This window comes from Sardina pilchardus, chromosome 9 (assembly GCF_963854185.1).
Source record: "Sardina pilchardus chromosome 9, fSarPil1.1, whole genome shotgun sequence".
Lineage (NCBI taxonomy): Eukaryota > Metazoa > Chordata > Actinopteri > Clupeiformes > Clupeidae > Sardina > Sardina pilchardus.
The window spans coordinates 24891279-25013537 of NC_085002.1; the positions used below are offsets into that span (position 1 = coordinate 24891279).

The 122259-nt window shown below is 42.9% G+C and overlaps 9 protein-coding genes across 18 annotated transcripts in view; 5 read left to right on the plus strand and 4 right to left on the minus strand.

Annotated features, from left to right (window-relative positions):
* Positions 1-12186, plus strand: part of trim62.1 (tripartite motif containing 62, tandem duplicate 1) — a 60205-nt gene extending 48019 nt beyond the window's left edge. For both annotated transcript variants that reach the window (XM_062544376.1, XM_062544377.1), the window contains one exon: positions 8136-12186. In XM_062544376.1, coding sequence (XP_062400360.1) covers positions 8136-8686 — 551 coding nt within the window. In that variant the 3' untranslated portion in view covers positions 8687-12186. The remainder of the gene's footprint in view (positions 1-8135) is intronic.
* A 3580-nt stretch (positions 12187-15766) lies between these two features.
* LOC134091746 (uncharacterized) lies at positions 15767-23009 on the minus strand. The gene is made up of 3 exons (XM_062544378.1): positions 22995-23009; positions 18655-18816; positions 15767-17982 (listed from the first exon to the last, which is right to left on the minus strand). The coding sequence occupies exons 2-3, from the start codon at positions 18806-18808 to the stop codon at positions 16460-16462; spliced, it is 1677 nt and encodes a 558-aa protein (XP_062400362.1). The 5' UTR covers positions 18809-18816; positions 22995-23009; the 3' UTR covers positions 15767-16459.
* On the plus strand, positions 21567-41373 carry znf362a (zinc finger protein 362a). Of its 5 annotated transcripts, none has more exons than XM_062544383.1 (10): positions 21567-21669; positions 28131-28195; positions 31050-31296; positions 34056-34178; positions 35948-36272; positions 36529-36753; positions 37284-37362; positions 38483-38641; positions 39260-39310; positions 39464-41373. In XM_062544383.1, the coding sequence occupies exons 2-10, from the start codon at positions 28133-28135 to the stop codon at positions 39557-39559; spliced, it is 1368 nt and encodes a 455-aa protein (XP_062400367.1). In that variant the 5' UTR covers positions 21567-21669; positions 28131-28132; the 3' UTR covers positions 39560-41373. The 5 variants fall into 5 exon arrangements, with proteins under 5 accessions (XP_062400367.1, XP_062400368.1, XP_062400364.1 ...); XM_062544384.1 differs by lacking the exon at positions 21567-21669 and adding an exon at positions 21694-22372 and having other exon boundaries at positions 28129-28195; XM_062544380.1 differs by lacking the exon at positions 21567-21669 and adding an exon at positions 26870-27904 and having other exon boundaries at positions 39260-39333.
* A 9752-nt stretch (positions 41374-51125) lies between these two features.
* LOC134091748 (alpha-1,3-galactosyltransferase 2-like) lies at positions 51126-65941 on the plus strand. 4 transcript variants are annotated; one of them, XM_062544387.1, is made up of 7 exons: positions 51126-51553; positions 51639-51740; positions 53245-53338; positions 54826-54906; positions 58615-58707; positions 62388-62525; positions 63520-65941. In XM_062544387.1, the coding sequence occupies exons 5-7, from the start codon at positions 58637-58639 to the stop codon at positions 64214-64216; spliced, it is 906 nt and encodes a 301-aa protein (XP_062400371.1). In that variant the 5' UTR covers positions 51126-51553; positions 51639-51740; positions 53245-53338; positions 54826-54906; positions 58615-58636; the 3' UTR covers positions 64217-65941. The 4 variants fall into 4 exon arrangements, with proteins under 4 accessions (XP_062400371.1, XP_062400369.1, XP_062400370.1 ...); XM_062544385.1 differs by lacking the exon at positions 53245-53338; XM_062544386.1 differs by lacking the exon at positions 53245-53338 and having other exon boundaries at positions 51665-51740.
* Positions 65942-68919: 2978 nt separating this feature from the next.
* LOC134091749 (paramyosin-like) lies at positions 68920-77739 on the minus strand. The gene is made up of 18 exons (XM_062544389.1): positions 77715-77739; positions 77514-77594; positions 77350-77402; positions 76526-76697; positions 76052-76135; positions 75563-75712; positions 75005-75160; positions 74625-74789; positions 74176-74328; positions 73604-73768; positions 73158-73313; positions 72984-73049; positions 71234-71343; positions 70770-70911; positions 70438-70553; positions 69989-70043; positions 69651-69712; positions 68920-69304 (listed from the first exon to the last, which is right to left on the minus strand). Exons 1-18 carry the CDS (start codon positions 77730-77732, stop codon positions 69064-69066), a joined length of 2145 nt encoding a protein of 714 aa, XP_062400373.1. The 5' UTR covers positions 77733-77739; the 3' UTR covers positions 68920-69063.
* Positions 77740-77757: 18 nt separating this feature from the next.
* Positions 77758-82165, minus strand: si:dkey-264d12.5 (uncharacterized). Its single transcript, XM_062544390.1, has 8 exons — positions 81882-82165; positions 80917-81090; positions 80567-80687; positions 79542-79741; positions 79048-79111; positions 78470-78629; positions 77981-78040; positions 77758-77830 (listed from the first exon to the last, which is right to left on the minus strand). The coding sequence occupies exons 1-6, from the start codon at positions 81918-81920 to the stop codon at positions 78601-78603; spliced, it is 627 nt and encodes a 208-aa protein (XP_062400374.1). The 5' UTR covers positions 81921-82165; the 3' UTR covers positions 77758-77830; positions 77981-78040; positions 78470-78600.
* A 937-nt stretch (positions 82166-83102) lies between these two features.
* emp3a (epithelial membrane protein 3a (MAM blood group)) lies at positions 83103-88406 on the plus strand. Of its 2 annotated transcripts, none has more exons than XM_062545073.1 (5): positions 83103-83270; positions 84857-84935; positions 85322-85427; positions 87048-87188; positions 87473-88406. In XM_062545073.1, exons 2-5 carry the CDS (start codon positions 84858-84860, stop codon positions 87646-87648), a joined length of 501 nt encoding a protein of 166 aa, XP_062401057.1. In that variant the 5' UTR covers positions 83103-83270; position 84857; the 3' UTR covers positions 87649-88406. The 2 variants fall into 2 exon arrangements, with proteins under 2 accessions (XP_062401057.1, XP_062401056.1); XM_062545072.1 differs by lacking the exon at positions 83103-83270 and adding an exon at positions 84488-84605.
* Positions 88407-89295: 889 nt separating this feature from the next.
* Positions 89296-103596, plus strand: fam83e (family with sequence similarity 83 member E). The gene is made up of 9 exons (XM_062544391.1): positions 89296-89665; positions 89847-90666; positions 92255-92401; positions 98570-98694; positions 98936-99400; positions 99615-99671; positions 100449-100629; positions 100948-101148; positions 102006-103596. Exons 2-9 carry the CDS (start codon positions 90172-90174, stop codon positions 102186-102188), a joined length of 1854 nt encoding a protein of 617 aa, XP_062400375.1. The 5' UTR covers positions 89296-89665; positions 89847-90171; the 3' UTR covers positions 102189-103596.
* Positions 103597-106787: 3191 nt separating this feature from the next.
* ccdc50b (coiled-coil domain containing 50b) lies at positions 106788-120524 on the minus strand. Its single transcript, XM_062545074.1, has 12 exons — positions 120385-120524; positions 119666-119797; positions 114708-114770; positions 114347-114470; positions 113940-114030; positions 110211-110301; positions 109450-109565; positions 109039-109131; positions 108554-108679; positions 107707-107816; positions 107082-107179; positions 106788-106975 (listed from the first exon to the last, which is right to left on the minus strand). Exons 2-12 carry the CDS (start codon positions 119712-119714, stop codon positions 106830-106832), a joined length of 1107 nt encoding a protein of 368 aa, XP_062401058.1. The 5' UTR covers positions 119715-119797; positions 120385-120524; the 3' UTR covers positions 106788-106829.
* Between the last annotated feature and the right edge of the window lie 1735 nt (positions 120525-122259).

Here is a 122259-nt window from a genome sequence, read left to right on the forward strand (position 1 = left end):
CTGTTGTCCCCCTCTGAAGGATGAGATGACGGGAGTAGAGGACTGCTCTGGGAGGAGGAGGAGGAGGAGGAGGAGGATGGTGATGAAGAGGGTAGAACGAGCTCTCATGGCTCTTGTCCTCTGTCCACTACTCCTCTCAGCGCTCCTCATCTCCTCACCTGTTGGATGTCCTTCTTGTATGATCTTCTGTTGCCCCCCTCCTGCCCCCTTTGTGTTTCCATTCCATTCTTATCCTCTTTCTCATCTCTGCCCGTCTCCCTTTCTCCTCTTTCTTGTCCTCTGTCTGTCTCTTCTCTCTCTTCTCTCCATCCTTTATTTGTCAGCCATGTCAGCCTGCATCTGCACTACAGGTTGTTATATGGCTGACCAAGAGAAGCGTCCCTCCCTGCCCCCCACTCTGCCCTGCCCTGCCCTGCCCTGCCCTGCCCTGCCCTGCCCTGCCCTGCCCTGCCCTGCCCTCCTCTCCTCTGTCTGGACCAGGGGGTCAGGATTTGACTGATTGGCTTCGCTGATTAGCAAGGCACTTCCTCGTCGCCTTTTTCTTGAAAAACATCATGTCCGGTGCCATTTCTCCTCACGCTGATTGGTGGCTGTTCCACTCTCAGCTCATGACAAGCTTAATGTGGGCACGAGCTTTCCTTATACAGTAGCTTTCCTCTGTACCTTACGTCAATCAGTAAGCTGGCACTTAATTGGCTAAGTAAAATGGCACCGGAAATAAGCCCCTTAAAGCACCATGTTGAAGCCTGAAAAAAACCTTCAATTTTCTTATAATACCTCCATGGTCTGGACGCCATTTGCCACATTTGCCCCTCCCCTTCCTTCTGTATCCCATCTGTCCTTCTCTTCTCTGCACGTCCTGCCCTCTTCTGATCAGGGGAGAGCTTCTTTCTGCTCCTGTGACTGCATGCCAAACGGGCCAATCACATCAAACCCATCTCCACTGGCCGTGTCTACAGTTACATAGTCCTCCTCTTCTCTCCAACCCCCACCCCCCCTTCTGTCTTTCTCACTTTGTCTGAATGCCCATGTGCTATCCGACTCTTCTCTCAATCTTAACTGCATCTCTTTCCTTATCTCCTTATCCTGCTCTCTTTCTTTTTCCATCTGTGCCTCACTACCCCCCCACAACACACACACACACATACACACACACACACACACATACCCCCTCGCCCACTGTTCAGCCATATTGGCATAGTCTGTCTCAGCTGATTGTGCCCTTGTTGCATCCTCGCTATCCACTTACTTGGCCGTGTGTGTGCATACAGTTGGCTGAATGCATCAGCGTGTTTGTGTGTGTGTGTGTGTGTGTGTGTGTGTGTGTGTGTGTGTGTGTGCGTGCATTTTCCTGAATGCATCTGTGTTTGCACGCTAGTGTGGATCTATCCTGTCTATCCGTATCTATGCATGAATGTGTCCATAGCACATGAATGTTTCACTAGCAGAGCAGTGCTGTCACATGCAGCCAGACCCACCGCTTCCTTTATGTCTGGCCGCAGTCCAGCTTCAGTCACTCTGGCTTGCAGCTCACAAATGCAGTGGCTGAAAACACTACACACACACACACACACACACACACACACACACACACACACACACACACACGTACTCTGGCTCCTCCGACAGCCTTGTCTGTCTGCGGCATGAGGCAACAAGCTGCTAGAGTCATCCTAGACGCATTTCTCTCAGATGTCTCCCCACCCCACCCCACCCCACCCCCCTCTGTGCTCTGCCAGGTGGAGGCAGGCCGATGCCCAAGCCCCCACCACCACCCCCCAGCCTCTCCTACACCCACTGGAGCCACCCTCCCCCCTAGTACCACAGCAGCACTCCGGTCCATCACACAGTCTAGTCACATAGCCTTGCTTCCGCCTAGACAAACAGCACTCTAGTTGTCCACAATGTCCGGTCACGTATGCCTCCTCTTGGCATAGTTGCCCGTTCTACCTGTACCTCGGTCTGAGAAGCCACACTTGAAGGAGGTTATGTTTTCATCAGGGTTTATTTGTAGGTTTGTTTGTTTGTTTGTTTGTTTGTCTGTCTGTTTGTTAGCAAGAGCGATCTGGATCACTGTCTGGATCCAAGAGGCGGTTATGTTCTCGCTCGGCAGAGGTCTGCGCTCTCGGAGTGCTTTTCTGGCGAACACTGCACTGCCCCCATATTAAGCAGAAGACCTTGCAGTGTTGTGGAGGGCTCTGCAGACACTTAGACACAGGCATGGTCATACCACTCCAGTCCAATAAGGAAGTATAGCTGTGGTTTTGCAGAGAGGAGTGAGTCACAGTGGAAAAAGAGTGCAGAAGTGAAGAGTGCAAAAGCATCGCTTGGTTTAATTGCCACCCAGATGGCATTCCTCTCTTTCCTGACTTACCAGTCGTGGGTGTGAGTCAGCATCAGGACTGGAAGCGGAACTTCACACCTAACCTGTTATTTTGAAGTTTCACTGTTGTGGTTTGACCTTACAGTATAATGGCAGCGTGCGTATACTGATGCTTAAATAAACACACACACACGCACACGCAGGCACACACGCACGCACGCACACACACACACACACACACACACACACACACACACACACACACAGACATACACACACACACACACACACACACAGTACAGTACAGTAAACCATTAGTCATCACACATTGTCTCTTGTTTGTCCATCACAGGTGATGAAGAACACTTAGTCATCAGGAGGGCTATGGGTGTAGGGGCTAACGGTGGGTGCTCAGGTGACCAGTGAGGCCAGTTTGAGCCCGGCAGGTCCTGACACAGTGGGGGCAGGGGGTGGCAAAGGTGCTGAGGAAAGGATGGTTGGGGAGGGGACCGGGTGTATTTCTCAGCTTTCCTCCACCTTGCTGATGCCTCTGTCCGGGCCACTTCATAGGCCACTGCTCCTATTTGAAGTGACGATGGCCACCGTGTATGGTCCTGGGCAGGGGCCTCCTACAGTAGGTGTCAAGGTTAATGTTAAAGTTTTTGAGGGGGGACTTTAGGGAGGATTTTGTGCTGGCAGGAAGGACCCAAGGTGACCTGCTGATTGCCTGAGTGGAAAAAGTACACTACTCATCTCATTGTGCCCTTCAGACCGCCTGTCTGTGTTTGCACTCAAAGTATTTTTTTGTGTGTATGTGTGTGTGTGTGTGAGAGAGAGAGAGAAAGATTTTTATAGGCCTGGGAGTTTCTCTCTCTGCTGCTGTGAGGGTTGGCTTTATGGGTGTGTAGTTTGTTAATGAGAATATTTCTTTTTATGTCTGGGGGGTGATTTTGTGAGTGTGTAGTGTTTATAAGATTGAAGATGGTTTTTGCATCGTGTGCTACATGTATGTCTCCGCTGTCTGTGTGTGCATATTCTGCTTGTGTGTGTGTCTGTCTTAATGTAGATTATGTTTTTTCTGTATGTGTGTGTGCTAGCATACTTGTGCCGGGTAGACATGTGGGTGTATGAGTGTGTGTATGATGATGACTACCTGTTTGTCTCTGTGTGTTTTATTGTGTGTTTGTGTTTGTGTTTGTGTTTGAATGAGTTTGTGTGCGTGTTTGTGTTTGTGTGTTTGAATGAGTGTGTGTGTGTGGTTGCGTGCAGCCTGCTGGTGCCCGGTGGGCATTGGCTGTGTGGGTGTGTGAGTGCTGATGGATGAGTCTTTGAGTTTTATTACGTTTTGCCAAGGTCCTCTGTCAGCAGCTTTGGGAACAGAGTGCCAGACTCACACACACTCCTCTTTCTCCTACACACACACACACACACACACACACACACACATACACACACACACTGCACAGTCCTCTGAGAGGATCCGTGATTACACACTACTTCTCCCTTGCTCTCATACTCCTACTTCCAAACACTCACACATCCTCTATCTGTTGACCCCTATGTTACACTGTCTCTCTCTCACACTCACTCACTCACACACACACACACACACACACACACATTTTCTCTCTCACTTTACCTTTTTCTCTATCCCTCTCTCTGTGAATACCTTGTTTGTTACGCAAACCTGGCCAATACAGCTGATTCTGATTGTAATTCTGATGTCTGATGCATCATACACACACATTCTTTTGATATGGTTTCCCTCTATATTGTAGCACCCTCTCTCTCGGGTCCCCCCACCATGTATTTCTCTCTCTCGATCTCTCTCCCTCTCTCCCTTTATCTCTCTCTCTCTTTATCTCTCTCTCCCTCTCTGACTCTCTATCTCTCTATCTGTTTGCGTTTGCCGCCGCTCCCTTGCTGCATCACTCTTCTCCATGTCTTCTAATCCCAGTAGATCACTCTCTCTCTCTCTCTCTCTCTCTATCACTTTCTCTCTCTCTCTCTCTCTGTGCAGTAGAGTTCCATGCCTCTGGTGGATGGCAGAGGCCCCTGCCAGCCAGCCAGACAGTCAGGCCTCTGCCTCTGCCACCACGTGCTGCATATGACTGCGCAACATCCCCCATTTCTGAAGTAATACATAATGGGATGATGGTCATGTTTTTTTCCCCCTCTTCTATGATGGATTTGGCAACAGCTGTTTTGAATGAGCAATATGGCACCCATTCATTTCATCTCCCCTTTAAAAACCAGTCTGCTGCTGCAGCTGCCCTGAAATCCTCTTAACGGCGGTTGCTGCCTACACAGTTTGAAAGCATTTATTTACTGCGTGTCGCTCTTTCCCTTTTGTGCGCGTGACACACGCAGAACAACACCGCTTCACACAGGGGCCTCCGCTCGCTCCAACGCGGGCCCGCTCGCGATCTCATTGTCCAAGTCGTTTCACCCGAGCCAAGCTCGACTAAATAGCCGAGCCACAAAAAGCTCCACGGTTTCGTCTGCCTCTTAGCATTTAAGAATTGGATGTGCCACAGCACTGTGCTCTGCGGCGGCTTTGATGAAAGCGCATTGGTGGTCTTTGTAGTCTCTGACGAGGAGACTAATTTAACATCGTATCTGGCGGATAGACATGAGCTCATGGTCGCGGCGTTGCGTTTGGCCAGCGTTCACGGGCGTGCCAGAAGCGCCGTTGTTGGAAGTAGAGGAGAGAGGAAGTTTCTGTGCCTGAAATGTGATGAAGCAGCAGCCGTGAGCGGCGCGACTGGCCCGGTCTCCCTTGCCCCTCAGCAAGGGGTCCAGCTGCATCAGCACCAGTGATGGGCAGAGCAGAGCTGGAGGCGGCGTCCTCTCTCCTCCCCTCCCCTTCCTCTCCTCCTCCTCCTCCTCCTCCTCCTCCTCTCGGCCCATTTGATCTCGCCCGGCACAGCGGGGCGCCAGACAGCTCTCCACCGCTGCCCCTCCCCGCCAAAGTGTTTTAGGAGGCGCTGGTGAACTCTCCATCAGGCCAGCTGCTATCGCTGCTTCTCCCCGTGGAGAGTGTTTTTGAAGGGGGGGGGGGAGGGTGGTGTGAGTGAGTGGGTGGGTGTTCTCTGTCAGGTTCCTCCCCGTCTCCAGCTCTCCCGTGGCTGAAGCGTTGCGGTGGTGGAGGAGGGAATGGAGTCTCTGGTAAATCACGGTTAGCCTGAGCGCTAACGTGCTGGCAGATGAGCTGAGGGAGTAGAGCACGCTGGGAAGTCTGGATGAAAGAGGCCGTTGTTGTTGTTGTTGTTGTTGTTGTTGCTGTTGTTGTTGCTGCTGCCACTGCCGCTGTTGATTATGCCTCTTTGTCTTGTCTAATGTCCTGCTGAGAGCAAAAGACATGTTTTATTTTTCTGTTTTTCTTTTCTCCTCTCCTTAATCCCTCCACACACACACACACACACACACACACACACACACACACACACACACACACACACACACACACACACACACACACACACGCTCCACCCTTTCCTATGCCACACACTGGTCTAGTCTAGTCTTGCCTTGCCTCACTCTTTCGACAAGCCTGTCATCTCTGCTTGTCTCATGTTCACCACTCCCATTACTGGACCTTCAGCGTCTCTCTTTCTGTCGCCCTCAAGGTGTCTCTGTCCCTCACTCCATCAGACCCCCCCCCCCCACACACACACACACACACCCTCCCCCTCTCCGACATGTTCACTCCGATGTGTTTTCTTAGCTTGTCATTCCGTTCGTCTAGTAGCGCTTTCCTTGTCCGTCACTCTCCTGCCCTGCCCGTCTGTCCTGTTACTTTGCTGTACTTTGTGTACTTTAGCCGTTCAAAGCTAGAGAACCTCAGTGAGCCTCAGTCTTCAGATGTGCTGTTTTAAAGCTGTCTCTCCAGAAAATGTGCCACTGCACAGGCCAAACTACTGTAGCAACGAAGACACAAATGAGATTAAATTCTTGTTTAATCTTGTTTTTAGGCAAGATTAAAGGTTGGGTACGGAATTAGCAAAACGGACGGCAGAGTTTGAACATATACAACCTCAAGTCCCGCCCTCCATGCACGAGCGACAATTCAAATGCGCAGCGCGAGAGTGAGCCAGGCTAAATGAAATGCCATCCTGGCGTCTGCAGCACTATGAGCTCTAGTCTCCATACAATCACTCACATCAACTTCCCCAATTACATTAGGCTATTCACCTCCAAAGGGTTGTAGTACATATGGTTCAGTAGCCATAGGTGTGTATATTTGAACAGAATCTGGTTTGTTCTTACCAGGGCGATTATCTCCTGAAATATCCGAGTTTAGTGCTGCCCCGTTGGTTCGCCTATTCCACCGTAGCTCCAAGCTGTTAAGTTTCGATTTCATGTTTACAGCACTCTTCGTGTCATGGTAAAATGTAATTTTTGCTACATAGCTTATTTATTGCGTGGGTGATTGAGTTTCCGTAGGTATCCGCTGCCTTAGTTAGTTTGTATAGAAATGAAGTGACACAACAAGAGGGGAACATGGACGTGCAGCAGGAGGCAGTTGGTTTCGTTTCAGCACTGACTCGCGGTCACCAGCTTTCGAAAGGGTCGCGCGCGGTGGGGAGGGGGAGTAGGAAGAGGAGTAAGACGTTAGATTGACGATCGAGCTGTGAAATGATGGTATGGGGTGAGGAATTCTATTGGCTGGAGTTTTTCGAGCCCTGCCCGTTCCGCAGATGATTGACGTGTTTAATTTCCATTTCAGTGCTTCCAACTTAGTGGCTATAAGTGGGTTAGGAATAGGATTTCAAGTGATTTTGCAAAAATGGCCAAAAAAGCTCATTCCATACCCTACCTTTAAAGTGATCAATATGTTCATTTATTTTAGTCAGTATGCAAACAGCATATTCCAACTGTAGCAAATGAAAGACCTAATAGGGAGTCTGTATAGGACATGTATTGATGATTTATGCAAAGACTATCTACTTCATGTTACTATCCAACACTCAGTAGTCACCTCCTGAATCTCAGAATCGATAAACAATTATGGTCACTCTTTTCTTGGTATGATTTATCTTGATCTGTGTAACCATGTGAAACATGTATTAGTCATGTGTTTGTGAAGACTACGCATTCATGTTAAAGCTCATGCACATCAATTAAAGCTAAATCAATAAGCCATCTTCACATAGGCTTCTAATATTAGTCGTTTTAAAGCTTAAGTTCTAGATTGATCTTCATGTGTGGAGACTATATGTTCAATCCTTTAGCTCATTTTCATACAAATTATCTACTCCTTGTTGCTGCTACTGCTCAAGCTTAATAAATGGCCAAGCTGTATTTTGGCAGCATGTGTATACTTGTCATGTAGGTGTAATGTTATAAACCGTAAATTCTTTGATTTGTGGAGACTGTATGTTCAACCCTCGAGCTCATTTTCATACAAATGATCTACTCCTTGTGGCTGCTACTGCTCAAGCTTAATAAATGATCAAGCTGTATTTTAGCTAACTAGTCATGTAGGTGTAACGTAACTTATCAAGATAAAAAAACTTAGATTTAGAAGTGTTAGATAATTCATCTTGTTTAAGAGTGAATTTCTTATTTTAAGTGTTCAACTTTACACTATAGTCTTATTTCTAGATATAATTATTTTTATTCAAGAAATCTTGTCAGGTAAAATTATCTTGCTGCATGGACAGATAATTTCACTTGTTTTGAGTACCTTTTACCTCAGATTTAGTGTTTTTATCTTGTTTTTTGTTGCCGTGCATCTTTAATTTGACATGCTTAACGTGATGCTGCAAAGGCTCATCTCCGCCCTGTTTGTTTGTCTCTCCTCCTCCAGTTCCCGCGGCGTTGACCCTCGACCCCATCACGGCGCACCAGCGCCTCATCCTGTCGGACGACTGCACCATCGTGGCGTACGGCAACCTGCACCCGCAGCCGCTGCAGGACTCGCCGCGGCGCTTCGACGTGGAGGTGTCGGTGCTGGGCTCGGAGGCGCTGGGCGCCGGCGTCCACTACTGGGAGGTGATGGTGTCGGAGAAGACCCAGTGGATGATCGGCGTGGCCAACGAGACGGTGTCGCGCAAGGGCAGCATCCAGATCCAGCCCGGCCGCGGCTTCTACTGCATCGTCATGCACGACGGCAACCAGTACAGCGCCTGCACCGAGCCCTGGACGCGCCTCAACGTCAAGAGCAAGCTGGAGAAGGTGGGCGTCTACCTGGACTACCCCAAGGGCCTGCTGGTGTTCTACAACGCCGACGACATGTCCTGGCTCTACACCTACCGCGAGAAGTTCCCCGCCAAGCTCTACCCGTACTTCAGCCCCGGCCAGAGCCACGCCAACGGGAAGAACGTCCAGCCGCTCCGCATCAACACCGTCCGCCTCTAAGGCGCGCCTGCACTGCCCCCTTGGGGAGCTGACCGCCGCCGTGGGAAAGGAAAGGAAAGGAAAAGGAAAAAGAAAAAAAAAGAATATGGCGGAGAACTTGGTGATGCTGCCATTGATTTTCTCTTTCTTGCTGAGACCACCACATCTATTGACTTGAAGAAGATACAAAAAAAAAAAAATCAGATAGTAGAAACCATACTATCTAGGGTGTATTGAAAAAAGAGGGGAAAAAAACAAAAAAGCAAATGTTCTGTCCTTTTGGTTTAATGTCTGATGTAAGACATTTGGTTTTGTGGCAGTATTGTTTATGGTAGCCCTTGGATATGTGAGGGTGTGGACATCACAAAGTGTGTGTGTGTGTGTGTGTGTGTGTGAGAAAGAGACATTGCGTTGTGTGCGTGAATGGAAAAGACAGACTTAAGCACAGCCAAGGCGCCTGTATTGGTTTCTTTGCTTTGTGAAGGTGATCATTCGCAATCTTGCCACAGTCCACAATCAGTATCCCCAGTTGCACTGACCGTGCAGGACAGTGCTCACCCCACACACCCTATCTATAACCACTCTTCGTATAAAGTTTGGAATTCCGAAGATGATTCCACTCAGCAAAGACCATCGTAGTAAACGCGTCGCCTTTTCACTTCCTCTTTGTGCAATGGGCTTTGGTGTGTGTGTGGAGTCCCACTAGCACCACTATGCCACCCTCTTGTTTTATCTTATTTTTTTAATTATTGTTATTATTTGATGTGATTTGGTGCGTGAGCATCTTGTGCTGACAGTGGCTGACCTTTTCATCAACCCCCTCCCCCGCTCCTCCGCTCACTCTAAAAACAGACACCTGGCCATGTGGTCCATTCCCACTCCTTGAGATCAGTGGCTAGAGTTGGGAGTGCGGTTCTTTGGGCTTTACCCCTCCTCAGGAGCAAGTCAATGTGTAGGCTGCTGCTGCTGCCTTCTTCCCAGCAGTACAGGCAGACGAGGTGACTAGCTACAGCAGTAATTGTGAATGTCAGTGGGTCGATGTGGGCTTGCGTGTATGGATTAGGGGCTTCAGATAGCTGTGTGTGTGTGTGTGTGCGCGTGTGTGTGTGTGTGTGTGTGTGTGTGTGTGTGTGTGTGTGTGTGTGTGTGTGTGTGTGTGTGTGTGTGTGTGTGTGTGTGTGTGTGTGTGTGTGTGTGTGTGTGTGTGTGTGTGTGTGTGTGTGTGTGTGTGTGTGTGTGTGTGTGTGTGTGTGTGTGTGTGTGTGTGTGTGTCTTTTTGGGGTGGGGGGCTTCAGATGTGTCTGTGTGTGTGTTTGTACGCGCTGCTGTCTATTTGCATCTAAGTGACTGCCATATGTGTGTGTGTATCATTCCATCCACCTGTCCGTCTTTTTGTGAATCGGGCCGCAGCGAGAGATCCTCTCACACAGACTGTCCACCTGCTGCTAGGAGGGGAGATGCAAGGAAAGGTGGCAAACTGTTGCTAATGTCATTGTTGTGACAATGTGTTATTGTTTTTGTTTGTTTTGTTTTTTTGGTTTTCTTTTTTTTTCATCTCTGCATATCACACACCTCCCATCCTGTCCCCATGGCAACGGCTCAGTGCCACTGACCGCATCCAGGCTTGCGTTGTAACCCCTGCTGAATTCTCCATCACTCCCTACACATCCCTCCTAAAGGGGTTGAGGCAGTGCCTGGTGTCTTGAAGGAAGTTTGTAGGGCAGGGTTGAGATGGCTGTGTTAGCAGACTTGCTGAGTCTGCAAAAACTGTATGCGCGAGGTAGCCTGGCAAGGCAAACTACACAGAAATGTATAGTCTGGGGTCGGACCATTCACAGAGCTGAAGCCTGTGGGTGGGATGAACAGTTGTCTTTCAAACTGCCTCTGCACGTAATAGGCCCGCATTTGTGACCAATCGTAGCCGGTCGGCAAAACGGCAAATACATCCTTCTTTAAAACGAATGACTTGAGTGCTTCTTTCTGCTAAACCTTCAAAGAAAAGCCCAAGTCTAACTCTTCCAAAGCCGATTGAAACGAGCGCGCTTCGTTAGCCTCATCCATCTTTTGTTTTTCTCTATGGTTGTGCAACACGTCTCACATCCAACTTGTCGAACGAGGACGCATGGTCCAGCCCCCAGAGGCTTGGCCTCAACGGTGCGACCCTAGACCATCCAGCTAGGCAAAAATATTTTTGCCCGCTAGGGTGCGTCTAGATTTCTAGGCTATGCGCGAGGGGTTTTCCACTGATTTCTTCCCCTGGGCTCTGTAAATAGGATCTGGACCCACAATGCAACTTGATTTGGGAAGTGCCCAACAAGACCACAGATCTGAGCCACTGGCAGAGTAGATAAAAGTTCCAACATGAGCTTAGAAGATAATGTGTGTGTGTGTGTGTATGTCCCTCTTCTGTTCTCAGATGTGTGTGTGTGTGTGTGTGTGTGTGTGTCTCCTGAAGGTGCGTTTCCTGAGGCCATGTTTGCCACTTCCTCAGTGTAAACACTTGGTGCCCTGTTATTCTCCACGGCTCAATTACCGCGCCGCGCTGGGCTCTCCGGGCTCTTAGCAGCCGTCTGCAGCTTCAAAGCATCACCGAGCGCCACCGCTGCGCTGATCCCATCCAGATACAGTACATGCAGAACGGCATGCAGTAACGCAACACAAGCGGCTGAGAGTACAGTAGGGTGATGCTGACAGAGGAAGAACTGTGGATTTGGGGGGGGGGGGGGGGGGGCGGCAGAGGGGGGGTGCTCTGTGCTAGCACCTCAGATGGATGACCAAGTCCAGATGGAGACCTCATGCCCATTTTGAGAATTGTGTGTACATAAGATCAAACAAACATGCACAAGCAAGCAGCTCTCCCTCCCTCTCTTTCTCCGTCTTTTTCTTCCTCCTTCTCTGCACTCATCTGTCATTCGTTCCCTCCATTTCAATCTTTGCTCATATTGTTGGTTACTTTGTATCCCACTCTCCCTCTCTCTAACACACACACACACACACACACACACACACACGTACACACACACGTATAGAGAGAGACTGACCCACAGACACAACCACATTCAAACCAGACCGAATGGGCCATCTCCTGGTTGTCCATGCACGATTGTTGCTGTGTGTGTGTGTGTGTGTGTGTGATCTGTGTCATGTCGTGTTTAAGTGTCGGGGCAGTGCCCTGCAAATCTTGTTGGATGTAGTGTTGCTGAACAAACCTACACAGGACTTCTGTGGGGTCTCTCGTACCACACTGGGTCCTACTCCCACCCTCATTGACTTTCTTATCTGAATCTGGGGTTGATTATTATTTTGGTGGTGGGATGTGTCGAATATTAAAGATGATTTATTATTTACGCTTGTAATGGATAATGATGATTATTATACTGATGATGATGATGATGATAATGAAGATGATTGTGTCTTTGACAGCCGCTTTGCACCTATCATTGCATAAACACTCTCTAGTTGGCGTCTGCCGGCTAGAGATTTCATGAGAAATGTGTTAATGTATGAATAAATGATGATGAAACCAACACACCTCCACTGTCTAATGATCATTTTGAAACTTAAAAAAAGAAAACTGAAACTCATCACTACTATTGTGGAATTTAACTTGGTGATGTGTGTATGGAACCAACAAAATGTGAGCATAGAGAGACTATTTCTTTGTATCTCAGTCAAAGCCTTCTTTGTTCCCAGTGTAGTTAACCAGGAGAGGCCCATTTCCAATGTCCCTAAAATAAGGGCACACAAATACAATCGCTAATCTGGCATGGACGTGTTTCTTTGGAATTGAAACTGCATTTAAAATCCTTCGTTTACAAGACTGCTAGCCTATACGTTTGAAACGTCTCTGTCCAGATAGGGACAACACAGTTTGTGTTATTTCCAACACATTGCTTTAGTTATTTGTTACACAGTATGTGTTTTTAAGAGTGTACAATTGTGAAGGTCACTATTTGACCATTGAGAACATGTCCTCTCTAATGGACATCGCAGGCTGTTGCATGAGTCTCACCTCTCTAAAATCTTGACTAGTGCTTTCAATATGAGGCGCACAATCGATTCGTCTTGCATTTTTAATTGCAATATTCCATCGTCTCCTTCAAAGCCCGCAGCGCTCAAGATTTGTGACAGGCTGGTTCAGGGAAATGAGTAATGCCAGTTCACTTTGAGATCAAATCGTATTCATGTCCCCTTAATTAATGGATGGTTACAAAGCCCGAATCGATCCTTAAATGACGTCCCTCATTACACGCATTTCACCTCCATCCCATGTCAAGCGTTTGACACACGCCGCCCCCGAGGCCCGTTATCTAACCTCCCTACCGCTCGTCTAGTGCGCGCGCCCTTGATTGGTCTCTCTGCGGTCGCGCGGGGTAATGGAGCTAACTGCTCCCCGGGAGAGCGAGGAGCTGTTCAGGCGAACCTGATTCCTGAGTGAGGCTCGACGTGTCCTTTTGAAATAAAATCCCAGCGCAGTGCCGCTGCGCCGTGCTATCACGGGCCGCACCTGGCTCGGGTTGCTTTTTTTTTATATGAAGCGAGGAGGCGTTTTGCCTGGTAGCCGCTCTCTGTCTCTCACTGTAGACAGTGATGTGTCAGAGAGGAAAGGCCGTTGCATTCTCTCGCTTCCTCCCTGTCCCTCCCTCTCTCTCCCCCTCTCTCTCTTTCTCTCTGTCTCTTCTCATCGCCTATGTCTTGTCTCTTTCTCTCAATTTCATCCAACTTGTGCTGCCCACTAGACTGTGCCTTTAACGCCTGCAGTTTGCCTCCCATGGTCATGTCCTTCCATGACACTGTCTAGCCAGCTTGAAAACAAACCAGTCAAGTAGCCTAAGCCTCACTTGGTCTGAATCAACCCCACCGATTTCGCAAGGATCTACATTGATCTCCTGTGGCTCAGTTGGTAAAGCACAGAGCCCGGCACATCAAGGTCATGGTTTCAGTGTGTGTGATGATCACAGTTGTGTTGTGTTGCTTTGATGAGGCTGATGAAGGAGTGTGCGGTGAGTGATGAAATGGAATGTAAAAGATCCCCCTCAGCCATGATGGCATGTAGCCGTGTGTCACCTTGGAGGGGTGGTGGAGGTGCAATAGCATAGGCCTGGCCATGCACACGTGAATACATCTGCTCTCTCTCTCTCTCTCTCTCTCTCTCTCTCTCTCTTTCTGTCTTTCTCTCTGTCACACACACACATGCTGCACACACACATACACTCACTCAGACACTGTCTCTCTCATATATATACACACACATGCTCTCTTGCTCTCTCTTACACACACACACACACACAAACACACTTTCTCACTCCAACTCTCTCACACAAACACTCACACTCACTCCAACAAAGACAGTATCTTCTTTCATAAAAGCACCCCCCCAAAGGGCATTCCTCCTCTCTCCCATCTACTTATGGCCGTTTATAAGTCTCGTGGTGATGCCCCCCCCCCCCCCCCCCCCCTTCTCTTCTATGGTTACTTTCTCCTCCTTGACAGGGAACATCCCTGCAGGGCTGCTAGTATACGCGAGCATGTCACACAGAAAGCAAATACCACAAGCAGATGCGCTCTGCACAAACATCCCTGGGCTCTGGATGGCATTCCCACATCCACCATGTTAGAGAGGGAACCCTTGGGGACTAAATTTAAAGTCCCAAACTCGCTCATTTTTAGCGTATCCTCATTACATAAGAGTCTGCCATCTGGACTTGGGTTCTGCTTGTTGCTACTCGAGACGTTCTGGGGATATGATGAATAGGCCCCATTGTTTTTAGGACATTCCGATGCTCTTTCTTGTCGTGCCATCCTGTCAACCCTGTCTATTTTTAACATGGAGATGTGCTGATGTTCTGATGAAGGACACTTTCCCCAGCTGCTGTTGAGGCATAACACCAAGTAGGCTGAATAGAGTGGATTGTTGGGGGGGGGGGGGGGGGGGGGATGCTGTACTTTTTTCATTGCATTTTATCAAACTTTTTTAATTCACTGGGATAACGAGTCTGCAAAAGCCAGTTACTCAAAAAGAGAGCAGACACGTTCATTCAAGTCAGGACAGGAGAAAAAGGTCCTTATTTTGTATCCTGTTTCTCCCTACTTTAGATGACCTGCTTATTTGTCATTTTGGCAGGTGGATTGACTCCAATGTTGCAATCTTCCATTGACTCGCTTCATTGGCATCACCTGAACTGTCTGACTGGGTAACCACAGTGCATGTTCTCTGGGCTGCTTGCCTTATATTTGCTTCTAGTAAGTCACTAGATTTTTGCAGATGCATGAGCCAGAGCAAGTCTGAGCAGTCATTTAGTGACTAGTCCATCTCCTGTCATTTCGATGCCCTCTGGCGGTCTTCAACAATTCCAAGGAATCTGAGCTGTGAGGAGGCTTATAGGTCACACACACACACACACACACACACACACACATACACACATTCATCACAAAAAACCCTCCAGCCAGTTTGAATCCATTGTCTAAAACAGCCCCTTCTTGGTTGCCTCCCCAGTTCTTGTTTCAATACATGTGTAACACCATATTCTTAGAGATCCCGAAATCATCCATTGTGTGTGTCAGGGCTGAGTAGCTAGAGGCTGCCCTCCGGTGGTGAAATGTGTCTCTGCTGTTCAGCCCACATCAAATACCAACCTGTGTGCTGTTGGAGGAGTTTAAACACGCTCGCATAACTCAGAGCAACTATTTTGTTAACCTGTGAGAACACGACTGCATGTGTTCCCCATCCTGTCTGATGCTCTTTGAAGGTTTCGCTGCTTTGGTTAGGAGACCCTGTGACACTAGCAGCAGCACCTACTTCTGGGATCAGAACTAACATTGGTATATCAGTCCCGTCCCCCCCCCCCATTTGGCCATTATGAATTCCAGCAATTGTCCCTCTGCTGTGCAGCCGAGATGTCCCCTCTGGCACATACACTGAATAGGGAACTTTAGTCGGATGTGGATAAAAATACCTCAGCTATTCCATCTCTAGGTGGACTAAATTGACGGTTGAGCTGCTTTCTCCTTGATGAGACATCTTTGTCAACTTTGACTTTAATAGGTTTCATGAGTATGAAAAAAAATTGCAATGCATGTACGACACTGAGAAGATGTGAAAAGCGTTAAGGAGAGAGGGGTAAAAAATAACATGCAACTAAAACCTTTCAGCTTTATTTCCTACATAAACAAAGCTGCGCGAATGCTGCTCTGCAGTCATGAAGTCAAACATTTCACATGGAATATGAAAACTGGTTTGACAGAAAACACACTCTTGATGTAAACAACTGATCACTGATATCATGGTGATGCTTATTCAAAGCATGTTTTAATGGCTTCAGGTCATAAACCCTTATCTCTGTTACTCCCAACACCTATTTGTTATTCCAGCAGTGGGAACAGACCAGCTGTCTTCATTCACACATTCGTTTCAAGTAACACACAGACACACACACACCGAGACACACACATACACCGCACTCTTTGACATTAACACACACACACACACACACACACACACACTTTTATTTCTCATTAGGTTAGTGCTTAATTGATTGTTTTATTGATAATATTGCTATTCTCCCTTTTTGTAATTGTTCACTGTTATTTAATTGTATTGTTATTTATTTGTATGTCGCTTTGGACAAAGGCGTCTGCTAAATAACCATAACCATAACCATAACCATAACCACACACACACTATCTAACATGAACAAGCAAACACAGACAAACGACTGTTTACATTAAGGTGCGGTCACTGCTATCTTTCACATACATATACTCAATTCCATACACACCTCTTTTTTTACATTACTGTAACTCACAAACACGAAAACACACACCCTCATGACCCTGTGTACACTCTGTCCTTGTTGACTCGGTGTGTTTGTCGTGTGGCGGGGCCTGCCCGAGGACTTTCAGCCCAAACAAAACCAGAGTCTCTGTGTGTCGGATGACTAAGACACTGAAGCCCAGGGCCAGAGGGACGAGGCAGATAAAGATCCCCCACACCAGTGCCGCTATCAGCAGGCCCCTCGGGCTGGGGGATCCCCCCTGGAAAGCCCTCGTCTGGCAGCAGTGTTGGAGCCATCGCTGCTGCAGCTGCTGCTGCTGGGACTGAGGGTCAGACGGAGTCCTGCCACTGTCCGACTGTGCTGCTGTACGCGTGAAGCACGTATTCTCCGTCACGTCTCGGCTTTGACGCAGAGGGTGCTGTCGACATGGCGGCAGTTGTTTGTCTTGCATTTGCCTAACCGCCCTCTCGCCTTCGCTTAGAGACCCGCACCTGTCGGGCGCGGACACAAAGCCAGCAGATGAAAGGTGGCACTTTCCATGAGGACAAGGCGGTTGGTGTCGCCCGGCGCTGAGAATGCGGCACCTGTCGATTGTTGTTTCCGTGTCAACAGCGAGGCCATTTGTCCAGACGCCACCGGAGGGATTAACGGGCGCACGGGAAGCGGGTCGTGTTTGCATTTGCACTCGGACATCCGTGTTCGCTGCAGACTCCCGCTCCCGCTCTAGCTCCCGCTCCCTCTTCCCCTCCGGGGAAAGCTCTGCGCTCGTCGTGCCTGCGCAGTCTGTGTGCGTTCGCCCCTGGGCGTCCGCGTTTGAGCGTTTTCTTCTTTCGTCCGTCTCGTCCGCCAGGGAAGCCTCGGCCCTCTCGGGGCAGTCGCGCTCGGCGTCCAGCCTGAGGCCGAGGAGACGCAGGCTCCCGTGGAGCCCCAGGAGGAGCGCGGCGGCCAGGAGGCCCCAGAGGGGCTCGCCCACGTCTGGCCAGGCCACAGAGAGCAGCCCGGGGAGACAGCGGCAGAGAGAGCTGATGCCGATGCCACCGCCGCCACCACCACCACCGCCGCCACCGGCGTCTTCCTCCAGGCAGAGCTCCACGGCGGGTACGTCCAGGTGCCAGCGGTGTTTGGCGCGGAGCCCAGAGACGCACCATGCCAACAGGCAGCTCATGACGCAGGCGACGTGCGCGAGGACAGCCGCCGAAGAATCGTCCCCTTCTGACTGCTCCGCTCTCTCGGCGGCGGCTCGAGCGACCGGCGCCTTCCCGTTGTCCGTCTCCCCTCGCTCCGAACACGGAGGAGCCGTGCACCGCTCTTCTCCCCTCGTCTGTAAACCCTCCCCTCCATCCCCCTCTCCCTCCGTCCCTCTGAGGTGGGGCCCGCGGAGACGGAAGGCCATCTCCAGGGCGACCAGAGGGCTGGTGAGCAGCATCACGCCCCAGTAGGTGTGAGTGAGGAAGAGGAGGAAGCGGAGAGCGATGACATCGGCGGAGACGGGAAAGGCCACCAGCCAGGGGTCAGCTAGCCGAAGCAGCGCCAGGAACACTGCAACAGCAACAACAACACAAGGACAATCACAACCTGGTCAAATGCTATACACCAATACATCCCTTAGCCAACAACTATGGAGGACGAAGACATTCACTAGCAGTGAAGATACTACTCAGATATTGAGGACTGAGATTAGTGTTTGAAAACACACTTTAAGCCAAATGTGAATGGATGATGGCACACATTAATACACAGTTCACACTCCACCTTTCGCTACCTTAAAGACACCAAACTTAAAAGCAGCAACATCCACAGTGCTAGCTGCTAGTGAGCAGAAGCCTCCCAGTGGGAGAGCTTCGACTTATTTTTACTTTGAGTCTGCATTCCACTGGTTCCTTGTTTATGAGTCCTACAGCAGACTTCATCTGCAGAGATACAGGTCTTTTTTTTAGCAGAGATACCTTTTTTTTGACTGGCAAGTTCTGTCTGGTGTGTGAACTATCTTCTTTGGCTCCGAGAACGCACACACACACACACACACACACGCACACGCACAAAACAAAACACAACACAAGCCAAAGAAGCCTGCCTGCCTGCCTGCCTGCCTGCGAGTGTGTGTGAGCTAAGAATAGCAGAAGGCTGGTAGCCGAGGCCAGCTGAGCTGAGCTGAGCTGAGCTCTGAGATACGCGAGCAGAGATAAGACTGGGAGGCAGAGGGCTGCTCACGCGCGATAGCGAGGTCGGTGAGGAGCAGGAGGCAGCCGCAGCACAGCCCCACCGAGCTCAGGGATCCTCCTCCTCGGACCGCGCCGAGCCAGAGGATGCTAAGGCCCACTTTGCACAGGCACGCCGCGAGGGCAGCCTCCAGCAGTGCCGCCATCGCTCCACCTGCGAACCAGAGATGGCACAGAACACAACACAACAGCGTCAAGTATTAGTGTCACCAGATATGAATGCGTAGGTGTGCCCAAAGCGACAGCAACAAGCTGCACTGTGTGCACATGGTGGAAGGTTGGCTTAACCAAATAGAAACATATCTGTGGAATGATTGAGAAAGCAGGTGAACAAGATTTTCATTCAAACAGCTGATTCCTAAGAAGGATGAATTACTTTGGTTTGTGTTTGCATTTTAGAAATGTGCTCACTGCATTGTGTAGACTAGAGTCACTAAAGAATATTCATTTGGAAAAAGTTATATTCTTGCTAATGACTAACATTTTAACTGTCTGTATGATTTCAAAAAAAGCCTAATAGGATTTATTCCACAGATGTTACAGGAATAAATTGTATGCAATACATATGAACCACAGAAGCCAGACTTCATGTGTCTCTACTGTAACATCTCCCGCCATTAAACACACACAAACAAATACTGACAAATCCATCGCTTACCTTTTGGGTTTAACTCAGGGTTAACTGAAGTCTTTTTTTTTAAAAGAATAATTAGATCACGATCAATGGAAATGAGTTTAAAATGGAAACAAAATGCAATTTCAACTGATTTCACCTAACCAAGCCACCCTCTCTCTATTCACTATTTACCCTCACTGACAGTTCCCCACCAGACCTGTAGAACAAGTCTCAAACACGCTGACTTGTATCATCAACTGTGCTGGTCTACGCTGTTCCAAACAAAAGAACTCTGTCCTGGCCCACATGGTTAAACATCACATCAGAATGCAAAGCACAACACACACACACGACAGGACTGAAAGGTTGAATAGCAAAATGGAAAACATTTGCAAGTTGACACTCCTATCGCACGGAGACACACACACAGACCACCCCCTTCAGATATTTACACACTGTCTGAAGTGCTGCGCGGAATGGTTGAAGAATTCAAGCTCTTTGTGGCCACTCATTCTCTAGAGCGGGATGTGGCAGGTAAGGCCGACTGGCGAGAGGAAAGCTAGAGAGAGAGAGAAAGAGAGAGAGAGAGAGAGAGAGAGAGGAGGGGAGAGGCAAGACAAAAGAAAGGAGCGGAGAGCTTGGTGCCTTACCTGTGGTCCCCCGGCCAGTGCTCTGCTGTGAGGCGCAGCTAGAGCTGAACACCTCTTAGTGCTTATCTCGCCTCCCTCACCACCCCCCAAAACCACCCACTCCGGGACATGTCCAAACCAAACGCTCTCCACTCACCTGTGTGTGTGTGTGTTGTGTAAGTGTGTGTATGTGTGTGTGTGTGTGTGTGTGTGTGTCAGCACGTGTCTGACAAGAGGGTGTGCCTCCTGTGTTTGCTGAAGATCACACACACAAACCGGTCCAACTGCTTTTTTTTCTCCATGGAAAAGGCCATCATCATGTTTTTTCTCTCTCCCTCGCTCTCTCACGCATTCTCTCTCTCTCTCTTTACCACCACCCTTTGAGCTAGTATTGCTCACTCACTGAATGCCATGTGTTTTACTCATCCTTCCTTCTCTCTCTCTATGCCAGCTAAAGAAAGTGAATGCATACTGAGGGAAAACAAAAGGCAACAGTCTTCCCCTAACCTCATAGTAAATTCCACAATATTTTCATGAAATAAAATAATGAGCCTGCTGGATCTGTCCATTTCTCCATGGTCTTTCTCATGAGGCCTAGCCACTGGAATTCATACAGTACAATTTGCCTTACGAAAATGCTGTAAAAGTTACGCTGAATGTGCTTTATCTTAAACGGTTATCCAACTCCAGGCTGTGATAGGCATTGGCCGGGTTTCCCAAAATTGTTAAGAAGCTCTTAAGTGCTAAGAACTTCTTAGGAGCGTTGTAAGAATGTTCTAAGAACGCTCCTAAGAAGTTCTTAGGACTTAAGAGCTTCTTAACGATTTTGGGAAACCCGGCCATTGTTGGTCTGACTCTGGTGTATCCTCATTTTCACACCAGCCATGCACTCGGTTAGGCCTACACGGCACGCTGCCCCTTTCAGAGAAAGGAGAACAGCTATCCTCTTTCAATTGCTGCCCTCTAGCGGCAATGTAAGAAAAGCGCAGAAACACAGCGACTGCTCTGGCCAGATGTGGTTTTGAGCGGTAGATGGACTGAGGCTGAGTTGCTTTACAATGAAGTGTGTGAACTATTTATGAGTCTAAACTCTTAAGAGAGTATAGGCTTACTGGTGAGCGATCATTCTTAGCAGGTCTTCTTTCATTTACAAAAGAACAACAATCTGTCACCAACAGTAGGCTATCCCAAATAGGCCTATGTAAAATTGTACAGCAATCTCTTGCCACTTCATCGTACTGTATTTTGAGAGGTGTCATCAGAAGGGACCCAGTGGAAGCTAATTTACCCACAAAACACACGAACTACCATATACCCCAGGTGATGGCTTGTGAGGTTTTGGGGAAGATATGGCACGTTTTCTCATTATATAGGCCTAGATAAATGGTGCCAAAAACCGATAGTGATGCCATGGGCAGTGTCAGTGAGCGATTTTATTGTCTTTATGCATTGTTTTATGATCAGTCAATGCAGCGCTACTCGGCTAATACCAAACGATATTGATGCCTGCCCTGACAATTGTAATATTTCGTGCAAAATGCTAGAGATTCTAGGCTACTCTACTGATTCAAGTGTCCAACTGTCTAGCCTGTATTATATATTTTTAGTATTTCACTTGATATTTTCAGAACACTCTCATTTTGCCTGCAGCACCCAGAAGTGAACAGTAGGCGACCCGGAAGGTCTGAACTCCGATTGAAAGCAGGCAGAAAGAACATCTTAACCTTTTATAAAATAACAAAATCTGCCATCGAGTTGTTGGGTATGTATGCATTCCTTTATTTATTCTCTTAATTGCGGTTTTAATAAAGCGCGCAGACTGTTTCCTTATTCGGTTAGAGTTGTCTCCTATTCCACTCGCCGAAAAGTTCGAATAAAAAAAATCTAAAGCGCATGTTTGGAAAAAGATAGAATTTTAAAGGGAATTGTAACAACATCATGCTACATGTAACACATATAGAGGAGCGCCCGATTTTCCCTGTTATCACAGCTGGAATTTGCAATGCGACGTAACCTATCTTGCCTATTGCAATGCCATTTTGCAAGGCATGATTGTTGTAGGAAGTGTCTAGTTTTTTTTTCTCTCCTCCGAGCCGGGCTATTCAAACCTGCAAATCTAAGTAAACAATCATTCGAGCACTTAATGCAAATAAACGGGAGGCATATTTGCATGGATTATGACCGACTCATTTTCGGTACAGATTTTGTCTGCAAATGTGGGGTCTGCAGAATATGGCGTCCTGTCCTTATAAAAATAAGACGGGCTGCCATTTTTGTTTTCCTTTTGTCTGAAATTTTTAATAAAACTGTCTGAGAATGTGGGAGAGGCTACAGAGGGTAGAAATGGAGCCGAGTTTCTTAGACGTCTGAATGCTCGCCTATGTCTATCGCAAACCATTATTTTTCAAAAAGACAATAGAGAAATTGGAAATATCGCTGTGATACCGATAGAGCAAAAGCTGAAAAGTTAAGTAACTTTTATCAGTTTTTGGGAATGCATCGATTTAGTACTTCGACAGTAGGCTACAACCAATGCAATGTGTTTTGAGAATCGTGTTAATGTTACTGGTCAACTGCATGAACATGTACACTGTTCGTATAGTGAAGTTTAATTTCAGAGAGAAAAAAATGCTACATCGTCTGTTGTCTCCGCATCGACTAGCTAAACTGCTGAAGAAATGTACATTTAGGTAAAATACAGGATTGTTGCACCTAGCCTTCTTGTCCATCGCTGTACACAAAATATATTTGGGGAGATGTGATTTGGGTGATCTAGCCTACTTAGCCGAATGCTAAACCAGGTATTACCTCAATTCTACGGATGGCCTGATTTGGGTAGGCTACAATTTCATGAAAATGTCCAGTCCCTTCCATTTGAACGCTATGTTCAGTCCAAGTTGTCTCGTGCTGGGCATCCTGAAGCAGTCCAACACCTCGAGGAGCTTCCCACAACACCTTGCGTGCTGATCACTTTGTAATCCATTAATCTCGTTCATTGACATTAATAATTACCCACGCTTGATCCGAAAGATGTGTGCAGTGCGTTGCATTGTACTAGGACGTGTTTAGATAAGTGGATTAGCATACCTACACTGTATGACAGCCGGGAAGTGTAGGCCAAGTGTATTTACTCCATGGTTGTAGGTAGGTTGGTTGACTGATCAGGTAAACATAATTTAAACCAGTACATCATAGTACTATTATTGCCAGGGAATGCCAGGGAAAAGGATTAGCCCCTGTGAGGTCTGTTTACACAGCTGCACAGCATTCAGCACAGAGAGTAATGCAGTTTAGTCTGGAATTATAGCCTAGATCTCCCTAGATTTTGCTTGGATGTATGAGAGAGAAGACATAATTGGACTTAAGTTTTGTTAGACTAAATACTGGACAGTGATGCCCTGTTGGACTAGCACTGGGCAATGCCTCAAGTTTAGGTATAGTCTACAAACAAGAAGACTGCTGAATCTTTGTGCATGGTCTTTATTAATTCATTCTTGCACTGTTCTTGCATCTGTCTGCAAAATGTTAATTTCCACAGGTCTAATCTCTTAGAAATCTTTGTTATTTCTAACCCGAGACTGACTCTAAAAAAAAAAGAAATGGTTTGCTCTCATGCATAATGAATTCCTTTCTATGACATTGTGCATTGCATGTTTTGGCAGCGTTCACTGTTCTGAAGGTTCCAAAGTCTGTTTGAATAGTGGGGCTGCATAGCACAGTTCATTTGCATCAGCCAAAAAAAATAAAGATGATATGTCCAGGCCTATGAACCTAAAACCCACAAAATAGTTCCCTAATGATGCCATAGAGTGTAGGTTTCACTTCCTGGAGGTAGTGTGGATTTATTTTTTATTTATTTTTTCTTTGGGAGGAGAACAAGACAAAACTTCATTTAATCTCAAGCCTGATGAGGCATCTCCATTCTCATGTTTTTTTCTTTTCTTTTGTGCATGTTTGCACTCAGTTCTCTGTTTCAATGCCTCTCTCTCTAAAAAGATAACATTTTATAATGTGGCCCATTGATCTTTGATGGCCAAAATGTTTGTATTGGCTGTCGTTCTGATTGCTCATCTAATACAGACATCTGGTTCTTTTGTTTGGCCTGTTATAATCCATCGGCTGTTGGTATGACTATATCAACACACACACACACACACACACTGTATGTTGGCTTTGATGTGATCTATAGACCATTTTGCAATGCTATTCATGTGCAAAAGTGTTCAAATGCTGTTCTCAACTATATAATGGCAATTATGCTATGCCCAGCTCACACTCTGCTGGTGATGTGTAGGTTAGATCACTAGTGTGAGTGACTCCATTACCTTATATGTGTCTAACTGCGACAATTCTTTGTATGGACAAACCAAGGAATAGCTGAAGTCGGCATACTATGAGATTACCTGATATCATACTGTTTTTGAAGCCCAGGAACACCGATTTGCAATGTTAGACACCTCTCTGTATGTCTTAGGAATACAAGCAATGAAGTGGGCTCTCTATAGAAATTCAAACCTGTTCTCTGTAGACCATTAGGAATTTAGATGTTCTTTATTCATTGTCTGTCAACTAGAAGAGTTCTCCTTTGTGTAGTCATGCTAAATAAATGTCAATCACTGCAAATTGTAGGATAAGAGTGTATTGAATACTCGAGAGCTATAGGTACGGATCTATGAGCAGAAAGGGATGGGTTCTTGGTCATCCCTTTTTCAAGTGTTCCGTGGCTGGCATTTAGAGGATACTGTAGGTGTGTGTGTACGGAAAATTAATTAAGAGTAGTCTGTGATCAAGATGGTTTTTAATTAGTCTCAAATCTGAGGCTAATGAGTGTGAACTTTGCTTAAGGAGCGTTGCACAGCGTCCTGTGGCTTGTTGGCCCTGTCTGGGAATTCCATACTGTTTCTGCTAGCTCTATACAGTTAGTGGCCCTTCTTCAATACAGTGCTGAGTACATAAAGCAAGTCAGGCCAACATAGTGTCTTAATAAACATTTAGATGTTATGTTACTTTGAAGAGGAATAGTTTTTAATACAAAAAATGGATTTATATGTTATTGATTAGAACTGTACATGTTCTACACAACCAGCCATTGGACTGAGATGTTGACTAATTATAGCATGTTTATAAAAAAGCATTCATCCCCCTTTGTTGCTTCGTAAAACGTGGTCACTAGAATTTGGGTTTTCCCTTTTCAAGATTTTTTTTCAAGAATTGACCATAAAAAGCTCTTTGATGTGTGGAAACATTTCTAATAAGCAATGTCGATTAATTACAAATATGTAATGTAAAGTAAAATAATATAAAATAAAATATTCACCCCCTTCAAGACAGTATGCATTTTTGTCCATACTGTAGACCATTAGGAATTTAGATGTTCTTTATTCATTGTCCGTCAACTAGAAGAGTTCTCCTTTGTGTAGTCATGCTAAATAAATGTCAATCACTGCAAATTGTAGGATAAGAGTGTATTGAATACTCGAGAGCTATACTGTAGGTACGGATCTATGAGCAGAAAGGGATGGGTTCTTGGTCATCCCTTTTTCAAGTGTTCCGTGGCTGGCATTTAGAGGATACAACCCTTTTCAAATCCATTCACAAATTCCCTATTGGATATAGGTCTTGGGCACTCAAGAACATTAACCTGTAGCTTTTGCTGTTCACTTCGGGTCATTGTCTCGCTGGAAAATAAATCTTCTCCCAGGACCTAGTTCTCTTGCAGACTGAGTCAGATTCTCCTCCAAAATGTCCATATATTTTGCTGCATTCATTTTACCTTTTACTTTTACAAGCTTTCCAAGGTGCTACCACCACCATACGGGATGGTGTGTGTGTGTGGTGATGTGCAGTGTTTGGTGCCACTGTCCACCAAACATAGCATCTAGCCTGATCACCAAAAAGATAGATAGATAGATAGATACTTTATTGATCCCCAAGCTCAAGCTCAAGCTCAAGCTCAAGCTCAAGTTTGGTCTCATGGGACCACAGAACCTTCTTCCATTTGACCTGGGAGTCTCCCACATGTCTTTGGGTGAACTTATAAGTCGAGATTTAGTATGAGCTTTGCCACTCTCCCATAAAGCTTTCACTGGTGAAGAACCCGGACAATAGTTTTTGTATGCAGTCTCTCCCATCTCAGCTGCTGCGGCTTTTAACTTTTGTCTTGCACCTTTTGTCATAGGTGCCTTTATAACCTCGTCCTTCTTACTGCGCCGTATAGCCAAATTTACATGGACAGTTTTGTTGTCATTCCGATAACTATTCCAATTGAAAATGTTGTGCCGTCTGTTTACAGTACATGGGGTGCATTCTATTCTGATGAGGTGTTTTCAAGCGCTTTAAAAGTCTTTGATCGGAATAGCCCTTGTTGGCTACTTTTCATTGGGAAGATATACAGTAGCAGTCAATCCGAATGACCATATACTGTACATGGGTGTTCATTCGGAATAGGAACGGACTACACCACCTCTTCCATTCCTGTTAAAATTCTGATCGGATCAGGAATTTTCATTCCGATTGAGGTGTTTATATGACGATTTTTATTCCGATTGAGCTGTTATTCCGTTTCTAATCGGAATAGAAGTGTCCATGTAAACGGAGCTAATCTCTCAGTTTGTGGGAACAGCCAGTTGTAGGCAGATTTACACATTTGCCATGTTGGCTAAGTTCCTTAATGATGGATTTCACTGAACTCCATGTGATGTTCAGTTGCTTGAACATTTTTTGTATCCATCCCCTGGCTTATGCTTTTCAGTAACTTTTGGGGGGATATATAGAGAGATATTGTGGTCATAGTGGAATTGTAGCCAGGAATACTGATTAACCAGTGACTGGACCTTCCAGACACAGGTGTCTTTATACTACTATACCATATTCCACACTATACCTTATTCACTGCACTCAGATGATCTCCATTTCTGTAATTGTGAGACTACTAGTAGCAATATGTCTGGACTGCTGTTGAATTACGGTAGGTCAGTCACTTGAAGAGGTGTGTATATTTACACGACCTTATTCTACATTATATATACAGTATATATTAAATTAAGTAACATTACTTTGTAGAAATCTGCTTTCACTTTGACATTAAACTGATTTTTTTAGTAAGAGGCCAAATCATATTGAAGTAATTCCATTTATAAAGGCAATAGAAGGGCAAAATATCCGAGGAGATAATACTTTTTTACTTTTTTATATTGCAAGTGGCTTTATGTCCCAAACGCTTCAAACTTGTTTTCTCTAGATGCATGGATTAAAATGATTCCTAATTAACTTTGGCTTACCAAGGGCAGGTTGCCTTTACTACCACAATGCACAGGGGTTGGTTTGAACAACTCTTAAACGATTGGCCGATGAAGGACTAAACAAAAGCCTCTTGGGGTTTTTCCGTCCCTGTGGGACATTGTGACTCAGAAGTTTCTCTTTGAAGAGATCTTGCTGAATCTTATCCAAAAACAGCCCCCCCCCCCCCCCTCCTGAAAACGTCTGCCTTCGTTTCACTTGTCCTTAGTGTTCCTCCGACTCTTTAAAAGCCAGACATGGAGAAACACGCCGGTGTGGAGATACCGCGCTGCTTTGGCTTTGAACATTTTCAACTGTGACTGACAAACTGCTTCTGATCATGGCGTTGAATTATGAATGAAAGCGCATAGTCTAACTGATGCTCCTGCCATTTGTGAGTGTGTGGCGAGGCCCACTTTCACTGTCTTCTAGACCAGAGAAAGGATACTGAACTGTTTTTTGTAGTTCAGGTAGTTACAGTAAGTTCACTTCAAGAACCAATTTTTCCTGTTGATGCAGCAAAAACTAAAAAATACTGGCTGTGCCTTGGTGAAGCTGAGACTGTTATCCAGTCAGTAGTATTGAAACAATACAGTAAAAATGACAGTGACTAGGCTAAATAACTGCCCCAACTAATGCCAACACCAACAAACTCAAATATCCAAACTTCAATATCTGCTGGATGTTGTTAAAATCAGGGAGTCACACCAATTTGTGTGGTGAGGATGACATTTTCTTTCTCCCACATCCAACTACCAATTACATATATCTAAATATTGCAGGTTGCCATTAGGTCTGTGTAGAGAGATTTAGTTACGTAATATGTTGTATAGTAATGTAGCAACACTTATCACAATACAATACTCTAGCTACATGATAACAACATGACACACACCACAAATGTAACAGTACAATAATCATTGGTCCCTCATGTGATTCTTTTAGGAATGGCGGAGCCTCGGTTTAATAACCCATATTTCTGGCCTCCACCCCCTGCCATGCCTGGGCAGGTAAGGTCATCCACAGTTTCTTTCACCTTTTCAACAGGCGTTCACGCAAAGCATGCTGTAGGTGCCTCTCATGCAGCGTTAATACGTCCTGCCTCACTCCTCGGTCCTCGGGCCTCGATTCTCACTGATCTACATTAAGAATGATGGGGCGGCAACAAGGGATAGTCTATCCCTTCTTCTATCTTTCTTTATGTAGATCAGTGAGGATCGAGGCCCGAGGAGCGAGGGAGGGAGGACGTATAAACGCTGCATGAGAGGCACCCTGTGTCTGATTGAGATGTGACTCAGGTCACCTCTGCTGAACTATCAGCTTTTTTGTTGCTCACCAAAACTGTACCTCTTGCAAGGAGAGGAAGTTCAAGTTCAAGAAGATATCCCATAATGATCATTCTCTCCATAAAAAGTCACTCCCTCGACACATGTCCAGTGCACAATCCACCCTTTTCTTATTATTTTGGTTATGTTGTGTAGCGATAAAGGACATATATAAAACGTAATGTGCTAAATATTGTATATAAATAAATATACAATAATATAAATATATAATACCGTTGTGCCCTTGAGCAAGGCACATAACCCCAAGTTGCTCGGGGACAATGTAGTCTCTCGTAATATAGCTGACATATGTAAGTCACTTTGGGCAAAAAAGTGTCTGCTAAATGTAGTGTACTGTAAATAGGCTGCCCGGAATTTCACACACCTACCAGTAGACAGCTTTGACTTGCCTTATAAATGTAACACATAGTTTCAGCAAGCCGCAGGTTAATATAATGATATAAAACATATGCAAACATACACACAGATATAACAAAAAACTGAGCAAAAACTCAGTGTATGATTATCTCACTCACCAATGTGACGGGTAGTGGAGTTATTACAAAAATCTGTTTGTCAGAGTCGAGTCACGAATGGGAAGCCAATCCCCAGTATGAAGAGGACTGAAGATTCTCTTGACAGTGAGACAAGACAGGTCGCTTACAGGCAGGCCGTTGAAGAAGTCAAAGCTTTAGCTGATTTAAACCCTATCGGTGTCATGCAATCAGTTGTTTGTTGACCTGATGTCCTCTGGAGAGGACCTCTGCTCACAAGGTGTTCTACATCTTAATTTGGCCTTGTTTCGGAACTACGTGTAACACATATGAAAATATTATCATTTTTTAATGGCCTTGGTGGTTGTGTTTTAGTGAATCAGAGAATGTGTAGTTGATGTGTCTATCACGGTGCTCCAGTCTGCCTAGTCTGTTATAATGGAACTTCCTGTGTTGCTTCACAAGAAAACCAAAATCATTATTACCTCAAAATATGCTTTTTATTTTGCCTAGCTGTTGCTGAAACCGTGTCCCTTAATATTGCCTATCAAAGGACGCCTAATTCAGAACCAGGGTCACAGGCTTTCTCCATAATATGTTTGCGGAGGCCACTCCTTAAAGGGACACTTCATCGATTAGCATTAAGCTTTGTATCTTTAGAAAACCAGTCATGTTTTTGAATGGTTGTGCATCATTCCCTCAGTTTGCCTTGAGATGGGAGAAATACGGATTTCAATGAAACCCATGAATAGGACTTCCTGCTTTCAATGATGTAAAATGATGATTTTTACATCATTGAAAGTAGGAAGTCCAACATTGAAATCCGTATTTCTCCCATCTTAAGTCAAACTGAGGGAATGATGCACGACCATTCAAAAACATGACTGGTTTTCTAAAGATACAAAGCTTAATGCTAATCGGTGAAGTGTCCCTTTAATTTAATTGGACCCATGCATAACTCTACTTATTGCCCCATTAACACATGGGTCTATGTTTAACAGTGTTTAGCCATTATCTGTTTTATGGTTGACAGTGGATCTATGCCTTGTCTTGTGGTTATTTTGGGTGATTCAACATGGCTGACAAATTGTTTTTGTCTCTTGTAATATGTGGAACTGTTAAGTTACAACTGCCAAAAGATGAATTTGCTTTACTTGTCTACATTTGTCAAATATGATATGAGCCGTACCACAGATGGAGCTGCATGTCAGGGCTAAGTTGGCTTGCTGTTGTGCCAGCAGAGATTGTTTATTTATCGACATCTCTACTCATTCATAGCGATTAATCTTTGTTCAGTTTTCATTGGTCGGCCTCTCTTTAAATCAGCACCACCAGAGCCTGACAGGCACTGCCACCAGATGCTTGCTAACATGCTAAATGGTGTCTTCATTCTTATATTTTGCCGGTGTGTTTTTGCAAAACATACTGTAGAACTGCATAGTGCATATCCTGGATGGCTGGTTGGAATGGCACAGTAACTGTCCTTCATATGACCATGTACCATAGAAAGAAGCAAATTGATAGAAGCAAATTGTTATAATGTTGCTTTAACTTCATAAAGAGATTATGTTGTTAATCTGTGAACGATTTTAGATGAGATGCTGTATACAAATGGACTCAGGGAATTGATACTCTGCAGGTGACGACCTCTGTATAATTTTCAAAGACATGAGTGACATTGTTTTAGCAACAAGAGCACAGAGAGAAGATCAGACCTCCCTCTTTGGTCACTGCCGTTGGAGAAATATACTGTAGTTGATCAAGTTGTTCACAACAGAATTTAAGAAAAAATCCAGATAGTGTTGGAAACTGGAGACATCAGATAGGTCTATATTTTCTTTCCTACTAGACTGGTGCTTTGTATTCAGAAACCCTTATTTTGGGAAGACAATATAACACTTCAGTGCAGTCAATTAAAAGAAATGTGTACCAAAGTGTACTTGCACTGTGTGACCACTGGAGGGAGCTGTAATATTGATGGCTAACTATCACTGTGCTCCAAGTCTCTGTTTCCTCTTGTCACCGTGTGTATGCTCACTTGGCAGCTGGACAACCTGGTGCTCATCAACAAGATCAAAGAGCAGCTGATGGCGGAGAAGATCAGACCTCCACACCTGCCGGCCACAACAGGTGCTTCCCAGCAGCCTTTGCTGGTGCAGCCCACGTCCACGGAAGGTGGGCAGCATACGATGTCGGTGCCCAAGCTTCAGCAGATGCCCGGCCTTCATGCCCACAGTCCCTCACAGCCAGATGTGGCGCTTCACGCCCGACCAGCCTCCAGCACTGTCGCAGGTACCAGCAAAATGTTCATGTAGAAAAGGGTTTTGTGGGGGGGGTGCTGTGGCGCAGCAGGCTACAGCGCCCATACCATGTACGGGTCCGAGTGCCCACGGGGACCCAGGTTGGAATCCGGCCTGCGGTCATGTCCCGATCCCACCCCATCTCTCTCTCCCACTTGCTTCCTGTCTACTCTTCACTATCCTGTAACAATAAAGGCAAAAAGGCCGAAAAAAAAAGGGTTTTGTGGAAACGGTCAATGGTCAATTATCAAATGATGGAAGGTGGAGCTTTAATGGAACCGGCTGCACCAAACGTGCATACGTTTGAACTGATACAACTATTTTTGCACTCCGGGTATTGAACACTTCAATTGCAGACCCGGTGTAGCCTGGCTGTAATCCCGTTTCTTTTTTTAAAGTACATTTTTGGGGCATTTTTTATGCCTTTTATTGATAGTGACAAGAAGCGAATGAGAGATAGAGAGAGAGGATGGGATCCAGAAAGGGCCACGGGGCGGGAATCGAACCCGGGTTGCCGGAGTACGGTGCAGTTGCACCACAGCTGGGGGTAATCCCTCTTCTAATACATATTAGAATGAATTAATTGGATCAATTCTGCCAATTGCTCCTCAAAGTCCTGTTATTGCATGTCACGTCACGTGTTTGTATGCTCAAAACATCTCTGACTGGTATATAAACTACTTTCACCAGAATCCTGAAATGAGCCTTTGAAGGTGATCAGTACCTTTAAAAGGTGAATCACTCTGAGATTACAGAGAGAACCCTTAAACTAAAGGTCCTTCTATAAAGGAGAGCCGTGGAGTTGTGAGCTCCTCTCAGGTATGGGTTAGAGCGCCCATGTGGATCCAGGTTTGAGTGTAGCGCGAGGAATTTGTCTCAGTCCCACCCTCCATCTCTCATCCTGTCACTCCTGCCCTTTTCCTGTTTTAATGCTTAACTGCATTATTTCTCTACCAATGCGGACGTGGCCCTCACCCTGCCCGGATATGACTGAACAGTTTTTCAGTCTTTGTTTCCACCAAGCCAACCAAGGGGTGTTGCCAGATTTATTTTCATAAACAAATGACATTGTGTGCTTTTCGAGGTCAAGCAAATATTACAGGCTGACATAAAGTTATGGGGTAGACTTCGGCCCACTGAACTCCTTTAGCCACTTGTTCTTGTACTAGCAGAACGTTAAAGCATTTTTAGATGTCTGTCGTGTCCAGCTTATAAGTGCTACTCTCTGGGTGTAGCACTGTATTTGCCTGGCAACTCCAGCTGTTGACTGCAAGCTAGGTGAAGCCGATTGTTTTCAGGGTTTTTTTTTTTTCCCGTACTGACAGTACTTGGTGACCTTAAAAAACCGAGCTCTGTATGAAAAATCTCCAGAGTTCTCCTTTAAATGAACTCTGAAAATATAACTGGGTCATTTGACTAAATGGGTGCCTTTTCAACTATAACATTTCCTGTTTTAATTTTTTTTTTAAAAGTACGAAATATTTACCACAAAACATTGTGATTTTGTTCAGAATAAATATATCTAATGTCATTAGGAAAATAATATTTTATTCTGAAAATAACAAATAATAATGATAAGAATTGAGATTTAGATTTGAGTTAAGATTGATAAGAATATAATATTTACATGGTAATAATTTAGATTTAGTCATGTTGTCATCATTTAGATGTCAATCTGGACATGTGGCAATGGCCATGAACTTGTGATTAAAATAGTATGATACTCTTTAAGAATATCTTGTACATGTTAACAAGAACCCTTGAATTATTAGATTTAGCCTTTAGAAACACAATTTGGTTCTAGTTTATGCCTTATGCATCTCATCAAATCTCACCCATTTCATAGAAAGACTCAGCTGGTGATATCACACAATGTCACACAAGATATGAATAGATTCTTTTTTAGAGTTATCAAGTTTTCTCAACTTGTAAACCTTGTCACCATCACCTCCGTTTTATCGAGGGTTAAACAAAATTGCTTAACTTTAATAGAGCAATTACTGTACCTGTGCGGCCAGATGACAAAATGAAGGGTAACGTCCATACTTCCGTGAAAAATAGGATTTTATTAGGCTGAGGCAACAAGTGAGCAGTAGGATGACAACTTTCTTAAAGGCTACTCTGAATAGTGGAAAACATGTTCATTTTACTGTCTATGGAGAAAAACGAGCAGCTTTGGAAGGCGTTGGACCCGGAAAGATAATTATCAGCCTGTTATCGCATCATGACCTAATAATCGAATGCTCGTCATTTCACAGAGCTTAATTAATGGGAGTACCTTTTAAGTTCTGTTATTTAACTTTTGACCTGGACACTGACCAACAGTGTTGCCTTCAAAAAAGGGTAGATCCTATGCACTCCTGCAAACAACTGGGAGGGGACAAGGGATACCGGAGCAACACAGTTTTCTGAGAATTAATTTTTAATGTTACGGTGCACAGCAAAAAAACATTTCGATGTTCACTACATCTTCGTCAGAGTCTGTTGGAAACATGGGCAAGAGTGCCCAATTTGCGGAATTATCATTACATGCGAAGGGGCTGTACCTTAGTTAGAACATTGTGCACAGTTCCAGCATTAAAATAAAGCACATTTTACCCATATTTTTAACCCATATATTACCCATATGTTGTTGAACAAGTTTGAAGTTTAATGGATTTTTTGATCTAATACATTTCTGTCAATTCTGCCATCATTTTGGTGGGTATTTTGCTGGGTAAGGAGTTTGAGTTTGCCATTTCTCTCTAACAGGTCGAATTCTTGGTGATGTAAACTTGAATCTGGATGACAAAACGGCTCTGAAAGCCAGAGGACTATGGGAAGACTGGCATTTGCGTCAGATTATTGACCAACCAAGGACAAACCACCTGTCAGGTAATAGAATATCCTTGATACTACACATACTGTACATGCAGATGCATACACATACACATAATGCATATATATGCATATTATGTGTTTGTAGGTCAGTGGTATTCAAGGGATATGGCAGGTGTGTATATGTGCAATAGTGAAAAGTGGATGAGTGATGAAGTTAGGACGCCTTCTGTACACACGGCATTATTTGCGGCCCTACCCTTCCCCATATTTTAACTGGGTAAGGCCAGGGAAACTCATGTTGGATTGAAATCATATAAGTACAATGAGGTGCAATAAAAATTGCATCAATCAGTTGCTCAAGTAAGTTCTCCATTCATCATGTACTGCTTTTCGTGAGTCATATTTTTACAGATATGGCTAAAACAAATCGTGTACCTTGTATGAGTTTCGTTTTTTTGGGAAAGATGTAGTCATACCTCTTGCGGGAAAGTAATTTACCTACTACCGGTAATATTCTGACTAACTGTTTATTTAGCCTTACAGAGTCACCTTCATATGAGAAGAGTGCAGATGGACAGGACATTAACCCTAATAACATGATTTATTTTCATACATGAGCATGTTAGCATGACTGTACTGATGTGAAAAACACAGAAACTTGAACCTGAAAACAGACGAAAGTTTGACAAAAGGATGTTTTGGGGTCGTGATTCACACACCATGAGTATTTGTTTTTCAACCGTTTGACAATTTTGCTCAAGAGCTACAGATTCAGTGTGCTGAGGCCATCGCAACTAGTCTGGCTATCACCATACTAAGCTCAATCTGTAAAGATTGAGCATTAGTCTGGGGAGTCTGTGCTTTATTTCTACTGCACAAGAGGCGTGATCAATGGGCATAGTTCAAATGACTCTTGGATAGTCCAACCAATCAGACCAACGATCCGGTTGTGTCTTTTGGATAAGCTAGTTTGTGATTGGTTGTGGACAGGAAGCAGGGGAGATAGATGTGCTGGTTTCCAGCCTGAGCTGCTGGGCGAAATCCAAATTCGTTCACCCAGCCTACAGTACATTGCACCCTGGATGCATATTGAAATGCCAGGTATGATACAAGTTGCTAGTTTAGGACCAACAGAGGTGTCATTTTCCGGTCGTTCCCTTAAAAATATATCAATAAAATATACTAAACTTGTGAAGGGCACCCATGGGTGTGTATTGTCAAAAGATGAGATATATTTAAGCATGTTATCGGTGTATTGCTATGTTGAGATATCTTAAAGTGACAGTTCAACAAAGAAAACTTGGTTGAAGTCAGTGGAGCAGTTTGTTTTTTTATTTTTGTCAAGGTCAACGTCAAGTCATAGACTGTGCCTACATTGGCAGGTGGAGAAGGCATGTGTACTCTGCTTGTTTCAGACACACCTGTTTCACCAGATGAAACGGGTGTGTTTTTTTTACAAGCTTGCCTGGCTTTCACCTGGGACGTAGCCATTTTCGCATGTTATGCTCAAAACATGAAAAAAAAAATGATTAATTAAGCTGTGTTGCTGTTAAATGTTAAACCAACAATAGTCTTATTTGGACACACCCTACACATACAGTACATCATGGCTTTTTAGACCATGCTGTTGGATCATTCAAATAAAGCTGCAAAATATTTCGATGACGACCGTGGGTTTAGTTACACATTCTAGATGGACTTGTACTGTATGTTTCCAGTGCTTTGCATCTTGATGTTAATCAACACATGAAACGCACAGCTGCAAGTCCCTGCTTATCTTGTAAATTTGTTTTAACAAATATGTTTTCTATGGGTGTATATAGGTTTGGCTTTGGCCTCTCGCTCATCCAATCACGCGTCTTCAGAGGCGGTCACTCCGACGACTACTTCAAGCATCCAGAGCAGACTGGGCGGCACCCCAATCCACAACGTCATCTCGGGATTGGCCAGCAGTGCTGGAATGGAGCCAATCAAAAGTGGCGGGAGCCTGGCTGGGCTATTGGGACCGCCCCCTAAATTGGAACGAGGCCGGAAAAAGATTAAGGCGGAGAACCCATCGGGCCCTCTGTTTGTGGTACCTTATCCAATCCTAGCGTCGGGAACAGATCAGCCCGTCACAATCACTGCCAAAGAAGGGAAGATATACAGGTAACCCACCTGTGTGATAAAGTAGGACAAAACAAACAAGCGCATTTGCTAGTAAATTTACAGGATATTTATCTTGAAATTTTGCCAAGAAAGTCACGTGAAGTATAACACATCATGATAAGTTGAGCCTGACATTTTCTCCCATTATCCAATCTGTGCATGTCATACTGATTTCATAAGTGTGTGTGTGTGTGTGTGTGTGTGTGTGTGTGTGTGTGTGTGTGTGTGTGTGTGTGTGTGTCCATCTCTCTTGCAGGTGTAAAGTTTGCCCGCTGACGTTCCTCTCCAAGTCAGACATGCAGATCCACTCCAAGTCCCACACAGAGGCGAAGGCTCATAAATGTCCCCATTGCACCAAGTCTTTTGCCAACGCTTCTTATCTGGCTCAGCATCTACGCATCCACCTGGGCATAAAGCCTTATCACTGCTCTTACTGTGAGAAATCCTTCCGCCAACTCTCCCATTTACAGCAGCACACCAGGTGAGAAAAGCCCTACGCCTGACCAACCATGGCACTGAGAGGGCCACTACATGTGCATGTTCTCTGTTTTCTGTGGGCTAGTTTTGCCATTACTGGCCTGGCACTGGTACAATCTAATGCATGTCCTCAAATGCACTTGTGCACACCTCTCTCTCGACACATCAGTCTGAGCCATAGCAGATAAGATATTTTCCAGCTATGTTTGACTCATTACATTACTCTTGACAAGATTCTTGACATGTCTTATGTCATGTTAGTTCAGCTTGTAGAAAACTGTGAAGACTTTGAAATGATTTTGAAGTGATTGACGTCCAAATGTGTGGAGAACTTATGTGGCATGTAAAAGCTCCAATGGACCTTATTGTAGTCCTGTTTCACTTTGAAATGTTCTTACGGGCAAATTAAGTACCTATTAGGCCATATCTACTGACCATTAAGTGCCGGAAGCTTCTGAAATTTGTGCAATAGTAAAAAAAATAGGACTCACTAATGTATGTTGTTTTTGTATACACATGTATGTGTCTGTGCAGAATCCACACTGGTGATCGCCCTTACAAGTGTGCACACCCAGGCTGCGAAAAAGCCTTCACCCAACTCTCCAACCTACAAGTAAGACCTGTTACTCTCAGTACTCTCAGCCAGGGGACAATCTTGTTGTAAAGTACTGTACTCTGTACTGCAGAACTACAAGCTGGACACTACAGGTAGGAGAGGAGGGTGCCAGTGAGGAGTAAATAAAGAAAAAGCATTCACTTAAAAGGGACACTTCACCGATTAGCATTAAGCTTTGTATCTTTAGAAAACCAGTCATGGTTTTGAATGGTCGTGCATCATTCCCTCAGTTTGCCTTGAGATGGATCAGAAGTATGGATTTCAATGAAACCCATGAATAGGACTTCCTGCTTTCAATGATGTAAAATGATGATTTTTACATCATTGAAAGCAGGAAGTCCAACATTGAAATCCGTATTTCTCCCATCTCAAGGCAAACTGAGGGAATGATGCACGACCATTCAAAAAGATGACTGGTTTTCTGAAGATACAAAGCTTAATGCTAATCGGTGAAGTGTCCCTTTAAGCTGTGTGCTTTGCTATCAGGTCCTTCCTAGAGTACACTGGGCTGTGCCCTTGACGACGCAGGTGTAGTCGTAATGGACTTGTCTTTGTGGCAGTAGCTGTGAAGGTTATCGACTAAATGCCACGCCAAAGTTAACACTGTGTGTTTGAGTTTCTTTAATCATTTGATAGAGTTCCTCAAACCTTTTAACCTGAACTGGTGGTGATGTGTTTCCTTCCTATAAATGGTCGTGATATGTTACCTACGGTAATTTCCTGTGTATTAGCTGCATTGTGTAAACTGCAGGGCTGTGTTTTATGCAAGTTAAAAGAAACAAACCCGTATTAATACCATATTAACTGTCCCCATGTATCAACCTCATAGCGGAAGAAATTTTGCAAAATCAATGTATAAGCTATGGCTAATAGTCAGGAAATTACGGTAGTAATTAGACTGCTGTTGGAGTTGTTAAATCTGTTTCAAATATGTTTATTGGGAAACATTTTCATTCAACTTGGGATTTGACAAGACAATTACATGTTTCTTTTAAAATAATCATAACAACACACATAAGCAACAGACATCAAATGAAGGAGTTGTTAAATCTGGAGATGTTGAAGAAAAAGTGATGATGATGATGATGATGATGATGATGATGTCTCCTATTCACAGTCCCATCAGCGACAGCACAACAAAGACAAGCCCTACAAATGCCCCAACTGCTTCCGTGCCTACTCCGACTCCGCCTCTCTGCAGATCCACCTGTCCGCACACGCCATCAAAAACGCCAAGGCCTACGCCTGCAGCATGTGTGGCAGGGCGTACACCTCAGTAAGTACTACACACACAGATTTGCCCCAGACTGACTGACTGCCTGAAGCCCCATTCAGGCCAGGGCCAAGGCATTTATATTTTTATTTTTGCAGACTTTGTACAATGAACAACAGAAGAGTTGGCGGTTCGCTGATTCCGTTTTAAAAGACACGGACACAATTTATTGAATGGAGAAAACAACTGCATATAAAACCCAGATGTGTTTTCTGTACTTTGGATGCTGTAAGGGTTTCATTTCAACACTGGTAATGACCCTTGCCTTGGTAATCAGTGGTGAACCAAGCCTGTCCAGACCAATTTTGCATTGAGAGTACAGTCATTTCCCTGCATATAAGCCGCATTGTGTATAAGCCGCAGGACAGTGTCTTATGCAAGTTAAAAGAAACAAAACCATATTGATACCATATTAACTGTCCCCGTGTATTAACCTCGTAGCTGAAGAAATTTAGCAAAATCAATGTATAATCGACGGCTAATAGTCGGGAAATTACGGTACAGTTGGTGGAATGTGCGCTTGGCTTCTGCTCAGAAACAAATGAGTCACTTTGTTGTGCAAACTTTCTCTGTCTATTCTCAGTGCCGTTGTCCTCTTGTGCCTCTGTTTCCCCCCCACAGGAGACGTACCTCATGAAGCACATGTCCAAGCACACAGTCGTAGAACACCTGGTGAGCCACCACTCTCCTCAGAGGTCAGAATCGCCTGGTATTCCCATACGGATCTCTCTCATCTGAGTTGCCACTCCTGAGTTCTGGTTCTTGCTCATCGGCGTTCCAGTTCTCACCTCACCTGACCTCTGACCTCTGGTTCTCCCTTTTCAGCGGTTCCCCGACTTCAGCTCTACCCTCCAATTCCATAACACGGAGGGGCCTCTATTGAAGGTCCACCTGTTATCACCCAACTCTTCACATCGCTAATTTTCGTTTCTTTCAGTCTGCCTTCTTTTTCCTTTAACTCCTTCTTTATGTTGACATTGTGTTTTGTTTGATTTGTTTGTCAGTTTGTTTGTTATTGTCTCTCTGTCCAACCCACAGGTTGTCTAAACATGTTCTAGCACTCTGTCTACAAGTAGAGGACAATGTAAAAAAAAAGTACTTTCCTTTCACCAATTTTATTGAAAGGGGGCAATTAGATGGTCATCCAAAGATGGTTCAGCAGCACTTTCAAGCCAATCACATTGGCTGTTTTTGTTTGTTTTTCTTTAATGTGTTAAAACACAAGGACCATTGACTCTGGCAGCTACACTCTAACCACAGGTGTCACATGACAATTTAGAGTTTTAGAGAGAGTTTTAGTTCCAATTCTAATAACACACTTAAAGTTAATTAAGCTTTAAACAATATCAAGTTGACTGTTACTTAGACCATTTTTAAAATACATAAGACATTTTTGAGAGCTTGAGTGTGAAGGTGCGCATTCTAGACTTATTTTTCTTTTCATTTGTAATAAAATATTTAAATCATGAAACATAATAGTTATTAATTATTAGCTATATCAACATGCAGGTTGACTGCCAACAGAGAAAAATACAACCTTCTACACACGTTACCTGTTAAGCCACATGAAGGGAGGTCAAACAGTAGACATGTTCACTGACATGCAGTGTAACTAGGCTTATTGAGTGTTGGCCCAGCAAACATGCTTCTCAACCACTTGTGTTCCTGTGAAATGTATAGTGTTATTGTGGAAATACGGTTATCAATTAAGTATTTTCACTGCCTGTGTTAGAGATCCGACCCCCCCACCAAAATAATTAAAAAAATAAATCAAAATAAAATAAAACCACACATACATTCACAAAATACTTCCCAATGCTTAGTTTATTTGGGTATATGAGCTATAGTCAACACAATTGAACTGATTGTGTTACTCCCTAGTAATAGTGATTTGTATCAGTGATACAAATACAGTAGATAGACATTTCATACAGGAGCTACTGTATGTGGCAGATGTGTGATAACTAGCAACACAAGCGTAATCAGTATACATAATCTGTTAGTCTACAGCTTTAAAGCTGCTTGAAAAATACCAAATATTTACTTTCATAGACAGCCAAATGAATCACTCTATCAAGTTGTAAATTTGGCCTCTGAGAGTGTTCTCTTAAAGAAGGACAAGTAACAATCTGGGACAGATACTCTGACAGAGATGCTGTTATGGTCACCTGGGTTTATTCCACAAACATAAGCTGCCTCCTCCACTTGGCATTGTTTTTATAATCAAGTTCAAATATGCATGTTTGCTTTACACCTCCTAAGAAATTAAATTTCAGGTTTGGGTGTCCCATTTAATCTGTATAGATAACTTTTATGTACAAAACCCCTTTTGTCCCATATTTTGTTTAACCATGTCAATATATATATATTAATAATTAACATTCTGTTATTTTTATACACATTTAAGCCTTAACTATAATATCATTTTATGTTATTCATTGCATTTTATATCAAAGTGTACCATATTGGTGTTTTCTCCACTCAGTACTGTATGCTTTTTGTATTTGATAGCATGACATATACTGTAAATAAACTATAAAATACTTAACTGTTAACCTGTTTTCTATAAGAAGTGATTATATAACTAGCTATATGAATACATTCCCATTGTCTTGCATATTGATAACCTATGAAGTTGACTTTGACTGGTGCACAACATATACAGTCAGGGTTAAAGGCAAGTACAGTCATTGTGTAAAAATTAACAATGCTAAAATTAAAAGTACACAAATATGGCCTTTGCCTTGTGTGATCTCTCTTTTCCTGTAAAAATACATTTCATTCTTCCTTGTTCAGCAGCAGGAAATTTGTTGAGTGTCCTTTGAATTCCTTCATATTTCACTGGCATTTTGTTATTCTTCAACGTTAATGAAACATTCTCTAACAAACACCCCATGTTGTTTTTCTGCTCATCAAATAAGCTGTGGAGACAGTATTACTTAGTTTACTTACTGTTACTTAGTTACTGAGTGACAAGGTTTGATGCTGTTTTGATCAATATTACTGGTTAAAAGGAAAGCATTTGGCTCACAGATCTTAGCTAATGCAAATTTGGAGTTATGCTTTAACTTAATGTAACTTAATCTCTTAACTTGACTTAAAATGAGGATTTCCGCAAGCAGTTGCCAAGTACTCTGACTCAGCAGTGCTGGAGGACAACTGAATGATGAATAGCTTTATAGAGTGATGTAGTGGTGGGCGAAAAAATCGATTCTGTTCAGTATCGCAATATTTTGCACATGCAATTATATCAATACTAGTAGCTCAGTATACTTAATTATAGAATTTAATTATCTATTTTACTTTTATTTGACTCAAGTTTACTCAGAGTTAACTCTGATCACATTGAATTAGCTTATTACGCTTATAAGGGGGCATTTGTAGTAGCGTTTTATTGTGCATTCAACAGCAATTTTAAATGAAAATGGCTTCACAATCACAACCTGTTATACACGACACTTGACATTTCTTTCACATCGAAAAAGGTGGGTGTATTTAGGTTTTCAACAAAAAGTGAATAGTAAGGAGGACCTTGACATGCACCATGTCATTGCAAAGTGAGTTGAACAGAGTTATTTTCCTAATTCTTTGTAATGACTTTGAATAATATGGGAGACATGAATAGCAATATATCACAGAATCGAATGGCAATATTGTATCACATATATTAAGAATCACAATAATATCGAATTGTGGCCCAAATATCGCAATAGTATCGAATCGTAATTATTTGCTAATTCCCACCCCTGGAGTGATGACACTCATCAGCATGTGTGTCTTGGTAACTGGATGGGGTCCTACTATGCCTGCTGATCACGTCAGCGATGTCCAGTATTAATGCATCTTCATAAAACATCATATATAGTATGCAGGTCTCAACCATGAGTCATTTAATAGCCTCGTATTCCCAAATTGTAGCCTAGTGAGCTAGACCCACATCAAGATTAAGGGTCTAGAAACTCACCATAGCAGGGCTCAATCGGAAGGGTGGAGAACGGTTGTCTTTCAAATTCCCTCTCCATGCAATAGGATAACGCTAAACGAATCATCTTCTTGTTTTCAAGTAGCAGGATAATTAACAGTCGCAACTTCTGGTCGCATGTCAGTCATCATTATGTTAAGCCCGCCCACCGACTCTATACACAATGTGATTGGTTTGGTGATCGCTGCCAAAGCCCAGCTCCCAAGTCAAACAGAGAGCTGCTAGACTACCCCGGCAGCAAATCAGATTTGTTGCCGCTAGGGGTGTCTGGGTTTCTAGGCTACCCCAATCGTTTATTCTTGTTGAATAGGTCATTTATTCTCTGTACATCCATCACAACCAATTACTTGGCCTCAAATGACTAGACACACAGGGGGGTGCTGTGGCACAACAGACTACAGTGGTCATGCCATACACTAGTCCGAGTGCCCACGGGGACCCATGTTCGAGTCCAACCTGCGGTCATTTCCTGATCCCACCCCATTTCTCACTCCCACTTGCTTCCTGTTTGACTCTTCACTGTCCTGTAAATTTGGCAAAAAAGCCCAAAGAATAAACTTAAAGGAGTTATAGAGTGGAAACCATTTTTGTCTTTGTTTTGGTGAATTAGGAGAGGTTGCGCATAACCAAAGAGCTATCACAAACATGAGACATGGTTGCGACCTCCTTCATATGGAAATCTTGAACTTAGAAATAGCCACTAAAAAATGAGCGAATTAGAACAACGCCTACAGTACATGTGATGTCAGATATCGCAAAACCACTTCGTTTCAATTGTGGTTGTCAAAGAGGGCGCCATTTAGTCAAAAGGACCATTTCAATACCCAGCCTAAATATAAGGTTTTAGTTGGGCTTGTAAAATTGCAATTGAGTTTATTTTTATAAATCAAAGTTGAATGTGTCCTATTTTAACAGCAGAGAACACATTACAATACTCCATTCATCTTGAATTTCCCCTTGGGGATCAATAAAGTATCTATCTATCTATCTCTATCTATCTCATCCACTATGTCTTCTGTAAAGAAAAAAATGACTAGACACAGGTCACTTCTCACTAACACTTCCACATGCCCCCTTCAGAGAAGCCACTTCTCCAGAAGCGGGGTTAGCCAAAAACTGTTGCAGAGTAACTCAACAATCGTTGCGTCCAAGGTTACACAACTATTGTGGTAAATTGTATCTGACTATCGCCAGACTAAGCTCAAACCTTTCAGATTGAACATTAGTCCGGGGAGTCTGTGCTGTATTTCTACTGCACAAGAGGCATGATCAGCGGGCACAGTGTAGGGCCAAACTCTGTATGCATTCGGATAGTCCTTCAACCAATCAGAGCAACGATCCGGGTGCGCCTATTGGATAAGCTAGTTTGTGATTTGTTCCAGCAAACATGGACAGGAAGCAGGAGAGATAAATGTGCAGGTTTCAAGCCTGAGCTGCAGGGCCAAATCCAATCAGCGGCAGATCGGGTTGGGTTTACCCAGTCTAGGTAAACTGGTCTCTAAACAAGTGACACTAATCTGTGCACCAGTAGATATCACACAGTTTAGACTTTATTAACTGTGATGTACTGTACATCTATGCCATCTCTGTTAAAGAGACCCTATGCAACTTTCTGCAGGAGACGATCGTTCTTTGTTTACATCTGGAAGTCTGAGACGAAGAACCACGCTTGCAATTTATATATTTAAATATAGCCTACATGAATAAATATACACGCTAAAGCTGTCGGGGAAGCGCTGCAGAGAAAATGCAAGCATAAAACGAGCGAAAACTAACAACGAAACCGAAACCAGAGATGAAATCGCCAATCCTGCATAGTTCCTCTTTAATGGCAGTTTAATGTAGTCCTTACGTACCTAAGACTTGAGTTATTTTATTGGAACTGAAATTATGCGAACAAATTGATGGGGTAAATGAAATATTTTATTTATAAAAGTTTCCTCAGATAGTTTGAGTTCAGGTTTAGAGTGTGGAACACATTACAAATTAACCAAACAAACAAACAAAAATCGGCTTGGAAAAAATCCATGACGAAAAGAGGCTGTTCATGTAGACACCCACACATAACCACAGTCTCACAAACAAACACACGAGACATATACATGCGTGAACCACAACTTCCTCAGGATGCCAGCCCTCTGCTGGCCCAGTATACTGTAGCTCCTGGACACACACACACACACACACACAAACCACCTACTTGCACACTTGCATAATACTTCATTTAGGTACAGTGTGTTAAAAACTTGCTTTGTGCATTGAAAGTACACGGATGATGCCCTATTGGCAGTCAAAACGTTCAGTATGGAACAATGGACACTACTCACACTAATCAGGCACCAATGGGCATCAATCCAGTGAGTGGTTCATCAGTGTTCCTTACTACAGCGGTCATGCCATAAACCAGTCCGAGTGCCCATGGGGACCCATAGGGACCCCTGCGGTCATTTCCCGATCCCACCCCATCTCTCTCTCCCACCTGCTTCCTATTTCACTCTTCACTGTCCTATGAATAAAGGCAAAAAAGCCCAAAATATATACTTAAAGGAGTTATAGAATGGAAACCATTTTTGTCTTTGTTTTGGTGAATTAGGAGAGGTTATGCATAACCAAAGAGCTATCACGAACATGAGGCATGGTTGCGACCTCCTCCATATGGACATCTTGAACTTAGAAATAGGCACTTAAAGAGGAACTATGCAGGATTGGCGATTTCATCTCTGATTTCGGTATCGTTTTTCGTTTTCGCTCGTTTTATGCTTGCATTTTCTCTGCAGAGCTTCCCCGACAGCTTTAGCGTGTATATTTATACATGTAAAGGCTATATTTAAATATATAAATTGCAAGCGTGGTTCTTCGTCTCAGACTTCCAGATGTAAACAAGGAGCGATCGTCTCCTGCAGAAAGAGACCCTCTCTTTAAAGAGACCCTATGCAACTTTTTCATAGTCATAAAATCGCTTAGAAATCGTTGTTTTGCTTGACTGACCAGTTTTATCGAAAACAGTAATATTTCCTCCCGTCCCCAGTGTCCCTATCCGCTATAGCAACCTTGCAGTTTGTTCAGGAGACGATCGTTCCCTGTTTACATCTGGAAGGCTGAGACGCATTAAGAACAAGAAGAACCACGGTTGCTATATATTTATATATAGCCTATATATGTCTAAATATACACGATAAAGCTGTCGGGGAAGCTTTGCAGAGAAATGTGCAGGCATAAAACGAGCGAAAATGAAAAACGAAACCGAAACTTAAGATGAAATCGCCAATCCTGCATAGTTTCTCTTTAAAGAAAAAAAAAGTCTAGACACATGGCCCCTTCAAAGTAACCACTTCCCCAGAAGCGGGGTTAGCCAAAACTTGCTTTGTGCGTTGAAACCAACAATAAATATTTATTCAGGCCAACGAATATGGTGAGGTATCATACCTCACCATATTCGTTGGCCTGAATAAATATTTATTAATGGTAAGACATGCAAAGTGCCTGGCCTACTTGTTTGGAAAATGCAGATGTTACATTTTGTGAAGTCCTTAACTGTTGATGTTACCTTTCAAAGTACTACTCGACAGGTTTGTCTTTGACAGGGGTGCGTTGTTTCCATGTGGCATTTTAGTTTGGATGGTTTTATGCTCTCATGTGCAACCCACACACAGGGGTTTCTGTCTTATTTTGTCCTCAATTTAAGTGAATCCATATCTATCTACTACTGTAAGTATTAAGGGTTGCAGCCAACTTGCGTCTCACATGATATCTTAAAATTATGCATACTTCTTTAAAATTAGCTCTAACATTATATCTAACATGACCTGTCACATAAACATTGTCTATGTCCATGCCATGGCAATGACTGACATAGACTACAAATAAAGTTGATCAAAATAACGGGCCAATGTTAGATCTGATCAGGTAGCATTTTAAATTGGCGATTTTCTTTTTAGCCACAAGCTCTGCGACCCATCACTCAGATCAGTGCCACAACCCACTTTTGGGTTCCGACTCACCAGTTAAGAAACACTGGCCTAAGCTATGTAAACTTTCCACAATGTCAATATTACATTAGGGCAGTCGACTATTTACAATACAACATACAACATACAACATACTCAGTGTCAGCTGTGTAGGTAGAATAGGTAGATATAAAAATGTGCCTACATGACGTGATTCCACAGTAGCAATACTGGGTTTTGTAGGTGTATGACAGGCTTGTGCAAAATTCAGAATTGAATTGAGAATGACTTCTAAATTCCAATTAAATTCTTGAGTTTGAATTGAATTTGAACTGAGGTCAAAAACAGGATGCAGAATTACAATTCAAATTTGAATTATAGGAAGTAGAATTTAAATTCAATGAAATTCAAAGAAATTTCATACATAATTTATGGGTAGTGTTTAACAATGAAGTTTCAAAATGTTTCACAACAAACACACAAACTTATAATTGAAAACAGCAATCAATTACATTTCCAAAGTAACCTTCCCAGAACTGAATGTATGTGAGATTCAACACATTCTTCCTGTTTCGTGACTGTGGAATTGTTTTGAATTGCTGTGAATAGAGTGCGTAAGTGAAAGTGTCACGTTGTCCCGGTGTTCCAGTTCAACTGGTGTGCATGTTAACTGGTGATATATTTGCATAAAATAAGTGAATATTCAACAAGGCCCTGCCTACTTCTTAAATGCGTTCTGCTCTGCCTCCGCCCCTGAGAGTTCGCATTTTCACAAAATGTTTGCAAGTGAGAGAAAATAATGGATAGCCTATCGCTGAAAACATCACCAGTTTATATCTAATACATGTTCATCTAAGCATTAACCACACAAATACGGCACATGCTGTGCGAATAGGAAAAAAATTTAATGAAACCATGTAGCCTAGGCTACTAGCGATGGCTAGAGTCGAACCTTGGATGTCGTGGACAAACACATCAGACTGCTACTGTTGCTTACACCACAAGCTGCTGAAAGAAAAGTGTGAAAGTGTGATTTTTATCTATTTATTGGGCTCTTCGTAGTTAAACACCGGTTAACATACTTGAGAAATATACGCCCATGTTAACTGGTGATATCACAATTCAAAGGGATATTTTTGGAAATAAGCTCCACCTCCCCTTGAGCAAAACAATTGATATTTAGCCTACCTTTTTCCTGTTCATCCAGCCATTCTGCATTTGGTCTATGCTAGCTTCAGCCTAGCATAGATCATTGAAACGGATTACACCAGTAGCAACTAGTCGCCTGCTAGCATCATGTTTAAAAGTGACTAAGATTTCCAGTAATTTTCCCATTTAAAACGTGTCTCTTCTCAAGTTAGAAAGTGCAATAAGACAAACTGAAAATGAAACCTGCCATTTTTCTAGGCTGATTTGACATGAAACTACACTCTCATCTGGCGTAATAATCAAGGCAAGTTGCAAACGTACCATGGGCGCAGTGATATCACGCAGCATCTGAAAATAGTCCCCATAGACAACAAGCAGTAGTAGTGCCTGATGGACATCATGATTTCAGGATAATGACGTAGCTAGCTCTCCATCCATAAATGATTATAGTGAAGTGGTAATGATGCAGGCAAAGGAACATTTAGCCTACGCGAGACTCATGTTCAAAACCCAACAAAACCCTGTTACTTGAACAATTCCTGTTTCTAGAGCATCTTGTGTGGATAATGCTTAAGCACACATGCATAGGCTACATGAATCGGTGATGTCCACATGTTTGTGGCAAGATCTTTATTAATTCTCTCGCTCACTGCGCTTTGTGAAAATGTGAATCTCCAGCACTTGAGGGGCGGAGGCAGAGCAGAGCGCTGTTAACAAGTAGGGAGGGACTTGAATATTCACTGATTTTATGCAAATATCACAATCTGATCTGGTCATCAGCTGCCATGGCACACCTTTTCCGGTAACGCGATTTCCTGTTCCAAACAAACGACCTGCAAGTGGCATTTTCTATTGCCTCACCATGTTGTTTCTTTCAAAATGAAAATAAATTAATTTTAAGCGGTAAAAATCACTACCATGTCGAAGCGTTTATGTATGCTTCTGGTGTAGGCCTACTAATTTGGAGATGTTCACGCTAACATGAAAAACAAAGTTTACAATGTAATGGCAAGCTGGGCTAATCTATGATAACATGAAGTTAGCTAATGTCAACCGATGTCAACTCGTAAATTAAATTGCGCAAAAACGTGGCTTTTTCTGTAAAACAAATATCTGGCATTGCATTTCACGTTGTGAATTTGGTTTGTTTAGAATAGAAATTTGGTTTGTTACGGAAACGTGACATCACACTTACATACTCTATTGAATTCCATTTCCTGTCATTTCAATTCCAATTCAACTTCCTGTGGGGTGGGGCCAATTCAATTCAAATTCCAATTCATGAATAGCCTGGGTTTCCCATACTACCTTGCGCGGTGATTTCTTTCACGCTGCTAAGGCAGTCTGGAAACTAACGCCCCCATTTTCGCCTGATGTTGGGGGCCAATCACAGAACAGGGGAGAAAGCAAGACCATGATGAGCTATGCAGAGACACATTTGATTGACATCCGTGGCGCCCAATGAACGGATCTGGGCATTTTTTTCAAATATGAGAAAATGAACGTCTGGTTGCCAGACCACGTCTCATTTGAGAAGTGGGAGGCGTTAGCCAGGCTACAGTAATTCATGAATTGAATGGGGGCCAATTCTAAAATTGTGCACAAGCCTGGTGTGTAATAAGATAAATGTGCACTGGCAGATGCAATAGGTAAATATATGTTTGCTGTTAGCACGTGCAGCCTGTAGGCCTGTTGTTAAGTCACATGCTAAAAACAATAAGCCATGTAGCCTATAACTGCAAGTAATCGTGGACTAGGATTTCGGGATGGCGCCTGGGGTGGCCAAATGAATCTTAAGGGTGGCCTGTGCCACCCGGAGCCACCCCTCTGGCTACGCCCCTGCTAGTAGCCGGCGAAATTTATGGTTTGCAGACAAATCAGTATTACCAGTCATCTGCCATCTAGTGCAGGGGTCTCAAACTCGCGGCCCGCGGGCCAATTGCGGCCCGCGAGATGATATTTTGCGGCCCCCGGCTTGAAGTCGAAGCTTAATGTTAGTGCGGCCCGCGCATGCATCTGGGCATTTTATATTTTGTAACAATCGTGGGCTGGGCTCTATGGCTGCGCTACCATAGCTCAGGCTCGTGACAGCAACACGAATTAGCAATTGTTTACTTGCAACATGTTCCAGCCCGCAACTTTCTGTCAAAATAATAATGCCTAAGTCGCCCCTTGAGGGTATTTTTTATGCGATAAACGACACGGGTTAAAACAGACGGGAGGTACGGTGACAAGTCTCATTTGTAGCCTAGACTCCACCTGCTAGACATCAAGTGTTTCGATTCAAGCAACGTTTTCACGAACTAGCCCCCTCATTAAACTACACGCAGGAGACGTGCGGTTTGTAATGACGCGAAAGCGATGCATGCAGGACATAGTTTTGCACAAACTGAAGCAGAAATACATCAAATGTTGAAACAAAAAATCACGTTTCATGAGGTCTTGGGTCTGTTATTCACATATCTGATTCTGGAGTATGTCTGCCTTTTGGAGATTATGATCGATCGTAATTGACAGTGATCTGGGTGCGCCTGTGAAGGTGCGTCTTTTGAGTGAACGACAGTGTTTTCTAGCGGCTACCATGCTTCGACCCTCTGCCCAACATAATGGAGGTGCCAGTGGTAATTGAGATGATAGTGTCCTGGACCCCGTACAGACAGCTGAAAAACTACAAAGTCACTTGACAGGCACTGATTTGACCAGGCTACTTCATTGTATACAAAAGCGTTGTGTTAGTATAGCCTAGTAGGCGTAGCCATAGTTTACTGTTGTTACATTTTACTGTTTTGCTGTTAATTTCTTATGTAGGGGAAAGGACAAAAAAAGTAAAGTAAAACTGCTCAAATATGTTAAACATTCAGTATTTACTGAGAGGTGCATGATTCGAGGTAGTTGTCATCCAGACATCATATGCTGATTAGATAGGTAGGCTATACAGTATTTACACCTTCGTAAACCACAGACTTGGGGGGGGGGGGGGGGGGGGGGCAACCTATGCGGCCCCCCAACCAGTTGATGTTGGTTACAGTGGCCCCCAGCTCATTTGAGTTTGAGACCCCTGATCTAGTGTGACATTGGTATCCAACATGGCGGAGTTGGCCAAACTCTCTTTATATGGCGCTGACACCGCTATTCGGCATTCATACAGGCAATAGTTTGTTTCCAAATAGTGGTCTCTAGAAGTCAACGGCATGTGTGCAAGCAGCAAGGATATATTGCGAAAATAGAAAGTGTGATGAGCAAAGTTTTGGCGACATAAACTTCTTGAGGCGCAAAGTTAACATTAAGTAACATTTAAGTTACGCAATAACTTCTCAAAATTGCAGGAAAAGGAAATTAAAACATATTCCGCTTAACGGGCCGGATAAACACAGCTTCCTCCTCAGCACAAACTGTGTTGTCCCGGATCTGGACACAGAGGTGTTAAAAACATTGCAAGTTGTGTTGTTTTCAACACATTCCTTCTAGGCGTGCATGTTATAACTTCATTTCACAAGAATAGGCTATTAATTGAAAAAAGACAGTCCAATACAAACCGTTAATAAGAACAATCTAGTCGTATAACCTCTGAGAAAAATGAAGTTCAGCTGTTGCACTATTTCAGTTTATCCAGCAATACAGTGATGTTTTAACTAGTAGCCTATGTCTTACTATGCGAATTTAGGCCAGGTTAACTATAATACCAACAAGATAAATAGTTTCCAGTTACTAATGCATCAATGCCATATCATGTCAAATTGAATGTCTCCAATCTAATTCGCGCTCACTTGAGGGTGTGTTATGTCTGTGACGGTCATTCACAGGTGTGACATCGTAGCTTCAGAAGTCTAGTCCACGGTAGGCCTATGCTATTTCTTATTTTCCTCATCTAAAAATCTTTAATCTGCTATCCAAATTTATTTTAATCTATTTTCATCTTCAGAAATTCTCTCTTTTATTCGCATGAAGGACCACAGCCTTCATCTACGCATTTTCAACATAGTCCTGGGGGAAAAAACACCTGTAGATCGTCCTTCATAATGAGGTAGGTTTGCTTATGCCTCGGATCATCCGAAACCCCACCTTGGTTGCGCTTATAGGCAAATGATAGGGTACAATATAGCCTACTGGAAGTCTCTTTGGATAAAAACGTCTGCCAAATAGCCAACCATAAATATAAAGAAGCGCAAAAAAAATGAGTATGATATCCCGAACCGTGGAAGGTTCCAGGAATGTAAATTGGCTATTTAAAACGAAAACTTCTCACACAACCGGACCTAGCGACCAGTTGGAGAAATCCGGTGTCTTGTCTACTATTTTGCCACTCAAATGTGTGCTTCAGAATGACTTAATTTACAAAACTTTTCCTGGCATTCATGCACTCAGGCAGGCTGTAATACTTTCTTGAAGAGTTACCGCGAAGGCTTGCAAGAAAGGTATTTGCAACGTTCGTGCGTGCCGTGCATATGACTAGTGGGCAAATGTACATTTTGTCATAATATCGACAACTTTCGTCATACAATCGGAAACGATTATATGTTTGTCCTACAACACTGCGCAATCTAGTCATGCACTGACCCAGAGAGCAAGAGGCTGTCGCCCCGGCTGGTATGGTTGGAATTACGGGGGTCTTGGGAGGGGGCGTGCAATAATGTTAGCCTATCCAAAATTGTATATGTTTAAATGCAGTAGTGCCACCATCACACACCAACAGATCAGGAAAAAATCGAATGAAATACGATTTTCACACCCTCACCCCAATATGCTGCACCATTTTTCTGGTACGTCCACTGTGTTCTTTGCTATGTTTCTTTGATATCACTTCACTACTAGCAGTCAAAACCTAGGTAGGCTACTGAACTTAAATAAATGCTCAGTGTTGGCTGCCAATGCCTGATATGCGAATGGGACAGGCGTTGGTCATACGTTTGTCTTATATTTCACTGCTGCTTTATAACATAGTGATAACCAACCTTTGAAAAACATTGAGTAGCAAGATCTATGGTGTAACCGGAGGTTTGCCTTCCCCTCAGCGGCCACGACCATGCTGTTACTTAGCTTACAAACAATAAGTAAAGTGGGCCTCCTACATACAATCATTCGCCATAGCACGGGGAGAGGTTTAGTCATTTTCTGCAATTTTTGATAATGTCTTAACAAAAAGGAATCTTATATTCATGGTATTTCTCATATATTTTTTTAATGTATTTATTTATTTTTAAACAAACGCCTTCTAGCAGACAGAGATAATTGCAACGTTACCTGCAGTTTGTCTGAAACGCTACGTGAACATGTATGTCAGATGGACCTGAAATGTCTTTCCTCGTTGGCATCATTAGAGATCAGCATACATGCGTATTGCTGTACAAACGTTTTGTGAACGCCACAAATTATACGACATGCCTAAACAACATGGAGGTATTTGTTTTCCTACCATGAACAAAAGTCGAACAAGTGATTTTTCTTCATGTGCTTCTTGTCTTGTAGGCTTGGGCTATTCAAGTAAAACAGATCAAATGAACCAAAGGCAGACCTTGTTTTCGTTCTAGGTGAACTTGGCTATTAAAAGGGAGAATTTCTGTAGCCCGTCTGTCAACAATTCTGGATCCGAAGTGTTTGCCATCTCCGTAATCAGTGCTATTGGTCTGTATGCATTTCCATGTTTGCATTGCACTGCTATACCAAAACATATTTTTTGGCTGTGACGCGCAATTTTACGCACGGGGAATAAACTGCCCGATTTCTATCCCATAACGTGCATTGTACGTACCCTGCATAGTGCTTGTTGGCATGGTTCGTTTCTTTTGCCGTGTCGGCCAGCCAGCCACAGTCATATAATCCATATTCCGAGAAAAAATGACTGTAAACCAAAAGTGTGAAAATGTGTGCAAGCCAATATAAAATGGAGAGTAACGCCATCTATCGAAACAATTGTACCCCCGAAATTTACAGTGTAATTTTAACGCAGAGTAAGAGACTATCAATCATATAATCACGATGAAGTGTGTTGGGGTCTTCAGGGGTGTTGTTTGGAGTCTCCCTTATGATACAGTGGAAGTTGATCCTTTCACCATGCAGCACCATGGCGTCTCTGCCTATGTCATCAGTGGATTTCAGAGTCTGTAACAGGTCTTGAAAAATGGGTTGGGGCAAAAGGTTTTAGCTATAACCATTCATCCCTAAGCACAGTGTAATTTTAGTGGAGTTCAACACATTCCAAAGGTAACGTTAGCTGCCTGTTTTGACATCTTAGTGGTAACTCCAAACACACAAGCAATACGGACGTAGCCTACATGAACTTTGAGGCCTGTCACGCCTCAGAACAGAATGAAATATTTCCCATGTTAGTTGTAATATTTCTAATGATGATAGTAACAGTGTAGGCATCACTTTAAGTTGTATAAAGACCAGAACATCTCATCCTCTACTCAATGAACAGTGTTCTTTGAAAAGAAGTCCTAGTCCTCAAACCTCATTTAACAGGCTATGTTACCATCCCCCTTTCGGATAGTCAGCACTCTAACCTTGTCCGCCAGATTCGTCATATCTGCAGATTCTTAGAACATGGCAATTACAGGGCAATGCTATTGTATGAATGGAATAACATGGTTAGGTTGGGTGAAGTATCATCTATAGATCTTCCCCACCTCAGATGAGTGGCTAGTATGCGAAAAAGCACAATTGGTCGACCATGCTGCAGGTGTAGCAGTATTCTCTGGCCTAATCCTTGTCTCCGAAAGCATAAGCAAAGCCACTGTAACTATCTCTACATTAACTGTTTTAACACTGTATATTTTACATCACATGTTTTGCATTTTCATGCACTGGTAATTCCTTTGAATAACTTTTTCTTGTACTGACTTCAAATATCATAAATATGACTTCAAATCTCATAAATAAATATGACTTCAAATCTCATAAGTTTGACTTTATATCTCACAATTATGACTAAGTATCTCATTTTGTAAAGGACGATAACAAAATTGACCAAAGAAGGGACTGAGAAAAAATCAGTGTACAATTATTAATTCTCTCACATACAGTAAAAGGATTTTGATTAATTTATTTTTACATTTTGTGTAGGTATCAGTAAGAAACATTTGTTCATCACTCCTTTTTATACTCCTTAGGAACATCTGCTCTCGTAAAACAGTCTTGGCACTAAGTCTACCTGCACTTTTCTTTGTCTACCACATACCATACTCTATAAGGTAAGCTGTCACTTTTCTATAGCTGGAACACCCTATGTCTCACTCCCCGTTTCATAATGACTGCATGTGTTCCATTACATGTATATTAGATATACACTATATTGCCAAAAGTATTGGGTCACTTGCCTTGACCCCCATATGAACTTCGGTCACATCCTATTCTTAATTCATAGGGCTTAATATGATGTTGGTCCACCCTTTACAGCTATAACAGCTTCAATTCTTCTGGGAAGGCTTTCCACAAGGTTTAGGAGTGTCTTTATGGGATTTTTTGACCATTCTTCCAGAAGTGTATTTGTCAGGTCACACGCTGATGCTAGACGAGGAGACTGGCTCTCAGTCTGCACTCTAATTCACCCCAAAGGTATTCTATTAGGTTGAGGTCAGGACTGTGCAGGCCAGTCAAGTTCATCCACACCAAACTCTGTCATCCATGTCAAACTCTATAAAAATATGTCAGTTCAACGTAACAACATGAACATTGAAAGAAAATAGTTTGTTTAATTTAATGCTTTGTGGTTTAGTAAATGTGACAAACAATCTTGTCCTTTATCTTACTTGATTCAATTAGAAAAAGTTGATTACTTAATCAGAATGACTATTTCAACAGCATAAGGATGTGTTTCATCCAGAACTAGACTGTTTTTTTGTAATTGTCCAATCCAATCCAATCCGCTTTATTTATATAGCACAATTTAGACAAACACATGGTTTCCAAAGTGCTGTACACTTACAGTAAAAAGTAAAAGTAATAAAAAGAACAGACTAGAAGGATAAAATAAGAGTAGGATAAAAGTAATCAAATAACATAAAGTAGTAAAATGAGAAAAACAACAAAACAAATCAAATAAAAATAAAATAAGTAAAATCTACGGAGCCCCAGGTAAAACTTAATAATATCCAGATTATCCATGAGATGAACTGCAGTCCATGTAAACCTGTATGGTAGGCTAATGTATGGAGCCCAAGTTGACAGGAACACATGCAAGTTATTGCGAGGGAGCGCAAAATTATTGTGAAGGAACACGAAAAGTGTTGCGAGGGAACGCAAAACTATTGCGAGTGAACGCAAAGTATTGCGAGGGAACGCAGTAGTTATTGCAAGGGATGGCAAAAGTGCACTTAAAAAATATTCACCCACCTGACCCTTCCCGGGCTCCGTAAAAATCTAATCAGAATAAATAAATACATAAATAAATAAGTAAAGTGCACTGCCCACAAAACACATTTACCCCACATCAACCACATGGAGTAAGATGGTTCGATAGCCCTGACTTTTCCTTTTTTACAGTGTGACACACAGTCTGTTCAGCCAGGTTCAGGTGATAAAAATATAAGATAAGCCTTTAAAGGCATAGCTCAAAGGACAAGACAGTTGTGCTGATGTGCTAAATACTGCCTACAGGGGTTTTCAAGGGGCATAACTAGCCTATAAAAAATAGTAAGGTCACCTAACTCCAATCTTCTGTGTCATCACAGCTTTACCCTTTATGAGTTGAAATGGTAACTAATTCACCTGAGGAAGGTCTATGACCGAAACATTGTGAATACTGAATAAATCTTTGCATGCATAATGGCCAGTGTGCGGGATTCTCTCTTTTAAGTATAACTAATTCAGTTGTAGAATAAACTAGCTATAACAACATGCAAAAAATAAGGCAATATAATTAGACCACATGAAATTGATAGACTATTAGAAAACACCTGATGTGTTAAATGTACACTATTTTTGACCATTTCTGCAAATATGTTTTGTGGTTGTAAAGTTATTGCAGTATCATCACAACTATTCCACCTGTGTGTGCATGGTTGAAATTGTCTGATCTGCTGTCAGAGTATGCCTTTGTGTGGCTATATTTCCATCTAAGTGATCATGTAAATTAGCCTAGAAATCTAGACGCACCCTAGCAGCCAAAAATAGTTTGGCTTGCCAGGCTATGTAAATAGTATTCAGATAGATAGATAGATAGATACTTTATTGATCCCCAAGGGGAAATTCAAACCGAAATAACTGCACCCTAGACTAATCCATGACACTTTCCGACTAGACAAATCCGTGTTTTTTTCCACCAATTTCCTTTTTCTCGCTTCATACAGTACAATTACTGACGCATCCAGCAACATATTGTTTGTCTCCACAATAATGTTCCAGCATAAGATGACTTCAGATGTTGATATTACTGTTTCAAACAGGTCCTTGCTGAAGTGAAATGTTAGTATTGGCATGGGGTGTTACAACATTACATGCCCTATCAACAGCTGAATGGAACATTAACAGATCCTAACTTTAAGCGATGGACTTTTGGAAAGTTTTGTAAATAATGTATTCTAGTTAACAATTGGTAAGTTCAGTTTGTAGTAATTCCCTTATCAAAAAATCCTATAGGATTCCAATCAGATTTTGGAACCAAGATACAGTATATACAGTACAGTATATATTTTTTTGATAAGGATGGATTTTTTGATAAGAGCATGGGGGAAGAAGTTTGGTGGAATACGCAGTACACACAATCTCTCACAGATTGTTATCGTGGGCATGATAAAACACACAAAGCATGCAGGTCAGTGGAGTTAATACAAGCATTTACAGGTGGTTACACAAATAAAATGACTTGACTTCCGTAGCTTCCATATTCACTGGCTAACTTCACTTCCTCTTTTAATTTTAAACAATAGATTCGTTGGTGTTTGAGAGAACCAGTTAATGTATGTATTCCAAATAAGCTATGTGGTTTAGCACTCCGATTTCTCTCATTTCAAGTCACTTGGACACTAAAATGATGCTCCTGCTTCATGCCACTGATACTGTATCTGTCCCAATCATGGATAATGTAAGGTACCAGGGTTGGTATCACTTCTTGTTGTTTGTTTAGCGTCGTTTTGCCATTGGCGTCATTGATTAGGGTAGCCTGGATGTTTCCTGACTGCCACTGTTTTGGTTTTATTATCTTCTCTTTTCTATGTATTAAAGAATGGAACAGTTTCTTCAAAATGTACAATTAATTTATTTATTTTCCGAACTGATCTCATGATCACTCTTTTTTTGGAAGTCAGGGTTTCTAAGGTCGGGATGAGTTTATAGTCGGAATGAAGGCTGTATTAACCATGAGATTGCTGCTAACCAACAAACTGACGGTTGTATGTATTCACTGAACAAAGATTATGAAAATGAAACACTTTTACAACTTTTACACCAGACAAAAACTTTGACACCAGAAAATTCCTCAATACAGATATTAGTGCTGAAACTTTTCTTAATTCTTTTCTTTCCGCTGACAAAAAAACAAATAAAGGGCTTATCTATGTCTTCAATTCATCTCCTGTCATTTAGAAACAATATGATGCGGTCTAGTCTAGTCATCAACAGAAAATAAACGGATGGAAAAAGAACAAGAATGGATTTGGCATATTTCTTGCGTGTGCGTGAGATTGATGTTATTGGCGTGAGTGTCATGCCACATGTGTGAAGAGTTGCCAACCCTGTATTTACCCTTTGCTGTAGTGTACGTGAACCCTGGATAATTCTGTGTCAAGTCAGAGACGCATATGCTGGAGTGCACTGGGCATCGTTTGTGCCTATACAGCCAAGTTAAACTCTGCATCTTGATTGTGCTTCTCCGTGACTGAATTTTGTGTCTCACCTTGGCATGCCATATTCTTAACAAGATGTTTAATTTGCTTTTTATATTAATTTGTGTTTGGATTTAGGTATCTTGAAGGCTTCATTCCTATGGGTAAATGTGAGTTGTCTCATGCAGACATGAAGCTGGAGAATGCTGGGGACAAAGGTCTTAACTTTGGGTAGGTGGATGATGGTTCAGCTATTACATGAGATATCAGAAACAAGTATCCTGCATCATGGTGTGTAATGTTAAATAGGTTTGGTTGTTGATTGGCCAGAGTGAAATCCCCCTGAAATCCCCCTTCTTGCTCTTGTCCTGTGTATGTATGAAAATGTATATTTTACGAGAATCAGACAGTGTAAATGTTTAACAGAGATACATTAAATCACTTTTTAGGATTGCATGAACAATGAAGCAGAGGTGTAAGTCTGGCTTCAGAAAGTAAAAGCTTAACACAGGTGATTTCACTAATTTGTTAATCTACTTGGTTTAGGAGTTGTGCTAATTAGATTTAGAATGATCAGCTGATTAAGTGAATGGTTGGAACAAACATGTGGTATGACTTCCTTTCTGAAGCCGGGCCATAGAAACTTAAAGAGGCCATATAATTTTTTAAGTTTCCCATTCCAAGAGAATTTCCCTGTGTGAGTCAAAGTCTATCTTGTCTTATCTTATTCCTGTTTATACTGTTTTTGCAAGTAAATGGTCTGCAGAATTACAAAACAGGGAAAAGCCTGGCAGTGAGACGGGGATGCATTGGAAATAACTAAGGGGCAGTGGTACAGTGTAACACAACGCTCAAAGTCAAAACTAACTTTCTTGTCAAATCGACAATGTGTCAGGAAAATCTTCCAAGTATTTAAGATTTTAAGAAACAAGAACCACAACAAACTATGTTTTTTGACTCTAGCCCAGAGGAGAGAGTGTACAGACAAGAGGATTCCCCTCCTTGCTAAACAATCTCTCTCCTCTGAAATTTAGGGTAACTTTTTATTGAAAGAAGTGTGGCCTTGTCCTTATTCGTCCTAACTCACATATCCTGCTTTTGCAGGTACATCTGTTTCCCTTGACGCACATAAGCACAATGTTGGCAAAAATAATCTTTGCAAAAGCAGTGCACGTATACATGAAATATTGGCAAAATAACTGTGAGGCAGTGCACGTATACATGAATAGTTGGCAAGATAACTGTGAGACGTGAGACACACCCAAATGTCCTTAACAATGATAATAACATAATCATTTCTTTAACACAATGCAACAGTTATTGCACCGTGCTTTTTTTCACATTTAAACTTAGACCACATTATTGGCTAAGTAATTTGCTGCAAGAGTACGCATAAAGGACAGCTTAAGCATTTTACATTGCTTTACATTTATATTAAGTTAGTAAAAGGGAGTTCAGTAGTGTCATTAGTATGATTGCTTGGTATTTTAAAATAAGAGTTTTGTTGTGCAGTACAGTGGCGATTCTAGAGATTTGTAACTAGGGTGGCCCTAGTGGGACACTGGTAAATTCAAGGGTGGCATCTAGATAAACAGAAACAGGCTCAAGTTGTTAAATAAGCACACATGCATGAGTAAATCCATGCACCAAGCACCATACTCAAGGACAAAGAAGGGCAAAGACCATACTCTCACATCAAATGTCTTTGTAATTGGATAAAATGTCAAATACAGTTTTCAGCTCATTTTCAGCTCTGAACAAAACTCGTTCAGAAATAAGGCCATTTGAGCAAAAGTGGAAGTGTGAAATGTTTTTTTGCCAGTGATTCTTGTCTGGTTTTGGAACCCATGATTTCACAAGTTCATAAAGTTGTGACCAACTATATATATATATTTATCATTCAGGCCAACGAATATGGTGAGGTAGCTTACATAAGACACGCAAAGTGCCTGCTGGCCTATTTGTGTGGAAAATGCAGATGTTTGGCATTACATTTGTGAAGTCTTTAACTGCTGCTATTACCTCAAAGTACTACTCGACAGGTTTGTCTTTGACAGGGGTGCGTTGTTTCCAAGTTTTAGTTTGGATGGTTTTATGCTCTCATGTGCACCCTACACTGTCTTATTTTGCCCAAGGGTTGCAGCCAACTTGCGTTTCACATGATATCTTAAAATTATGCATACTTTTATAAAATTAGCTCCCTAACATTATATCTAACATGACCTGTCACATAAACATTGTCTATGTCCATGCCATGGCAATGGCTGAAATAGGCTATGCATACATTTTATCAAAATAACGGGCCAATGATAGATCTGATCAGGTAGCATTTTAAATTGGCGATTTTTAATTTCTTTTTAGGCACAAGCTACGCGACCCATCACTCAGATCAGTACCACAACCCACTTTTGGGTTCCAACCCACCAGTTAAGAAACACTGGCCTAAGCTATAAACTTTCCACAATGTCAATATTACATTAGGGTTGTAGACTATTTACAATACAACATAACAATACAACAGTGTCGGCTGAGTAGGTAGAATAGGCAGATATACAAATGTGCCTATTACGTGATTCTACAATTACAATACTGGGTTTTGTGTGTGTAATAATATAAATGGGCACTGGCAGATGCGATAGGTAGATATATGTTTTCGTGTTAGCGCAAGCAGTAGTCTGTAGGCCTATTGTAAACTCACATGCTAAAAACAATTAGCCATGTAGCCTATAACTGCAAGCATGTTTGCTAGATTGCTTATATTTCTGAACCCTGATATTTCAAACTAGTGTGCTGCAAGTGCATCAAGAAATTTCTCGCCTTTGACTGTTAATGGTGAATAGTAGACTAGGATTTTGGGGCGGCACCTGGGGTGGCCAATTGAATCTCAAGGGTGGCCTGTGCCACCCGGAGCCACCCCTCTGGCTACGGCCCTGGTGCAGTAACAGAAATAGATTATTTGTAGAGATACACAGAAATTGCAACAATTAGGAGTTTTTCAAAGTGTAACAGGTCTGTTAAGTGTCAGAACAGAAAAGTGTGTGTTTCTATATTTTGTGGAGTGGCCAAAGACCTGCACAGCTGAGTAGGCACAGATTACCTCTGTTAAACATTTATTGTACATTATCCACACTTGTTTTTTGCAGCTTACACGCTATCTGAAAGTAGGTCTTATTTTCCCACAACTCAAAACAAAGTTCACACGCAAACACATACAGAATTCCCCACATTAAAAAAAAAACAAACGTTGCACTCACACCTGTAACTAACCACTAACCTGCTCACTGCTGCTCACTGTTTGCGGTGTGTGCCTGTGTGGGTGCATGCTCAATGCTCATAGTGTGTCTGTGTGGGTGCATACTCAATGTTCATAGTGTGTCTGTGTGGGTGCATGCTCAATGTTCATAGTGTGTCTGTGTGGGTGCATGCTCAATGTTCATAGTGTGTCTGTGTTCGTGCATGCTCAATGTTGATAGTGTGTCTGTGTTCGTGCATGCTCAATGTTCATAGTGGTCTGTGTGGGTGCATGCTCAATGTTCATAGTGTGTCTGTGTGGGTGCATGCTCAATGTTCATAGTGGTCTGTGTGGGTGCATGCTCCTTGCTTACTGATCCTTGTGCAGGAGGAGTAGGTAACTGTTCTGGCTTAAGGGCCACATTGGGCTTTGAAAATTGGCCGGCGGGCCGTAGTTTGCCCACCTCTGTCCTGGTGCTAAGAGACAGGGTGACATTTGTAAATCACACACTGGCCAAATAAGTCATTCTAATCTTTCTAATCTTTCTAATCGTTCATTATCAAGTGTAATTCTTTGAAAAACACAATGCGTGTAAGACAAAAACCCTGCCTATGAGAATGAAATGTTGGTTTCCACTTGGTTTCTTTCATAGACATCTCTGTCTTTTCCTCTACTGTAGGTCTAGAGCTGACGTTCAGACCTGCGCCTACTGGGGGGCACCCATCATCTGGGATGGGATGTTCAACCCAGAAGTTTATGATCGGACCCATAAAAGAGACCATACCTCGGTGGCTTTGACTGTATTTGCTGTGGGCAGGTAAATTATGCAATTTAAGCAGTGTGTGTGTGTGTGTGTGTGTGTGTGTGTGTCTGTTTGTGTGTGTGTCTGTATGTGTGTGCGTGCGTCTGTGTGTGTCTGTATGTGTGTGCGTGCGTGTGTGTGTGTGTGTGTGTGTGTGTGAGAGTGTGTGAGTGTGTGTGTGTGTGTGTGTGTGTGTGTGTGTGTGTGTGTGTGTATGTGTGTGTGTGTGAGTGTGTGCGTGCGTGTCTGTGAATTTGCTACATCTCCATTTGTGTTTTTCTGTCGTATGGGGTGGGTTGTTCTTGTAATTAATTCACTCATGTTTGGCATGACAATGTTGGTTAAAAATATGCTAACGAAGCAGTGCAGGATGCTACAACATGCTCAGACAGCCTGTGTGTTAACAGGGTTTAGTTAAAATTAGTACACTCTTTAAATGAATGTGTTTAAAACGTGTGCAAAAAAAAACAACACAAGTCGTGTTACCAGGCATCCCAACCTGCAAAAAGTCATTTCAGGGAGGTATCCCTACAACAATCCCACCCACACTGAAAATCGATTGGTTGACTTAACGAAACATGCCAATCAGGATGCTTCATCACGCGAACAGTGTCTAGTTCCCTCTGCCTCTCTGTCGTGCGCACGCTACACAGATGTTGACGCGGTTTTGAGCACAGTCTGTGTCGTGTGTGCGCGATCTTGCCCGCTCGCTCTAGGTTCCGGGAGATTTTAAGTAATTTGTGGGCATCAGGGTGCCGCTATCAATATGCAGGAGACTCCCGGGAATCTTCCGGGAGACTTGGGATGTCTGTGTTACTTTCATCACATTAAGTGTAACCAAAGCAACGAAAAGCAACAAAAGCAAAACACAAACTGCGTTGTCCCTATCTGGACAAAGAGATGTGTTATAAACAACGCAAGTTGTGAGAGTTTTAAGAGTATAGACTACTCTTACTCATAACTTAATCCTGATTTCTAACCACATCACTTTCTTTTCGGCAAATGGCAGGTACCTTGATGTGTACCTGAAGGACTTCCTGCTCTCGGCGGAGCGCCACTTCATGGTGGGTTTTCCTGTGACCTACTATGTCTTTACAGACGTCCCAGAGAAGATTCCGGCCCTAAAACTGGCGTCGGGGCGAGAGCTGAAATCCATGCCTGTGAAACGCCACTCCCGGTGGCAGGACGTCTCAATGATGCGCATGAGATCCATCAGCGACGCCATCGACAGCCACATCCACCATAATCACCCGTATGTCTTCTGCATGGACGTGGACCAGGTCTTCGCGGGCCGCTTTGGCACGGAGGCTTTGGGGGAGTCCGTGGGCCTCCTCCACGCGCACTTCTACCACAGCTTCAAGCGACTGCGGACCTACGACCGGAACCCCGAGTCCCAGGCCTACATGGCGGACTCTGAGGGCGACTTCTACTACCACGCGGCAGTGTTCGGCGGCTCCTGGCAGCGCGTGAAGCACATTACGGACACATGCTACCGCACCATCATGGAGGACAAGAACAATTCGGTGGAGGCTCTGTGGCACGACGAGAGCCACCTGAACAAGTACTTCTGGCAGCACAAGCCCAGCAAGTTGCTGTCTCCTGAGTACTGCTGGGATAACTCCATTGGATATCGCAGTGATATCCATATTACACGACTCCTCTGGCAAGAGAAGCAATATAAAAGGCTTAGGGGCACAGGAAGCTGATGGTGGAGCTATGGATGGCTATGCAAGCATCAGTATACTGACACTTATTCATTTGGCTTTTGCTCTTATCCCAAACAACTTGCATATGTCAGTAATTACTAGCACCAGTCTCCCTAGACCCTAGAGTTAAGGGTCTTGTTCAAGGATACACTGGTGACAATGCTGAATGGAATTCCAGGTTTTTATGTAATATAGATGTCAAGTCAAGTCAAGTCAAGTCAAGTCAAGTCAAGTCAAGTCAAGTTTATTTATATAGTGCATTTATTACACAGAGGTAATTCAATGCACTCTACATTTACAAAAGTACACAGTAATAGCAAATAAAAGCATAGAAGAGCAATAGTCAAATAATTGTTTAAAAAGTAAAGAATAAAAATAAGACATTAAACACACAAGGTAATAGTAGGCTACATAAAAGCATAAAAGCACAATAGCTTAAACATGTCGTAATTAAGAGACATTGCGCAAAACAACAAATCACAGGAACACAGCCAACAACTTAAGTCAGTGATAGTGATCCAAGCACCCAATGAATAGCAGCATTCTATGCCAATATAATATAATATGATTTGATATAATATAGCAGAATAGAATAGAATACAATACAATACAATACAATACTGTATACACACCTTTTACATCCCTTAGCCAGGAGTGACAGAGTCAGTACATTTGCCAGGCTAACACGTCCAACACGTATTGGTCCGTTTTGGCACCATATCGCGTGTTAATGCAATAGGAATTGTATGTCATGTAGTCTAGTACACCAAATATTCAAAAACACTCAGAGTATGTTATAATTTTTTTTTTTTTTTTTTAAACGGTATCGTGGAGCAATCAGGCTGCTGAGTCGCGCAACTAACACATATCTCACATCCTCACTGACTTTTTAAAAAAGCTGAAGAGATCTGCGCAGATGCAGAGTGGACTTAGAACATGCTGGCATGACTTGCGGCTTGCTTGATTTGAGCAATGACTTGACTTAACTTACTTGACTCATAATAAGAGACCAAAATAACTTGACCTGCTTGATGAAGGCTATTACAAGCCACCAAGAAAGTTGGTCAATGTCTCATTTCTTAGCTGATGCTACTGCTCATGTACTGTAAACAACAACAAAAAATTGAAGTTCAAATTTCCTTAAAAATTCTGTCATTGGTTTGATACCCTGCCGTTCTGACTGTGCTGCTTTGGATGAAAGTGTCTCCTAAATGGCAGACAACCTTTAATTTCATCAGGGAATGTGTGTGAGATGATCTCTCAAGGTGCAAGATATTTGAGTAACCAATTCTTGTATTTAATTTGAAAATGTATTTATGTGCGCTCGCTGGTTAATGTTGTAAGGCCGATTTACTGCACAAGAGTGTTATTACTGTTCACCAAGCCTACTTCTGAAGCCATTGCTGCTGTATTTATGACCAAACCGTTGTGCAGAAGTGCTAGTGGCACATGATCATGCCACAGCTACAGAAGCAAGAGAGTGATCAGTGATCAATGCCTTAAAGTACAGATAATTTGACTTTGTCTTTCACTGATTCCTCTGGATGAGTATGTGTGTGTGTTTTTCTCTGTTTGAGTGTTTAAATGTTTGATCTCCCTAAGACCGTGAACCCAGTGAACCAACACTGATATCTGTGGTTCACACAGGCTCTATATGCGCAAGTGACCTGTGTGAAGTTGGCATCCCATATGTTGAAAATATGAATAAAAGTGTTTTGATTTGTTTATGTGCACCATTGTTTCTTACGTTATTATGCGTTATTTACTGGCGAGTAACGTCACCCAGCACTCCATTAGCATCCAAATGACTCAAAAATGGTTGGAAATCGTTTGGTCCTTGGATTCTGGGGTCACACGGCAGAAAATATCACAAGACACAATAACACAAGACACAATGGTGCATTGGAGTCATTTGGATGTTGATGGGATGCTGGGTGACCCCAGGTCACTAAATAAGTTAAAGTTTAATACCCTTAAAAAAAAATTTTGTGCACAAATGTTTATTTTGCCTGCTCAATTGTGCACAAACAAATCACAACACTTTTATTCATATGGGGTGCCAACTTCACACAGGCTGAGAACAGATGGTCATGTCAGGTCATCTGAAATAAAATGGCACAATCATCCTAACCGAAGCTGAGAGGAAGTGTTACTGATGGTTGAATATATATGCACTTCTGAATGGCCGTGCCTTCTGTTCATATTCAGCCATCCTTTCATTTCATTTTTGCCCTGTGATTTTACTTCAGTAACAACTTTATAACTATGATGTCCTCCCACAAGGGCAATGCTGTTTTGTGCTTTCATATGTATGACTCAGATGTTGGCGTGTATTATATTGAACAAGTTACTAAACTGAAAAAAAGAGAAACCAACGAGACTGTACCAAACACCATGACTGAATGCAATAAAAATGCTTTTTAAAAAATAAAATCTGCATAGAAAAGAAATAACGATAACGATCCTTCACCCAGACATGCCATTCTTTGTATGGTACACAAGCAAATTTTTGTTTGTGGATATTCTCATCCAAAAGGATGCCTTGGGAGTTTCATAAACAGTATCTCAGTGTCATTATAAAACTACCAGCAAAATCACTAATTGATTTTGAAAATGAAAGGTACCATAATACTGTGCAATACTATACAATGACACTGGATGATGTCACGTTTGTTAATACAGTATTTGAACCAAACGTCAGCAAAACACCAGAGGGCAAACCAGAAGCTAATTGGCTGGAACAGTTTCATTATGTTTTATTATGGGGCAAAGGCTTAAGTTCATATTCTCTGCAATTTGTGTATCTGTTTATTCTAGCCTAAGAGGTGATGCGCCGGATTATCAGTAATTGACATCTCTTCTCAAACAACAAACCCTGCCATGTGAAATGGAAAAATATGTGGTGAGGAGGAGTTGAGTGTTGGAGAATGCTAGACTGTGGTAACACCTACATGGCTTTGAGGTTTACAGGCACTGGTTTCTGTTGCATGCAACACTAGTCAAAAAGGAGGTCAGAGGAGGGTTTAGACCTACACACACCGGCGCCCACAAGACAAAAGTCAGGGCCCACTTTACGCTCAACAGTTCATTAGTCTCATAGAGTCCTCATACACAAATATGGGGAAGAAAGCAGCACCATACGAGTTTTGAGTTACAGGGCCCAGGTGCCCACCGGGACCTGGGGTCGAATCCGACCCAGGTCATTTCCCGATCCCACCCCATCTCCCACTCCCACTCACTTTCTGTCCGTCTCTCACCTAAAGGCAAGAAGCCACAAAAGCACACTTAACAAAATTGACACACTTAAAAAAAAAAAACAGAAAAAAATGACAAGACATTTATGGAGAAGAAGCCCTGTCTTGGTTGAAACACGCACCATAATAACATGTCAGTGGAGCAGTATCACACTCAAATTGTGACAAGCATTGAATATGGGTATTAATATCAGGTTATTAATTAGTAGCTGTAGAATATATTAGTAATTTTAATATATATTCTGTAGGATGATGTGTAGCTGTGAAAACGATCCATATCCATATAATAGATTTGTAAGTCTAGTGCGTATATTGTAATATTAACAATTACATGTATAAATCATTTTTACATAATAATTTCTGGGTTCAAAATGTGATGTGCACAATACATCTATTCTATTCTAATTCTAGTCTATTCTAATTCCATATGGGACCCCAAGTGCAAGTTCACTTTCAAGGGGCATAAGCCCTATGCCACACCTACACCACACCCCCTTGTCACTCACTATACCGTATACACCAATGGGAAAACAAAGAAAATGTGGAAACTCATGAAGAAAAGCACAACTCATGTGGGGAAACATTAACTACAGCGGCAACTTGGTGTTCGTCCTCTTGCTGCTTCTTCAAAAATGGGCAGGAAGGAAGCAGGACAAACAAGTCTGTTTTTACCATAATCAAAGATACGATCAAGTCATCATGGGCGACGGTGCATGCTGTTGTAACACCCCGCCTTCCCTAATTTTGGCCTCTTCCTACACATACAGATACAGTGTGCTCAATGGCGTCCCTACACCGTGTGTGTGTATGTGTGTGTGTGTGTATATCGTATCCAGAAATCCATCTAATATATTTTGTTCTAAAAATGCTGACATGTCTGCCCTTGCTGTGTGCTGCTAGTTCTCTAGGGATATATACGGGTACAGTAAATTATCAATAAACTGATAGTTTAGGCTACAACAAGGTATGAGGAGACAAATTAACATTCCATGCTGAATGAATCTAGGCCTACACAGTTGGAAATGAGGAAGTCCGCTTTCTGGCCCTGTGGCAGCCGTTACTCTTGCAAAAATCCTGTTGTGTCCCAATTTAAGATCTTTGATATCTATTTAATAAATACGATTGATTATAGATCCTTAACCATATACCAGGTACCTTGATATCTGCCTGGAGCTCTACAAGACTATTTTATGATGGGATTTCCAGTGACCTACGTCTTTTACAGATTTCCCAGAGAAGGTACCAGCCCTAAACCTGGCATCAGGGTCGGAGCTGAAACTCATGCCCATGAAATGTTGCTGTTAGCGGGACATTTCAATGGTGCACATGAAATCCATTACAGTAATGACAATGCCGCTTTGTGCCTTCAATGTATAAAATTAAGTATGCAATGTTTGGCAAATTGCAAAACTGATGAGGCCAGACATCAAGTAACTCCAAACACCTTGACTGAATGCAATGAAACACTTTATTGACAATAGAATGTGCTTTAAAAAAATAAAAATAAAAATAAAAATGTAGCAGTCTTTAGTCCCGATGATACCAAGAGTACAGTATGAATGATAATACTTCCCCATAGTGGATGGATAGCAGTTACAGGAAGCGCTCAGTGAAGCACGACCGTCTGTTGTCTGCCTGCAGGACCTCCTCGCTGCCCGCGCCGCTCGACTCAGCCAGCATCTGCCTGAGGGGCGGACTGAGGGGAGGAGTGAGGTTCAAGTACCCCATCTCCGAGGAGTGTGTGCGCGTCAGGGACTGCGCTGGACTCAGGTACCGGCCCTCCAACTTCACGGCTGTGTGTGTGTTCTGGACCATGTCGCCCCAGGGCAAAGCACTGTGGGGTCAAATGGACAGAGGTGGCAAAGGTGAGTAAGCATGAGGATTACATGTTATTACCGTCATTTCCCGACTATTAGCCGCAGGTTATACATTGATTTTGATCAATTTCTTCTGCTATGAGGTTAATACACAGAGGCAATTTATATGGTTAATACTTGGCTTATACACAATGTGACTAATACACAGGAAATTACTGTACTATTACATTGTGGGATCATTACTAGTGTAAAGTTAGCTTATAACAGTTCTTCTAAGCACAGAACTAAAATAAAACACGGATAAAGTTCAACTGTGATTTGACTTGAGTTGTTGATATAAGTGTTTGCCTAAACAAATCTTACCTTTGGTTGGTAGCAGATGGGAACTTCCCCTGAGCAACGTGTGGAGAAGGACATCTGGTTCTCTTTGAACAGAAGAATCATGAGCATGAGCAAAACCAAACAAGCCAACTATTTGACCTGTGCTACGAGTCTACGACCTACAGTACTTATTTTATGGCTAGACACCTGTTGGACTGGAAGTGATGTACTGTACGCAGCTCATCAGCAAACATTCATCAACTTTATGATTAGAAGGAGAGGGCAATGACCATCCATATGAGAGGACAAGCTGTTTGATAATGCAGTAAGTCCTTACAGTAAATGGTTGAGGTGAAGAGCACCTGACTATGGTTCCATACCTGCTCAAGCACAAGATTGTTCATCTTCTCAGTCATTTTCTCCAGATACTGAATCCTAGTGAAAAACAAACCAGAATAGGAGGTAGAGTTGTGGTAAGAGTAACAGTAGAGTTGAGAAGTGCAGACATTAGGCATAGCAATAAAATCTAAATGGGTTCTTTATAGCTTTATAGCATAACTGTAAGTCTGCATGTTCTGCGGAGGTCAAGAGGTCAGGCCTTGCATCTGAACAACATAATCGGCCATTTTATAATTTGGAATTTCCAACTTAGCCGGTTATTATGCTACTCCCTTCCTAGTACATATGGACATTGTGTAAATGAGATGGTATCTGAACGAAGCAAACACACATTATGTCCACATGTTATCACATCATATCTGAATCACAATAAGGGTCGGAACTCCTTTTGACAAAGATCCACATATACTCCACAGTGGCAGTACTGTACCTGAGTCTGCATGTCTCATGGCCTTCCCTCTCCGTGAGAAGCTCACACTGAAACTCATGGTTCTCTTTCCACAGCTGGCTGTTCACCTCTTCCATTTTCACTGTTGTCTCTTTCACCTGGGATGAACATAATGATTAATAAGGAACAATAAAATGCTAATACCACAAACAAATTGTATCATTTTTCTGAGAGTCCTCCATGCAACTTACTTGCATTTTTCCATAACTTCTAAAATCGAAGCGAAAACACACACACACACACACACACACACACACACACACACACACGCACGTAGGATAGGATGACAGACATACTGGTCCTTGTCCACTAACCTTGCCCACTTGTTTCGTAAGGAAATCACAATTCCTCTGAAGCTCTTTGATCTTCTCATCACGGAAACGCATCACTTTTGAGTGAGCTAATTTGGCGGTGCAAAGCTTGTCCATGAAGCTTTCTTTTTTGTCATTGTACTTGCTGTAAGAAAATGTTAGAAACAAGTTTCAATTATGTATTTTCTGCAGCAAACAGCAAGAGCAAAGGTTTATTACCAAGTGGGCCAGACAGGACCGTGGGCCACCCAATATATGCTAAAATTACCCTTGTGGCTATCCTCAAACATCGAAATCAGAATCTGTCTATAGCTCTACACATCAAAATACATATATATATACTGTATATAAAAATAAACTGGTGGTTACTGGCTTCTGGTATAGGATATCAATGCATTTCATAACCATCAAACACACCATTGAACCATGAAACCTAACCCTGAAATCAGGAGCCCAGTTTCACTCACTTCAGTAGTTTGGACTTCTCGTCCAGGAGTTTCTGAAGTTCCTCTTTCAGGACCGACACCTCGCGTTGGCTAGCGAGCAACTGGTCATTGACCACAAGGTAGCTCTGCAGCTGTGAGGAGACAGAGACAGTCATCAGGGATTGTTATGGATATTACATTACATACCTTAATATGCATGTTATGGATATGTTTAGGAGACACACGGTGTCCAAATAAATGCCTATGCCTAAATTCCTATGTAGTATCAAGATAAGCTGACATAAGTTATGATAAAACTCCATGGCCATAGATATAATTATGACTACCCCTAGCCTCGCTGGCATAGGGTCATAAGGTCATCCATCAAAGGGACAAAATAGTAGCCGCCAAAGAGAATCATTGATAACAGAACAAGTGAAGGTGTACAATAGAAAATCTTGGGCGGCATACGATAAATGCGGTTAAAAGATATGTGCTGGGTAGAAGTCCTTAATCACATCTGCCAGCCCTGATTAATCTCGTTAGGCCATGGGGCACAAAAGTCACATGACACATGTAGAATTCAGTTCCTGATTAAGGGGCTGTGGTCAACCAAAGCTTGTTTTGCACTTTCATGCTCTCTAACCCTTTTACACACACATATATATACAGTATATAGCAGGTCTAAAGCATGAGGCCAATGCACAACTCATTTTTCACTTTCGTTAACACGGTGAGGATTTTTCACATGTAGGCACCATTGGCCTAGATTGGGGTCTGCAGGTTTCCGTCTCTAGTTGGTAGATGTTGTGGCTAAGAGCACTTTCTCACACTTGTGTTGCTTGCTTTACCGAAAACGATGTTGGCAGTGGCACCCCATACGATGAAAATACATACAAAAAGTATAGGCCTTGCATCGTTTGTGCACGATTATACAAGCAAAATAAACATTTCTGCACAAAGACGGTTATGCACTCATGTTTCTTTTGCCTACACAATCGTGCTCAACGATAGCGTAAACAAACTAATCAAAATACTGTACTTTTTAATCCATATTTCATCATAAGGGGTGCCAACTTCACACAGGTGTTATTTCACCTGCCCTGCACAATTTTCATCATATGGGGTACTAACTTTTCACATACAGCAGGTGCGATCCACAGCTGGATAAGCAGGTTCCCCGAGCAATCTGCATTGCCTTACACTGTGGGCTTCCCTGTCCACTGGTATTTTTGCTCAAAGATCAAGGCGGTCCACTACAAACAGTCCACCAGCCTTCATGCCATTTCAGCTCAAAATTTTTTTTTCATTTGTTAGCCTACTTTCTAAACGTCTCTTCATCGGTGGCAACATTACCTTATGCAGGCTATGTTAATAGCCTATTGAGCCTGCTGCCTGAGATACATTTGTCCAGTAAACGTTGCTGAACTTAGCCTAGAGGCTACATAATCACATCAGATCATCTGAAGTGGGCTCAGGAATGCTTCAATAATGTAATGATTTATTTGGACAAAGGCGTCTGCTAAATAACCATAACCATAACCATAACCATAACCATAACCATAACCAATAGATAATAGATAAATTATCTATTTATTTAGATCTGGGCCAGGCTATATGCCATTTCTCATCTCGCAGAACATGGTCCTGATTTGGTTTTGTGCAAAGCGACTTAGCCTACAGCCTAGGCTACATTATTTTTTTGAATTGTCGGACATTCAACACGTAGGGGAGAGAAATTGGAATATGAATTTACGACTTGCTGAATGTTAGGCCTCACTTTGAACCTCACCTCTGTCTCCTTGGCACAGACCCGATCCTTCTCCAACTTCAACTCCGTGTGCAGCTCGTCAAGCTCCTTGACACAAAACGCAAAAATAAAGTATTAGAGGAGGAAGAGTAAACTTATGCACTCCCTATTACATGTAGCAAGCGTTTCTAGTTATGAAACAGAGGTCCTGTTTACCTGCTGGCTCTGGTGGTGCATGTTCTGCTTGGTATCCAGGTGGCGCTGAAGCTCGCTGCTCTTCTCCTGAATCTTCTGAAGCTCAGCAGACTGAGACTCGTAGCTCATCTCCAGCTTGGACACTCTGGCCAAGGCCTCCTGCAGTTCAGCAAGCACCTTCAAGCAAACCACAAACATATCAAGGAATGTGTCTTTTTTCATGTACAATAACTAGTTGAATTAGGCTTCATATTTAAATACTTGTGAACAAAATAATGAGAATAACAACATCATTTATGTACTAGGTGTGTAGCATTTAATTATAAACCTCACATTAATCAGTGAAGGTATCTCCATTAATCTATTTATAGGCTACTTGCCGCTAATTGCAGCTGATTGTTGAAGGGACTTCTTGCACACTTGACTCTCACACTGAAGCTGTGCAGGTGCTTCCCTTCTCCTCTTACCTGCTGGTTCTTGCGGTCCAGCTCAGCATTGACCTTCTCCAGCTCAGTCATCTTCTCTCTTGCTGAGAGCACTTGTGCCTCTGCAGTACGCCATAGGCCACTGATGTTCTCCAGAGCCTCTCTCGTTTCTGCACACTCCTCAACTTTCTGCTTGAGCAGACTCTCCTGGTCCACATAAACACACACAGTGTAAGTGATGGAGTTGACTGACTAAAGTGTTTATCAATCAGGAAACTAACATGATTTGCGCTTCAAGGATAGGCTACTCTTGATCTCCCCAGAGCTGACCTGCGCTAAAGCTGGAGACTTGCTGTAGCAAGCACTACTGATCCTATACGGTCGTACACTACCAACAACTCATGCAAACTTAGGTTACCTATGTGCACCATGACAAGTCTGCAATAGCAGACAAAGTGCACTATTAGTGAAACTCAAGCACATGTCACTATAGTATCCACACTGTACAAAGCTTTGCTATCACATTACTCATATCATGTGTCTAGTCTACAAGGTTTTGAGAAATATTGTGCATTTAAGATGTAGGCAATAGGTTGAAGACAGGTCCTCTTTACCTGGTGATCCTGGTGGTGCATGTTCTGCATATCCAGGTGGCGCTGAAGCTCGCTGCTCTTCTCCTGAATCTTCTGAAACTCAGCAGACTGAGACTCGTAGCTCATCTCCAGCTTGGACACTCTGGCCAAGGCCTCCTGCAGTTCAGCAAGCACCTTCGAGCACACCACAAACATATCAAGGATTGTGTCTTTTTTCATGTACAATAACTAGCTGAATTAAGCTACATATTTAAATGCTTTATGAACAAAATAATGAGAATAACAACATAATTTATGTACTAGGGGTGTAGCATGTAATTATAAACCTCACATTAATCAGTGAAGGTATCTCCATTCATTTGGGTATGGGCTACTACCGTGACTGCTAATTGCAGCTGATTGTTGAAGGGACTGCTTGCACACTTGACTCTCACACTGAAGCTGTGCAGGTGCTTCCCTTCTCCTCTTACCTGCTGGTTCTTACGGTCCAGCTCAGCATTGACCTTCTCCAGCTCAGTCATCTTCTCTCTCCCTGAGAGCACTTGTGCCTCTGCAGTACACCATAGGCCACTGATGTTCCCCAAAGCCTCTCTGGTTTCAGCACACTCCTCAACTTTCTGCTTGAGCAGACTCTCCTGGTCCACATAACACACACAGTGTAAGTGATGGAGTTGACTGACTATAGTGTTTATCAATCAGGAAACTAACATGATTTGCGCTTCAAGGATAGGCTACTCTCGATCTCCCCAGAGCTGACTTGTGCTAAAGCTGGAGACTTGATGTAGCAAGCACCACTGATCCTATACGGTCGTACACTACCAACAACTCAACTCAAGCAGGTCCTGTTTACCTGGTGATTGTGGTGGTGCATGCTCTGCTCTGAATCCAGGTGGAGCTGAAGCTCGCTGCTCTTCTCCAGAAGCCTCTGAAGCTCGGCAGACTTAGACTCGCAGTTCCCCTCCAGCTCGGACACTCTGGCCAAGGCCTCCTGCTGCTCTGCCAGCAACTACAAACACACACACACACACACACACACACAAACACACACACACACACACACACACACACACACACACACACACACACACACACACACACACACACACACACACACACACACACACACACACACACACACACACACACACATTGTCTCATGGACTGCATCTTTTACATGTGTACATACAATAAATCAAACTGACTAAAATGTGAATACACATTGTAATGTCGGGGAGAGTAAAAACACATTCTTTCTTTTAGGGGTTTAGACCTACAGTAATTTCTTGCCCAATTGATGAGAGGATGTAATTAATTTGGGCACACACTACTTAATTGCTGCTGATAAGGGGACCTGTGGCATATGTGACTCACAGCTGGTGTTGTGCATGTGCTTTGCTCCTCCTCTTACCTGCTGGTTCTTGTGGTCCAGCTCGGCGATCCTCTCTTTCCCAGAGAGCACGTCTGCCTCCGCAGCGTTCAACAGGGCCATGGTGTTCTGGAGGATCTCCCTCAACTTGGCAAAGTCCTCATCTTTCTCAAGGAGAGCACTCTCCTGTGCCTTAGGACACAAACAAACAGCACTGCTGATAGAGTTCACTGAGTATGGTGTGCTTCAAGGGCATTCTTGATCTCTCCGAGCTGACATTTGCTAAAGCTTAGAACATTTGATGAAATGCTACGGATAAAGCTTTCAGTCCAGGAAGGTAATAGCATTTAAAGACTGATGTATAATGAGGACTGCTCATAAGTAGACATTCACTGAATTACCTCTTACTACACGGTAATACTATGTTCACAGTCCCTATCCCTATTTTAATTCCCTTCTTATTACCATTTATCTTCTACAGTAGTACACTTTTGACTAATCATGCAAATAACACAGTTTAATCCAGTTTACCTGGATTAAGACCTTGTAGTCGTCGATGAGTGGGTTCAATTTTTCACCCTGTGCAAGTTTCACACATGACTCCAGAAACTCCAACTAGGACACCATATGCAAGAAATATGTTCAGAGTTGGATTCCGCAGTGAACTTTAATTTTCTTCATCATTACAATTGGCATTCTCATGACAAATCATAAAACCAGGTACATTTGCACTGAGGTGAACATATCATAGGCTAAGTTACATACATACATAGACAACCTACTAATTACATTGAGACATTACATTAAAAAGACAGAGCAAATAAAAACAAATCAGTTCATGGACAGTTGAGCTCTATGGACAGACAAGAAAAACGTTCCCTTCCAATAGTAGACCACACACATTGTTCTTATGTGCATTTACACAAAACCAGAGCTGTATGGCTCCGCACAGAACTGTCTTTCATCGACATCTAGTGGCAAACAACTGTATTGCCCCAGACTCACCTCCTTCTTGAGGTCCTCCACGGTGCTCCTGTGGATTTGCTCCTGCTCTCCCAGAAGCTGCTGTGCCTCGTCTCTCTGGCACTGGAGCTGGCCGAGCTCCTGCTGCAGCTGCTGTGTGAACGCCTGCAGCCCGCGCAGCTCAACCTCCTTCGCCTTCAGGTCCTCAAGGCACCTGGGGGGTCAGAATCATCATAAGGTGCTGTGTCCACCAAACGCGTTTTTTGCGCCGACGGCGACAATTTTCAATATAAAGTCTATGTAGCTCAGCGTTCACAGCGCTGAGCGCCCTCGGCGGAAAGAAGCTCTCGGCGCTGAGCGTTTTTTACTGCAGCGCTCAGAGCGCTCAAAGTTGAAATCTGTTCAACTTTTGGAACAGCGCCGGGCTCGTCAATGTCACTTCTCGTTATAAACCAAAGATTCTAGAACGTAACTTAGCAACAATAAACACTTATCGAAGCGCCGAGAAAAGGAGGTTGAGGGCGCTCTGGCTGTAAAAAACGCGTTTGGTGGGCACAGCACTTTAATGACACTTTTGTGACACATGTATCCAATTTTGTCAAGGATGTTGCCATTCACTTTGGATAACATATTAGCCTGAATTATTGATACATTTAAGACAATTTTCACTGTTTTTATATTCTATAACTCTATTTGTAAAGCTAGGCTGGAATATTCCTTTTAAGTAAAGTCATTTTTCCAACCAGGCTTCAAAAGAGCATCTTCCACCTTCTCACATACATACAGAGAGTCATTCTGTAATGCTGTTTAATACATAGCTGCAGTTCATAGAAATACAGGGTGTGCTGAGTTGTTTGGCATAGTACCTCAAATGGGCACTCTCCATGTCGTCATCTATGGCCTGTACGCCAATATCCACCTGAAACAACACAGATCCTCCGATGCTTGAAAGATGGTAGCAACTCACACTATAGTATCTATTAAATGACTTCTGGGCTAACACCACTGCTTTTACACACATTCATGTTACCTTTTCCATTGCAGGCAGGGATATGATCAGAGGAGGCTTCTCATCCTCAGCCTCAACTCCCTCCTTCATTTTTTTATCAAGCTAAAACAAAAACGCAAACAGCACAATGAAATATTTAGCTGTGTGCCACCATAAACCCTACTGTATGTCTTGAAGAAACAGACACTCATAGAACCTAAACGTTCTGCATTGCGTGCCTACCAAGGTAAGGAGAAGCATACGCTCATGGTCCACACTGTGCACTTGGCCTCTCAGAGTCCTGATGTCCGTGTCCAGGCGCTCATTCAGCTCTCTGGCATTTTGGAGCTCGGACATATCTGCGGGAGATTTGTCATGTGGGACCATGGTAAACACTTAAATTATAAATTACTGGGATTCTGTATGTGATGTGATCCTTCCTTTGTGGTGGGAGGTCATTGTTGGTTAACTGAATGTAATGTTGAAGACAAATATTATCCCAGGCTTACCACAAAGTCTCAGGTTTTCCACTTCCTGCTTGAGGAATTCAACCTCTTGCAGCTTTGTCTCTGTGGAACAGACGTCCATTGCATCGTAAATAACCTTATACATAAAGACTTTCCATATCTGCCTAATTCTGTGAAGTAAGCTACACATAAACTTATATGATGTTCAATAATGTTCTGAGATCATGTTGATCAAATCATAACATTCTTTGGTTCCGAACAAAGGTGCATTCAAATTTAGTGTGAACATGTACAGTAGCAACACGTTATCTCGGAACAGTTCAATTTAAATAATTTGGTTTAAACATTCCATTGTAACAGTAACACTTGGCGGACAACTATCTCCTCAGACTGTTTTGCAAGTGTTCAAAATGTTTACCAAAAACTCAGGGTGTGTGTTAATTAGCCACAAAACTATTATTTTAGTGCTGGCATTTCCATTTGGAAAGGACATCTCATTCTAGAAAAGGATAATCTTGGCTTTTCCCTCACCATAGGCCTTCTGGGTCATGTGCGCGGACTCCAGCTCATCCGTCAGCCGACGGATCTCCTTGTGAGCCATGGACAGGCGGCGGGAGGCCTCATCCAGGTCTCTCTCCAGGTTCAGCTGCTCAGCACCACTATCATCCATGGGCTCCACACCAGACGACTGCTGCACAAGGCGGGGGGGAGACAGTGATTTGGATTGTTTTTGGGCCTGGGTAGCTCTTGAGGTGCCCAAAAGACAACTACAGTATCTCTAGAGAGAAAAGCCATGCGTTGTAAGTGGATTTGTTTATTTCACTTGAGGCACTGCATCGACGGGCAGCTTTACAGAGAAAAAGACTGAGTCTGAGTGATGTTAGTTCATGACAACACAAGGTCACAGAGCAATGGAGATGTTGAGACGAGGACCATGCTGAAAAAGAGCCAGTTAGTTTAGCCGTGTTAGGATCGCAGACATTTTACTGGAAGGCTCAACATCCTGCCTCCTCTCCCTTTTACTGTAAGCCCCCATGCATAATCACTAGAGTGATGTTGCTGAGATGAACATACAACTGCTAGTTTCTGTTTGTTCTGAGCAGCCTTACGGAGTCCTAAGAGCTTCTTCCAGGAGCTTTGGCCTCGAGACGGCACCGCCATGTGGAAAGACAGCTATATAACAACCATGTGTGGATGGCACGTTAGACAGATATTTACACTTACATTTGATGCTTTGGTGACAGTGTAATGAGAGAGCACGCAGTTAATAATAAACGCTGATCACCAAAGGACCAAAGGATTAAGATTACCAAAGGACCATAGAACTCAGCAAAGCTAATTCCTTGAGCAATATCAGCTATTATTAGCCTCACACTACTTAATAAAGCCATCACTGTGCCTTGCTACAAAGCTGTTCATTTTACACTTTTACATTTACACAATTACAAACACTTTTTACATATTCACTTTAGAACATTTAATCTCATCTGTCCTTAAAATAAAACAACAGTGCAATGATCCCTTCAACTTACTCATGTATGCTACGATAGTCCACATGAGAGTTCACATAATTCAGTAACAGCAAACAAATCACTGTGGGTACCTTATCCATGCCATCTCTGAAGACAGCAGGATCAGCGTCCATGAATGGTGGAGATTTCTCCACATCCAGAGCCTGCAATCTCTCCAGGAGAGAGGCCCTCTCAGCCAGCAGGTAGGCCACCTGCTCACTGGGGCTGGAGGAGATGATCTCGCCCAGGCTCCCCTGGGCAAGCAGCTCGGCCACCTCCATCTTCTCAGCCTCTGTAAGAAACAATTATTAGTGAGAGAGCCCACTATTGTTGCACTTAAACTTACTAGTGGGCTTAATCAAACAATGGCAAAGCGAAGCGCTGTCACATCTTTTTTTCAAAGCCGAGTTCAATGCCTTTGGAAGCACAAATTTAAAGTAGAGATCTCTACCAGTTATAGTGAGGCCCTAGCAACCATCTCAATTACCCTAGCAACGGCCTAGCAACCATCATAATTACAACCATCTTAATGCCCTTACTACAACCTAGCCACCACCTCTATAATGTCAACTTAGTAACCACCATAGCAACCACCATGATTACCCTAGCAACCGTGTTATTGAGCATTGCAACCACCATATGTTCCCTAGCAACGCCCTGTCAACCATCTTATTTACCCTAGCAACCATCTCTATGATGTTAAACTAGCAACCACCATAGCAACCGACATGATTACCATAGCAACCACCATAGCAACCACATTATTGTGCATAACAACCACAATATGTACCCTAGCAATGTCCTAGCAACCATCCCAATGATCCTAGCAACGCCCTAGCAACTGTCTTAAATACCTTAGCAACCATCTCTATAATGTCATCCTAGCAACCAACATGTTTACCCAAGCAACCACATAACAACTGTGTTATTTTGCATAGTAACCACCATAGCAACCATAGAAACGCCCTAGCAACCATCCCAATGACCCTAGCAATGTCCTAGCAACCATCTGATCAAGCCCACTCCTGCAGTTCCAGTATGCTAGCACTCAGCTATTGTTATTCAGTGCGCATTTCAAGGATCCTAGCGGTGGATCTCAGTGAGACTGCAGCCTGACCTTTATCACCGCGCTGCTGCTTCAGCTGAGCATGCAGTTGCTCATTTTCTTCCTCAAACTTGACATTCAACGAGTTCTGCTTGGCAATCAGGACCCGGACTTGGTCAAGCTTCTTTTGCACCTGTAATTACAACACATGCACACACACACACACAGTGAGCCCTAATCGAAAGACATCTTCTTTCTGTGACTGTTACACCTAAGTGTTCACATTCTCATGTAGCATGAACAGTATCCACACGCCTATCATCATACACACAACCTTAAATTTACTGTATCCGATTTCCTAAAATAACACGGTCATATCTCATTCCTCTCCATAACAGAGTAGTCTTTGCATAATTATTCACCTCCATGTTTTCCCTGTCATGGGCCTCCTGCAGCGCCTTCACCTCCAGCCTGGCGGCGTTCATGCTGCCCTCAGTGCGCAGGTAGAGTTTCCACAGGTGAAGCAGCCGCTCCACCGCCTCAGCATTGGGGCGCAAGCCGTCCTGGAGCAGCCGCGTCTCCAATGCGGCCAGCTCCTTAGCACACAGGTGAGGGAGGGGGGGTTCAGATGAGGCAAGGTACGGTTGTGGAACTCAGAGCTACAGTACCAAGTGGCATAAAGACTGTTGTGTGTGTGTGTGTGTGTGTGTGTGTGTGTACTGTGTGTGTACTGTGTGTGTGTGTGTGTGTGTGTGTGTGTGTGTGTGTGTGTGTGTGTGTGTGTGTGTGAGTGTGTGTGTGTGTGTGTGTGTGTGTGAAAAGGCATACAATATAGAGGTAAAAGTTATACAGGCAGTCTAATATAGATTTTACTTTTACAATAATATAGAAAACCTCTTCGCTATTATGTCTTATTGTGATGTCTGTTTTTCTAACACGCATAGACTAACCCACACATTCTCAAACCGCTTCTCATGAGGGTGACAAATGGAACCGTAACTGAGACATGCTTGTTATGTGCAGCTGTTTGCAACTCTTCCCCTGGTTTAACCTACTACATAGTGTATTGTAGGCTATGTTGATTTGATCGAGTTGCACAAACTCGTGCAAAATAGGCTATTGACAGCAAGAGATCTAGTCAAGACATCATTCATGATCATAATTTGGTGGAATGTAGGCTACGAAAGTAACGGTAATGAAACTACAATCATTTCAAAGCCAATGAATCGGGGTTAGCCTAAGCGAGAAACGATGAGAGACATAGCCAATTACACACTAGCCTACCATTAACACCGAGAAGAAATTAAATAAGATTTTTTAAAGATAAAGTTATCCTACGATAACTAGTGAATTAGGCGGTCAACTTTTACAAACCTTTCCAACTTACCTTGAACATTGTCGCCCCCTCCATACCCCACTCCATCATGAGCCGATCCAAAATCAACCAATTCTTATTGTAACTGTGTTATTAACAGCGCACATTAATAGTTGACTTTCTGTCACCGATCGTCAGGATAAATAGTTTAAATATGCCAGTATTCCATGTTTGTCCATGTTGATTCCAGAACGTTGGTGGCTAACAATGTAGCCACTTCTACGTAATAACATGCGCCTTATGACGGCACAATACTAAATTACGCATTCTCAAACCCGTTAGCGTAGACGATATTCTTCAGAAGTTATCATCAAAATATGTGTCCAAGCCATTGCTTTCCGATGACATCATGTTGGGAGATGCAGCGACATGTGGTGGAGACTGCTCTCTCACACAAAATCAAAACAGACTGGAGTAGCATAGCTACTACAGACTAAATTCAAGCCAATTTAAATTCGGATTCTCAGGAAACCTTAGAATAAACATGTGCGAACACCGTTAACTATAGCCTAAGCAACACTTTTGAAAGTAGGCCTTACTTGCGTGACAGAGTTGTCGACTTTTCGTTTCAATACACGTAAATCGGTACATTGATAGGCTTTAAACTTTAAAGCATCTTGATAGAGGCTGCTGCAATGGAAGATAAGTAGGCTCATTGGCATTTTGGGGGTGGTCTTATTACCATAAACTGCAAAAAGCTGTGATGGTCTCCAGAGGACAGCCATTTCACCCCGTTTCTGTTGCCTCCAGAACAATGTATCTTACTGTATAACAATCCCGTTAGATAGCCGACCCCTGATGTTACAGATGTGCTATTTACATTAACAAAAAATCGCCTTAAGAGTTTAAACTAGCAGAGAGCTGATTAACTCTATAACTTTACGTCAATACAGGTCATTACTGACTAAACTAAGCAGAAAGAGTTTGACAGATGTGCTACAACAAAGGTGTGTATTTCAATGTAATTCCACACATTTCCAACACAGTGTGTTGACAAACTCTCCTTGGTCCATTTGCAGCTACTTTTTTCCCCAGTTGCTGGCATTCAGGAGTGGGGCTCTCATGGGTTTGGAGGTTACAGCTTCAGACTTTTTAAGGGGAGGGCAGAGGGACGCCTGGCGGAAATGGGCGTTGAGAAACTCCCATTACAACCAGGCCTGCATTCCTTTAGCCGTCTTTTCCCAAACCTCAGAGTAAGGGAACAAGGAGGAGGAAGAGGAGGAGGAGGAAGAGAGAAGGGGGAGGGGAGTGGTTGCTGCCAGAAAAAGAGGACCAGCAGGGAGAAGGAGAGAGGGAAAGAAAGAGAGAGAGAGAGAGAGAGAGAGAGAGAGAGAGAGAAGTGAATGTGTTTGCCTCTTAGCTGTCATTTGTTGTGCCTGAGAAGTGAAGTTGTCTGGGAAGGTAAGCTGCCTCAGCGCTCTCTGCTCTGTTATTTAGCCTACATAATATAAATATTAGTATTTGAGTGCTTCAACTGTTAGCTCTGTCTCAAAACTTGGATCCTGTGATGTAGTCTGATCAACGTCAGGATGTTTACATACAGATGCACAGATAGACACATGAATGTTTAGCATGTATGGTCATAGTTTATGGCAGATGAAGGCAAATACTGTATAGCAATAGACTGCACTGTAGATTGTACTTTATCAGCAAGTTTTAAATTGCAATTTGCTTGCTGCTCTTAAACAACATTTAACTTGTTTTCAGATGTCATGAAATACTGAAAAATGGGTTATGTTTTGTAAAATTGTCAGAATTCTATACTTGCTTCAGTTAATTTCTTCGTAATATATTGAAGTTAAGAGCCATTATTTGTCAAATGATTGAGATGCTTTTACCCAATAGTGACTATCTACACCAGGTACCGTTTTTGTTACAAAAGTTGGGACTACACTCCCCCTTCAGAACTTTTTTAAATTGGAAACAGACTGAGAAAACGTGGGTACACATGCAAGCGTTCATTCTAAATGGTCATTGCTGAAAAGACACGCCCTGCTCTGGTTGGGCTGAAGTGTTTGGAAATAGCACAGCAGTGATTTTATATTCGGACGTGTTTACCCTTCTAATGGAGGCTAAGGAAGATGGTTTGTGGAATCTTTTTGGGCTGGGTTCTCTCGCGTGCTTCCCAATTTAGGACGTCTAAATCTTGTGTTGTGACTTTTGGCCCTCGTTCACATCTCTCTGTGAAAAAGGCGCGATCAAAACATGTAGACTAGGCCATGAATGACCTCTCTGTTGTGCATACCACTAATAAATGACATCAGTTCCTAAACTGGTTTGTTTGTTTTCGTCCAAAACTATTTTTTTTCATTGAGGTCTATCTTAACAGAACAGGTCTATGTAGCAGAGTTGGACTGGATTACAAGAAAAATAGTGAAACACTACTCACCTAAAATATTTAGTCCAGATGATCAGTAGCCATTTTACATACAGTATAATGATGAATTAATGAAACATAATTTCAAATTGGGTGTGTAAGTGAGGTGTTCACTTATGAGAATAACTTTAACTTTATTTAACCTCAGCTGGCTTACCACACAAATATTTAAAGTGTATGGCATACTGGATCTTGTTTGTTTAAGTTAACATACTGTAGCTTTGTTCACAGCGTCTTCAGTCTTCTTCACAGTCCACTGATGTTCGCCAGAACAAAAATGCAAAACCAAGTCTTGAAGTCTTGAACAGCCATAAACAGACCAGGAGCTTGTTTACACAATCCTGTAAAAGACAACTGATGTGAGTCATTCTCCAGAGGCCGAGGCAGGCCCATAGCCTGAGCTAATTCCCCTGGTTGATATGGGTCAAGGAGAGACACAGATAACCTCTTAACTGCACATGTTGGGGGACTTGATGAAAGCCACAACATGTTTTCCCTCCCTCCCTCCCGAGAGAGAGAGAGAGAAAGAGAGAGGAAGACAGAGAGAGAGATTTTTGTCTACCCAGAACTGCTGGTGGTCTAGATTTCATTCATTCACTGTTTTTGTCAGGATGGCTCTCCTGTTGCTGTTTGTGATTGTGCTCCACCTGGTCACCTTGGCCATGCTGTTCATCGCCACCATGGAGAAGGTAAGTGGCAATGCATCAAGAGCCTGAAAAAGCACAGGCTGTAAATGGAGACATACTAGCCCACATACTGTTATCACGCTAGCAGTTTTATTTAGTACATGGTTGACTGTAGAAAGCATGTTGAGGAGGACATGCACTCTAAGAGCAGCTGTCTGTTTTGTTTGTCCCCGCATGCTTGGCTGAAGTGCTTTAAATTCTTCCAGGTATTTGTAAAAATCCCATTTATTTGTTGTGGAAACTTATTTGGCACTTGTAGATGCATGATGAAGTGAAACATTCCTAATCCTAAATGGTGCCAGGACATCTCCACAGCATTCATCTTCAGTGTGAATAAACAGGTTGTCTTAACGTGCGTTGTTCTCTTGCGTCTCTTGTCTCTGTTTCAGTCTTGGTGGGCATGGGGAGACATAGAGACATCAGACCTGTGGCACAACTGCATGTTTGACAATACCACCCAGACATGGCTTTGCTCCTCACGCATCGAGGAAACTGGTGAGGATAGCAGGCCTGCCATACTGCTCCTACTGTACCTGTGGTGGTTAGAAGTGATTTACACTACACACATTCTGCTCACGACTAAGCTCAGTATTCCATTTGATAATGTGGTTCCTAATTAGAACACCACATTTAATAATGTGGCTGCTAATTTGGACGGCGCATTTTTACAGGGAGTTGTCGTAGTGTTATGAATATGCTGCATTCCAGACAACTGGGAGGTCCGAAATTTCAGGCCACCTACAAGGAGAATTGCATTGCATTGGAACGCCAGTTGAAGTGGGAGGTCCTACTTGTCAGATTGGGGCAAATCGATGTACCCCAATTTAGTTGAGATGCCGTAATCTGACGTCACACAACAATGGCAATGTCTAAATGTTTACAAAGTATAGTTATTGAAATGGAAAAAGAAGGCTGTGTTCAAAGTATTATGGGGTCTGATACCTCATATGTAATTTTCCCATCTGATTGGTTTATATAAGCAAGGTGGCTGGACTGCGGACAGTCAAATTGCCTTTCAAAAATAAAACAAATGTCAACTTCTCACTGTCAGCCATGTTTTTTGTTTATCTCCGACGTTGTTCACCTGGAACACTTTGAGATCGTTGAGCTCCAAGTGGGATACAACCGACCTCCCAGTTGTCTGGAACGCGACATTAGTGTCAGTGCTCTGTTCAGTGTTTTTTCCTGTTTGGTTATCAACATGTATTACGTAGAAAGGAAATGCTTAGAGATGTGAGCAAGGCTCAGGTTTGCACTGGCTGTGTTGTGGTTTGCACATATAAAAGACAAACAAACTTGTAACCCTTGCTTGTGTCCCATACCCATCCTAGATCACATCTAACATGAACAGAGAGAACACACTAATGGACACTGGTAAATGTATGCCGGTACTAAAGCACACTTATACTAGTGTACTATATACTCTTTTGATCCCTTGAGGGAAATTCGGTCTATGCAAGCACTCACTAACCCGGAGCAGTGAGCTGCCTGCTCAACAGCGGCACTCGCAGCTCGGAGCAGTGAGGTGTTGGGGGCCTTGCTCAAGGGCACTTCTGCTGTGGACTGGTAGGGAATTGTAAGGCTGGAGTTATACTTGCTGTTAGAGCAAGCATAAGCGTATGCGCCAGTGTGCGACCTGCTGTGTACTGTGTACAGACTCGCTGCAGCATTACGCACCCTACTGGAGGTTTTCACTAGGGGAAGACTATATTAGCCTAATATTACATTAGATGTGGATGTGGCCATGTGCCATTGTTTACTCTCATGATTGCCCCCAGCGTTGATGTCGATAATGCATCTTGCAGTCACCTTTTTTTGCCATGATCGCCCCCTACTTTCTTATCAGTATTGCATCTCGCGGACGCGTCATGTTCGCTTGCGACGACGTGCACGACCGACGCACCAAACGAGCGCAAAATACGTGAGGCAGCCATGATGCGAACACGAACCCGTAGTCTGCAGCAAGTGTAACCCTGACTTAACCCTGCAGTTACAAGCTTGAAGCCCTAACCAGTAGGCCACGGCTGCCCCAACTTGACCTCCTTGCAGAATGAAACTCTTATGTTCGTGTAGCTTTCCCATATGTGTCTTGTCCCTGTCCTCCTCTTCCTCCAGACTGGCTTCAGGCGGTCCAGGCTCTGATGATCCTCAGTGTGGTCTTCTCGTCCATCTCCTTCCTGGTGTTCTTGGGTCAGCTCTTCACCATGTCAAAAGGAAGCCTTTTCTACCTGACGGGCCTGTGCCAGATTGTAGCAGGTACAGTAGGCTACTGCGAAAGAATTTGTCTGTACTGTACAGTACATGCAAATCTTATCATCTGTCTTCATATTCACCCTACTGTGCAAATATTCAGAAAACATTTCATTGGTTGCAGATAGATATATAAATAGATACTTTATTGATCCCTTGAAGGAGAAATTCATACTATACTATACTATACTACTATAACTTTGTTTGTAAGTTATGCAACACCCTATCTTCATGTATACAGTGTAGTGTGTAACTGAACTGTTCCCTTCTCCTGGGTCTTCCTTCTAAAGGTATGTCGGTGTTCGCTGCAGCTTTGATCTACACGTTTCAGCATCAGGATATCCTCCAGGACACGCGTGAGCTCGAACTAGGCAAATTCGGTTTCTGTTTCATCTTGGCCTGGGCATGTGTGCCCCTGCTGATGTTGAGCGGAGTGCTGTATGTGCATCTGAGGAAACGGGCTTGACCCCCTAACTGATATCTGGTTTTTGTTGGGATGGGGTCATCTTAGGGTCAATGAGCTCCGGTATGAAGTGAAGGTGCAGTAAAGCAGTGTTTTATTTGAATGATAAAAAAAAGAACATTCTTTTAGACTCAGAAATATATTGTAATTCTGTGAGTCTGCTCAGGCTTGTTGACGGATTAGTGAACATTTTTGTACAGTATGTCCAAAACGTAAAATGTAAACAACATGTGTGCAACTGAATCATGTGCAACCAAAAGGGAAGACGTATTATTGTTGCTGCTGCCATTTGATCTGAACCATAAACCATAGCCAATATCCATGGCTTAAAGTTGTGATTCTGATTTCTGGTTAATTGAATGCAGTATTGACTTATGCATTTTTAGCACCTTTCTCTACTATGGACCCCCATGTAGACCTCTTGTTTGCAGATTGCACAGGAATATCTTGGGGCTGTACGGTTGATGGTGGTCCTATTAAATCACTTCTGCACATTCTGCTGTCTGGAAAAAGATTTGCAGAATTGTTTTCCTTCCTTGTGATATTTCATTGTGAAGAAGTACAGTAAATATTTCTTAAACATTGGCAAACATTTTTTTTTTGTGATAATAAGAGATGGATAGATTCCAAAAGACCTCGTAGTTGAGACCAAAGTTTGTTTATCACTCTTCTCCTTCTAAAGGAGGACAGGACAACATTTGTATTGCGACTACTAATGACAACACTTACTGTATATCTTATATATTTTCTAATAAACACAAACTAAATAAAATGTCGACAATTTTGTGATCCCCTCACCCAGCTTATTACCGATGAACTGAAAAATTGCCTCGATGACTTGTAATAGATGCCTGCAGACATGAATATACGCATGAGAGCTGTGCTTATTTGGTTAATCCCATGAAGAGCCTGCTGATCTTCATGATCTTTATGCCAGGCTGAACAATACTGTATTGACACTACAGGTGTGGCTGTCCATCTCCATATCACACGCACACACACACACACACACACACACACACACACACACACGCACACACACACACACACCTAGAAACCCACACATACGCACCCACACACATATGTACGGATTGGCACAAGCACTGAAACACACACACACACACACACACACACACACACACACACACACACATTACGGAAGGAAGGAAGGTCAGACACTATCCACACAAGTATGCAGATCCATTCTTAGGATGGCATGTGGTGCATGCATATAAATACCTGTAGGCACGCCCAAACACACACACATGCACACTAACACACACACACACACACACCCACACACACACACACATATTCTCTTTCTAGTCTCTCAAAAAACAGAATACATCTGACTTGTCATCCACTATGTATAATTAGTGTCTTACATTTTCACACATTTAAAAAACAGCTAATTAATTATCGTACGTTCCCCCTTTTTTTTTTTTTTAGTTAAGCTCCTCTGTGGTATCTGTCTGTGCTACGTAAGGGGATTATATTCATTCCTTGGGGAAAGCTCAGAGGTTTCAAGGGGTAGAGCTGGCCTCAGGGCGGCCGCGTCTCATTGGCTATAAGGCCAAACGATGCCAGGAGGATGTCTTCACTGCAGACCAGTTCAGCTGGTAGGACCGGCGGCAGAGAGCCCTCCCCGTACAATGAGCGTGGAATGAAAGAGTGCCACTTGACATCAACACACGGGATAGAAACACACACACACACACACACACACACACACAGGGAGCTGATCCCAGGAGTCAGCTGACATTTGACTCCGTAGAAGTCAGGTATCAGTCATTATGGAGGTAACCTGGAAACAGCTGTACAGTTTGGGCTTTTCAGAAGCTTAACAATGGCACAGTTGTCGTGTGAAAAAGGAGGAAAAAGAGGTGTTTGACTTACTGACTGTGAGTGACAGAGAGTCCAGGGTACGGCAAGGTTGTGTGTCTATCTTAGGAAAGGCCCAGACTGAAGGTGGGAGGAGAAAGGAAGGAAGTAAGCTGTAATATGTCCAGCACTGAAAGGGGTAAGATATTCTCTCAAACTGCTTCTCTGTCTGTACATCATGGCCTGATGTGGGATTTTAACCAGACATTATATCGGCACTCTCATTTGCTTTGCCTTGTTAATAAGTTATGTGAAGCTTGTTTGAGGAGGGCAGGGAACATTCTTTAAGCGTTGTCTTTTTTGTTGAAACACTTTCACAGGTGTGAAGGAGGCTATAGACCACTCCTGGAGGCAACACTGTTGGATTTACCTGAGCTATTTCTGATAATAACATCTCTCTGGACAAATAGGCTTGTTCTATTTTTACCAACCTACGTTTCTCCTCTCTTTATTTGCGGCACTAGAAACATACACAGAGATAATCATATTGGTGACTGCTGTGCTTATATGCAGTCCCACCAGTTATGTAAAATCACCCTCAATCAGTTCACTTAGTCTGCACAATCAGCAGCCTTCTAACATTTAGTCACACACGGTCATCCAACTGCAGCCACAACAGACATAGAATAGAATTCACCGGGCACCATGGCGAACTCCCGTGAGAAGAACCTGGAGGAGGACGCGGTGTTCGAGCCGGTGACCGAGGCCTGCCCGCACTTCCTGCACAGCGAGGCAGAGCGCGGTGCCGTTGAGTGCCTGCTGAGTAACGGGCCCGGAGCCTTCTACACGCGGCTCAATGCCGAGCGCCTCGGCCCCTTCCTCTCGCCCGACGAGGTCAACCAGGTCAGCGGCTGGGCCCAGGACTACCGCTGCAGCGAGGTGGTGGTGGAGGAGGAGATGGAGATGGAGGCGGCCGTCGGCTTCGACCAGATGGACGGAGAGGGCCAGGGAATGATGGACTTCTCGGCGTGCTACTTCCCCACGCACTCGGACACCCCTGCCCCTCCCCTGGAGCTGGGCTGGCCGGAGAAGGAGAGCTGGGACTGCATGGGCCAAGCCAGGGTGTACACCAGCCCACCAGTGGAGGATGCGCCGCCTGTGCGAGAGGTGGTGAGGAAATTGCTACAAGGGGCCAAAAAGGTAAGGCACTGTGAGACACACCCACGTTGCAGACTCTGCAGGGATGAGGGATGATCAGAGATGAGAAAAATGTAGAGAGCTATAAGCTACAAACTACTCTATAAACTACTTGTGAAGGAGAAATCCAGTGCTTTAATGGACATAGAGCTCCATTTCTTGTGGTCATGAGTTCTGTCGGTACGAAAAAAGACCCTGAGAGCAATTGGTCTTAAAGGAGAATTCCGGTGTGAAATTGAGCTTAACTGTACCGAAACATGTTAAGGTGTACTCACACGTGTTTTAGACGCACTTTCACTCACCCCCAGCATTCCGAACTCCTCCGTTTTCAGCCTAGCTTACAGTAGGCTTGAATCTATTAGATTGGGCATTACGTAGCCTATGCAGCTAAATCGCTATTTTTAAACCATTAAAAAGGTCCCAAGTAACTCCACACTGCATTGGTAGACTTCTGAGGGTCCTGACATTTAAAACGAGATACTGAGAACTTTGGAAATGCACAGGAAGTTTATTAAAAAAAGACTGTTTACAAGCAGTGCCTTCATAGAATCTCTCCGCTGGGCGCCATCTTGGAATCAAGTCGCGATAAGCCGACTGACGAGCACGAACGAACAGGAAGGACAGGGGAACATATTGCTAAAGTAATTCCATAGGAAATATATAGTTATACTGTCTACATGAGCATGATGAGTAACAAAGCTCAAAATGTTTGCAATATGTCCCCCTGTCTTTCCTGTTCGTTTGTGCTCGTCAGTCGACTTATCGCGACTTCACCACAAGATGGCGCCCAGCGGAGAGATTCTATGAAGGTACTGCTTGAATAAACAGTCTTTTTTAATAAACTTCCTGTGCACTTCCAAAGTTCTAAGTATCTCGTTTTAAATGTCAGGACCCTCAGAAGTCAACCAATGCAGTGTGGAGTTACTTGGAACCTTTTTAATGGTTTAAAAATAGCGATTTAGCTGCATAGGCTACGTAATGCCCAATCTAATAGCTTCAAGCCTACTGTAAGCTAGGCTGAAAACGGAGGAGTTCGGAATGCTGGGGGTGAGTGAAAGTGCGTCTAAAACACGTGTGAGTACACCTTAACATGTTTCGGTACAGTTAAGCTCAATTTCACACCGGAATTCTCCTTTAACTTGAGTTGTTGCAGCCAACAGTTAGAGCTTCCAGGCAGCTTCAGTGCCACACTCTGGGGGCATATTCATGAGCTTGCTGGGTATGGCGATTATATTGTGCATGCTAAACTGACTCATTTACAGTAAATACTCATTGTGCTGACATTGTTTTATCAGCTGTGTGTCAGTGTTTTGTCATCTGATGAGTTGTCTGACGTATCTATCACGAGCAGGATATGTTTGCATATGATACCAATCACCAACAATTGCTGTTACTTTGCACTCTGTATGCAATACTTTGACAGTCTCTGTTTAACTCTTGAGTGTTTGGAGAACTTAAATTTGTCTTTCTAACACACACAATGAGCCTATACTGTACAGTATATCACACCTATATTTGTAATATCATGTTGTGCAGAATAGACACCAATATGGACCACCGCCACTTTTAATGGGCTTGTTTGTGGTTCCAGCTCATCGCCATAGTGACAGACAGTCTCTCAGACAGCACTGTGATTGGCGACCTTCATTCAGCTGCTTCACTTGGCGTCCCTGTCTACATCATCCTCAACCAGAGGTCCGTTCAGGAGAACTTCACCCCACACAGGCTTCGACATCCCGTGAGTCAGACGATGCTCTCCTCCTGAACATGACACTAAGATGCACTGTTACACTCAGTGCTTGAAGTGGGCCGGAACGCAGCGGAACGCAGTTCCGGAACTTCTGTATTTTCGTCTTTTGAGTTCCGCCACTTTTTTCTGCGTTCCGGTACTTACTGAAACTGATCCGACGCAGTGACAGTCACAGTGGCCCGAGAATAGACAATATCACAAGACTCATGAAAGACAACATTACCCACGAGCCACAACAGTGCCCTATCACAGTGTTTCTCAATCTACCGGGCCGCGAGAAGATCACCATCGGGCCGCTGGCAAACCCTCTCTGCCCTCTTCAAGACGCACCATGCGGCCGCGGCCGCACCCATTCTTCTCGGTCATATTGCTGCGCTAGAAGATCGCACCGAAATAACAGGCATATCACATGAAACTGCAGAACCTGACCTTTCCAATGGCACTAGCCGCTAGTTTCTATGATGAACGGTTCGCGAGATAATTGGCTTTAAAAAGACTTTGGCTACAGTTACCTACAAAAATGAATGGTAGCCTACATGTAGTTCTGCGTCATACCCATTCGTCTCTGTGAAATATCTGACGATTTCGTTACTGCCCTATGGCAAACTACATATCAAAATAAACAGGAGATCCTACTGATTCCAATGCTCTGTGTAATTAGCAGTAGTCACGAGAAATCCTTTTTGGAAATAACATCAAATTTCTGCATTGTTTCATATCTCTCCATATCCCCACTTCAAAATAATTAATTTTTCATATCAGAAGTTGTATTCAGATCCCTGTTTGTCATATAGCCTTGGCAGATGCTTGAAATGCCATTTCAGGACCCACAATAGTAATAGAAAGAACACTTAAAGTCACACTTACCCACTTGTTCTGACTTTTGACCTAATCTCTGTTCTTGGCCAGTTATTGTTAATTAAATCAATGTAACAAGTACCTACAGCCTATTTCAGTTTTCTTCTTCTGGGCCTTCAGCCCAAAGGTTTCTGGTTCTAGGGCCCTTAGCCCAGTATATTGTTAGGCCTACAGGTGGCTATCACACTGGTCTGGTTCGTGTTGTTTTAATGGTTTTCATATTCCATTTGTGAATTAGAAAAAAGTAAATTAGGCCTATAGGTTAGTGCTTGAAAAAATTCGACCAACACCTCCTAAAGACTTGATTTTTTTTCACCGTACAAATGTCAAATGTCGGAAAATTAGAGTTCCTGCACTTATTTTTTCCCACTTCAAGCACTGGTTACACTGCCATCAATCCAGCCATCAATTTACATGCTGATGGAGATTAAGCATATGTCACATTTGAGTCACTAGGCCTCTCCTTGTTGAGTCAGTTTATTCAGCTGGTTATACGGTAATTCTAGTTTAAAAAAACAAAGCGCTCAGACAAACAAAAGGATAGGATGAAAGTCAGTGCTGCTGTGACAAATTCACTGCATGGCCTTTCTTTGTATCATGACAATAAGGGCTGAGACTAGTGATTAGAGAATAGCCTTCAACAGTAATACAAAGGCTTCAGACATACTGTAGCATATACTGTGCACTGACAGCGCACACTTACACTAATTGAACTCTAATGGTATAAGTGTATGTTGTGTATGTTGTGTAATGGTGTCTTACTGTATGACTGAAATGTGACACAGTGCTTTGGGGTGAACACATTCACATTCACAATGATTCACTTGTCCCTTCAAGCAATCCCTGTCCTGTCTTGTTCATCAAAGCACGTAGACACCATGGAATTTTTTACTACTGACCTATGTATTTCTGTCAAGTCCCTAATGCCAGCTGACGCTAGACCAGTTCCATTCCAGAACCAGTCCTATTTAATTTGCTCATATTTTACATCACATTCCATTCCATAGAATTTTATTTCATTTGGCTGACGCTTTTTAACCAAAGCGACTATATTTATTTCAGTCGAGTTCAGATTCCCTCTTCACTCCCACACAAACAGGTTGTGAACAGAATTCTTCTACATACATAACCAAACTGAAATATTACGTATTTAAAGTTAGTGAATTGGTTATACAATATTACTGAGTATTTCTGCATTATTTTTGCATTTAATACAAATATTTAAAACAGGTTCCCACAACAGAGGAAAACGTGTAACTTGTGGAATGACTGGTTGATATTTTCTACGAGGCGTGAACTTTTCTGACGATCGGCGTTATTGAGGAATGTAACGAATGTGATACCTGTGTACCATGCTCGGCTAAGCAGGTTCCTCTGCATTCAGATGATATGAGATGGTGAAAGGGTTACGCTGAGATTAGCAGAGATAAGCTGTCATAGTACTCAGAGGGCAAATGTGAACTCAGTACTTTCTTTGAAACTTCATAAGAATTAATGGACTTTATATACGGAAGGCTCTTATGACAGCCTATTTCCAGTGAAGCGTTAAGGTGACGGTATGTGATGTTCTATTCTGCTCCTTTCATGTTCACTCCAACGCTGAATATCTTGTTTGTCCAATAATAACATTTTCTTTCTACATTGTAACATGCTGATTAACTAGATGCATTATACAACACACTTTCCGGCTCCACCGGAAATAAATGAGCTGTCTAAACAGCCTTCCGTGCATAAGGTCCATAGCCTAAGAAGTTAGAATGAATTATGTATTTATTCAGATGTAGTTATCATAGTGATTAAATTAGTTCATTTGAGGTTGGTCTCTGCATCTTATGTCAAGATTTGTGACCGCAAAGATGTTTCACCAGGTCCAGGGTTACTAGCAGCTATAAATGTGTCGGATAAAAAATATCTAACGTTTTGAAAGTGAGTGCAGTACCAGTTTTGGCCACAATCTTACATACGGTTCCTTTAAATCTGTGGATGCTTGTGTCATTTGTTTCAATCTGTCCTGTATACATTTTCAAAGCCCTTTTTGCGTGGGATTGGGACCCCATGCCATGAGATATGCTGTAGGTTGGTGTAGGTTGGAACTGCCCTTCAAGAAGTCTGAGCCTGCCACTCAACCCTAACCCTAATTCTGGTGCTTTTCCATAAGGCTCCACATGTCAGCAGTTTTAGAAGTTAGAATATTTTTCTAAAATATTGATGAACAGAAGCCCCAAACACAACTGTGAGAGCAAATGGACATTTAGAATAGAGAAGTGTTGCAGGAAATTAGCCACATGGCATCCAGAACGTGCATAGCAGAACGGCATGGCAACGGTCCAAGATTCCTTCAATAATCCAATTGAAATCAGAGTGACAGAACTCACCTGAACTAAATGCCACAGTGATTCTTCAGAAGAAGAAAATCCCTTAATAAGGATACTCGAGATAAGAACAAGACTCATTGGCTGGATTCCATCTGCATCAAAGTGAGACTGTGACAATGACTAATGATGACATTAACTATGCGTATGTCATCTCCATCTTAGGGTGCGTGTCAAGGTCAAGGTAACTTTATTGTCCCCAAGGGGCAATTTTTGTGCAGCCAGCAGACAGGTTTACATAAGGACAGACACACAACAATATGGCAAAACACATAAAATACCCATAGAAACTAAAAACACAAAATAAATAGGATGAGAAAATAAACAATAAAATAAAATAGATAAAATCAGAAAATAAATAAGTTAATGCACTTAAAACAATTCTGGCAAATTGTTTAAAATGGAAATGGCAGTCGGGATAAAAGAATTCCTGAGTCTATTTGACCTGCATCTGGGCATGGAGTACCTGCGTCCTGAGGGAAGTAGCTTGAACTGGCAAGACAAGGGGTGGCTAGGGTCAGTTGCAATGGATCTGGCCTTTTTTGCTACTCTGTTTGAGTAGATATGGGTGAGAGTGGGAAAGTTTGTGCCAGCAATCTTGCTACATGTCTTGGCGGTATTTTGTAATCGGTTTTTGTTTTTTGTGGATAGGGAACCAAACCAGCAGATAAAACAGAAGGTTAAAACAGACTCAATAAAACAGGAATAAAACATTCTCATAAAAGTGGGATCAATGTTAAAATTCCTCAGTTTTCGATAAAAGTACAAGCGCTGATGGGCCTTGGCACAAACAGCATCGGTCTGTGAATTAAAACATAGCTTATTGTCAATTATTGTGCCAAGGTACCTGTACTCTTCTACTGTCTCAACAAGTTGGCCATCAATGGTGGTGGGCGGAAGAGGGGGGCACTGCTTCCTAAAATCAATGACAAGTTCTTTGGTCTTGGAGACATTTATGTTTATGTGTCTTGGGAGGCAAGACCTTCTGCTCTAGAGAAGGGAAGATGGTTGTGGGGGAACACAGGAAATAAATGAGCTGACTAAACAGCCTTCCGTGCATAAGGTCCATTGTAAAACATAGCCTAAGAAGTTAGAAATAATTACCGTATGTATTTATTCAGATGTAGTTATCATAGTGATTAAATTACTTCATTTGAGGTTGGTGTCTGCACCTTACGTTAAGATTTGTGACCGCAAAGATGTTTCACCAGGTGCAAAGGATTCAAAAGGGTTTAGCCCTTATTTAATGTTCCCAGTTTGAAAAGTGTCACTGGTGATAAAGGGATTTCATTATTAAATAGAAGATAACAGCACAAATACTTAGCCTTATATATTATGACTTACCCTAACCCTAATTCTTGTACTTTTCTAAAAGGCTCGACATGACAGCAGTTTTAGAAGTCATACTGTGCAGTATATGAACAGAAACCCCTAACAAAACTGTGAGATTAAATGCACATTTAGAATAGAGAAGTGTGTTAAAGAAGTGTTGGAAATGAGCAACATGGCATCCTGAATGTGCATAGCTACAGTAGCATGATAGAATGGCATGGCAACAGTCCCAGTTTCATTTGTTCCTTAAGGCACCAAAACAAAAACAAAAAAAGAACCATTGTGTTCTTCAGAATTCTGCAGACTTCCGAGTAAGCGAATCCCTCCCCCCCCCTCTCCCCAAACGACACACGACTTGGGTTGTGATCAAACACGCCGCAAGTAGCCTTGGCACAGTGATTCTTTAGAACAAGGAAGAAAAGCTCTTATTTCCATACTTGAGATAACACAGAACAAGAATCATTGGCTGGAATCTGATGGCATCTGTATTAGAGCGAGATTGTGACGGTGCAATGGACAGACGATCGCAGGGATCTAAACAGGCCTACTGGACCCAGGTCCAAGGGCTCAGGGGCATTGCTTCTGTCTGAAGTCATTACAATGTTCTCTGCCACTCAGATCTGAATAGGATCAAATAACACAGGTTATGGTTATGTTGTGTGATATGTCTTAATTGGGCCCCTCAATCATATACCTTGGGTTATGCCATTCACCGGCACTGATAGTTGAATGGAGCCCCTCAGTCAAATAACACAGATGACCTGTGTGTGACAATCATGTTCCATAATTGGCATAATTTTTCACAGCAAGAAGCCTTAAAGGAACTGTATGTAAGAAATGTATTTCAATTAATCATAAAATGACCCTGATATGTCACTAGACATTAAGAAATCATGTTAATTTCAAATACTTATATCACTGACAACAGTAGTCCGGCCAGGATATTGTCATTTTAAAAGTGGAGTTGCAGCCCTCAACTGATGTTGATGTTATGTTATGTTTTGACCTGTTGCACCACACTCCACCTATCTACTAATCACAAGTCAGTAGTGTTATCCTACAAACTGTTATCCTACAAACATGCCATGAGATATGCTGTAGGTGCCCTCTTTGTTTTCTGGAACTGCCCTTCAAGAAGTCTGAGCCTGCCACTCAACCCTAACCCTAATTCTGGTGCTTTTCCATAAGGCTTAGGCGCAAGGCTCCATAATGTCAGCAGTTTTAGAAGTTGTATATTTTTCTAAAATATCTATGAACAGAAGCCCCAAACAAAACTGTGAGAGCAACTGGACATTTATAATAGAGAAGTGTTGCAGGAAATTAGCAACATGGCATCCAGAACGTGCATAGCTAGGAGCATAATAGAACGGCATGGCAACAGTCCAAGATTCCTTCAATAATCAAATTGAAATCAGAGTGACAGAACTCACCTGAACTAAATGTCACAGTGATTCTTCAGAAGAAGAAAATCCCTTAGTAAGAATACTCGAGATAACACAGCACAAGACTCATTGGCTGGATTCCATCTACATCAAAGCGAGACAGTGACAATGACTAATGATGACATTAACTATACGTGTCATCTCCATCTTAGAACATGAGGGTGCGTGTCTTGGGAGGCAAGACCTTCTGCTCTAGAGAAGGGAAGATGGTTGTGGGGGAACTGAAGGAGAATTTTATCCTGGTTGACCTGGAGAAGGTAATGGTGGGAAGTTACAGGTAAGATTGCACAGTTTAACTTAGAATAAAATGTCTTCATAGGTTGTAGAGAATACATACCCTTCTTTTCTCTGAGCGTGATACTCAGTCTGATACCGTTAGCCTACCTTAGCATAACTCACTGGAAGTGGGTTAGATCAGTTAGCCTACCCTTTTAGTTATAGGCTAGCCATAGGGTAACTGGTCTAAGGCACTGTAGCTGTGCCCAGACACTCATCCTGTACCCACTACCTCTCCTCAGCCTCACATGGTCAGACGCCCACCTACACCGACAGCTGGTGATGGTGATGAGCGGCCCGGTGGTGGAATCCTTCGACCGGGAGTTTCGAATCCTCTTTGCCAACTCGCTCCCGATCCCTGACACTTGGAAGGGTGGGCGGCCCATCATCGGGGGGCTCATAGACGAGGGTCTGGTTGCCATGAACCGCCCCGAAAGGCTGGACCCGAACTCTAGCAAGCCTTTTCTGCCGGAGATAATCCATAGCCCTCCGCCGTCCTTCACTGATCAACCCATCGACTGGGAGGCCTTGGGAGTGATTCCAAGGGGCCCTGACGCCACTTGCCTGCTCGCCAGTCCCCCGCCTGGCCTCTTAGACGGGCAAGTGCAGTACAGTATATTTGAGGAGCCATTGATTATTGAGGAGAAGCCAATCCCACAGCAGTATAATGTCCCACAATCTAAACTACTCTCGCCCCAGGAGAACAGGTAGGAGACCTTTTTTTTTGTAATAATGTTGTATCTTCTACACAGCAGATAGTGATACCTTAATGATCTATTCTGTTATGATCTGTTGGGTCTGGGCTCCATGCCTAGCCTGGGGTCCAGACTAATCTAAGAGTGAATTGAGTTATCTAGGCTCCACCTTATCATGATTATCAGCTAAATTCTGCTAAGTAATAATTGGTCTCACTTGTTTTAGGACAGGCATCAATTCAGCCTTTGGGAAGACTAGGCTGGATAATCACATAAATTATGGGTGAGTACACAAAAAACTGTACTGTGGATGAGAACCACTGAACCCAAAAAGACCTTTGCTGAGTACATCGATTTGACATGTTAAGACGTACTGTATGGCTTTCACCCTCATAACAAGGAAATTTTGCTACATTTGCTACATTTTTTGCAACAAGCTTTGCTACATTTCTAATTATCATAATTTTCTTAGTACTTTGACAGAACTTGTTGAACCACTGCACAGTGATGATTTAGTGATGCCTTGTGTGTGTGCATGCGTGTGTATGTGTGTTTTGCAATACATTTCACAGTAATGGCATGGTGAGTGAGGAATTTGCTTAACAAAAGTGTTGGCACCCAGTAAGCAAACTCCATCGACACTACCTGGAAGAGACCACAAACAAAAAAGCAGTCAAGCAAGCTCTTTGCAGTAGACCAAACACGTTCAGAAACACTTCCTCAAATATTTATATTATTACTGTAAGGTTTTATGTGCACATCTGATTTGTGTAGATTTGTGTAGAAACTCAAATTCTCAACATTAGACATAGGCCTACTGTAGGAGATGGGCATGTAGCAAGAAGCTAAATGCAATGGGTACCAGCATCTGTCGTTGGCTCATTTCATTGAGTGTCTTCAAGTTAACAGAAATTCTAAAACGGATAGTTCCGGGCCTTGATTATGATTGGCCGAATCGCGTTCGATGCCGATCGCGATAACCTCACACCTTGACCGCAGTTCATTCTATAGTAATGTGCTACCACAAAACTATAACTGCTGAGCCTTATTCCATCCACAGGCCTCTGAGGAGATTGTCCAGCACAGACAAGCTCAATGAGCAGGAGATCATGAGAAGTCCTAGGGGCGAGCCATCATTGTCTCCCAGCAGTAGAAAGGAGTTTGCGGTCAGAAGGGGTTCCTACCCTGATGAGGCCAAAATGGAGCAAAACCAGACCAAGCCTAAATCAACAAAAGCAAAGGTGACACACTTACTTTCTTGTGATTTCTTTTGTGTGAGTTGCGTAAATTGTTGTGAATTTTAATAACACTAATGTTTGTTGTCAAATGCAACTTCACAATGCTTCAGAACACAGGTTCAAAACAGGCAACTGATATTTTGCTATTGTTAGCCCCAAGCCTAATCCATGGATTCAATCTCTCATAAAGTAATCAAGGCTTCCAAATGAGAGCTGATTTCTCTTATAGACCAAGCTGCTGTATTTCACCTTTCACTACTGGCACAACTTGGTTTAGAAAAAAAACCCAAACAACTCTTTTGTTAATATTGTCCTCTTCAGAAACCTCTAATTCTACGAGTAGGCCTACCACAGATGGAAGCTCGCTTCAGCTCGCTCAGTGACATCATGAAGAGACTCCAAATCCGGCAGAGTACCAGCACACCGAAACGAGGGCCTAAGTCCGCCGTAACCGATATCAGCCGCTCTATGATGGACCTGAGCACTGGTCAGGCTGACTCAAACCACCGTCTCAAGGCCAATGTGAGTGGGACACAGGGCAGCTAGTGTTGGACACTTGTAATTGTGGAGGCATGCATGGGCATCCATAACACACAAACTGTAAGGAGGAGAGTGGCAAGTCAGTTCGAGATTGATTCTGGGATAGATTTTCAGCCAAATCTACAGTTGATTCCAGTGATTCATGGGTGATCAGAGTCCAATAACATGTGACACAAACCTGTGAGATCAATGAGTGCTAGTTTTGCTACCTTCCATTTCTGGGATTGCGAGATTTCAGGGTGGATCAGTGTTTGCTGATGTGACCTGGATGGGAGTGAGGTTTGGAAGGTATAGCCAGCAGCTTGGCTGTGCATCCATCCACCTCACTGCCTTGCACCTTAGACATACTAGCAACATATGCTAGCACTCACGGTTTTAGCCTCATTGCTCCTTCTTGTTACAGTCATAAATCATGAAGACACATTTGCCCATTTGTCTCACATTTTATTCCTGCAGAGACAGTTCTGCAGAGACAGAGATGTCTGTTGGTGGTGGTGGCTAGTTTCCTGTCAGTATATCACAATGATAATGCTAAACCGAGGCTGTAGGCTGTACACAGTCATTTCTTAGCTATACCTATGTTCCCCAGGTCCTATGTTCCCCGGGTCCCATGTTTCCCACTTTGTATGGGACTGGGGAACATAGGACCCTTTTTTTCTTAAATTTTATTAAGGGTCCTATGTTCCCCGCTTTTCCCAATAAGGGTCCTATGTTCCCCGGTATGTATTACATCTGGGGAACATAGGACCCTTTTGGGAAAAAACGGGGAACATAGGACCCGGGGAACATAGGGATGACCCCTTTCATTGCTAGTAGTGACTCTCTCTTTTTTTGTCCAGTGTTATGACGGACTGCCCCAGACTCCTGCTCAGGCCCTGATGAGGCAGCGGACTGACGACAAGAACAACAGATCCCCAAAGTCCTTCCTGTCTCCCATGCCTTCCATGCGGCCTCGCAGCTCCACCTTTGGCTACCAGAAGGAGTGGAGGTCGCCCACTAGGCAGCGGAGTGACGAGGAGTAGTAATTCCATGCAGAACTGCGTATGACCGTTTATTTAAGTCCTAGTTCCATAGACAGCTTCTCGCGCATGGTTCTAAGGACAGTGCTGACTTCTGAGGGACCTCAGACAGGACTACTGTTCAAACAGTGCAAAGGACATCCAAGAGCTGGCTGATGTGGAATGACCATGACATTTGGTCTCTTTTTTTCCAATTGTAAGACCATGAACGCATCAACACAATGGTGTGCTCCATTACTAGGGTGTCTGGCCCTGTTAAAAAAAAAAAAAAAAGTGAACGTTAAGCAACCAACTTTTTTCCCATGAAAGTAGGTCAAATAACCTTCCTTATCCTTTTTTTTTTTTGCTTCACCCATGTGACATGTTCTTACCTTGCAATGTATTGTTTTGCATAAAACCATTTTGGTGTTGATAAATAGCAGCAATACTCAGAAGAACAACACCTTACACCAGCAAGGTCATCCAAACTAAAGGAGTGCCTTCAATTATCATATTGTAGCAGCCACATGACGGGATGCAATTGGGAGTTTCAACCCCTTGAGGAATATGCCTACAATAGGAAGTGTTATTAAAATGTTACTATTCTGAAGGTGTGCTTGATGATAGGAATTTCACTATTAAATAGCGGACAGAGTACATTTTAGATCTGCACAGATCTAGATTTTGTACAGAGAAAAAAAACCCACTTCTCCAAGGATTAAGTGCTGTTAAAAATAGTCCTTTCGGAGGTGCTCTCTTTTCACCTCTAATCTACTGCTGTGAATCCTTTAGTTATCGTTATGGTTATGGTTATAAGATTTGGCAGACACTTTTGTCCAAATCGACATAGTGAAATTAAAAAAGTTGGTCAGACTACATTAGGGAGAATATAGCAATCATAAACAATGTTGCCAATTCAATCAATAGCCTTATGAAAATAAACAAAGAAAATGAAGGAAAATAGCAAATAATGTCCATGCAATCAATATAGTTACAATAAGAATGGCATGGAGTCTATATTTATGTAGGAGAATAGCAATATTAGCAGTGTAAGGTGAAAGGACTGAGCATGCAGGAAGTGTATGCCAGGAGAAAATGTCCAATTTTGTTATGCAAAAATGAGCCTGATATATATATGATAATTTCTTGCCTAGTTTATAACAGGGAACTCTTTGTTGTATTCATCCACAATTGTAAAAAAGTGAATTGTAAACAGTATACATACACACTGTATTAAAATGTAAAAGTGTCATAGAACTTTTATAGAACTTATGTGGACAAGTTTGTGAACATTATGGTATTATTGTTGGTCTGAGTGAACCTGAGAATTTTATTTTATACACAATAGACAATAACATTGTAAATACATGCTTAGTTATGTATTTAGAGTTACGTTTTTGACTTCTAAATAAAATGTTTATTTTAAACTGTACACTTATTTATTTGCTACAATTGTAATCACAACTAATGTCTTAAATCAAAATGTAAAATTTTACTAGTCATTTGATTAAATGAAAAGGAACCAATCTACACTCTCGTGTCTCATCAGCTCGGTGTACTGTATGTGTGTGTGTCTCTGTGGATACAGCCGAGTGCCTGCAGTAACCTAGGCTACACCCTGTCAGTGTGTCTACCTAACGAGTAGATGTTGTTGTAGACAAGACACTGCTGAAAACAAGACACTGCTGTAACAGTGTGAGAAAACCCTCGGCAACTTCTTACCTCGGTGTGGTCCACCGTGCCTTCTTCTCACACTTGTTACGTCATGCAGTCACAGGCAATGGAAGTGTGCTTTGAGGTGCCCGCATGTGTGTCCAAACAGGTATAGGGCTGCTCCTGCTAGTCTAGCTGTCACCATGAGGTCACCTCACATCCTTAAAACATGTAATCATACAAGAGTTATTTTCCAAAACGCTATATCCACCATTTGAATAAATTTTCATAAATAATTTTTTGAAATTTTGTTTTTCAAGTAATCTCAGTGAAACTGTATTGGGTCATGTTTAGTTGATTTATCTTTCCTCAATAAAAACAAAACAACTGCATTTTTATTGATATTACCTGAAATACACAATTAAATAACATGATTTTTAAATATTTTCAAAAATGGATTTATAGCGTTTTGGAAAAGAGCTCTTCGAATATTCCTTCATACAGCAGGTCTGGCTTCTTTCTACACTCTTCCTTTCCAGGACTTCACTTCATTTTTTATTTTTATTTTTTTTGTGCCAGGGTGATTCAGAACTGTTTTACATCCGCAGATAGGGACTTAGGCTACGCTTTGGCCTGAAAGCAGCCATTGAATTGTTGAAGAAGATTATACTGAACATGTCCATTTAGAGTTTTAGAAGAAGTCACATTTTTGCCTTTGTAAAAGCTAGACTGGCATGTCCCCTGCCCTGCCTGGTCCAGGCATGACAACGTGATCTGTTGCTAGATTGCATTGTGTGTGTGTGTGTGTGTGTGTAAGGTGTGGTGCAGGCTGTTGACAGTGCATTGACAATCAGTGATGATGGACAACTTGTTGAAAATCTTAGCTCAAATGAAGCCCTTTCAGTTAAAGGTATAGTCCTTGCTATTGTTGAGCCCTATCAAGCAAACACCCCTAATATCGATGCCTCTCGTAATATTGGAGTGCTAATACCCTATAGTTGACTAGCAAGAACAGTGTATTGCTTGGTCCTTGTGGTTTCTCACTTACAGAGCCAAGACCTTTATTTGAGTTTGTGAAATAAAGGATTAGGCCTACCACTTTCACCATACACTAGAGACACAGGACCACTTTCAGCCTCTTTAGTTGTAACTAGATGCATCTAAAAAAATCGATATTGTGGAAAAGTCCATTCCCTGTAGAGACTGAGATTAAAGGCTCAAGAAACCATTGCCAGTGTTTTGACTAAATGAGTTGATCATCTCAGGTTGATATTTCTGTATCATAAATTCTCTATTGTAATATTTTGAGATTCTGATTTTTAATTCCCATGAGCTGTAAATCTTGAATTTCCCCTTGGGGATCAATAAAGTATCTATCTATCTATCTATCTCTAACCATAATCAAGATCAAAACAAAAAAAGGCTTGCCTTTTTCCAATAGATGTGCAATGAATATAGATTGAAATAAATGTACCGAAATTGTTACTTTTCCATTATATTTTAATTTTTTGAGATGCACCTGTACTGTACATGCCTACTGCAGGGTGTTGTAGTTTCAGTAGAGGAACAGTAGGTGGAGCAGTCATAAGACTGTCATCAGCTGTGCATGTGTTAAGCATAAATGTGTCATAGAGAGAGAGAGAGAGAGAGAGAGAGAGAGAGAGAGAGAGAGTTATCAAATATTAGTCTGTAATCATTTACCGAATGGAGTTCAAAGGAATTCAGTTGTTGCAAGCACAGTGCCACAGTCTGCATTTCAGATCACAAAAGGGAACATGGCACAAACAAAAACACAATCAAGCTTATAGAAATGAAATTCACTGACACCGCAGACAAAGGTTTCCATGAAACTATTTATTTTAAATGCACTGAGCAGTATATGAGAATAAACAGACGATGCAGTTATACAAAAACAGATCTTCCCAATAGGAAGTGCTGCAATAATAATCCCATGTCATTCTCATAATCTCTCTCAATTCTCTCAAAATAGAAAATACAAATGTGCCTCTTCCTGACTTCATTCACTCATTTCAGTCAGCGTTATAATTCCTGAACATTTACACAGCAAACAGACGTACCAAACATGCTCTTTCAGAATTGTTGATTATCTATCACAATGAGGTATTGGTCACCCATCTTGCTTCACGAAAATATTTAAGTGCCTATTACAATTAACTAAAATATAACACAAAAGAAAAAGCAAGAGCTGAAATATAATTTGAAGAAGACATTATTTTATGCCATAATAGTGATGAGGGTTAGTTTTGGTATTGATTGTATCAGTGAAATAAGCAACAATATTATAGATACCAATATCAACTACATGTAACCTGGCTTGCTATGTTTCTGTGTACAACAATTTCAACAAAGAACTAACCAAAATGCAGTAAATGGACGTGCTTTTCAACTGAAAAAACAAAAACAAATAAAAAACAAACAAACAAACAAACAAACAAAAAAAACATATTCAGTAAAATGTATTCTTGGCCTACTAACAGCATACTTTAATAGAAAGTACAACATAGTTCAACACTCCAGTGATTATGGTATAGAATAATTAGACATGTATGGAAGTCTTTTGTACTATATCCAAACGTTCATATGAGCTAAAAATGTGCGAAGACCTTCTTTTGGAAGGCAGCAGAAATGTTGATAATATTATCTACACAAGCTGTATGGAATTTATTCAGTATGTCCCTTTCAAAGGAGAGCAACTTAGACACACTCTCCAGAAATGTAATGCTCAGAATAATTTCTGATGTCTTGTTTACGACAAATCTTGAGTGTATGAAAGACTTCTTCTTTCCAGCCCCTGCATTCAGAAGCTTTCGGTTGGTTTAGAAAATCCCAAACCTCCATTAATGGTGTGCCTCTCCCCACCCATAATTAGTCCACATTTCATCATGGTTGTTTCCACAGATTTGTTTATTCTATGTTTGGGAAGCCAGGTCACCACCCCCCCCCCACCCCACACACACACACACACACACACACAAACACACACACTCCCAATCACTGCTGTTTGCAGTTCTCCCTTTTTTCTTTGGTTTTAGGTCGTCCTGATTTGTCATTTTGGCGCTTGGTGGGGGGGATGAAGGCTGGCTCTGGCAGGTAGTCATAGAACACGGAATGAGGAGTTCTATTGGTCAGACAAATACCTGAGGAGGGCATGGGAAGAAAAGTTTAAGAACTGTCTGCTGTGTTTTTAGACTCAGTAATGTAGGACTTGTTTGATGGAAAACAGATTGTAGTTCTGACACTGACCTGAGGAGGTGCTGTTGCCCATCAGTAAGCTGTCTCTCTTCCTGGCTTTGAATGTTGGGTCCAGCTCCTCGGCAATGTTGTGAATCGGCTGTGTTTGTCTATATGGATGAAAAACAAAACAACAGAATGAGCCACAACATAGTCACACCACTGACACTCATGACAAACTATCTCAGGATGGGTGAATTCCACGCATGACATTCAAAAACATTTAGAATCTGGAGAACAGATGCCACCAAGTCTTTACACATAATGGTTCAGTAATGAGCACTTTTGTTTGGGTCTGTACATTCTGTTGAGGCTCTATGACAACAACAATAACAACAACAACAACAACTCTGGTACTTCTGGTAAATGTTGTGCAAAACTGTATTCTGCTGAATATATAGAAATCCAAAGATTTGTCGCCAACAAGTATCAGAGTTTCATTACATATTACAAGTACAATTACATAACAATAATCAATCAATAATCTTTGTTGACAATACATCCTTGACAATTTCACATGTCAAGGATGCTATGAAGAAGAGGAGGCTTTTCTTCAGACACTCTAACTCTGAAATGTGTGTGTGTGTGCGTGTGTGTGTGTGTGCGTGCGTGTGTGTGTGTGTGTGCGCGTGCTCACAGCATAGTGTAACTGGGGAGGGAGGGCCGGCGTTCGAGGGACCTCTCTTCTCCTGGGGAGTGCAACCCCTCTGAGTTCAGACGCTCCCGTGGTAGCTGCAGCGCCCCCACCTGGAGAAAACACAACCATCAGGCGTCACATACAGTACCGCATAATCCAACACTGTACAATGCTATACGACTTCATTATGCGTCACATATAATCCAACTCTGTACAATACGACTTCATAATGCGTCACATATAACCCAAACCTGTACAATGCTATACGACTTCATTATGCGTCACATATAACCCAACACTATACAACACTATACGACTTCATTACGTATCACATATAACCCAACACTATACAACACTATACGACTTCATTGCAATATTGTGGAGGACAGCTGTAATTATTTTCTATTTATTTGTATCTCCTTTTGTATCACACTAGGATATGACTAATTAGTTGCTCTCTCTTTTCTATCTTAGCAATAGAGAAATAAACAGAGCAACACTGAACACTGTTGTGAAAACTGCTCCCTCTCCACCATGTGCTTATACCAGATGGAAAGATATCACACACATAGGGTGCATCTCATTTGTCTTTTATACATCCTCCCTTCCTTCCTCAGTCCTCGTCCTCACTGATCTAGATAAAGAATGATGGGGCGGCAACAATGGGATAGTCTATCCAGTGCTAGTTATAGATCAGTTGGAAGGAGTCTGGAGGACTGAGCATCGAGGATCGAGGAGGGATGTTGAGATAGGCCCATAGTGTACTACAAGGACACAGAGGCAGTGGAAGTGGAAGCGCTACTAAGTGCTCTTTATGTGTGCTGCATGTGAGTAGAAAGGACCCTGCCTTTCTGCCGGGAGTCTCTGCTCGGACATCGCCCTGGTCCAGACTCCTGGACTGTCGCTCGGGATGGTCGTCGCGTGACCGCCTGTGGGTCTTTCGCTCGTGCCGTTGCATGTAGTGGGCAATCTCCTGACACAGAGAGGAGACCCAGTCAGACACATGGCTACAGGGAGGCTCAACACAAAATCAGCAGTACGTTTTCCTCTGAGGAAATGTCAAATGTAATGCTTTTCTCAGATTCTTGTGAACTATACACACAATTCTGTCATTCTCATAAAAGGAAATCACATTTGAACAACAAAATATTTACAACTGTTATAATACAACTGTTATACTGTAAGCATATGGCATATACGGCTTAGGTTTTAGACTTAGGTTTGATCCATTTACATCTTAAGGGGAGAAACAATCTGCTCCCCTAACACTGAGACCTTGAGATAAAGCAGCTGTGACAATTCCCGGCCACACACACACACACACACACACACCTCATCCTGGGCCACTTGTGCCGCCCTGAAGTTCACATCTGGCTCCTCCTGGGTTTGGCGCTGGGGCTGGCGCTGGGGAGACTCTACTGACGGCTGTCCCATACAGAGGAAAGGAGGAGGAGGAGGAGGAGGAGGAGGAGGAGGAGGAGGAGGAGGACACAAGCAGAACTCAGACAGATGGAGGTAATATAGATGTTATGGACAGAGGGCATACAGTATAACACAGTTAGCTGCTAAGGTCATAGGGTCTCCCTCTCTCCCTTTGTCTCTCTCATACACACACACACACCAACACACAGTCACACACACAAACACAAGTACATTCATACACACATTATAAGAGACATGCTGTAGCAATCACAATCACACACACACACACACACACACACACACACACAGACACACACTCACCCTCCTCTGTGGCTGCATGTCCACTTCGTCCTCCTCGCTTTCCTCCTGCAATCTGCGGGCCAGCTCAGCATCACGCTGCACCTGCTGCAGAACCTCCAGCTGCAGAGAGATCAGACCTGAGAGAGAGAGAGATGGAGAGAGAGAGAGAGATGGAGAGAGAGAGAGATGGAGAGAGAGAGAGTGAGAGAGAGAGAGTATGTATTTAAAATCTATCACGGGTCAGTTCCATAAAAGATGGGACTTAGTCCTTTCAGGCAAAACACTGAAACAGTCAAAGACTAACATACTGTAGCTAATGCCAAGCTACTCTCAACCTACAGATGTTTCTTTGATGAACCGTTCCTATTCTCAACAATGTACACACAATGTAGCTCTTCTACCTTAAAATAACTCACTTTAATGCCACACTGACTTACAGTAAGGAGAATGGCGTCTCAGATATTGCTGATGTGCACCCAGAATGCCTGGGTGGACTCCCTATGGAGAATGTATTATCCACTCTAAACACACTGAAATATGGCACGTGGAAACAGCAGCCGAAGGATTTGGTCTCAGAGAGGGGGTGGCTTTCAAACACTCTCCTCGATCCTCGATGCTCGATCCTCGAGGGGCATTCCCACTGATCTATAACTAACACAGGATAGACTCTCTCATTGTTGCCGTGCCATCATTCTCTATCTAGATCAGTGAGGACGAGGATTGAGGAAGGAAGGGAGGGTGCATAAAACACCAAATGAGAGGCACCCAGTACCCAGCTGTACCTTCACTGAGTGGAGTATCCCCACATCCGGCCTCAGCTCTCTGTCTTCTGATCTGGAGCTCCTCCTCTTCCTGCAACCTCTTGGCCATTTCCTGTGAAGGTAAACACTCTTTGATGTCCTATCAACTGGACATTGAGTATGTTTGTTACAGGTCAAAACAGAAGACATTTTTCTGGTCAGTACTTTAGTCCATACTTAACACTGAGATAAGGTACTGGACAAAGAAGCTACATCAGGAGTATGGCACCTTTTTGCCACAGAGGGGCAGCAGAGAAGCTCTGAACCCTCTTTCTCTCCCTCTCTCTCTCTCTCTCTCTCTCTCTCACACACACACCACTCTTTCTCTCACACACACACACACACACACACACACACACACACCTTATTAAAAACAAATATGTAATGTCTGGCTACTTGCGAATAGTATGCACTCATGGAAATCATTTTATATAATTTCCAATTAGCCTTACCTAACACCCACAATAAAACTATTAGCTCAACGAGTGGCTCAGTGAGCAGCCTAATCCAGTCAGTGAGCTCAGCACTGGGATTCCATGATGGATTTTGGCTGTGATTGTGACTGGCGTGTCACATACACAGGAAGCTGCTCGGACATAAACTGGAGGAGAATAGAGACCTGCACACACTCTGGAGACACAGAACAGCCTCCTGTGTAAATATAGAGAGCAGGACAGTCCAGAGGCAACTGGTGTTAGAATCTGGACAACAGAGATGCATCCAAGGGCCACCAAAAGTATATAACATTCTCCCCAAATTAGATCAACGAGCTGACTGAGCTTCATTTTTACAATATGTGAAACAAGTCTCTACAATATACTTTCAGAGGGTGTCATCCATGCTTGATCTGGTGCGTGGCTACGAAGGCACTACGAATGTTCCATGTGTGAGCTAAATCCAGATAGACATGGAAGTTATTTCCTCATAAGTATCACAGCAGTGGGATATTTCACGTTATCTGTCCAAGTGCTTTGCGATGAGGTGTGAGTGTGCAGCCCGCTCCCTGAAGGACATTCTCATCCGGCAGCTCTTCAGAATTGGGAAAAAAAAGGCCCAGGCAGTTTGTGTTTCTCACACAACCATACATCTTCATGGAGGACTGGGAGTCACGTGGCTGTAAAGGGGCTTTTCTTGGGGAAAAAAAGTGGTTTGTCGTCTGAATTATGGGGGTGGGGTGGTGGTGGTGGTGACTGCGAGAGGCCTCCTGAGTTTGTTCACTATTAGGTTTGCTCCCTTCTCCAGACACACACCAATATGTGTGAAAACAAGCACAAACATGTGCATGAATGAACGTAAACAGAGGTAAACACAACAAACAAACTCACAAGAAAACACTCCAAGCACATGCACAGACACACACTCACACTCATACTAGAAAGAACTCTCTCTTTTACACACACACACACACACACACACACACAGAACAAGGCATTCTTTGTGTGCGTGCACAATGTCTGGGTGCTGAGGCAGAGTGACTACTTGTTAAAATAGTTGACATAGTGACAGAGGTCGCCGGGAGCAACCCACAGATAAAGGGCTCATTCTAGAGCAAGGCACTCGTCCTTCAAAGTCAGCGCCTGATAGGCCAGTCAAGAAGCTCCGCCGCGCAGACAGCCGAGTCGGGGTAAATTTAGCACAGTCATTGTTCAAGGGACAGTTTTCAACTTGACACAGTTGAAGCATCCGGGGAGGCAAGACAGCGCTCTCCCTTAGGAGCTAGTGTAATAAGGCATTAGCGCCTGTTTCAGCCTTTATTTGCCCCCCCCCCCCCCCGAAGACATGGCAGCAGGTGTACAAACAGGCAGCGCATTTGATGAAAATGCATTTTGCCGGGCACAGGAGAGCTACTGTATTAGGCAGACTGTGCTTTTCCTCTGCATACGCATTTATGGGAAGGTCGCGGGAAAAAGTGTTAACAGCAACAGATGTGCTATAACATGGTGCTGAGAGCGCATATGTTATTACCTTGTTATCGTGTACTGTATTATTTCTTGATCGCTAAACATTTGGTTCCTTTTAATGTGACTCTAGTCAACTGTGCCTGTGATTGAATGATACCATTCATTTGTGTGGGCATTACTAGTTACAGTACAGTACAGGGAGGGGATGAGCATTGTTTACTTGATTGAGTGCTTGGTAAATTCCACGTAATGGCAAAGTAATATGGCAACACCGCACGCTCTTTCCGTGGACTGATGATCACGCCCTCTTCCTACATTTGCCCTTCCGTACTGACCTCATATTTTCTTCCTTGGCCACAGAAAAGGGCAGAAAAAATGACAAACACATGGCATCCTTCTCAGAGCAGTGTGGCTGGAGCGAACGCTAACGGCTAGCAGACGTGCTCAATGGGAGAGGCCCATGTAGCCTAGCGTGCCCCTGGCATGGCAGCCTCCTCAAGCGGAGCGGCAGCTGAAGTTCATTGTCAGCCTCTCAGGACCAGGTGGCTGCCAATCAGCAGCAGATGGCCTACAGTCAACTGTATTGCTGGCTGGATAAAAAGATGAACACCGCTTCCATTGAAAAGGGACAGAAACGAGAACAACAGAACAACAGAACCACACATGGCACTCTGTGTTTGTGCTTGAGAGAAAGGTCTTTCATGAAAACAAAATCTTACTCTTAACACACATTTACGTAGCTTTTAGAGTGCCAGCTCTCTATTTTTCAACTGATTTTGACCACCATTTTGATTAAGACAGCAAGTGAAACTACTTTGCTGCATGGTCAAGCATTACCTGCCTTTAATGCCCTCATGGCTCATAGCTTAAAAAACACTCCTCTACTAAGGGTCACATGGAAGAACTTAACAAAATGTAACCAGTGGACTAAGAGCAAGGTGGATACACACAAGCAAGGCTGAGGACACACACTCGCTACAGAATCCTCAGACGCCATGGAAACAGTCCACTCATCATCACCCGGGAAACGTTCCAGGCATCGTCATGGACACGGCCTGCGAGCCAGCCAACTGCCTCTGCTCTTCGGGTGCCGATTGCAATGATGTCTTCTTTAGAAGTGGACGGCGAAGCAAAAGAAAAGAAAGCAAGGAGTGGACTCTGGTGATGAAGAGCTATGCATATGAAGAATAGGCAATGCTAGCTTGGAGTTGAAAACCAATCAAAAGACTCCACTTGAGCTCAAGGGCTCTTCCTTTTTCTTCTTCTTCTTCTTCTTCTTCTTCTTCTTCACCTCCTCCACTGCTACTTCCTCTCGTCTTCCTCTTTCTGTCTGAGCTCCTGGGCACAAGGGCTGCTCTGTTAGGGGTACTCCAGCAGTGCCAATCAGGGGAATGGACGCAGTGGGGGACACCGCTACACACAGGTTCTTTGTGTCAGTCTGTCAGAGACCACACACACACTTACACAGACACATGCACAAACGCACACACACACTTACACAGACACACGCGCGCGCACACACACACACACACACACACACTCACTCTTTTCCCTCCATCTTCCTTTCCTTTACAAAACACCATATTTCATACAACAGTTAGACTTACAAAAAACAACACACACAACATACACATTTTCTCTCTCTCTCTCACTCTCTCACTGTCTCTCACTCACTCTCACTCACTCTCACACTCACACTCACTCTCTCTCACACACACACACACACACACTACCTATAGTACTCTTACACAAAGACACACAAACACACACTCTCTCAGTTGTGCTACAAGGGAATTTTGTCCCAACCCACCTCGTCCTCCTCCTCTCTCCTGCGGGCTTCTTCAGCTTGTCTCTGCATCTCCTCCTGAATCCTCTGGGCATACTCAAAGTCCTGCTCCTCACTGCGACGACAACAACCAGGTCAGTCTTCGCCCATGAGCATGTTAAGGTCTACTACCTTAAAATGGGTGCCTCTCATGCAGCGTTTATACGTCCTCCCTCGCTCCTCGGGCCTCAATCCTCACTGATCTACATAACGAAAGATAGAAGAAGGGATAGACTATCCCTTGTTGCCGCCCCATCATTCTTTATGTAGATCAGTGAGGATCGAGGCCCGAGGAACGAGGGAGGATATATAAACGCTGCATGAGAGGCACCTATTGGCTGTAATTTACTGTGGTGATAAAGGTCAAAGGTGAGAGATGAGGGGTCACTCACAGTCTCCGCCGGTCGTGACCCAGAGGCCTGCGGTCCTCCTCTTCGTCCTGCAGCCTCCGGGCGATGCGCACGTCGTGCTGGACCAGCTGGTTCTTCTGAACGTTGGAGTTGTAGAAGTGCTCGACTGCACAGGGAATAAGCAGAATATCAATCGAAGAAAAAATGTGGAACGGAAACAGATGACACCAACAATAACACACTTTTTTTTTGCTGGCAAAGATGCTACCTTCTTTCAAGTTTCAAGGGAAACGGTCCAGGCAGTCGGTCCAGGCAGCATGTCCACAACAAAACCACAGACCCTTTAAAATAGTGTGCATGTGTAAAGATGTACAGTGACACTGATGAATGGGAGTGTACTTACTCTCTTGTTCCTGCAAGTTATGAGCCAGTGCCCCGTCTTCCAGCACAGCGAAACATTGGCACACTAGAATATACACACAAGAAAGGGATTTGACAGGTGCGCCTGGGCAAAATGGTAATGAATAATGACTATAGGCTCTAAAACAAATAGTGCTTAATAATGATAGGAGTAAAAGTAATCTCACTCCCTCTCTTCATCTCACTCTCTCTCTCTCTGTTACACACACACACACACACACACACACACACACACACACACACACACACACACACACACACACACACACACACACACACACACACACACACACACACACACACACACAGACTAAATGGGTCAGAGGAAGGGCATCCAGAAACACCCCTCCCAGCCACCCCTCCTCCAACCTGCTACATTTCTGGGCTCCTGCTCTTGTCTGTCGCAGCCCTGTGCCCCGTGGACATCATGTCACACTAGTGCTGGACCCAAACAGGAAGCCGGGTCTTACTCCCAAACAAAGTGGGTCAGACGGGGAGGACCAGAACCCCGCCAAGGAGGAACACTGAGGGGGGTCAATACTAATCCGACAGGACTAGAGAGAAAGGGAGATCTTTGGGAGTCTGTGTCTGTGTGTGTGTGTGTGTGTGTGTGTCTCTCTCTGTGTGTGTGTGTGTGTGTGTGTGTGTGTGTGTGTCTGTGTGTGTGAAAGAATGTAAGCGTGAGAATGAGAGAGAAAGGGAGAATTTTAAGTAAGGGAAGAAGCCCTGGTACTTTCCCAGTTCAGATTCTGGGTCTTGTTAGAGATAATTACATACAAGACAAGAGCATACTGTGTCCCTCCCCATCACAAACTAGAATAAGAAAGTAAAATCTAAACAAATATTTGTGGAACAAACTGGTAAGCACAGCCTTTACAATATTTAAGGAAAAGTCTAAAAAGGGGGACTAAATATGTGTGTGTCCGGGTCAACGTGATCCAATTTCCCTGCTGATAAGCCAAATAAAAAACTTCAACCTTTCCACCAATTGTCTGTCATGTAACTAATTCTGGCCCAGGAAGGCCTGAGTAAACGGAGACTACAGCGCATGAGAGAGAGACTCAAATCCTGACAAAAATGGACAGCCTGTCAAAAAGCCAAAAAGCTCAGGTCAGCATTGATTTACAGCTTAGCAGTGTGAGTGAGATCCATCATTAAATAATAGATCCATCATTAAAATAATAGAAATTCATAATTTAGTGCATTCTCTATTTTAGTTATTATTGTCATTAAAATTCAATGAGCCTATTTGTAAACAATCCAGACCAGCCATCCATTAGAGAGAGAAGTTGAGGCTCAAGGTCTGTCGTCTACATGCACTGCTGGCCCGAGGAGTGGAAGCAAGTGTTCCTAAGCCAACACAGACCCTCACAGCCCTTGACACTCTGTAAACTCACGGAAACATGTGCAAGACAGATGTGCTAAATCACACATACAGTATGCTGTGTATAGTACACTGTATTGGAAAGGAATAATGTCCATGTGTACAGTAGGCTGTGTGTTTAGTAGATGTTTTTCTCTGAAGTGACATACAGTATATGAAAGCATCAGTAAAGACATGCATGCTCTGCTCTCTCTCTAATGAGAAAATGGAGGGAGTGTGAGGTCATGCTGTTCCAGTTCGGTCATTCAGAATGATGAAACAAAACAAAGAAATCAATTCAGTCTATGTAAAGTCATCTTGGTCTATGTAGCAGCAATGGCTGTTTTCACAGTCTGTCCCTCCTAATTTGGAGTATATGTGTGTGTGTGTGTGTGTGTGTGTGTGTGTGTGTGTGTGTGTGTGTGTGTGTGTGTGTGGCACATGTAGGTGTGACAGCCCATGCCATAAAGGGCCATTTAAAGACTCACGGCCTTGGCAGGAGAGCCACATAAAGCAACACGTGTCCTCATTTGCAACAAGCCTGATACAAAAAGTGGAACTCGGTCACCTACTTCCTCCCCTCAAGGTGATAAGACCTCTAGTCATCTCCTGACCTTCTTTCATAACCTTTTGGGACAATGTAGTTTTCATAATCTTCATGTATCACTGCTGTTTGATACTGTATCCCGCAACTTTTTTTGTCAAAGTGTCCGGTAGAAACATAGTCTTTGCAAAGTTGGGGTGGAGTGTTTGGTAGCAAAGCTGCACCTCCACCCATCTCCTCCCTCCCATCAAACAAGCTTTAAAATTTAGGGTAAGTGTGTGTGTGTGTGTTTGCCTGTGTTTCAGTAAAAGTGGAAACATTTACGAGGCAACACAGTGGACAGAGAGCTGCTTTGTGAATGGCTGGCACGGTCACAGCTGTGAGCTAAAATTTAGAGAGAGGTGGTCAAAGTAATAATAACTTTTCCAGGACGAGTGTTTCTGCAAACACAACGTGTTGAGTGCCAGTGAGGGCATCGAGTTAACAGGAAAAAAGAACTGAAGGAAAGCTTGAAACAAGAGACTTAAGTATAAAACACAAAACAGCTTGGTTGTCACTGGTTTCAACTAGTCTCAGTAGTTTGCAACGGAAAGCTTGAAATGAGAGACTTAAGTATAAAACACAAAACAGCTTGGTTGTCACTGGTTTCAACTAGTCTCAGTAGTTTGGGTTGATAAGAATCTTCTGAACAAAGATGAGAGATTGCTCATCACTTCATCACTAGTGGGTCACGTTTCTATGTAGAGAGAATGATAGAGAGAGAGAGAGAGAGAGAGAGAGAGAGACCTCTCTGTTTTCTGCTTTCTCCCCATACAAGAGGAAATGATGGGTGGAGGTGGGAGGGGTTGTTGTTTTGGTGAGTGTGTGTGTGTGTGTGTGTGTGTGTGTGTGTGTGTGTGTGTGTGTGTGGACTCCAACTCAGCATAGCCCCAGGGCACACAGATGGCGTTGTTCACTGTTCAGCAACAGATCTACAAAAGACAGTGTGAATGCGAGGGGAGGCCGAGGGGTTACGAGGTACAGGCAGTAAAAAAGGGAAAGTTGGAGGCATTAAGGGGTGGGGGTGGGGGTGGGAAGATGGCCTGAAAATAAGTGAGAGGCAGTGTGTGGAACAAGCAAAGATTTCACCTTCACTTGTCCGCTACGTTCTTTCTTTCTTCTCTATTCTTTCTCTCCTTCTCTCCCTCTGATCTTGTTCTCAGTGTCATTGGCAGCAACTCTTTTTTGCCTCTCTCCTGCTTTTTCCTTTCATTCTCTCTCTTCTCCTCTCTCCCACCCTCCCTCCCTCTTCCACACTCTGTTTCTCCATCTCTTAACCTCTCTCTCTCTCTCTTTCTACAGCTCTCTTTTCCTACTTCACATTCTCTCCCTCCCTCATATTTCCTCTTCTATCTCCATCTCTCTTTCCTTCTCTCATTCTCTTTCTTCCCACTCTCTCTCTCTCTGCCTCCCTCCTTCCCTCTCCCTCCCTCTTCTCGTTGGTGCCTTTGTCTAAATTTGGCTGGCTCTCTCATACAGTAGGAGCTGATATAAATATCCCGCATGGCCGGGCTGAGGAGGGGTCTGGGGAGGGTGTCAGTGGCACATGGGGAACGAGGTCAGTGCAGCCACTGGGTTATGTTTCACGGCAGCACATCCCAGCGGGACAAGGCACTCGGCCCAGGTCTGCTTTCCAAGAGTGATTTCGATTGACTATTATTGGTGTGCCAGGTTATGCAATAAAGTCCAAGTTGCAATGAAGGAAGTCTACATTTCTCTACAGTACATCATAAATATGCATGAGCAGCATGTCGGAGCAGTATTACTTTTTAGGGCTGGTTTCTCGAACATGGATTGAGTCTAGTTCTGGCTGAAAGTATGTTAATGCGCATCTCCAATGAAGAGTTCCATGTACATGAAATCAGCCCTATGGAGTAAACTCAATTGATTCAAGGTATTCAAGTGATATCTGGGATGTCATGTACAAAGTACATTATACAAACAATGATATATATTACTGATAGCAACCCAAGGATGTGGATCAATGTTGAGTTACCTCAACGTTTTAATGTAATGAATGCAGAGATAAAAAAAAAGTAATACATATTAAACTACAAACTACGATAAGAATGATTTCTTTTAAGTGCACTCAAGACTCTTCACACACTCCCTTTTCCTGTAGCCCACCCCAACGGGCCCCAAGGGAGTAGTGCTATCTCTGTCACTTCCCAAAATTAACCGGGGTAGGGCCACTTTCTGAAGAATCTATTAAGGAACACGTGCACGAAAATCTACAAGCAATCAGGGAAAGAGAGGGAGAGAAAAATAGAGAAAGAAAGAGAGAAAGAGAGAGAGAGAGAGAGAGAGAGCAGCATGTGAGCCCACTGTTGCATTCCTCCTGTCTTATCAGCTTAAGTCACATCCTGCAGGCCTGTCCTTGTCCACTACGACATTGCAGCCAACTAACGATGACATTTCAAAGATAGCACTTGTGTTTGGGTGCAGTGGAATAAAAAACATCTTTTCATGTCTGGGGTTTTGGTATGGTAGAGAGATTACATTGATACATGCTGCAATCTCTGTCAAAGCAATGACGCTATACCCTTGTCCCTAGGCACTGAGTATTTCTCACTCTTGAAGCAGTTAGCTCCAGTATGTCACGAAAAGGTGGCAAGGACGTTTTCTTTCAAGTGTTAAGGAGACAAGCGTGTGCTAGTCCATCAGTCTAAAAGTACAGAATGCTACATTTATCAACAATTGCATACATCTGCTCTGAGAATATACGGCCACTTGTCCATTTGCAGAACTACACAAAAATCAATCATGGATATGGTACATTTATATTCAGCAGATTTTAGATGAGGAGAGAGAAGCAGTTTAAAAGAAGAATGACAAAAAAATCTCCTAAATGCAAGCATAATCTGTTAAATTCAAGCATAACCCTTAACAAAAGCGTAATTAAATGTAAGCATAATCTATAGGCATTATCAAACGCAAAGTCTATGTTGGCAGGACTGACAGGTGTCATGCATGTAATTCATCTCATGTGCCCTACCGTCAAGGACGCGAGGAAGGTGGGACTTATCAATCTCCAGCTCAGTCATGGCTCCTCTTGTAAATGTACTGAATTTACAGGTTCATATTGTCCTCTCTAATTCTCTGAGACCAATGAGATATGATGTTCTTTCTGTAAATGGCAATAGAAAAAAAATCATCTTTTAAGTCAGATGTTTACAGATCCTCAGTAAATTGACTATTCAGCAAATTGTTAAAATAACTGTTCCAATTATATGGACAAATAAAACAAATGAACTCATTCATCATGGACTGAATTTATACAGTTATAGACCATTATTTTGTTCTTTCCCAACTTCATCTCTAGGCTAGGCTATAGAGTATACCACAAAAACAACAACATACAAATGTCTTTATTCTCGGCAATTAAATAAAAATGAGAAGTTCTTTAACTTTCCGTGGTGTTCATAAATGAGCCTTATGAAGAGCCTTGGAAGAGTTCATGCTAAAACGACATCTTCCATCTTTAGGCTATATTAAAAAGTCGACAGACACAGTTTGATTTTAGTTCTCTTAACATACCTCCATACTTCGCAGAAAAAAACGTTCGGCTATATAACTAAATATAACCTATAGTGCAAAAAAGTGGGCTATTGCCAGAAAATAGTTTATGTTCACATTGTTTCAACTTACAAAAAAACTGAGGCTTTGAGTTTAACAATACAAAACAATGTCAGGTATTTTGAAACGTATGCCTACCTAAATAAATATCATGCGATGCCAAACCTCTAGTTCCTCTCCTTGTCAGTTATATTCTTTGTTTCCTCTGTTCATCTCTCATCCGGCAAGTTCGCGTTTCATCCGACTCCTCTGCAGCAGCAGCCGTGATTTCCACCGTCTCTGTGCAAATGCCAAGAGTTCATGAATGATTGAAAACAAGCCAGCTGGTGCAGGACGGGAGCCCTCTAAGGACAAACTTAATGTTGCACTGAACAAGGTAGACAGGGCATGTTAGGCTGTGTCGTGAGCGTGATGTGATAGGCCTATCTCTTTATAAAAGTAGGCTAAGTCTTGACAATAGAAGGATAAGCTAGTCAATGGATTTGCCAAAATCAAGACCATGAGTTTATGCATGCTTTTAAAACGTTATCAGGCTGTTCAATGTTAGTTAGCCGACGCAAAACAAGGAAATTAACATTTGGCCGAATCATTAAAAGATTGAAATATTTGTATGTCCTTTATTCATGTAAGCCTAGAGTTATCTTTACTCAACTAATGGCCACACGCTAAAACAGGATGCTGAGAGCAGAATATCAGACAACTAACTTTATAATTGCCCAAGTGATTTGGAGGCGAGCGCAGAGTTCAATGAAAGCTGAAGTCAGAACAAGAGGAGTTGAGAGAATTGAGGGAATACAGCGAACTCTGCTGGTCTTGCTGTGTCACTGCATTACAGGCATCTCCAAAGAGCTATATGAAAGACCCTTTAGAAGGTGAAAATCTACCTTTAAACCCTGGGGTTTCAGTTAAAAGTTTCAATGAATGCACATGACTTTAGCTGTGTTAAATATGCCTGCTATTTACCTATATTTAGGCCTACTCAACCAAAGGATGATAGGTGACAGAATCTCTGATTTGCTTGGTACTTGCTCTGATAGGGTGCATGACCTTGTTAGAAAAAGGAAACAGTAGGGCAGCTAGACTTACAAAACCTTTCCCAGTACGGTTTGATCTCACAATCAGTGGGCTATGTGGTCAATGTGTTATCTAGCCGCAGCTCAGCAGCCTGTATTATTACAAGCAGAATTTGCCACAATAGGAAAATAAAACAAACATATGTGAAACAAACATATGTGTAAGTACACAGTTAATTGAAAATAATATTTTATTAGATTAATTTCTATGTGGAAATTTGTGAAGGCACAAATGGACCGTGCTTCCAGCCTGTGGCTGATGAAAAGTCTAACTGAAACCCAACAGCCTGTACTCACGTCCCCACATAGACCTTTGCGAGTTGCAGCTTTAGTGTTTATCCTCACGTGGGTGCTAGTTCTGAAAAAGAGTTCCATTCATCACAAACCTATTACACCACTGACACAGCTCCCGCTCGTCGCATCCGTGAATAAGACTTTTTTTTGGTATTACACTGAGGGTAATTTAGGTGTAGGCTACAACCACGGGCGTACAGTGAATTATGCGAGCATTAATCTGTCCATTTAAGTCATGGCTGCTGCAGGAATAAACCCTCACACTATTCACTGTGAAAAGGCACAGAATTGATACACAATAGTTATAATGCTTACTCACTGGCAACCCAAATGTAACAAAGTTTTACCACTATCATTATTTAGCCTGCTCTGCTACTGCTAGCTTTACTGCAGTAGCCTACTAGTAGACAGAGGAGTCCAGCTTCGGAAAGTAAAAGTCTTACCGTGTATTGTTTCTACCTGTGCATTTACAGTAACATATAGGTGATTTCACTAATAAGCTCATATACCTGGCTGAGGAGTTGTACTGTACTTACAGTTTTTTACAATCACTTTGCTACTATTTTCAGAACCTTGATGTCATTTTTCACAACTCTAGACACAAAACTCACAACCAATGATCAAAATGCACATTTTTCAAAACTCT

Coding starts and splice junctions, on each gene's coding strand:
- LOC134091746 (XM_062544378.1), bottom strand. CDS start 18,808: ATGGCGGCACTGCTGGAGGCTGCCCTCGCGGCGTGCCTGTGCAAAGTG. Junction 17,983..18,654: donor CACCGACCTCGCTATCGCGC/GTGAGCAGCCCT, acceptor TTGCTGTTGCAG/TGTTCCTGGCGCTGCTTCGG.
- znf362a (XM_062544379.1), top strand. CDS start 27,868: ATGTTGTTAAAATCAGGGAGTCACACCAATTTGTGTG. Junction 31,297..34,055: donor AGCCTCCAGCACTGTCGCAG/GTACCAGCAAAA, acceptor TCTCTCTAACAG/GTCGAATTCTTGGTGATGTA. Junction 38,642..39,259: donor GTGGCAGGGCGTACACCTCA/GTAAGTACTACA, acceptor TCCCCCCCACAG/GAGACGTACCTCATGAAGCA.
- LOC134091748 (XM_062544385.1), top strand. Junction 54,907..58,614: donor CACATACCATACTCTATAAG/GTAAGCTGTCAC, acceptor GTTTGGATTTAG/GTATCTTGAAGGCTTCATTC. Junction 58,708..62,387: donor GACAAAGGTCTTAACTTTGG/GTAGGTGGATGA, acceptor CCTCTACTGTAG/GTCTAGAGCTGACGTTCAGA.
- LOC134091749 (XM_062544389.1), bottom strand. Junction 76,698..77,349: donor ATGGAGAGTGCCCATTTGAG/GTACTATGCCAA, acceptor CTGACCCCCCAG/GTGCCTTGAGGACCTGAAGG. Junction 70,912..71,233: donor GAGAAGTCCAAACTACTGAA/GTGAGTGAAACT, acceptor ATTTTCTTACAG/CAAGTACAATGACAAAAAAG.
- si:dkey-264d12.5 (XM_062544390.1), bottom strand. CDS start 81,920: ATGATGGAGTGGGGTATGGAGGGGGCGACAATGTTCAAG. Junction 79,742..80,566: donor GCAGCAGCGCGGTGATAAAG/GTCAGGCTGCAG, acceptor TGTTTCTTACAG/AGGCTGAGAAGATGGAGGTG. Junction 79,112..79,541: donor TCAGAGATGGCATGGATAAG/GTACCCACAGTG, acceptor GTTGTTATATAG/CTGTCTTTCCACATGGCGGT.
- emp3a (XM_062545072.1), top strand. Junction 85,428..87,047: donor CTCACGCATCGAGGAAACTG/GTGAGGATAGCA, acceptor CTCTTCCTCCAG/ACTGGCTTCAGGCGGTCCAG. Junction 87,189..87,472: donor CCTGTGCCAGATTGTAGCAG/GTACAGTAGGCT, acceptor TTCCTTCTAAAG/GTATGTCGGTGTTCGCTGCA.
- fam83e (XM_062544391.1), top strand. CDS start 90,172: ATGGCGAACTCCCGTGAGAAGAACCTGGAGGAGGACGCGGTGTTCGAG. Junction 99,401..99,614: donor CTCTCGCCCCAGGAGAACAG/GTAGGAGACCTT, acceptor CACTTGTTTTAG/GACAGGCATCAATTCAGCCT. Junction 99,672..100,448: donor GATAATCACATAAATTATGG/GTGAGTACACAA, acceptor TTCCATCCACAG/GCCTCTGAGGAGATTGTCCA.
- ccdc50b (XM_062545074.1), bottom strand. CDS start 119,714: ATGACTGAGCTGGAGATTGATAAGTCCCACCTTCCTCGCGTCCTTGAC. Junction 109,566..110,210: donor GGATACTCCACTCAGTGAAG/GTACAGCTGGGT, acceptor TCTCTCTCTCAG/GTCTGATCTCTCTGCAGCTG. Junction 107,817..108,553: donor CAGAGACTCCCGGCAGAAAG/GCAGGGTCCTTT, acceptor TGTTTTCTCCAG/GTGGGGGCGCTGCAGCTACC.